General features: G+C 39.8%; 3 protein-coding genes, 1 long non-coding RNA gene, 1 other non-coding gene and 1 pseudogene across 7 annotated transcripts; 4 read left to right on the top strand and 2 right to left on the bottom strand.

The window, feature by feature from the left end:
- Positions 1–26,792: 26,792 nt before the first annotated feature.
- On the bottom strand, positions 26,793–26,874 carry TRNAL-UAA (transfer RNA leucine (anticodon UAA)). The gene has a single exon. It is a non-coding gene; the product is annotated as a tRNA-Leu (tRNA).
- Positions 26,875–34,819: 7,945 nt separating this feature from the next.
- On the top strand, positions 34,820–36,892 carry LOC132017407 (la-related protein 7-like). The gene is given in 5 exon segments (XM_059399198.1): positions 34,820–35,740; positions 35,742–36,078; positions 36,081–36,124; positions 36,126–36,211; positions 36,213–36,892. Coding segments are annotated over 5 exon segments (1,596 nt in total). The 5' UTR covers positions 34,820–35,059; the 3' UTR covers positions 36,661–36,892.
- A 7,502-nt stretch (positions 36,893–44,394) lies between these two features.
- On the bottom strand, positions 44,395–92,140 carry STX11 (syntaxin 11). 2 transcript variants are annotated; one of them, XM_059399196.1, is made up of 2 exons: positions 91,881–92,140; positions 44,395–46,401 (listed from the first exon to the last, which is right to left on the bottom strand). In XM_059399196.1, exons 1-2 carry the CDS (start codon positions 91,945–91,947, stop codon positions 45,533–45,535), a joined length of 936 nt encoding a protein of 311 aa, XP_059255179.1. In that variant the 5' UTR covers positions 91,948–92,140; the 3' UTR covers positions 44,395–45,532. The 2 variants fall into 2 exon arrangements, with proteins under 2 accessions (XP_059255179.1, XP_059255180.1); XM_059399197.1 differs by lacking the exon at positions 91,881–92,140 and adding an exon at positions 82,049–82,271.
- Positions 92,141–107,155: 15,015 nt separating this feature from the next.
- On the top strand, positions 107,156–126,522 carry LOC132017405 (uncharacterized). Of its 2 annotated transcripts, XR_009404260.1 has the most exons (5): positions 107,156–107,324; positions 112,171–112,302; positions 118,763–118,895; positions 119,856–119,975; positions 125,835–126,522. It is a non-coding gene; the product is annotated as an uncharacterized LOC132017405 (long non-coding RNA). The 2 variants fall into 2 exon arrangements; XR_009404259.1 differs by lacking the exon at positions 125,835–126,522 and having other exon boundaries at positions 119,856–120,096.
- On the top strand, positions 108,902–109,338 carry LOC132017404 (large ribosomal subunit protein uL24-like; annotated as a pseudogene).
- A 5,871-nt stretch (positions 126,523–132,393) lies between the features above and the next one.
- Positions 132,394–133,133, top strand: SF3B5 (splicing factor 3b subunit 5). The gene has a single exon (XM_059400877.1). The coding sequence runs from the start codon at positions 132,518–132,520 to the stop codon at positions 132,776–132,778; it is 261 nt and encodes an 86-aa protein (XP_059256860.1). The 5' UTR covers positions 132,394–132,517; the 3' UTR covers positions 132,779–133,133.
- The last annotated feature ends 11,046 nt before the right edge of the window (positions 133,134–144,179 follow it).

The raw sequence follows: 144,179 nt of genomic DNA, 5'->3' as shown, positions 1-144,179 counted from the left end.
CACCCTTCACAACCTTGACTTAAATGGTTTCCTATCTTGGCTTTACCCCTTTGCATTGTATCACCATACTGATTTCCTTTTTAGCTTGTGTTGCAAACTGTAATTCTCCTATTTATTTATCTGGTTACTTATCTATTTGTCTGTAAAAGCAGAGTCTATCTCTCTTATTCAGATCCATATCCTAAAGAGATGCTCAACAAATATATGCGGGAAGAAAGGGAGGGGGGCAGCGGGGAGAGAAAGACACAGATTGAAAGGGTGGGAGGAAAATGAATGAATGAAGCAGTAGAGGAGTCCTAGCAGATCAGATGAAGAGGTAGTCTGGAACCAGAGCATGAAGTGGCTCTTGAAAGGGCAGACTGAAGATCCCAATGCAGACGTCTGAATCAATCATTCTATCATCTATCTATCCATATCTATCTATCCATCATCTTTTAATTTATATACATACACACACACATAGATATATAGATATATGTATACATATCTATATTTTTTAAGTCCCAAGGCCAGGAGGTCAAGACCCCAGCTGAGATCAAGGGTTGGACACTTAACAGACTGAGCCACCCAGGCGCCCCTCTGAATCAATATTCTTTCTTTCTTTTTTTTTCAAAGATTTTGTTTATTTATCTGACAGGCAGAGATCACAAGTAGGCAGAGAGGCAGGCAGAGAGAGAGAGAAGGAAGCAGGCTCCCTACTAAGCAGAGAGCCCAATGCGGGGTTTGATCCCAGAACCTTGGGATCATGACCTGAGCCAAAGGCAGAGGCTTTAACCCAGTGAGCCACCTAGGAGCCCCTGAATCAATATTCTTTTTTTTTTTTTTTAAGATTTTATTTATTCATTTTACAGAGAGAGATCACAAGTAGACTGAGAGGCAGGCAGAGAGAGAGAGGGAAGCAGGCTCCCTAAGCAGAGAGCCCGATGCGGGACTCGATCCCAGGACCCTGAGATCATGACCTGAGCCGAAGGCAGCAGCTTAACCCACTGAGCCACTCAGGTGCCCCCTGTATCAATATTCTTAAAGGAAAGATTTAGTATTCTGTATATGTAACATCCACCTCTGGTGGGTCTTGTCTTCAGGCAAATTTGGGAAATACTTTAGACCAATGGTTCTCAAAATATGGTGCATCCAGAACTTTGTCAGAAAGGCAACTTCTCAGTCCCCAGTAGAGACCTACTGATTCAGAACCTTGAAGGAATCTGTATTTTAACAAGGTCCCAGGATAATTGAAAAGCACTTAGAATTAAAATCCTGCCTCTTACTGTAACATTTAGTCTTAATGTGTTCGGGCTGCTACAACAAATATACCATAGCCTGGGTGGCTTAAACAGCAGGCACATATTTCTTGCAGTTTTGGAATCTGGAAAGGCCAAGATCAAGGTGCCAACAGACTGGGTATCTGGTTCACAGACAGTTGTCTTCTCTCTGTGTCTTCACATGGCAGAAGGGAAAGGGAGCTCTCTGGGCCTTCTTCTTTTTTGTTTTTTTTTTAAAGGACATGAATCCCATTCATGACCTACTTAGTTCCCCAAAACTCCACTTCCAAATACCATCATATCTGGGATTGAAGTTAAAGCGTTGTCAGGAATTTCTGTATAAGTATGCTTACTGTAAATATCTTCACTGCAAGCATTTTCACTGCATAACTAATTGTCCTTAAGGCAATTTTGCTGTAAATGATTAAAAAAAATAACTTGTTGATAGTTTGTTTTCCTTTTTCCATTAATGCTGGGATCGATTTTTATATTGTAGATATATTACATGGTCTTAGCCTTCGTTAAAGTCTATACAGTGGCACGGAGTTTTAATCCTCATTCCCCGTGGAATTTTGGAACATCTATAAATGGAGATGTAACAATATCCTAAAAACAAGTAACAATGTGAAAGGCTTTCACAGCTCAATACAAAGCACATCTACAAATAAGCATCCTAGTATTTAGAAACTGATACCTCTCTTAATGAAGGAAGAAATTTTAGTGAAAAAAGATAAAGGATGATGCCAAACAAGGAGACAAGTCAAAAGCAAAAAAAAAAAAAAAAAAAAGATAATGCTATGAATGAAAGATTTTTTGGTTTGGGTGTTTTGTTTTTTTTTAATTAAAGATTTTGAAGACAAATACTTAGGTACAATTCACAAAATAAAATCAGTTATTTGGACAATATTGCCATGAACCTATGCTACATATTTTGGATATATTCCAATGTTTTGCATTTTGCAGTCCATTCTTTTAAGTTTCGTCATTCATTTTTCATGTTTCATTATATCCTTTTTAATGAATGTCCCTCTTTTATTTTTTGTGATTTTTGTCTTTTATGAAAAATTTGCCTGACAACCAATTAGTTATGCAGCAAAAACATTTGTGACAAAGATGCTTACAGCAAAACTACCTAGAAACAGTCTCAACTCATGAATTTTAGATGACACAAACACTCAGTCTATAGAACATTCTTTGATGTCCACTCACTGCTTTGCTTAGTCCAGGTCTGAGTAAAGAATTGGACTAAGTGTACTTTGGAGTGATGGGAGTCTTACAGAAATCAGAAATATAAATATTCCCACTCTATTTGCTGCCTATAGATAGATCTCAGCCTCAACTATGAGAGTCCCTTAAAATTGCAACATACAAGTAGCCTGTTAAACAGCAGTTATTCTGGGACATTCGAGTCTGAAGCCAAAAATGATCTCCTACCCGGACTCAAAGAACTCAAAAGGAAAACACTAGTGACAGTAAATCACCGTAATTAGAAAAAAAGACAATGCAGGAAAAAACAGAAATAAACTCAAAGAAATAATCTGTCCCCCATTTAGAAAAATCCTAAAGTCTATTTATGAGGAAATACTAAAAGGGTAGGGAACAGACCAAAATCCCTTCATGAATCATGGAATCTTAAACTGGTATCAGATGTTCTCCAGCCCCAGCGAGCCATAGCAACATTTCAAATTCTTCCAAATAAGGTAGCCCCAGCCAAAAGCTAAGCTCTTAAAGTCAGTGATTTCCTCTTACCTGATTGTCTCTTTGGGGTAGAATGAACCGATTGTTGTGAGAACTACAGTGCATTTATACATGTAAGACCAGAAGGATTGTGGAGGTTTCTTTAAACACACACACACACACACCATTTTTACTGAGTCAGACTTTCCAGTGTATCAGTTGGAGAAAAGGGTAGTATAAATCCAAGAGGAGTTGTCTGTGGTTTCATTTGGTGGTCAGGAAGCTAGAGGGGATATGTTTTCCCATTGTAACATAGCAACTTGATTTTAGGGCTTCTCCTCTGTCATGTGCACGAAGGAAGATTCCAAGTATCTCACAAGAGAATTTTCCAGAAGGTGTAGAGATGATCTTTACCCAGGCTATGAGCTCTCAGACATATATGTAAAAACTAACCACTACAAGCTGAATTCTAGGATTCCAGAAACTTGAAGAGTAAATATTATAGAATTATAGACTCTTGGCAAGAACTCTTATTAGAATGCTCACTACAAGAGTTACTTGTGTGTCCATATATTCATGTCCTCCACACCAGTGGTGGGGGTGGGGGGCTGCCTGGGCCAAAGTCAGCTCCCTTGGGCTAGTCATCTCAGGTGGTGAATAGCTGACTTAGTTTACCCCAGTGTGCCACATAATATTGTTCTGTGTGACGAGTTGTGAAAAGACTGGGAAGCTCTGGTGTGAATTACACCCAGGCTATAGGCTTTCCAATAATATGAATAGATGAGTGGATTTAGGTGACATGCCATTAAAAACACTGAATTGCTTAATGAGAAAAAAAACCTTTCCTATTCAATTCTTGTTTAATCCTTCTGTCTAGAGAGAGAGAAATGATCAGTTTGGTGTTATCATATCTACAACTATTAATTTTCCTTTTAACAAAGACAGCCCAGATCACAGACACAGAGCTTTGGCCATGCAAACTCTAATTAGGATTTAATAACATCAGTTTGTTTTATTACATTTTTGGGAAGCCACTGATTTTTTTTTTTAATTTATTGAAGTGATTTCAAGTTTCATTCTAAAATAAACTTATTTAGATAATAAAGAGTTGATGCAAGGAAAATACTAATAAAAGATAGTACAAGTTGTACCTTTCCCATATGGCAAAAATTGTAAAGATGATATTCAAATGACTAAAGTTCTAAAAAAAATCATCCATTGGGTTGCTTGAATTCACTCCCAATATCTCTGATAAATAATTTAAAACCCTCTGAACATAGCAAACATTGTCGGTGTAATTTATTCCCTTTATAGATACATAAAGTTGTTAAAATTTTAACACTATTAGTTGAAATATGTTTCCTAGGAACTTCCTATCAATAATTCTAATTAAATATTTGGAGATAATCTTTCTTTCGTTTCCTCCCCCATACTGTTACTATCTGTCGTCTCCTCTGACACATAACCACCAGACCTTCTTTCTTTAAGTCAAACTCTTCTATTTCTTTCCCTTTGACACAGTTCTGGTCACACTCACTGCCCTGGCAATTCTTCTCTGGGTTTATTATAAATTAACAGTGTCTCTCTTAAACTGAATCAATAACAAGTATTTTGGTTGCATATAGGAAAACAAAACAAAACAAAAACAAACAAAAAAAAACCCACAAAGAAACCAAAAACCCAGTCAGCTTAGGCAAAAAGGAGACCTTATGGTCTCACTTAATTAAAAACTCCAGAGTAAGTTTCATTGAAGGCATGGTTTTAAACAGAGGCTCACAGAAGATGGCCGGAATCAAGATTTACTGTCCCTCTCATTTCACAGCTCCATTTCTCTCAGAAAGAAATCCAGGGAGAGTTTTCCCTCAGAAGAACAACATAGTTAAAAAATACAGCTTTACCTTTTTGGAGTCTCAAGTCTAGTAGAGCTGAGTGGGAATCTTTCAGAAATCCATAGCAAGTCTCATTGTATACAAGCAGTTCTGAATGTGTCACATGTTTTCTTCTAAGCTAAATACTGTTACCAAAAGAGTTTGATATGCTGCTCCATCAGGAGTAAGAAATAAAGAAAACTTTCCTGGAAGTGCATGGTTGTAGGTGAGGAAAAAGTTGATGTCTCAGAGGGAAAACAAATTGTATTTCCTGGAAAAACTCATAGTGTGTGTCCAGATATGAATTCAGTTCCCTGGGTAAAGTCAAACCAGTGAAAACAGTTGGACAATTGCCTCCTTTATTATGAACTTCATGTGTCAATATAGGAGTGAGTAAGAGCGTGTTCTCCATTCTAAAACTATACTGGGGGCTTTTATTTCCCAGTCCTCTCTGTGCCGGTGACCTATGCATGGTGGGAGAAATAGAAAGCATGGCATCAATATAAGACAGTGTTCTTTCATTTCCAGACCAAGGCATGTAATTAACAAGAGCTGGTGAGAAGAACATGAAGAAAGAGAAGGAGGAGGAGGTGGAGGAGGGGAAGGAGGAGAGTGTTCTAGTAACTGGATACCCTGATAGCAACCAGGTGTGGGCAATGACAGCCAGAGAGGTGGGAGAGAACCATAACAAGTGGTGACTATAACTCAAAAAGCAGAGTAGAATTGCCAAGAAGAAGAACGAATTTCCCAATTTCAAAACTCATCTAGAATCAAGACACCGTAATATTGATATGAAAAAAACATAAATTAATGGAACAGAATTTAGAGTTTGGAAATATTTACGGTCAATGTATTTTTGGAAAAGGGTCAAGAAAATTCTATGAGAATTGTCTTGCAACAAACAATGCTGGAGTAATTAGATATTCACATGCAGAAAGATGAATTTAGATCCTTACCTCACACCATAGACACAAAAATAATTCAAAATAGATCATAACACAAGTTGTAAAGGATGCTAAATTAGACTGCATCAAAATTAAAAGCTATTGTATTTCAAAAGACACCATTAAGAAAATGAAGGGATAAGTTCTAGAAAGAGAATGTTCACAAATCATATATCTAATAAAAGACTAGTATCTAGAATATATGAAGAACACTTTTAAATCAATAATAAGGGGGCGCCTGGGTGACTCAGTGGGTTAAGCCTCTGCCTTCGGCTCAGGTCATGATCAAGTCACGACGGTCCTGGGATCGAGCCCCAAATTGGGCTCTCTGCTCAGTGGGGAGCCTGCTTCTCTCTCTCTCTCTTCCTGCCTCTCTGCCTGCTTGCAATCTCTCCTCTCTCAAATAAAAAAAAATTAAATCAATAATAAGAAGACAAACAACTAGATTTTAAATAGAGACAGAAGGCTTGATGAACATTTCCCCAAAGAAGATATACAAATGGCTAATAAGCATATGAAAAGATATGAAACATCATTAGATATCAGGAAAATGCAAATTAACAGCACAGTGAGATACTGCTTTTTAACCACTCAGAATGGCTACCTTCAAAAAGTCGGACAATATCAAGTGTTGGCAATGATGTGAACACACTGGAAACTTTATACTTTGTTGGTGGAATTTCCAAATGGCACGATCACTCTAGAAAAGAATGTGACAGTCTCTTAAAAGGCTAAACATAGATTTACCATAAAATGCAGCAATTTCACTTCTAGGTATCTACGCAAGAGATATGTATGTCCATACAAAGACTCACACCGTCATTATCCATAATAACCAAAGAGTGGAAACCATTCAAACTTGCACCAAGCAGTGAGTGGATCAGTAAATGTGGCAGAGCCACACAACGGAAATCTATGATGCAATAAAAAGGAATGAATTGTAAATACAAGTTGCAACATGGATGAGCCCCAAAACTGTTATGGTAAGTAACAGATCACATGATTCCACCTCTGTGAAATGTCCAGAAAGGCAGAAAGGTAGATTCAGAATATAGATTCGTGGTTGTCGGAACTGGAGGGAGGAATGGAGATTGTCCGCAAATCAATTTGCACTGACAGAAACGGACTGGGATACAACTCCATGTATTTACAAACAACACTGAATTGTACACTTAAAATAGGTGGATTTTATATGCAAGTTACCTCTCAGTTATCTCTCTATTTATTAGAGGAACCGATAAACACATAAATAAATAAAACAGAATACTCACAGCAACCCAGCAACAAACTTTGTAAGAGAAGATATGTCCCAACGAAGCGGTGGAATTAGGAATGATGTTTATATTTTTGTGTATTTTCCAGTTAAAATGTGTTTTTAAATCAGGAGAAAATTCGGAAAATTGTACTCTGAGAGTGAAACATAAAATTGCTCCATGATGGGCCAGCAGAGAGTGATGTAAAGTCACCTTGATAAAGAGACAAAATGGCTCTCAGGCCTGCAAGATTTGGCAGTGACCTGATTACAGTTAATAACACATCTAAAGAAAGATGAATCAATCAGCAGAGAGCACTGATCAATAAAGAAAGCAAAGAAAAGGGGCACTTGCACAGGCAAGCTTTGCAGGACCTGACCAATGCCCCACAGGAAGGCAGAAGACTAGGCAGCGTGGGTGTGCCCTCCCCGCGGTGGAGATGGTTGCCCTCCGTCTCGCCGGGGTTTCAGAGCACCAGACATTCTAAGGGCGGTCTGACAGATTTGTCTTCTTTTAACTGCATGTTCACCCCGTAACACTTCTATACATTTTTTTCCTAAGTGATTCTGTGTCTTGAGTAAGCCCATTCTGATTGATATATTATGAATTCACACACATTTGGGTTATATACTTGAGACTCCCAACATTTACTTCAGTGTAAGTCAGCTTGTCGGAGCAAGATGAAAACGATGCTCCTGTAAAGCTGAGAAAGACTCTGGACAGTGGCAGATTGTTGAGGATGAATGCTGCCTCTTGGAAGTCGGTCAGTCAACTGACCTTGTTCGGTGACATCCCACCCTTGACAAGAGCTTCCCATTCAGCCTACCATATCAAGAAATGCAAGACACGAGATGTATTCAAATTATTGTATGTTCAGCATATTTTTTTAAGAAGCTACTTATGGGAAGAATTTAAATTATCTAAATCTTATACTTACTGACTCCAGATCCATCCAGCCATAGCAACTATAATTCCAGCACTAGCTGTTTCAGCTCAGCCTTACTCATAAAACCAGCCCTGGAGAAATACAGAGCTTCCTTCCAACAACTCTTGCTGGTGGTGATGCTCCATTGCTCATGATACTCCATTGCTGGTGATACTCCACTGCTGGTGATACTCCACCACCAAGAGGCTGTGGCTCTGTGTCAAAGCCTCTGGGGGACAGTGTGCCTGCCTCTAGGGATAGTGGAGCTTACCCATTTGAGCACTGAGCTCTAGTGTCCCACAATATATAGGTACTTTTCATGACTGACCTTATGTCCTGGTTCATAATTTCTACTTTCATTTTCAAATGGAACTTTGAGGTCAGACTCCTCTATCTCATTCCTGTCTGCCCTCAACCTCCTTCCACATGACCCCATGCTAATTGGGTCCTGATAGTGTCCCTGCCTTGACCTGCATGGACAATTTGATTTTGGCAGTCTCTTAATGCTCTGAGACATCTTTTCCTAGAACAGGAACTTCGTCGTTCCTACGGCAATTTTGTTGCCATAGTACTACTATTTGGGGATGCCTGGGTGGTTCAGTCTGCTAAGCGTCTGCCTTTGGCCCAGGTCGAGCCCCGCACCATCAGGCTGCTTGCTCAATGGGGAGCCTGCTTCTCCCTCTACCTGCCTCTCTCTCTCTCTGACAAGTAAATAAATAAAATCTTTATAATACTGCTATTCAATTCTGATGTGAATCACCTACAGTTAGCATCAGACTCCAAGGTTTAAGGGAAGTCCCCAATAAGACTACCCCCACTTCTGCAAGTTCAGGGTCCCCAGACCACCTGCACTTCTGATCAACTGATCAACCAGTTGCAAATTTGTGAGGTTTTACTATCCTTTCAGGTTTGATAATATTCTAGAATGACTTACAGAACTCAGGAGAGTGTTACCCATATGATTGTCAGGGTATTTTTGTAAAGGATACAAATTGGAACTGGTCAAATGAAGAGTCATATGGAGTGAGGTCTGGCAGGTCTCACATACAGAGTTTCCAGGCGTTCTCCCTATGGAATCGGGACCCATCAGCCTTCTCGCACATCTATGTGTTCACCAAGCCACAGTGCCCAGAGTTTTTACTGAACTTTCATTATGTAGGCATAATCGATGGTTTCACTGGCTACATGACTGAACTCAATCTCTAGCCTCTCCCATCTCTTTGAAAGTTGAAAGTTGGTGCTAATATCACTGTGGCTCAAGACTCCACTTTTAATCCATGGTTGGTCTTTCGGGCAAGATCAGGGCCCCATGCTGAGTCACCTACTTAGCATAATCTTAGGTGTGGTCCAAGGGCCCACCCCAGGAAAACAAAGACTCTGCTATCACGGGGGAATTCCAAGAATTTGGAGTTTCTCTCCTTCCTAAGAGCCAGGAATGAATGCCAATTGAATTATTTATTATATAACACTTGCATGTTGCAATCACTCAGGAAGCTTTCAAAAATGTTCATGCCTGGGGGCATGTGGGTCGCTCTGTCAGTTAAGTGTTGACTCTTTTAATTTCAGCTCAGGTCAGGATCTCATGGTCATGAGATCCAGACCTACAAGTCTTCTTGAAATTCTCCCTTTCCTTCTTCCCTTTCCTCCTCCCCCTGCCCAGGCACACACACTCCTTCTCTCTCTTAAGTAAATAAATAAAATCTTCAAAAAAATTGTTCTTGCCTGGATCCTACCAAGAACTAATTGGTCTGGGCTGAAACCTGGATGTAAGAACTTTTAAGGTCTCCTCCAGATAATTCTAATATATCCTACAAGCTATGCTTCTGATCTTGCTTTAGCTTCTTAATTTGAACTTCTAGGCTATGTGTGTTCCTCCAAATGAGATTGGAATTGTTGGTCTGGTTCATGGAGCTCCCAACATGCTGCTTAGCTGGGGCCAGACATCTTATGATCTATCTTAAATCTTGGGTCTCTGTGCTGTACAGCTGTGAGTGGACCCATTCTCAACATAGTCCAGTATTCCCTAGACATATGCTGTGTACACACTGCACTATGCAAGGTAGACATCTCTTAATCTAGTCACCACACATTAAGTTAGCATCAAGCAAACCTACTGTACAAACAACTTAGCAGATTTATTGCTATTTCTGACATATTTATAAGCTTTAACAGAAATATTGTCACATCTCTATCAGCCTTAAATTTTTATTTCCAGGTTTTTTTTTTTAAGATTTTCTTTATTTATTTGAGAGAGAGAGAGTGAGAGAGCATGAGAGGGGAGAAGGTCAGAGAAGAAGACTCCCATTGGAGCTGGGAGCCCAACACGGGACTCCGGGATCATGACCTGAGCCCAAGGCAGTCACCCAACCAACTGATCCACCCAAAGGGCCTTTGTTTCAAGTTTAAAACCATCTAAAATGAATCAGAATTTACCTAAAATTATCCTGTATGTTAAGGGAAAAAGTATGATGGATTCCCACAGAACATATTTTGAGAAATTAAAAATTTTAAATATTTTATAATATTCACATAAATGTGATATATCAGAATAGTCTATAAATCAGTTTTTGGAAAACTAGCCTTCAACAAATTGGAATTCTGCAAATTATATTCTTGGCTTCTGCTTATGATTAGCTTCCATCATCTAAAAAAATTTGCTTATGTGAGAAATTTTAAACCCTAGTATTTTCCATCAAGATTTCCTTGTATAGCATGTGATTAAGAGATTGCATTTTGAAAGTGTTTAAAATAAAAAAGGCAGGAGTAGAGAGAAGGAAACCAGGAACCACTTCTGACCAACCAAGGTTTTTCCCCAAAACCTGGGAGGAACTCTCCAACAATGAACCAAGAAATTTGTGCAGCAGGGGGAAAAAAAAAAATTAGTAGAACTTGGAAAATCAGTTGGGGTAAGAGGTTATATTTGACATGAAGGCCCTGATAGTACATTTCCTGAATAAAAATAGTGATTGCCTTTATGCATATTATCTTTTCAAAGTCAGGTCAAGTTAAAATGTGAGCAATTTTTTGTCGATTCACTTAAAGAAAGAATTTTTCAAAAAACTTCTCTTTCTACCTCAGACTGGAATAGGAAATAAATTTTAGCAAACTTCATTTTCTGCCATCAAGAAGGGAAGGGGATTCAAATTTGTGATAATGATTGCATTTTAAGTTACCTAAGAAAAGTGCTAGTGAGACTAGAACTGCCTTCTAAAAATAAACCAAAGCAACCACATAAAAGCTTCTTGAGTCCTGGCTTCAAAGTGCTCACTCAGAATTCCAAACCTCTAGTTTTCAGGTTCTTTCTGAGGTTGTTGGTGCGCTAACCAACCCTGAGGACCGACCCTGTAGGACTCAATAAGAATCCTAATAAATATGTAGCCATGGTTGGGAGTCTATGGAAAATAAGTAAAATTTCCACAACCTCAATTATCTCATACGATTAGGGGATCTAGAAATGCAGAGTCAAAGTTAAGAGTTCTGAGTAACTGGTTTTCAAAGACTCATTCAAATGGGCTAAAGGTGCATATTAGTTTGGCTTTTACACCTCCTGCTGCTTTTCAGGAGGACAAATAATTACAGTGATTTAGCTTTGAAATGTGCAGCTCGGAGTTGGATGTGGAAAAGTCACATAATGGTGTCAGCACTTCAGCCCAAAGTAAATAAAATGGTGAAATATATTTAGCACACGATAACACAAAGCACTGAAAACAGAGATAGTAAGAAGAAACTGTCTTTATGTGATTAGAGAACTTTACAAAATACCAAGCTTTTACAAAAAGGAAATAATTACAGAAAATAGAAACAGTGGGAAAAACCAGAAAGTTTTCCAAGTTCCAAATTTCCATCCTAATTCTAGCCCCTGAAATTCTAGACAGGTCAGTTTCTCAGGCTCTTTGTCTGGATTTCTTCCTTCTAACCTTTCAGCCTCCCTCTGTGTGGCAATGGCTTAATTCTGGATGCAGTAGAGCTGTTGCTTAGATGTCTAATGCCTTTCAAGGCTAATGTGACAATTCAAGCAAGTGGGGGCTTCCATTCCCTCTCCAGATGCCCGCGAGAGGCACTTTGGCAGGACTGCGGGGTCACAGAGGAGATTCTGCCCTCCAAGAAAGGCTGCTTTACTGTTTTCTCTTTCTTTTTACCACAGACGGGGTTTGCACACAAATACTAATTTGCTTCAAGGGACTTGGAAGGTCTACTCTGCCAAACAACTGACTTTTTAACTGACTTCGCAATTGAATGCAAACAAAAAGCAGCCCAATAGTTTGCATTCTAGAAATAGTCTTGGATCCCTCTGTTCACAGAAGCTCACCCTGCCCCATCACTTACTTGCCTGAACGCCTCCCCATGCCCCATTCCTACCACCTGAAACTGCCATCACTGATGACCTGCTAGTTGCTAGATCCAAGTGACCCTCTATCAATTCATGTCTTACTTTCCAGATCACAGAAAGTTGATGCTGTTTACCAGCTGATCAATAGAAGACATTGATAATGTTCTGTTTTGGTTTTCTTCAGCATCTCTGACCACTCCCTCACAGTCTTCATAAGGAAGATCTCTTTCTCTATGCATTTTATAAATGTGAATTTTCTGTAGAAATCCATCAAGGACTCTCTTCTTACTCATCTCCTTATTCCTGTGTATTTTTTATTTATTCCTTTGCTTTGTCATCTTTAGGTTGATGAATCCCATCTTATATCTCTAGCCTATCTCTCTCTTGAGATTTTTTTAAAAGATTTATTTATTTTAGACATTTAGAGAGAGAGAGAGAGAGAGTGGGGGGGGGGGGGTGGGGGATGGGGTGAGGAGGAGGAGGAAGGAGAGAAAGAAGGAAAGAATCCCTGAGTTGACTCTGAGTTGAGTGCAAAGCCCAATGTGGGGCTTGATCTCACACCCCATGTGATCATGGCCTGAGCTGAAACCTAGAGTCAGATGCTCAGTCAACTGAGCCACCCATCTCTCTCCTAAGTTTTAATCTCATATATCTGAGCATTCTTGGGGAGGCATCCCTCCATTCTTGGAGGGATTCAGAGAGGAGGAACACATAAATGGTACCAGAGCCTTCAATTTCAGAAACTCTGTTGTTCCTTTAGTGTCCTAAAGAAACTTAAAAAGAAGGAAAACAAGTATGTAGAGGTGCTGTCTGCTTTGTCTGACATCTTAATCTTGGTATCATTGGCTGTAATTTCACTTAGAATTTTTTAAAAAATTAAGCATGTGACCATTTTTTTCTTTTCAAATTTGAGAATTCCCTTAAATTAGATGTCAATATTTCAGGGCAAGAGTGAGAGGACATGGGACAAAAGGAAAAAGCTTAAGTGTCAGTTTAGAGCAATGGTCAGTGACTTCTTTTTGTATTTCTTATACTAATATTAATATTTATACTGATTTGTGCTTCTTTCAGGTAGAATGAGTGGCTGCAGATAAAAGAAACTGGATTCCCCAAATAACAGTTTATTCCACTCTTCATGGACATCTGAAGTTCAGTCGTCGTGAGCTGTGATGCTGCTTTTGCTTTACTAAGGTAAGACCTCAGGAAAAAGCTCTCTTTAGCTTTCTTTTCTCCTAACCCCAGGCTGTGACCTTCTTCCTTGTGGTCCAGTGTGACTGTCATCATATCCATGTTCTCAGGAGCAAAGGGCATACTCACACAGTCCTTCAAGGATGTTTTCTTGATGGATGTTTTCACTGGCCAAATCTTACCCACGTTGCTGCTTGTAGCTAAGAGAAAAGCTGTCCAATGTGGTCTTTATTCCAGGCAGCTCCGTGTCTCTGTCAAACACTATGCTTCAGTTGCCTTAGACGAAGTGGACAATAGATGAGGGGGAGGTGGGCAACCAGAAATCTCCACAATATTGCATTCTAACAATGAATGAAACCAGGAGAAAATATCTAGATTTATTTGATGACAACAGGTGATGGAAATTCTGCTTCTTCATGAAGATTCTGTAGCGAAAGAAGATATTTGTATGGAAAAAATCAGTGAGCTTGCAGGGTTCTTTTCAAGGGTCCACAGCCTCACTCAGCTTCAGGTGCATCACAGGACACATGGACTTCGGGGCCCAGGGGCCATTTTCCTGAGACGTGGTAGGTAGGGAGACCTTATCCCAGAAGATTAGAAAGCTGTGGAGCCGTAATCCGAGCAGCCGCCAGCTCAGGATTGTTCCCCACACAAGTGCCTCTGTTATTTTGTGTGGTTCTATCTCTCAACATTGAAATGAGGACTCCCACCACTTCTCTTGAACTTACAGACTCCTCTGTAAAAATCCCTCTATGGGGATTTTTCTCCCTCCTAGTGAATTTAAAATCTTCCTTTGTTCAGAATATTTCTTCTTCCTTTCCCTTCAACATGACCACAACCACAAGAATGTGATCTTTGCACACAACATTCACCAAATCCAGCAAAAACAGCCTCAATGGACCATTCCTAGTACTTAAAGAGATTTGGGGTTGTTTGCTCTTCTTTTTTTCCAGCAAAGCCATCTTCATTTGGTGGGTATACCTTTCATGGCTTTCTAAACTGTAGTGAGCCTTAGATTAAAGGGGTTAAAAAAAAAAAAAAAAGGAAACAACAACAAAAAAATTCTTAAATTTCCCTGAACTAAAATAGCTGCACAGAAACCCATAATATTTGAAATATTGATGTTCTAAGAGATAAAATAATGTTGGGTAAATATGTCACATGTACAAATAATTTCATTTCATAATTGGGCTTTAGAAATGCTTTGCTCTTTCTTTTTTAAGATTTTTATTTATTTATTTGACAGAGGGATACAGAGTACAAGTAGGAAGAGCGGCAGGCGGAGGGAGAGGGAGAAGCAAACTCCCCGCTGAGCAGCGAGCCCCATGCGGGGTTCAACCCCAGGAACCTGGGATCACAGCCCGAGCTGAAGGCAGCCGCTCAACCAGCTGAGCCACCCAGGCTCCCTGAAATGCTTTGCTCTTAATCAAAGAGACTCACATCTGCTTTTCTAAATTAGGTTTCAATCTATATATCAAATGGGCAACGTAGTATCAATTCCACTGGGGAAAAAGTATCTCTGACACCAGGAAAGTTTTGAACCCTATTGAATTCAATATTTTATCAACAACATGAATAAAAATGTATTAAAAGCTTGGGTGGGGGTGCCTGGGTGGCTCAGTGGGTTAAAGCCTCTGCCTTCAGCTCAGGTCACGATCTCAGGGTCCTGGGATCAAGCCCCACATCAGGCTCTCTGCACAGTGGGGAGCCTGCTTCCCCCTCTCTCTCTGCCTGCTTCTCTTCCTACTTACGATCTCTCTCTGTGTGTCGAATAAATAAATAAATTTAAAAAAAAAATTAAAAAAAAAAAAAAAGCTTGGGTAACTTTAAAGTGGGAGGAACAGCAAATGTATAAATGACAGAATCAAAATTCAAAAATGATCTCAATAACCTATTAAAAGCTGTGTAGAGGGGCACCTGGGTGGTTCAGTCAGTTAAGCATCTTCCTTTGGCTCAGGTCATGATCCCAAGGTCCTGGGATGGAGCCCCATGTCAGGCTCCCTACTCAGTGGGGAGCCTGCTTCCTTCTCCCTCGCTTCCCTGCTCATGTGCTCTCTGTCACTATCTTTGTCTATCTCTTAAATAAATAAATAAAAATCTTAAAAAGAAAAAAAAAAGAAAGTTGAGTAAGAGTTCAGCATCTAGATTCATAGCTACCTGGCTTATGGGTATGGTGCAAGGTCAGAGAGTGTATCAGGCCAGCATGAGCAGAGGAAGTGTACGGGACCCTCTTGGCTGGTATGTATGGAGAGAGGGAGAAGAGATGACCGGCCTGAAAGGGGTTCCATTGGCCATATCTGGAAAAATCTGAACAGCCAAATTTTAATGTTTTATGGATTATAACCAACTGAATAATTAGGAATCCACGTGCTTATATCGAGTAACTGAATTAATACCTGAGGGAGGAAAGTCTATATTATAGTAGAAATCCAACTAAGAAATGTAGAAGGAATTATGGACATAGGAAAAAAATCACCATTTGGCAAAAGCCACAGTAATAATTGATTCAGATAAAAATCATCAATGGAAGTTAATATTAGTAGGTAGAAGTACAAAATACTTAGTAATTAATTTCACAGTAGAGAAACCTGTCCAGTATCGTTTTATCTAAGTTTAAAAGTCAGTATCACCAGAAATAGGACAAACTGACATCATGTGCCTCCTGATATGATAAACTAAGAAGGACATGGCATCATGTTCACAGCATTCCTGTCAAAAGTTAACAACTGGGATTTAATCATGAGGAAATGGAAGACAAATATAAATTGGGGGAAATTCAAAATATATCAATATCAAAATAACTGATCTGTATCTTCAAAAGAGTCAAGGTCACAAAGGTGAAAAGAGGAATGAAGAACTATTCCAGACAGAAGAGCCTAGACTAGAGACATGAACCAAAAAGGAAAAGGTGTTTGTTAAGGATACTGTTGAGGAAATCAACACAATTTGAATGGGATTTATGTATTGGATGGTAATATTATATTATCAGCATCCTAATTTTGATGATTCTAGTAGTAATATAGGAGAGTATCCTTGTGTTTTGGGAAACATATAGGAGTAATGGGTGTCTGTCATATCTATAATTTACTCTCAAAGGATTTAGCAAATTAGAGAGAGTAAGAATGGGAAAAGGATGAAACAAATGCAGTAAAATGTTAACAAATGGGGAATCAGAGTCAAGGGTGCACTGTTCCTACGGCTTTTCAGAAATTTTAAATAATTTCAAAGAAAGATTTTTAAAAAGTCAGTTACATAAGTTTGGCCAAGACACAGGACCTAGCAAAGTATTAAGGAGAAATTTAAACCTCAGAGTAGCTCAAGACTCATTCTACCTGACTCTCAGGTCTTGAAGAGTTGGCGCACCCATCTGGCCAGGTCAACAGCGACCTTTTCTGTCAGGACCATGGATCACAATTACAAGCAGCAGAGCCCTCAGCAAAGCTTCCTGAAGTCAAGACACTTGCATTACGAAATGCCACTGAGAGGGCGCCTGGGTGGCTCAGATGGTTAGGTGTCTGTCTTCAGCTCAGGTCATGATGCCGGGGTCCTGGGATCCTGGGATCAAGTCCCACATCGGGGTCCCTGCTCTACAGGGGGCCTGCTTCTCCTCTGCTCCCCCTGCTGGTGCTCTTTCACCCACCCTCTCAAATAAATAATTTTTTTTAAAAAAGGAAATGTACTGAGGACCAAAGCAGCTGCTGACTGGTGTCTTTTTCCCTCTTTGGCCACATGGTCACTCATCCCCGCTTTTCTCTGCATTTGCTTCATCCATCTCCCTCCGCACATGGGCTTGCCTTGCTTCTCTGGGCACAGAGCAGAAAATGACCTTCCGTATCCTTACAAATGGTTGAGAGAGAACGTAATTGGCCCCGTTGAGTCAGGTGCCCACCCCTGGCTTAGTCAACTGCTGCAAGGAGATTAGGGTGATGTAATCCTGCCTACTTGGCCTCAGGAGAATGTGGGGAGCAGACGTTTCAAGAGGCACGAGCTGGCAGGCTGCGTCTATGTCAGCAAAAGCACAAATGAGCCAAAGTCGGATGAAAAGCCCAGCTTTATGAGTGAGGAGGTCGAAGACATCGGGTTTTACAGGGTATCTCAGCATGTAGGTGCTAGAGCATGACCACACCATAGAAGGCAGAGTGAGCCCATCACATCATCACCAGCACAACAGCAAAAATCGTAGGCATGTCTGTTGGACCAGTGAGTCAGATGCCAAATACTCAAATAGCACTGCTGCTGTGAGTGGCGATTTTCTTTCTTTCTTTCTTTTTAATTTATTTTTTATTCATTTTCAGCATAACAGTATTCATTATTTTTGCACCACACCCAGTGCTCCAAGCAATCGAGTGGCGTATTTTCTAACACGGAAACCAGCTCTTGATGGAATTCTAAATAAAGTGAAGTACAATGTTTCCTTGATTTACATGGTAGTTGTATACGTGTATACTTGGAAAATTCACTGCATGCCTAAAGTGCGCAAAAACGTCTTGTGTTTAACGTGGAAAGTGCGGTGAGGTGGTGGGTTCAGACAAATAGGCTTTTAACCCACAGGGATATTTCTCTGCACAATCCAAATGCTTCCAGGAGGAAGGGTCACCCTGGATTATGTGGCACTCCCCGACACTGCAGCACGCCCATTATCCTGGGCCCCTTCCTCACGGCAGTAACCACCCTCCAATTACGACAAGGCCAAAGTGCTCCTGCCTTCCTCCGGAACGCTCCCCAACATCAGTGCTATCACTATGAATGACCACTAGTTTAGAGATTAGTTTAGCTCTGCCAGGAGTGGTCAGCGGGTTATTTCTGTTTTATTGGAAGCTTTGTCTAAGTAAATCCCTTCCAACCCTAACACCCAACAAGCCCATGATTAAATCTCATGAAGCCATCACATGTCCTTCTTCTGAAATATTACAGAGTTTTTGTTTTTTGTTTTTTTAAACTCTTTTGCTATTCAAGAAGATACTCGACTTCATGCCAATACTTAAAAGCTATGTTACTCAGGTCAGGCCTCTTTTAAGAAGCCACACACAAAGGAGGAATTCACAGTCTTGGAGCTGACTGGAAAACCACTCCAGGAATTTGGGTGAGGCCTTGGGTGTCTGTCTGTCCCTCCCCCTCTCTCTTCCTCTCTCTTTTTTTCTTCCTCCCCTCTTCTCTTCCCTCCTTCTCTCCCTCTTTCTCTCACTTGTTCTCTCTGTGGGCTGAATTCAGTCTCTCTCCTGGTGATGGGTAGAGAGCTACTGTCCATTTCCATTCTACCTGTTGTGTGTCTACCTGTTCTGTGAATGGCCTCTGCTTCTCCTCTCCTGCTCCAAACTATGCCCACACGTCTAGAAGAAAACTATGACTGGGAAAGAAAAAACATTATGATTAGTTGTTTAGTGCCTATATCCCCTAAATGTAAGATCTATGAGGACGAGACCTGGTCTTTCTTATTTATTGCCATATTTGAGCAACCAACATGTCATTGCCCATTCTAGTCACTTAAAAAATACTGAATGAATGAATGAGTCAATGGATGAATGAATGGATTGTTCAGCTGGAACTACAAGGTTGCCCACCTTTCGGACTGGTGTTTCTCTACAAGACTTTCCTAGATATTAGGAAAGCATGGGCAAAAGGTAGCTATAGCTGTGTGTTTTCTAAGCAGGCATTAGACTGGTTTATGGTGCAGAGAAGTAAAAGCAAAATATAGAAATCCAGTGGAAAATATCCTCTTCACTCCAGATTTACCTAAGGGGCTTCTCCACCTAGAATTATCCAAGTTCATCCTTACCTTCCCTTGGTCTGAGGATTCTTCATGGGAGACTAAAATCAGCATTAAAGAAATGGACTAATTGATTCAATTAGTATATTACCAAGGTCATTGCAACTCATGAAGCCACATTAAAATTTCATTTTGGTTCTATGTTTCCTTCTACACATTGTTCTTTGTAGAGCTCTAATAGAATTAGGCATTGCACTAAGTCATAGTAGAGGGGCTCTTCTGCATAATCACAGACTCTAATGCCAGTCTACAATCTGTGAAGTGTACATACACTTCATACAATCTATGAAGTTTAATGCCAGTCTACACTTAAAAGCGTGGCACTACATATTATTCTAAACATATTCCAGGGACACCTGAGTGGCTCAGTGGATTAAGCCTCTGCCTTCAGCTCAGGTCATGGTCCTGGGGTCCTGGGGTCCTGGGCTCAAGCCCCACATTGGGCTCTCTGCCTTCCTCTCTGCCTACTTGTGTTCTCTGTCTGTCAAATAAATTTTTAAAAAATCTTTAAACATCTTCCAAGTCATAGGGGTCTTTTATTTTTCTTTATGTGAAGTTAAAAAAAAATTAAGTCAGGTTGCATTTAAAATCAGAACAGAACTGGGTGGGCCAGAATGCTAGCGTTTAAAAAATGTGAACAACATCCTTAATATAGCTGTTTGTGACTAACCCAGTGGGTGAGACACCCAGGGGAAAACAATAAGCTCACTTATCTTGAGTTTGAGAAGTTAAGAGTTTAGAACTCTGTGCTATTTTTTGAACATAAAAATTATTCAAGGAATTACCCGCTTTATTTAAGAAAAGATTGTTGATGGAAAATTAGGCATTTAAGGACTTTTAAACGGGAAAAGGTTTCATGAACAAATCAGAAAAATGCAATGTATGCCTCTCTTCCAAATGTCATGTCTTTTAAAAATAGTGTCCTTTGATGTGCCTGGGTGTTGCAATTGGTTAAGTGTCCGACTCTTGATTTGGGCTCAGGTCGTGATCTCAGGGTTGTGAGATCAAGCCCTGAGTCAGACTCCATGCCCAGCTTGGAGGTCCATGCCCTGCTGAGGATTGTCTCCCTCCCTTCACTCTGTCCCACCCCACCGTGTACCTGTGCCTGCACTCTCTCTCTCTCTCAAGAAAAAAATTAAAAATAAAAATTGGGGGTACCTGGGTGGCTCAGTCGGTTAAGCATTTGCCTTCAGCTCAGGTCATGATCCCAGGATCCTAGGTTCAAGCCCCACATCAGGCTCTCTGCTCAAAGGGGAGTCTGCTGCTCTCTCTCCCTCTGCCCCTTCCCCCTGCTCCTGCTCTCTCTGTCAAATAAATAAGTAAATAAGTAAAACCTTCTTTTTAAAAACTTTATCTTTTGCTAAAGATCTCACTTAAAAAAATTTTTTTAAAAAATCGATCTCACTTTAATGCAACTGCTATAGCAAATATAATACATAACCAACAGCAGAATCAATTCCATGAATAACTTTTACCTCTGTAGCAAAACTGGTCTTATAGTCAATCTATAGATCCACTTTGTAAGGATCACTAAAGGATAGCCATAGTTTAATCTACTGATCATCCAAATGCCAGGCAATTTCTAAACACTTTATCAACAGCACTCTCACAAGAAATCATTTCACAGGTGCTTCTATTATCATCCTCTTTTTATAAATGAGAAAATAAAGACTTGGTGAAGCTGATTAACCCATCCAAAGCCACATGGCTAATCAGGGTTGGAGATGGGACTGAAATTTGGGCAGGCTAACTTCTGTCACTGTTCTGTATTGCCTCTTAGGACCCATGCTGTGTATTTCACAAGGACACATACTTCTGCGTTCATGTACAAAGGATATATTCAACACGCTTCTTAATGGTCCATCTTTTCAAGCAATTTTAAAAATTACCTTTTTCAGTCACTTGTGAGCATCACTATACTATAGACACGAATAAAATGACCGAGAAGACAATCTAACCCCAAAGATAAATTTGAGGTGTGAATTGCGCAAGTACCATGTATAGCCTACCCAGAAGGAAATGATTCAAAGACCACTTAGGTGTTTGCCTCCTTGGGCTTCTTGATCCTGATTCTTCCAATCAGATAAGGCGCCCCCTAGCTGCAAAAGAAGAAGGAGAAGAAGAAGAAAAAGGAATGTGAGAATGTCTGAGCCCATACCAAATTAACTATATTTCCCTGTGTTCTCTATTTCTGGCACTCTGGCATCTGGGCCCTTGCTGGTCAGGGAGGTACTGCCTCTGTCAGCGTTAGCTAATTCCTCGAGATGCCAGACACCTCAGAATATTCCCTACACTCCAGAGCGTTCTGATGTTATTCAAACTACCAAATCCTAAGCCTGCTTACCCAGCCTCACCCATTCCTTCCTGTGAAAACCACAGTAAAGGTTTTACCCATCCTTTCCCCTTGTTTCCTCATGTGCCCTTCCATGGATGCCATGACTCTGGTTTCTAGGGATTTGTGACTATAGAAAACTATTCCTTTATGACAGTCATGTCTGTGTCTGCGTATCTTACTTGATCTTACTTGATTAAAACAAATCCAGGGTACATCTTAAAACACACATCCTAAATGAGAATTAATATGTGTACAATAAATAGATGAACTGTAACGTGCACTCAGTGAACTTCAAGGCTGTTCATTCATTCCACAGACATTTCTACAATGCATATGATGTGCTGGAGACAATCTGCTAGGCACAGCTTCCCAGTAAGTTCCCAGTACACTCACTCCCTCTCTGCCATGTATTCCAATAAGTGGTTCAGAGACATAAAAATCTATCCACATGAAAATGAAATCAAGTAGTTCACAAACAAACCATGTGGTTCACTGTGGCCTTCTCTCCAGCAGTGGTGTAGATGCAAGGAACCTGGAATTATGTTCTTTGTCCAATACACGGTACCTTTGTATCTGAACAGACTTTTTTTTTTTTTAAGATTTTATTTATTCATTTGACAGAGAGAGATCACAAGCAGGCAGAGAGATGGGCAGAGAGAGAGGGGGAAGCAGGCTTCCCACTGAGCAGAGAGCCCAATGCAGAACTCGATTCCAGGACCCTGGGATCATGACCTGAGCGGAAGGCAGAGGCTTCAACCCACTGAGCCACTGAGGCACTCTGTGAACAGACTCTTGAAAGCTGGAAGCATTACCATTTATCTCATTTGAACAATTAACCAATGTGCAATGTGTGTCCAAGTTTTTCACTAATTAGATGCAATGGTACCTAAAAGCAAGATGTAACACAAAAAGGATAATGAAGATCTCCAAATTCCAACTTGGTACAGAGGACAAAGAAAACTTCTTGCTCGGGATTTCCCAAATTGGGCATGGCTTCTGTGTTTTAAAATCAGTGGCTAACCCAAATCTCTATTCATCTTCAATCTCATAGTTCCTGAGTTTGAAAAAATATATTAAAACAAAGATGATGGATATGATGAGATGAAGGCCCTGTTCATACAATTAAAATAAGGGCTTGTGCAAATTGGGTCAGTGATTTGGGAATCTTTTCAACGGCAGATTTATCACCAGTAATTGAAAGAGAAAAAAGAAAGTCAAAATACTGGCTGGATAGGATAATAGCCTTAATGTGCTCCTAAACATAGTGAGTGTGGAACAACAATCTATCAGGATTTTATAGTCAGTATTAAGCAGACAGAATTTAACACCACAATTTGTCTCCAATTAGCCAGTAGGTGTCACTGTTTAAATGTATTGGAAACAGTCTTCAACAGTTCTATGTAAGGAAGCCCAGCCTAAAAGAATCAAACAATTCTGAATAACTTACAACTCTTTCAAACCCACGAAGAGAATGCTTACAAATCTATACTCCTAATTTGTAATTCAAATTAAGTAGTGATCTAATTTCTTATTGTTAAAATAATTATTGGAAAAATCAGTCTAAGCTTAGTGGTGGTACACCCACAAATGATTCAAATTTAAATTCAAAATCTTTTACGAATCTTTAAAAATAATGAGTCAATATAATAGGCCTACTTTTCATGGGAAAGTAAAAATGTTTCTACATTTTAGGACAGGATTTCAATTTTTAAGAACTATTGGTCTTCTCTAGGTCTCTCTCTATAATCTTGAGTGAAAGAAAACATTACGTTTCACGTGTGTTGAAGAAGATGGTGTATAATTGTATCTACCACCTAGGTACAATGAGTCTTGTAGGAACTTGTCTGTCTAGGAAGATCGTGAATATAAAATTTTTTTGAAAAATTGTAAAGTGGCCTTTACATACAAGGTAAGATTTCTTCCCACTTGCACAGTGTGGTTCTTTTGTACTCCCACAAAGAATGGCTCCAGAAAAGGAAGAGAACTGAGAGGTATGAAATACCTACCTCTGTGAGAAGGCATTATTATGAGAACAATATTCATTAATATTAATAATATTAGTAATAATGCTTATTATTATTATCACTAAGAAGGCTTTATTATAGTTCATTTAGCCTTTCAACCACTCAGTGGGGTAAGTATTATTTTCCTATCTGCGAATGAGTAAAGGTAGATTAGTTACCTGGTAAACCTGTCTTACCCCAAAGCCTGGGTTCTTTCTACCGAGTCACCAAGTGATTTGAACATTTATAAATTAAATTGTATTCTTCATGTTTGCTGAAATAAATAAAAATTCAGTTAGAGAATCCTATTAATCAGAGGAAACCAGTAATAAAACATTATGCAGAGAGGGAAATAGTAAAGCAAAAGAGTCCACCTAAATTGGCATGCAAAGATTGTGGGTAAGTAGGCCCTACATACTAATCAATACAAAACCTCTGATTCAGTGCTGTAAGATCTATTTAATAGATCCTCTTGTTTCTAGACCAGCAGTCTTCAGACATCATTTGATCTCTCTTTGTGGCATCTCAGAGTAATCCGACAGAATTTCAGCAATTTTAAGAAGTATACTCATGAGTTTTTTACCATCTCTGCTATTGCACAGTAACTGGTGAATACAGACTACAAGCTTGATTTACAATACAGTTTCAAAGAAACAAAGTAAAACTCTACATTATTCCTTGCCTATTCTTGGTAGTACTGGTCCATATTTGCATTTGAACATAGTAATAGGAACACTTAAATTAGCACAAGCACCAGTGCTCAGGCTGGAAAGGCTTCACATCAATATGCTGTTTTTTACTCTTGCTTGGCGTTCAAGGGGAAAGGGAGAGGGACAGTGAGCTCAGCTGAACTGGATATGGACTGAATTAAATAATCTTCACCCAAAAATATTTCCTCCCAATTCAATATGCCCCCTTCTTCAAAACCTGTATAGACAGACCAAGAGTTTGTAGTCATTAGAGAACCTTCTAAATGCAACACTAATAAGGTTGCTTCTTGTTTCAAATTCTTTAGTGGACTTCAGAGACCATACTTAGCAATGTTTCAGGACAGCTTACTCCACCTATACCTCTCTTCCTCCCTTCCCAGAGCACTACTTCTCTTCCTTTGGTTCCCAAATAAAGCTGGCACTCTGGGAAAGAGTGAGGGCTTCTCACGCTGCTCCTTTAACATCTTGGACATAATTCGTATTTTGTCATTATAAATGTGATTCATTAAAATCTATCCCTCACTAACTGAGCTCTGTGAGACAGATGCTGGGTTATTGATCTGCACGCCCACGTGCCTAACAGTGACCGGCTCAGAGCCAGTGCTCAGAGCCATTTCTCAGATGCTGACAGGTCACTCATTTCCAAACTACTTAGACCCTCTTTCTTTTCCTCTTCCCTTCCCTTCTTGAACTATTCAATTCCAAAGCCATTAGATAGGCTCAAGCAAGGTAAATTTTACCTTGTCAAGTTTAGGGAATTAGAAATATGGGTAGAAAAACTAAACCAAAATCTGTAGTGTTGCATCAGAATTGGAGGTGATGCTATAAACTCCTGAATATAAATATAAGTAGAGAGTAGATAAATATAAATGTGTACACACACACACACACCCCTAATTCTGCCCACTCAGAGGACCTAGGAACAGTAACACATCAAAAGAATGGTTTCTAATTACCATTCTCTGTGAAACAGAACCAGGAATCTTTTGAAAATGGCATAGTCTAGGGCTGAAAATACAAGGTAAGCATGGAATATCTTGGACTAGGAGGTAAGGAAGTGCAAAAGAATGATGGAGACATGTCAAAAGTTGGCTTGAATGGATTCCCCATGGCCAAGTGTGGGACACTTTGAGCATCAAACAAATATAGAATGGATTGTAACCATTTATTCAAATAGGATACCATAAGTGCATATTTAGATTACTTAAGATTCTATAAATAACTGAACAAAATGAGAAGTTTGATGAGTAATAGTATATTTATATAGCTTCAAAGCACTTCCCCCAAATATGTATTAATCACAAAGGGAAGAAGAGTGAATTTATAGTGGTGAAGGTTGGGAGAGTCTTAATCAAGTGAATTAAGTTCAGTTAATAGGACACCTCAAAATCACTCCACCTAGAGGATGCAAGGTGGTACTTCTGTGATACCCTTGCTACCGAAGTACAACCTAAATCTAATGAGACAAATCCAAGTTGACAAAGGGACATTCTACAAAATGACTGGCCTGTCGTCTTTATAAGTGTCAAGACCATGAAAGTCAGGAGACACCGAGGAATTGTTACACACTGAGGAAGCCTAAGGAGATGTGACAAGGAAATGCAATACATTTTTAAACAGGAGCTTTTTACTACAAAAGACAACCGGTGATTGAACGCGGTTTGGGCACTAGATGTAGTAAATTATCAATGTTAATTTCCTGATTTTAATGGCTGTTTTGGAGCATCTAGTCAGTACCTTACTGTCAAATGATCTTAAGTGTTCTTTGCACTGTAGTTGTTTAACTTTTTCTCTGGGTTTGAGATTACTTTCATATTTAACAAGTTTAAAGAAAAAAAAAAAAACAACTAACAAACAGCTAGACCATGCCGTTGGTATTTAAAAATTCTAAGCCGAATGCAAGTTAGACTCCTCAGATTTTAGAGCTGTGATGCACACTGTCTCCGCGAGGAAGAGCTACGTGCATACAATTAATTTCGCGAAAAGGAAAAAGGCAGAGATCTATCTGTGACTTTTCTGCATGGGCAGCTTTCTAACCAAGATTTCACGGCAGAGGCGCCCGCCCGGCCCGGCCGGCTCTCGCTCGGCAGCCGGAACCCGAGCCCCGCCGCATCGCGGAGTCCCCACCCCGGCTCTGCTCACCCGCGGCGGGCGCCGCGCAGCCGGGACGCGGGAGACGCCGGCCGGCCCGCCGCCCGCCAGACCCCGCCCGCCGGACCCCGCCCCCTGTCTGCGGCCCCCCGCCCCCGTACCCCGCCCACGGCCCCCTCGCCCCCCGCCCGCGGCCCCCACGTCCGCCGCCCGCCAGCCCCTAGCCCGCCCGCCCTAGCCCAACCCGCTCAGCGCGACGTCTCCCGCCCGCGGGAAACGAAGCCGCGCGGCGTGTATGTTGGGGGGAGGGGTGGGGAAGGGTGCGTCTCTCCCAGCTAGAAGGCGGAATTCTTGGGCCCAAGACGTGCTGTGCTGGGTGAAATTTATGTCTAATAAATAAATAAAATTGTTAAGTTAAAAAAAAAAGCAGAAAACGAACATCTACCAGGAGTGGGGTTCGAACCCACGCGGACATTGTCCATTGGATCTTAAGTCCAACGCCTTAACCACTCGGCCATCCTGGTACAGGCGAACGGTCTGCTTTTCACTCTTCCTACAAGCTGTATTCCATCGTCCTCGCACCCTCCCTCAAGAATTTCTGAGGATCTTTCGCTGCCGCTTCCCCGGTTTTCCCGTCCCGAGCTGGAGCGGCCTCCCCGCGGGAGCCTCCGTTTCCCGCCGCCGCCGCCGCAGCTCACTGTTGCCCCCGGCCCGCCGCGGCAGCGAGGGCAACTGCAGCCGAGTTCGGCGCGCGGGTGGCGGCGGCGCTCGGCGGCTCGCTGCGGGCGGGACGCCGGCGCCGCCCGTGGTGCTTTCGGTTTCGAGGTGCGCGGGCGCGGGAAACAAACACACCCATAAACTTCGGGATTCCTGGGAGCACGTTGGGGAAGCGCGCGGAAATGGGGGTGGTGCAGGGACCGAGCCCAGAGGATGGAGTTTCGTTCGTTTTATTCTAAATAGAATAAACTTCAAGGAATGAGTTGCATGGGCAACAGAACCGCTTTTCTTCTTCACCCCTCACACAGGCAGGAAGTTTGTAAAATTCCTGTCTGTCCTGCGCCCCGCCACACGCAGGGAGTGTGGCACCTGCGGCCCTCCCAGCTGGCTGCGGGCACCACACCCGCGGCACGGCCTCGGGGTCAGGGAGGGCACTCCTCGTTCCCACGACCCACCTGTGCACTTGGAAGTTTAGGTTCTCTTCGGTGCCCGGCAATGCTCTCCCTCCATTCTGCGCCCAGGAGACTCGGTTTGTCCTGTCACCTCCTTTCCCGGGACTGCCATTGCATTCCCGACCACCCGGGACCTCAAATGTACCCCAGAGCCACCGCCTCGGGGTTCCGCAGCGTCGGGGAGCCGGGGGCCCGAGCGCGACCTGGCAGCCACGCCCAGTGCCCGCGGCTGCCTTTGACCGGGAACTTCTGCGGTGCTGGCGACGGCACAGATTCATCTTATTCGGTGGGACCCCGCCCACGGGCTCTTCCGGCTCTGGGTCACGCTGTAAGAGACCCTGCCCTGCTACTTTCACAAACTCCTGTAACCCTCGAGCATATTGCCCTGACCTGGGAGGCTGTCACTAAGCTCTAAGAACACCCGTGGGCCGTGGCAGCTCCTCTGGGCAACAGCCGGTGGAATTACCTCCCCCCTCACTAGGCCGCCTAACACCGGGAGGAACCAGTGGCCTGTACCTTCCCAGCCTCAACCGTGTGCCACCAACTGAGCTCGAGGCCTGGCCCACCCGAGCACCAGCATGCCGACCAAAACTAAGGGCAGGTTCCTTAGACCTAGCCCGCTCTGCCGAGAAAAGAAGGCGAACTTAGATTGTGTCGGGGTCTAGAAACATCCCTGGGGTGATGACACCAGATCACCTTCTCCTTCTGCCATCTCCATCTTAAGGCACCAAATCATCAAGAAGCTTCAGATTTCATAAAATTGGGCTTTCAGAATATGAAAGATGGTAATAATAAAAGAACCTACTAAGAACTCACTAATAATAAAAGAGCCTACTAAATGCTCACTATGTGGCAGTCATTGCCCTAAGCTCTTTACATACACTATCTAATTTAATTTTTGAAAACAGCCCTGTATAGCAAGTGTTTACTGAGCTATTGGAGAAGAGAAAATTTCGGTCTGCTGTGTGGCAGGCTGTAATTTTCCGAAGAGGACTACAACAATATCTCCCACCCCACATGTGACTTCATCTTCATCTTCCTGCACTGTGATTTTGACACCCGTACCCTTCTCCCTCACTGAATCTGGGAAGCCTGTGTCTGTGGTGGAGTAGCGCTCTGTGACCTCTGAGCTCATTCACCTTGTTCTCTTGGGATGCTTGCACTGGGAACCCAGCCACCATACTGTGACAGAGCCGAAGTAACCACATGTACTCTTTCTGGTCAACAGCCCCAAACAACAGTCAATATTAATTGCTGCAAATATAAATGAGTGAAGCTTCAGTTGATTTCAGCATGTCACTGTGAAGTGACCCAGCCTTGGACTCTTTCCAGTTAAGTCCCCAGATAATGGAGCAGGGATAAGCTAGTGTATCCTTTTCCAATTTCTAACTCACAGACTCTCTGGACAGATTAAAAATGTTAAGGTTTTTGTGTGTCTTTGTGCCACTAAGGTGTTTGGTTGTTTGTTTGTTTTTAAATGAAACAATAGTTAATTTAAAAAACTGGGATAGTGTAGTAGAGCACTAGGAGCATTACACAGAAACAGGCTATCTGAGAATAAAGCCAATGTGGGAAAGTAGCACCCCTAGATGAAGAGTCCATATGTGAGTCCATCATTGGAGTCCTTTCCCTCCTCCCTACTGGAAGCCAGATTTTGGGCCATGCTGCCCTTTTCCAAACTGACATCCCTCCTGGGACTCTTGGGATCAAGGAACATAAGTTCCATCTCGAGGTCCTAGCCACAGGGAGGTTAGGATACAAAGTTCTGACTTTTACCTTAGGAAGCAGGCCTTAAAATGGAGGACATTCCCCAAACATCAGAAGGGTGTACAAAAGATCTGGAAACTGCAAGGCATGACAAATATCCACTTGAGTATTGGAACAAACTGTGAAAAGCACTATGCAGCGACATTTGTTATAACTGACAATATTAGGAAGCAGGTGACAATATTAAGACAAATTTTGCAACACTGAAATGGATTCATGTTCAGGAAATTACATTTGACATACTTCTTATAGGCAAATGTTTTGCTCTGTTTAAAGTATTTTTCACTGTGCGCGTGTGTTTATTTAAGTCATGATATTCTTTATGCATTTTTTTGGTGATTTAAAAATGTGTTCACAAATGCTTTGCTACTCCTTCCTTTAAGAGATGGAGCTTCCCTTGCAATGTAGGCTGAATCCAATGACCCATTTCTAATGAATAGAATAAAACAGAAGAGGTGAGATGCAACCTCAGTCATCATTGCTGCTAATGTCTCGATTTCTCTCCCTTGGATCGTTCCCTCTGGCAGAAACCAACAGTCATTTAATGAGCAGTCTTTTGAGAGACACATGTGGTGCAGAGCAGCCAGCAAGCATGTCATATCATGAGGTCCTGTATGAACAAGCTTGGTAATGGATCCCCCTGCCCAGTCAAACCTTCTCATAACTGTAGCCCTGGCCAACATCTTGACTTCAACCTTATAAGAAGACCCAGAACCGGAACCACCAGCCAAGCTCTGATTTTCCAACCTTCAGCAACTATACAAGATAATATTTATTGTTTTAAGTTGATAAATTTTATGTTATTTCTATGTAGCTATAGATGACCAATACATACCAGCTAGTTTTTAGCTTGGATGATATATTTATGAGCATATATTTTGTTTTCACATATATATATATATATATATATATATATATATATATATATATACAAATCTCAATATATATATATATATATATTGAGATTTTTATTTATTTATTTGACAGATCACAAGTAGAGAGGCAGGCAGAGAGAGAGAGGAGGAGGACCCTGGGATGATGACCTGAGCCAAAGGCAGAGGCTTTAACCCACTGAGCCACGAGGTGCCCCCAAATGTATGCTTTAGACAATCTCTAAGGCAGAAGGAAGGACCCAGTGAACAGGGACAAGTACATGGTCCAGGTAAAAGAACATGAGGGCTAAGCTGACGGGTGGTGGTCATAGGGGAGAAAAGGGTATGGATTTGTAAGGAGGAGGAAGAACTGATGACTGGGGGAGTAGGGTATTTGCTAGTGGACAACTGGCAGAGGGTTAAAGAAGGACAGTGTTAGCACATTTTAGGATTTGCAGACTCCTGGTCCATAGAAGGTGATAAGACCATTACTCGATTGCAACATAAGAAGACCTTAATTGGAATATATTACGGTGAAGGCCCCTGAAACAGAATAGGCGAGTTCTGTTTGGGAACAGAACAGCAGGGATGTGGGTCAGGTTTCAGGCAGAAGATGTGCATGAGAAAACAGAATTGGGAGCCATCCAGAGAGAAGGGATGACTGATGAATGGTCATGATTTTAGGGTCCTGGGATCGAGCCCTGCTTCGGGCTCCTTGCTCAGCACAAAGCCTGCTTCTCTCTTGCCCCTGCCTGCCACTCTGCTTACTTGTGCTCTCTCTCTCTACTCTATCAAATAAATAAATAAAATCTTTAAAAAAATTAAGCTATGTCATATCATTAGGAATATATTATTCTTGGTGACAGGATTTTCTAATTAAGTACTCATAGGTTAAAATTTTTATATCAAATCTTGAGATATATAGTGCACATACATCCTATATAGTAAACAGAATATAAATCAGCCTTTTTTTTTTTAACCATAATCAAGGGCTCTCATTATGATAGCAAAGATTTCTCTGAGCTATCTCTAAAACAAGAGACATCAGGAAATCATAATGTAAGGATATTATTTAGACTGTGAAATCAATAGACCTAGTTCAAATTCTAAAGTTTTCCTAGCCGTGTGAGCAAAATACTTAACCTTCTCAAGTCTCAGTTTCCTCACCTGCAAAATGAGAATAATAATGTTTACTTCAGAGAAATGTGAGAATCCAGTGAATTAATGTATATAAAATATCTAGCTGGCCAGCTAGCTAGAGGTAGGCTCCAGTTGGGGTGATAGTCAATATTTGTTTTTGTTTTTTAAGATTTTATTTATTTATCTATTTACTTCAGAAAAAGAGAAGTGGGGGAGGGACAGAAGAAGGAGAGAGAATCTCAAGCAGACTCCCTGCTGAACTTGGAGACTGAGGCTGGTGATACCATGACAATGAGATCATGACCTGAGCGTCAGACATCAAGAATCTGACATTCAACCGACTGAGTCACCCAGGTGCCTGGATACTTGTTACTTTCTGAACGGCCATTCCCGTTTTTATTTTAGGCAAGATAGATGTCTCTCCCCTAACCCAGGGGATGAATTATTGTTGGTCTAAGGCAGTGATTATCATGTCACCCATTATGCCAGTAATGAGTTTATGACAGGGATAGGGGGTTAGCGGGTAAATGATCCAGTTCTGGCCAATGAGAGATAAGGGAAGTTGGTTGAGGGTTCTGAAAAAGATGTTCTTTCTGGATTAAAAAGAAACCAAAAAACAAAAAAAACAGAGCCTGGGGAAGTGAAAGCTTATGCTCTTCCTTCCCCTTTTCTCCTTGCCCTTACTGAAATGGTGTGAAGGTGAAATTATTGGAGTTGTGTTAGCCGTCCTGTGTCCATGAGGGGACAAACCTAGGATAGTCAGTGAATGCCCAAAGATGTCAGAAGGGTAAATGAGAAAGAGATCTTGCCCTTATGACCTTAGTGAGCCACAGCCAACCAGAAACCACACACCTCTAATCTGCTTCTTATGCAAGAAGATGAACATGTTAGGGGCACCTGGGTGGCTCAGTAGTTTAAGCCTCTGCCTTTGGCTCAGGTCATGATCTCAGAGTCCTGGGATGGAGCCCTGCATCAGGCTCTCCGCTCAGCAGGGAGCCTGCTTCCCTTCCTCTCTCTCTGCCTGCTTGTGATCTCTGTCTGTCAAGTAAATAAATAAAATCTTAAAAAAAAAAAAAAAAGAAAGAAAAGGAACATGAACATGTCTTTAAATATAAGCCAGTGGCTCTCAGAGTGTCCAGAACACCTGGGAACTTGTTGGAAATGCCAGTTCTCAAGCCCTATCTCAACTCCTTGAATGTACACTTGAACTGGGTGATCTGAGACAGAGTTGGTTTTAGAGTCTCAGTTATCCCAATAGGGTTTCTGCCAAAGCATTCCTGAGCCAGTGCATTCCAGAGAGCTCCTACAGTATGTGTGGAAAGCATGAAGGGGCTCTACAGTGTTTCTGAGAAGTCGCTTTTTTGATTCCCCAGCTTTGGCCTGATTTCTTATCATTTACCTATTTCTCTTAGGTAAGGCTATCTCCTGAGGGGATACTTGCTGTCTTCTTGAATTGAAATAGGTATATAAATTATTGTCTGGACCCCGAAACTGCCTCCTCCTAAGGTGTGTCTTGTCCTGAAGAGAATCTTTACTTTCACTTTACCGGAAATCTTTCACTTCCCAGCATCATTCTAACACCTTTTTTATTTCAACATCAGTTGAATGCTTCAGTATCTTTTTTTAAAAGATTTTGTTTATTTATTTGACAGAGATCACAAGTAGGCATTGAACACCATCAACCCTAGGATGTATTTTTTCGTCTAAAGGTAAGAATGGAAAAAGCCATCTGTTGGCTTACGTTGGGGATTCCCAAATACTTGCCAGACGCTTTTAACCAACTGAGCCCCACCCAGGCGTCTCTTCCAGACGCTTTTAGATACCTGAACATGGTATTTTTCTGGATTTCAGAGCACAGAGCTGGTCCCTGAGCATGTGTGACGATACCTGAGACTCTTTCCCAAAATTGTTTGTGGTGAGGCTTTCGCAGGTAGCTCTGGGTCATAGATGCCATACAGTCATGCAAGGGGACAGGGGTCCGGGGCAAAGAGTAGGGCCTTGTATTACCTCTGCCTCCTACCTCCCAGCTATCTGGAAGTCAACTACTGGGAAGTCTCAGTAGACATTTTGCCAGGGACTCTCGGCTTGCTTTCAGTGAGGCTCTTTATGCCCTCCTCCCCTCTTTCCCAACTTGTCTTTTGTTTTCCAACTTTATTAAAGACAAATTTTGTTTAATGGAGCACTGTGTCAACATCACTTCACTGTGAAAAGCATTTTACATATGTTATCTCATTTTATTCGTTTTATCTAACATCCCCCATTCTTATTTTAGTTCTTCGTTCTTCAAGTGTTCAGCCTCTATCTGGTTTTCCTTAGAGTGCCTTTATATTTCCCTTAAAAACATTCTGGCTTTTTTTTTTTTAAAGATTTTATTTATTTATTTGACAGACAGAGATCACAAGTAGGCAGAGAGGCAGGCAGAGGGAGAGAGAGGATGCGGGACTCGATCCCAGGACCCTGAGATCATGACCTGAGCCGAAGGCAGCGGCTTAACCCACTGAGCCACCCAGGCGCCCCAACATTCTGGCTTTTTAATCCTTTTGAATTTTTGCTTATTTCCAGTTTAGTTGAAAATTTTTAAATCTCTGTTTGTGTTTTTATTTTTACATGTGGTAGCTTTTCATTTTTATTTTGTAATTAAATGTGACCACTGGTTCTTGTGACAGCTTGTTTTCACTACATTTATAGTTTAACCCTTATATTTTAATTTCTGCATTTTAGTTTTTCTGAATTTTCTCCCTTCCTTGTGATGTTTTGATTTAAATTTTTCATTTGTTCTTAGGGATATTATTTTACTTGGTCTTTTTGGTCAGTAAGAAATATGGCCTCAGGAAGAGGCAGTGAGAAAGGAAAGGCCACATCCTTGGTCTCCATGGGCTTTACACCAAGGAGAGGAATGATCTAACAAAAGGCAGGGTCTTTCTGCAGCCACTCAGGACAGGGGCTCAGACTAAACTGGTTAGATTTTATTTTAAAATTTTTAGGATTTTATTTATTTATTTGAGAGAGAGAGAGAGACCATGCATGAGTGCCCACTAGGCAGGCACACAAGCAGGGGGAGGGGAAGGAGAGAGGAGAAAGAGAAGGAAGGGGAGAGGACAGAAACAGGCAGACGCCCCACTGAGTGGGGAGCAGGACAGCGGGCTCCATCCCAGAATCCTGAGATCATGACCTGAGCCAAAGTCAGATGCTTAACTGACTAAGCCACCCAGGTGCCCCTAAAATGGTTAGATATTAAGGGCAGGGTCAGTTTAAAAAACGTCAAACAGAGGGACACCCAGATTCTATATCAGATATATGCTGGGTGACCATATAATTTGTCATCCAAACAAGACACTTGTGAAAATGAGAAAAGGAGCCATTAAACATGGTGCAGGGATACAAGGTCTGCACAAGCTGTCCCTGGGTAGCTTATGTATGTAAAAGAAATGTGTGAAAGTTCAAACTCAGATTAATTAGTATCAGACCTGCACCTGGTAGGCATCCATTTTTTTTTTAAAGATTTATTTATTTAGGTGCCGGAGAACGGTGTCGCTCACCCTATGACGCGGAAATCAGGACTATAAGCATCTGGAGGCGACAAAGGTGAAGCACGGAATCACCGGCCCCGTATTTTGGGAATTGAACCGAGAATGAAAACTGAAAGAGGAAATCAATGGAAGAAAGTACTGAAAAGAAAAAAGAAGTAGAAAAAAAGAAAAGGTCATGAGTTAAGCAAGTGCTTGCAGATATTGCTAAGCAAGTAGACTTCTGGTTTGGAGATGCCAATCTTCATTCACAAGGATAGATTTCTTCGAGAGCAAATAGAAAAATCCAGAGATGGTTATGTTGACATATCACTCCTCGTGTCTTTCAACAAAATGAAAAAATTGACCACAGATGGAAAGTTGATAGCCAGAGCACTAAAAAGTTCATCTGTTGTAGAGCTGGACTTAGAAGGCACCAGAATAAGGAGAAAAAAGCCACTGGGTGAACGACCAAAGGACGAGGATGAACGGACAGTGTATGTGGAATTACTTCCCAAAAATGTTAATCACAGCTGGATTGAAAGAGTATTTGGGAAATGTGGCAATGTTGTTTATATAAGCATACCACATTATAAATCTACTGGAGATCCAAAGGGATTTGCCTTTGTGGAATTTGAAACAAAAGAACAAGCAGCAAAAGCTATTGAGTTTCTTAACAACCCACCAGAAGAAGCACCAAGAAACCCGGGTATATTTCCTAAGACAGTAAAAAATAAGCCTATTCCTGGGCTTAGTGTATCAGAAGAAAAGAAAAAGAAGAAGAAGAAGAAAGGCCGAATGAAGAAGGAAGACAATATGCAGACCAAAGAGTCAAATATGGACACAACTAAGGAGAGTGACAGTAAAATGAAAAGATCTAGGACAACGTCTGAGGGATCAGAAGTAGAAACAACTAAACCTCAAAAGCTGCCCTCAAAAAAAAAAGAAAAAACGGGAAAGACAGGAAGTTTCCGGCTTACCTGTAGTCAGAACAGGGAAGAGGAAGAGAAGTATCTCTGAAGCAGAATACCCAACTCCCAAACCAAAAGTAAAGAAAACAAATCAGAAAGACAACATTAAAAAAGATACAGAAACTTCCAAAGAGAACAAAGACTTGGAAGTCTCTACTGAAGAGGAGAAGGATACGGGAGATGTAAAAGATGGATCGCTTTTAAAAGCAAAAAGCAAGCATAAGAAGAAACATAAAGAGAGGCACAAAATGGGAGAAGAGGTTATACCATTAAGAGTCCTTTCAAAGAGCGAATGGATGGATTTGAAAAAGAGTATTTAGCACTGCAAAAGGCCAGCGTGGCTTCCTTAAAAAAAAACAATATCCCAGATAAAGTTGGAGTCAAAAATGGAAACAAACGGAGTACCTACTATATCTGAGATAAAAAATGAAAAAACAAAGTGAAGAAGGTTGTCCTCAGGAAAAGGTTAATGCAGCAGGACCACAGTTTGTGAGTGGCGTGATTGTGAAGATCGTTAGCACTGAGCCTCTACCTGGCAGGAAACAAGTCAGGGATACATTGGCAGCAATCTCAGAAGTTGTTTATGTTGATTTGCTGGAAGGGGATACAGAGTGCCATGCTAGATTTAAAACTCCTGAGGATGCTCAAGCTGTAATAAACGCATATACAGAAATTAAAAAGAAACACTGCTGGAACCTCGAGATCCTTTCTGGTGACCATGAGCAAAGGTATTGGCAGAAGATTTTGGTAGATAGGCAGGCAAAACTTAATCAGCCTCGTGAAAAGAAAAGAGGCACTGAGAAGTTAATCACCAAAGCTGAAGAGATCAGACTTGTGAAGACTCAACAAGAAAGTAAACATATTAGGTTTTCTGAATATGACTGAGAAACAGTTTTGGATCACCTCTTGAGATTTCATTGGATACTTGAACTTTTTGTAGTAAATCCATTTTATTTTGGTAGTAATAAATAGTGTTTTTCTGAATCCTATGTTAATTAGAAGAAACACCTTTGTTCTTTAACTTATAAGACTTTTTCTTTGGACAAGTACATTGTATACCACAGTTTTTCATTAAACATTTTATTTGCTGAAATTATTTATACAAATAAACCTCATAGTGATTCAGTAAATATGTTTTGAACATTAATATATTTTTTTAAGATTTTATTTATTTATTTGACAGAGAGAGATCACAAGTAGGCAGAGAGGCAGGCAGAGAGAGAGAGAGAGGAGGAAGCAGGCTCCCCGCTGAGCAGAGAGCCCGATGTGGGACTCGATCCCAGGATCCTGAGATCATGACCTGAGCCGAAGGCAGCGGCTTAACCCACTGAGCCACCCAGGCGCCCTTGAACATTAATATTAATTTTGTTTTTATATTACAAAAACAATAATATTTGCAAAAATATTACTACATAGTTTAGAAAAAAATATTTGACAGTGGACGCACTGTACTTCTTATTTTGTAATTTGTTTTTTCCTTTTCAAATATTTTTTCATGTTGATTTATACAGAAACTTATGTGTGATATTTCATTCTGTTTATTGTACTTTCCTTATCTGAGCTTCCACTGAATGGGCCATGTCAACTGTTTCCAATTAAAATGTTAACCTTTAAAAGTAAAAAAAAAAAAAAAAAAAAAAGATTTATTTATTTATTTGAGATTGAGAAAGAAAGCATGCGAGTTTAGTGTGGGGAGGGGCAGAGGGTGAGAATCTCAAGCACACTCCCCACCCAGCACAGAGTCTGGCTGAGGCTTGATCCTTGGGCCCATGAGGTCACAACCTGAGCCCACACCAAGAACAAGATGCTTAAATGATGAGCTACCCAGGTGTCCCTAGACATTTATTAAATGATCAACTACATGAACATGAAAGATTATATCAATTTAAATGTAAGTCAGAATACAGTTCCTGATAAGTGAAACACTTCCATGCTGGGTCAATTGAGAAAGTCCAGACAGGAAACTGTAGCAACTTAAGAACCTGTTGTGCATTTCAGATTATGCTAACCTCAAAATAGTTCACAAATATTAATCTCTTGCATGCTCTCTTTCTAATATCGGCAACAATTTAAATTTCATTTCATTTGCTTGTGGACAGTGAAGGTGATTCTGATCTTTTGCCTGTAATTCTAGGAAGATAATGATCCCATTAAGCGAAGGAGGTCCATAGTGGAAAGACAGAACGTTGAGTCTCAGGAACCTGTGGGACATTCGAGAAGGAAGGGCAAGCAGACAGTAAGATATTAAAATCTGGAGCTCAGGTGACAAAGCTAGGCTAACGAAAAAGATTATTGAGTGACTGGCTTAGGCAAATGCCACAGCGTCCCCTGGTGAATTGCAGGCAGAGGGGTGACCCCACCATGATGTTCGTGTCCTCTTACATCATCCTATGGTGTACTTTGCGGGCCCCAGCTGGGTGGATACATTGTGAGCTGAGCCCTACTGCTCAAAAACAATGCTTTTTAAAGGTGAGAATAAGAGCAGTCTTGCAAGCAGGAGAAGAGTCTAGGTTGGCTGCCAGGGGCTCAGGGAGGTTGCCTACTCACGCTGACAGCTCTGGGTGCCTTGGGTGAAGCTAAGATTGTGCATTTGCTCCTCATCAGGCAAACTGAAGGGAGCTGCTGGAGCCATCGGTGGTCAGTCTTCTGTCCACAAAGGTTTGGAAATTACCACCATGAGAGAGCAAAGCCTTGGGCTGGATGAGGTTGCCCACAAAGAATGTACAGAGAAGAGAGAGTCAAGGGCAGAAGTCAGGACCATTTCTCATGTCAGTGAGTGGCTAACTCATTTGACCCAATATCCTGAAACAGATATGAGGCAACTGTGTTTTTGTGCTACCAACCACTGGGGAGCAACAAATTGCCCTCCTGCTTTTTCTTAGTGGCCTTAACCACACGTGATGATTTAGTAAGGCTGTGTGGTATGCACGTGCAGGAAAATCTATTTTTTATATTTTCAGCTTTCCCTTTCTAATTTTTGGTCCACTTTTGACACTCATCCCCAGTTTCACTTCTGCACTTCTGGATGCCTGGGGTTCTCTTGCTTTCTGGCTCACCTTCTATCCTAGGAAGAGGTCATCTTTCCTCCATTTCTTTTTATTTTAAATTTAAAATCCATTCATGCTACTAGAGTATTCCTTCCAAAAACATGTCCTATAAATCTCTTGATTCGTATGGAGAAGGACTGGGCTGCTCTTGGCCCCATTCTCACCCTACGGTGTATTCTTCTGTGGGGCCGTTTTCCATGTAGCTCTGAGACTCTTCGCAGCTCGAAGAGCCCAATTTTTGCTAATGAAGCTTTTCAGACATGGGAACTCGTTGCCGAGTTATGTCAAATATTGATAATGGCTGATGTGGAGTGCCAGACACAAGAGGCCCCCCTAGGGATGAGTTCCAACATTACAAGAACAGGCCCTTTCTTGCCTTTCCCAGACAGTTTCACTTTCTCCTGGGGAAGTGCCGTATTTTAACATCTTGCCACTGAGTCACATTTCTTGTTTGGCAGGTTTCTTCCATGAACTGGATTACAACATAGGGATGAAGATTCTGAAGAGAAATTGTGTTACCTCATCTCTGCCCTTTTAAGGGTGCATTAAACTGGGGTAAACCCACAGGGCAGGGCCAAAGAATGAACTAGTTAAACATTCCTAGCTGCAAGAGAAATTCCTGTCTGTGTCCCACGAAGGCTAAATCATTTCTTTTCATCTAGGAGTGACGTTCTTTGTATATCCTCCTCCCCCTGGAGAGGCTCTTCATGATTTGATCCCAAGCTGTGTTTTGCAAAAGCTATAGCACCAGCTGCTGTCAGCCGGAAGGCACCTGGGCACCCCACGCAACAGTGAATCTGCCCTGCCCCTGCAGGGGGAGGGTTGGCAGGGCAGGGCTGCGGCTTTGCAACCCAGCTGAGCTTGCAGATAAAATAAAGGGCGGTTTAGGGTCACAGCAGTCTCTGCTTGGTCTTTGACTCCTGCAGGAAAAGGAGGGGCCTTGCCATCATTTCCCTCAGAGCACACGTGCAGTTGAACATTTTTGTACTGAATAAGCATTATATAGCTCTCTAAAGAGTCTGTATGTATAGATCTCCTAAAATACCTGGGAGAATGGGCTGAGGTCTGACAGGGCATCCTCATCTATACAGAGACGTCAGTGATGAAGGACAGTTTGAGACTGGCGTCCGAAGCCATCACCCTGAAACAGCCTTTTCTGCCTAGGAGCCAAGAACAGGGGATTTTGCCTAAATTACCCTCCCAGATGCCGCAGTACAGAGGAGTGTGAACAGCTGAAACTCAAGCCAGTACATCGTGACCCCAGATTTAAAAAAAAACCTTTATCTTCTACGGCTGAAAGAATAAAAAGAAAATAATTCTTTCCAGATTAGAACGTTTCCTTGCATCCAACCCGAGTCTGTACCTTCAATAACTCTTTACCTGGAAACTTCCCTCTGGGCCATGGTTTGCCCCTGGTTCTGCGGGCTTCCCTAGTGAGTCAGACCTTCATTCTCTCTCTACATAGCCCTTTCAAATTGACCGTTCTCTTGGATGAGTTGTTTTCCCTCATGCAGTTTGTTTTCCAAACCTACCTTCTGCAGCTCACCAAGTCCTACCCTATTCTCAGGATGCTGGCCTCCTCCCCCCATGGGCCCAGCACCCCGCACAGACTTTCCACCGGGCACGAAGATGAGATATTGGGCTTTATGCTATAAAATAAACACATTTTTTACTTAAAATTTTAAAAAAAGATTTATTTATCTATTTTAGAGAGAGATAACGTGCGAGTGAGAGCAGGGGAAGGGGTAGAAGGAGAGGGAGAGAGAAAATCCTCGGGCCGACTCCCCACTGAGTGCAGAGCCCGACTCAGGGCTCACCCCAGGACCCTGAAATCATGACCTGAGCCAAAACCAAGAGTCCTCAGGTGCCCCAACACATTTTTTAAAGATTTTTATTTATTTATTTGACAGAGAGATCACAACGAGATAGAGAGACAGGCAGAGAGAGAAGGTAAGCAGGCTCTTCACTGAGCAGAGAGCCCGATGTGGGACTTGATCCCAGGACCCTGGGATCATGACCTGAGTTGAAGGCAGAGGCTTAACCTACTAAGCCACCCAAGCACCCCTCCAACACATTTTTTTAAAGATGTACACAAAGTCGTTCATAACAGAAAGCAAATTCTGAGTATTTCTATTCTGCATTCTGACCACGAACATCGAGTACTATGAAACCAGCAAAACACTAAGATTAAAAAACAAGTAAGATGATACTGTCTGCCCTTAAAAATCAAAAAGCAGTCCAGCAGAGGAAGCCCAGGTTGCTTGGTGAAGAGAAGGGCACTGTTGGCCAGAAGAACACACCTCACTCACTGGCCAGCAGGCCTGAGGTATGGGCGCTGAAATCCATCCATTTCCACCGAGCCCCTCTCCACCCTCCATGACTGAGCGCTGCAGGGACACTATGGTAGCTTTGATTTATCTCTTAGTGTCTCTGTAATGCATTTCTGTGAATTAAAGTTTTGCATGCTGGATTCCCTCTTGGAGTCGACTTCTCAGAGCCCCCGGACTAATATTTTATATTATTATATATTATATTATATATGTATAACATAATTTTCATGCTGTTATTTGTATATTCTAGAGACTATTGTGGGATACCTGGATACAGAGGGCAGATATGTCTAAAGAGTTGCCTCTAAGACCTTGCAAATGTAGAGATACAGACCAGGAAAGATGGAAGAGATTCAAGAGTGGCTTAAAGATGCTTATAATTAAAATGGGGCATAAAATACTTTCAAAATAAATATCAAAAATTAGAGGGGCACCTGGGTAGCTCAGTCGGTTAAGTCGGTTAACTGACTCTTGATCTCGGCTCAAGTCTTGATCCCATGGTCATGAGTTCGAGCCTTGCATCCACACCCAGCATGGAGCCTACTTAAAAAAAAAAAAAAAAAAGAATTAGACAATGATAGTGTTGGGGAGTTGTTTCTCACTCCTCAATATTTAGGATATCACTGGTTTAAAGGCATCCTATATATTCTCACCCAGATCATCGGGTGAGAAAGCCTTCTTTCTTACCAATATATACATAATTTTTACTGTAGAAGTTTCCAGTGTATAAGGCTATCTCACCCTTCCTTTATAACACATGCTGGTAATAAAGATGCCCAATATTCATATGATGGTGAGGTTGCATTCTAGATCCTCTTCAATTTCCTTTTCTAATAGCTGGTTTTATTAGTTGCAAGAATTCTCAATTCTTGCTATCAAAAGCAAATCAACTGTTACTTTAACAGCAACTGTATGTTTCAAACTATCATCCTGATTACAAATGAGAGAATTCATGCTGCATTAGAGATACTGTTTATATTTCAAAGAGAGGAGTGGAAATGTCTGATGGTGGAAATAGAATGGTGGGATTGATATATAAAATTCAAGATGACAATTACCCTATTTTATTATTTTTAAGCTGTACACAATCTTCCGCAGGTTCCTGTCAAGACAGGAAATCTTACATTGTAGAGCCTGAAACATATGTGCATATGACATTCAACTATAAAGCATTAAGGCTGTTTTTAAATAAATATGAAGCACAAGAAGAACACTGTTTTCTTTCAAAGTCATTATCTTGAAAGGCCATAAGCTTACTCCTGTGATGTCACAGTTCAAACTCTTTTGAATTATTGATCGGCTTTTAAAAAATTCAAACTCACATTATCCTGTGTACTGATGCATCGTAGGTGAGCATCTCTCTTAGTTTTGATCTTTCTGGAGTTGTCACTGCCTATAATTTGTGGTGGTGACTGTAAGGTTTGGCATTTGGCTAGTTAGAAGGAGTCACTGCTCATGTGAAAATAGCTTTAGAAATAGATTTCCACCTTCTGTCCACTAAGGATCTATTATTCTTTGTGATTGGTTCTTTCATTTTGTACATTAAATGATATTAGTATATGAAATGAGTGGCTTTGTCACAAAGTTTTCTTCTTGCCCTAAGTCAACTTTCAGAGTTTGCCAAGAGGGCATTGTGGGATTGGGTAAAGCCAACCTCTGCAGCACCTCTTGGGGGCACTGGAGTACCCTTTCCTGAGGAAAACGCCAGCATTTCACACACTGTTTAGAATGACACTCAGAGCCAGGAAGGGCTTGGGGGAAACAAGGCAGGATGTGAGAAAAGCCAGCTGTTCCTGTTAGTCTGTTGTGACTTGGCCTCTAGAACTGAACACTTTCTGATTCACAGCTTGGGAAGATCAGGAGAACATCCTCGCCAAATTGAACAGAACAGCTGCTTCCTGCTTAACTGTTAATTTTAAGCGGAACATCTACTACTTTTTCAGAACACGTTTGGATATACGAAGGAATAGAAATGCTATAGTGAAAATGGTTTTTATGTGGTAGAAAAAAAAAAAGCCCTAATATTCAAAGAAGATAGGTCTTGGTTTCTTTATTCCATTTTGTTAAAAACTATCAACAGAAAAATAAACATTTTTTCTCTCAGAAGTTAATAACTATTAACTTACCATTAGAATTAGCTCTCTCAGTCTACCAAAAAGCTGTATAATAACAATAATGAACATAGATAGCCTTTACTTCTTACAACACCTTGATGAAGTAGGCCTTATTATGTCCACTTTACAGATGAGGAAACTGAGGCACAAACAGGGTAGCTAGTATGAGGCAGAGTTAGGATTTAAACTAAGAGAGGGGAGGTCATGAATCAGTGTGCTTAACTACTATGCAACACTCAGAGAGTTACTAAAAAGCAAGAAGAAAAATTCTTACTTTGTCATGCAACAGTTCACTAACCACTTAGTAAATGAAAGTGTTTACTTAATTCTCCAATGTGAAATGTGGGGAATTAAAAAATACACAGAGCCTACAAACTCATTTACTTTTATGATTGGTTCTAGGCAAAGAAAATGCTGTATATGTTTAGAGAAGTCAAATTCATGAACCATTCTCTCTCAGGGAAACTAGCTGATGGTCTATATAAATAATATCACAATATCACTTTTCTACAAAGAAAGACAGCAATGGAGCCATGGGAAGGTTTTTTGGGGGGTGGGGGGGGCAGAAAATTCAGTTAAAAGTGAAACATATCCATGGGGTAGCTGGAAAGAAATTGGGAGAAATCTGAGAGGAGCCCAGTGAACTTGGTCTCCACAATTCTCATATTTAACCATGAAATTAAAATTAGGGGCAGAGCTAGATTTCATGGGCCTAAGTAGGTTCATAAGTTCCAAAGAGTTCACAGGATCTTCTTTCTATTCCTTTTTAAAATCTGTGTGAAAGACCCAAGAATTTTGACTGCTGAGTAAACTTGTTCATTTAGTAAATAAGTAAAAGCAGTTAAGGGTTGACTCAGAAGAAAGACAGAAAGCATGGTAAACATGGGTAAGGGCATTACAATTTTGCAAACAAAACCAAATCTCTCAAACATGATGGTTTGCTAAACTAGTTTAAGTAACTTGGGAAAGAAAGCAGGACACCCACAAGTGAATTCTTTTTTCCTCTTTTCCCCTTCTCTTCAGAGTTCCATCTAGACGCTGCAGCCTTGCGCAGCTAGTAGAAGAATTTTTAAGAATAATAACTGAAAAAGCAAACTAAGTGATCAAGATAGAAATACACAAAGGGGATATTATAATGTAATGTTTATTAAGCTAAATTGAGAAACATGATTATTTTATTTTAAGTTACTCCCTTTCAGTACATGAAACGGTCCACAGTAAAACAAAAGAAGTATTTATAAAGACATTATTTTATCATCTCCAGTTCTGTATGCATTTTAGCCTTTGACATCTGTCTCTACCACCACAACCAACACAGAGTGGTTCAAAATAGAATTGTGACTATGCAGATAGAAGCAAGATAAACTCAAAACAAGCAAACCAACACCAATGACCAGTACAAGTCTTGCTCTTGGTATTTATAGACCATATTTACAAAAGTCAAGTTAAACCAGTTGGTCCTTCTGTACATGTGTTAATATTAGTACTTTATATTTACATATTTATGTGCATTTGTATTATCAAGTGAAAAGATAAATTTTAAATTATTTATGAAAAATATATAAAATATGACGGGTAACATACTTCCATTTGAGTGCGTGTTCAAAACTCAGTGCTTAAAAATATTTGGAAAAAAATCCAAAATACAGTCTGACGGAAAATACTAAAAGTGAAAGAGATAAGAAAACAATAAGTGTTAAATGTGGTAAGTAGGGGAGGTGGGCAGAAAGAAGGTATACATCGAGGCAGGAATCACACAGGATAAGCCAGATGAAGGATCAGAAATGAAAGACGGACAGTTTCCCCCCAGATCCAGGTCATGTGAAATTGACGGAACCAAGGGACTTTAAGGATAAGGTGAAGGAATTTGAGCCTTGATAACGAGCTCGTACTATCAGCGGATGCAGAACTGACTTCCCCTGAGAGTTTCATTAGGAAGCATGCCATGGACATTCACCGTACAGTAAGCTACAGCGTCAGTTCTTTGTCCGGCTTCCGTGGAGAGGGAAAGGGGGCCACGTGCCGGACGATGACCTCACACTTCAGTGGGTGTCTGTCCTTACTGAAGAAACACCGGACGGCATCAGCCCCTTCCCAAACACAAGCAGGGTGGGAATTCTCGCCCCTCAGAATTCTTCTTTCTCCAAGGACCGAAGTCCATAAGGCTTGGGGCACCTCACCCCTGCGTGGAGGAGCCCCAGATCTTCCCCGGGGTGTTTCCCGGCCACTGCTGGCAAGGGTGGGGTGGGCGGCTGGGCCGGATCCGCTAGTTGAGGCAGGGGCAGCAGAAGCAGCAGAGGGTCCGGCAGGGGTTCTTCTTCTTGTACTGCACCGCCTTGCGCACCTGCGCCTTGGCCTGGCCGGTGTAGTCGAGGGTCTTCTCCACGTTGAGCTCGATGACGTTGAGGGTGTCGGCCTGCTCCTCCACCAGCACGGCCATCTGCAAGAAGAGCTCGTGCACGTCGCGGATGCGGCTCTCCAGCCGCAGCAGCTCGCGGTGGCGGCTCTCGATCTCGTTGAGGGCCGCCCGCGCGCCCTTCACGTCGGCGAGCAAGTTCTCAGAGAACACGTCCCACTTGCCCTGCTCGAACATGTCCTCGATCTGGTCGCCCGAGACGTCCTTGCCCATGATCTCGAGCTGGCGCTGGATGCGGATCTTGCAGTTGGCGCGCTGCTTCATCTCGGCCTGGTTGTACTCATGCATGGCGCTCTGGAAGGTGCGCGTGAGCGCGCTGTACTGCGCCCGCGAGATGCGCGCCACCGCCGAGTTGGGGCCGTGCCGGGCCTCGGCCTCCTCGCTCAGCGCCTTCATGGCGCGCAGCTTGCGGTGGATGTTCTCGCCCCGGGCCTTGATGTCCTTGGCGATGGAGTTGGTGTCGCGCTTGATGCTGCTGAGGCGCCGCATGGACGTGAGGAAGCGGGCGTTCTGCTTCCCCAGCCGCTTCACGTCGGTCATCAGCAGCTGGTTTTCGTTCTGAAGGTCCTGGATGTCTCGGTACAACGACTCCAGGATGTGGTCCGTCTCGAACACGATGTCCTCGTGGGGCGAGTCAAAGTCATCGTCCCCGTCTGCGAACTGCTGGTCATAGTTCTTGGTTAACTCCACAAGTTCAGCTAGCCGGTCCTTCATTTTGCCTACAAGTAGAGACTGGGGTTAAACTCCTTGAGCGAGTCAAAATACTCTCATTGAGAGCACTGAAGCTCAAAGCAAGGAAACTTCTGCCCAGCGCTGCCAGTTCTCTACGCCTGGCTGCAGGCAACACATATACCACAGGAGCTAAATATTCTATGACATTTTGCTCACAAGGAAAGGACTAACGTGACCGAGAGGCGTGAACACAGCCGTGCTTCCTCACGAAAGCCCATGAGACATCTGCAGCTCGGAACTCAGTCAGCAATGTAAAATTTCAGATTGCATGAGGAACCAATCACTTTTGCTTGCCTTATACTTTCCAATAATCCCAAGTCAAAACAGGCACAGAAAAAGGAAAAAGAAGAAGAAAATACTTGCAAGGATAAAGATTTTAAAATAAGGACAATCAATGTACTGCCAAGGCTGTAGGACCAGCTCTAAGGGCTGTGTATTTTTGGTCTATTTCAGCAACAGCTGAGCATGGCTGGTCCCAAGATTCCAAAGAGTTCTTAAAACAGTTAACATATAAATCATTAGTTTAAAATGTTTTCCTGGGGAGCCTGGGTGGCTCAATGGGTTAAGCCTCTGATTCAGGTCATGATATCAGGGTCCTGGGATGGAACCCCACATCTGGCTCTCTGCTCAGCAGGGAGCCTGCTTCTCCCTCTCTCTCTGCCTATCTCTCTGCCTACTTGTGATCTCTCTCTGTCAAATAAACAAGTAAAATTTTTAAAAAATGTTTTTTCTTAAAAATGTTATAAAAGTAAAACATTCTTGAAGTAAAACAACAAAATAAAGACAAAAATCTAATGAGGAAGTATAAAATTTGGACGTTGAAATTTCCTTGCTTCTCTGTTCATTATCATTGATACAGACTTCAGTTTGAGTGCCTGTTTGAGGGGGTGACATCGAAAATATATTCTGATGGGAGATACTAAAAGTGAAAGAGATAAGCAAGTGTTTAATGTGATTTTAATAAGTAGGAGAGATGGGCAGAAAGAAGATACCCATCTAGGCGGCAATCACGTAGCATAACCAGATGAAGTGTCAGAAACAAGATGTTCAGTTTTTCCAAGGTTTGTAGTATTATCATTAACAAAACTATTTGAAAATTTCTTTAATATGAAAAATTTCAATCATACATAACCCTAGTAGCAGTAATATAACACTCTGATTTAACCATTACACAGTAGCAATATTTGTACTTTTGTTGTTGTTTTTATGCACATGCTGGTATTTTATTCATACCTGAATGCTAAACACTGTACTTAAATATAAAATATTTATTTAAATGTATATGAAAGATCTCAGATGCTGCCTTATCTCAGGTTCCCAAGAAAGCAGTAGGAAGAAAATTTTATGTGCCAACATATTACTCGTGATACAATCCCAGGGCCACCAGGGTGAGGGGGAACAGGGAAGTGAGGTGGGAAAGAACAGAGACAAATACTGAGCTGGCTACAGATTCACAAAACAACATAGTCAGTTGCTTAGTCAACTGGAAGTCTCCAGAAAGACTACCTTGAGTCATGGCACCTGGAATAGTCCATGAGAAGGAGAAAAAGGAGTCATAAATGACATAAATGAAATAAATTTGTTGGTTCCTGCCTATCTCCTGTCTCTTCTTGGTCAATATTCAGCCAATGGACATTAATACCCCTCTACTCCTCAGGGCTGCCACTGAGGAAAGCAAGTCCTATGTCGATGACCTGGTGCTGCTGTGAAACCAGGCATGAGGGCACGTAAGCCTCTGTGGGAGATCAGGTCACCCATACACTGGAGCTGCAGTGGCCCTCACGTAGCAGATGTTACAGAGGCCTTGCCAAAGTCTGGTCCTCAGGGGAGGCTGAAATGAATGGCAGTGTTAGGGGATGAGGCGACAGAGGAAGCAGCTGGGTTCTTGGTTCTTCACTGATCAGAGAGCCAAGAACTAGGGTGTAGTGGAGACTGAGCAAATCTGGGAGGAGTATAAACTGGATGTGGAACAGGCATATTACACAGATGAACACAGATGTTACTTTCATATCAGAATTGTGTGTCCATGTACACATTCAGGTGTTGTCTGCAATATTGTACTTTTAATGACTTTTTGAAACAAGTTGGCAGCTTAGCAGAATTTCCGTGTTTTCGCAAGGGTGATTCTAATTCATTGCTACATAGAAAGGGAAAATAATGTTCTCTATGTCCACATTTTTTCCAGGGAAGTGAAAAACTTTCATTTTTAGTAGCACATATAAATGCCAAAATACTGAACATGTTCCTCCTGTGCACAAGATTTTGTGGCTATAAAGATTATCCTCCTACTGTGTAATTTGCAGAAAAGAAGGAAAATGTAGTAGCACTTAATGGACGCTCAATCTATGAGGGATCTTGATCTCAAATTAAAAGCTTCTCTCAAGTTGAAGAAATTAATTTTATCTCACTATAGAATGCTGACGAGTTGGATTTAGTCATAATTGGGAAGTGGTGAAATATTATCCATGACCTGTCATCTGCTATCATCATTTACATAAAGTAAGCTGAAGTTTTATTCCAAGATAATGATTTTTAATATCCTGCTTCCAAATGTCATTTCTGCTATCTGGTGACAAGAATCAATACCGGACTTTCCCAGTGATAAGGATGTAACTTTCCTACAGGCAGGGCCTAGGGACAGAAAAAAGACCCAGGCTGGACCAAAACTATGCCATCCCCTAGCCTGAATTTCCTGATACCCAAAATGTCCACACCTTGAACAAAACTTAAAGGCAAACCATAAATTGGGAGAAATTGCAATATATGCAGGTAGTGGATTAACGTACTTAATAAACTAAAACCTCGTGCTAGAACAAAACAAAATCAAAACCACTTGCCCAAATAAAGACAATGAAAAAGCAACACATACATGAAGAAATCTAAATGCTAGAGAATGTAAGAGTAACTGATATGTATCAGTTGCTTACTGTAATACCAAGTGCTTTCTAGGCACTTGTCATGTAATAACCTCTTTAATCTTCATACAGACTCTATGAAGTAAGTATTACCATTATCAGAGCTGGTACGTGAACACAGGGAGATAAAAGAGCTTACCCATGATTGCCCGGAAGGGAACACTTGGGCCCCAGAGCAGCTGTACTTAACCACTACACAAAACTTCTTCGGTAAATATATAAAAGTGAGTCATGAAGGACTTCACTATTAAAAATTCAATATAAAATATATAATATAAAATTTTAAGCACTGCAATTTTTTTCACCCACCAAGTTACCAGGATTTAAAATAATAATAATAATGATGATGATGATGATGATGATAATAATGTTTGAAAATTGGTGAGGATTCTGGGAACTCTGAAAAAATGCTGATAGGAGAGCAGATTGATAGAATCTTTTTTAGCAATATGTATCACAATCTTTTAAAATGTGTATTTGTTTTGCCCCGTGCACATTTCTTCTAAAAACTTATGCAGGAGTGTGTGAAGCCCCTTGCTGTAAATATTTCCACCACACTGCTCTTTTTACAGAAATTCAGAAATACTCTAAGTGTGCAAAAATGAGGTATTATCTGCTAAACCAGCACAGTTTAGAAGGCTATCTGATGGTAGGAAAGTATAAATACCATCTTAGGTAGAAAAAGTAGGTGAAGAGAAGGAGATGTGAAACGCTACTACACATACATCCTAAAACAAGGATGTGAACAATATACATCAAAATGTTAATAGTTGGTTTCTTCAAATTGTAGAATTATAAATGATTTTAATTCCTTCCATGTGCTTTTCTGTATTTTCCAACGTTTTTATGATGCCCATGTAGATTTTATAATTAAATACAATCCATAAAACTATAAATATTATTTGCTTAAAGGACTAATTTCTTAAGGCCCTTCTTTAAGACATATATATTGCAATCATTTAACAACCTTATGTGACCTGGACAAAGTACATTAGTTAGCTGGTACGGAGTTGAACTGTATCCATTTGCTTAAATGAGTATCCAATATATTCTACTATGCAACAGGTAGATGGTACAGAGAATGGGTATATTTGATGAACCAGATAAGAATAGCTGTCATCCTTGCTTCTTGGCCAAGACTTCCACTACAATGGAAGGTGATGAATGGCTTCTTAAGGTAAAACACCACACACAACATATTAGAAATCTGTTTGCTGGTCTCCCACTAGTCTTAGACAGGTCCCATGCTCTTTATTGCTCCTCTAAAGCCCCCAAAAAACTATTTGGGGGGATCATCTCATTCATAATATGAGCAGAAAAACACACATCAATCATACAGAAAATGGCCTTGGGAGAAGATGTTCAGAGATAATCATTCCTTCTCAAGACTTGAAAACCATAAAAGCATGGGTCCTAAATCAAGCAAAGGACTAAGCTCATATGAAGGCTCAAGTCCACAATTAAGTGAGGAGAATGAAAGGAACAGTGTGGGGAATTAAAGATTCTCTATGGAGCTGTAGATAAGAATGTGGCCTTTACTTTGCCTTCTTACCAGCCTTTCTTATAAACCCACCCCAGACTGAGTTGGTCCCATGGACCCAGATGCCTCCTGGTAGCCAGAGAGCAAGCATTAGGAAAACTACAACAGAAGTTCAACCAAAAAGAGGAATCCATCAAAATCCTAGAGGAGAACACAGGCAGTAAACTCTGACAAGAGGCATAGCAACTTCTACCAAGATATGTCTCCTGATGCAAGGGAAACAACAACAAAAATAAACTATTGGGACTTGATCAAAATAAAATGCTAGTGCTCAGAGAAGAAAACAATCAACAAAACTAAAAGGCAACCTATGGAATGAAAGAAGCTATTTGCAAATGTCATATCTGATAAAGGGTCAGTATTTAAACTGTACAATGAACTTTTTTTTAAAAGGGTTTATTTATCTGAGAGACAGAAAAAGAGAGCGAGCATGCAGGCAGGGGTGGAGGGAGAGGGAAAAAGAGAAGCAGACTCCCCACTAAGCAGGAAGCCCGATGCAGAGCTCTGCAGAGCTCGATGCAAGGCTCAGGACCCTGAGATCATGACCTGAGCCAAAATCAAGAGTCTGATGCTCAACCAACTGAGCCACCCAGGTGCCCCCAGGAAGCAGACTCTTAACTATAGAGAACATACTGAGAGTTGCTGGAGGGGAGGTGGGCAAGGGGGGTGTGTTAAGTGAGTGATGGGTATAAAAGAGGACACTTGTGATGAGCCCTGGGTATTGTATGTAAGTGATCAATCACTAAATTCTTTTTTTTTTTTTAAAGATTTTATTTATTCATTTGTCATAGAGAGAGAGGCGAGAGCAAGTACAGGCAGACAGAGTGGCAGGCAGAGGCAGAGGGAGAAGCAGGCTCCCCGCCAAGCAAGGAGCCCGATGTGGGACTCGATCCCAGGACGCCAGGATCATGACCTGAGCCGAAGGCAGCCGCTTAACCAACTGAGCCACCCAGGCGTCCCGATCAATCACTAAATTCTACATCTGAAACTAATATTGCATATATGTTAACTGACTGAAATGTAAATAAAAAATTGGGGGAAAAAATAAAATGTAAATTTTAAAAATAGAGAAAAAAAGTGAACCACGAAGCTGCTATTTCGAAGAATGTTGCTCAAAAGGTTAAAATGTAGTTATACCAAAAATATAGAAGCAGGCCCTGAAAGAACATCAAATTAACCGACACATCCAGTAGCCTGATTCTGTACTGTGAGATCTTAAAAAGGAAACTATGATAAATGAGAAAGAAAATGAAACAATTCTATCGACCATCCTATCTCACTATGATAAAGCAAAATGTAATACATTTTTTGTATTCATAAATTTGTAAATTTATTCATAAAGTTATTAAAATAAACTGTATTCATAAAGTTGCTAAAATAGATCCTGCTTTAAGCACGTGGAGATGAAGAATTCAACTGAAATTTTATGACCAACAACCAGAAGTCTGCTTCAGTCTTGTACTTTCCTTTTCAGGCATGCATATCATGTGTCCTGAGAACAGGGTCCTACAGGGAAGGAAGGGGATATTACATAAGCCTTCTTTCATTGGGCAATTAGATTTTATGTACCAAAAAATACAGGAACAGAGAAGTGATGGTAGCTCAAGGGTTCTCAGACTTTAGGAGGCAATAAAATCTTCTGGAAAGCTACAAACACTACAGATGCTTGAGCCCCTAGAGTTTCCAGTTCAGGACTTCTAAGTTGATCCTCGGGTGATTTCAGTGCACACCCAAACTTGTGACTGATTCCATAGATAATTATCATGACAGCTTCTGATTCATAAACACAATGCAGTTCTGGACAACTTACAACAGTCCTCAGGTTGAGTGATGAACAAACTTGACAGGGAAAGATTCAGAAAGAGGAAAAGATTCAGAAGGCAGGTTTGTACATACTTCAGAAGGTCAATGAGTGGGGGTTATGATATACAAAGAACCTACATACTGGATGCTACAAAGAACCACCATGAACATTCCTACTTGCTTGTAAGGGAACCAGTCATAAACAGAGCACAGGGCCATATCTCTGATCAGACATCAGAAACTTTTTGCCTACTGAGAGGAATAAGAACAAAACTGTTCATGCATTGTTTCGGGCTAAATTATATCACCCACCCAAATTCTTGTATTGAAGCCGTAACCCCAGCACCTCAGAATGCAAATGTTTTCGGAGATAAGGTCTTTAAAGAAGGAACTAATTTAGAAGGAGGTCTTTAGCCACCTGGGTGGCTCAGTGGGTTAAAGCCTCTACCTTCGGCTCATATCATGATCCCAGTGACCTGGGCTCGAGCCCCGCATTGCAGCATTGGGCTCTCTGCTTGGCAGGGAGCCTGCTCCCTCCTCTCTCTCTGCCTGCCTCTCTGCCTACTTGTGATCTCTCTCTGTCAAGTAAAAAAAAAAATTTTTTTAAAAAGAAGGTCTTTATGTAATCTATATATTATTATACATTAAGCAATACATACACTAAGTAAATTTTGCCTATTTCCAGAAAACAAAACCTTTCCTTTTTTCATAGCAATGTGTTGAAGTATTTTTTACAAGTAGTGAGAAACTTCAGACTTGGAGATACACAGTTCAATGCAAGGCAATGTGCCAGTCATGTGAGGTTTATTACCAAAATCAGCTTGTAAATTACAGGAGGGGAACAAATTCAAAAGGATGGAAGGAGCTTCCTTTCTTTTTTTATTTTTTTTTTTATTAAATATATTTTTTTTAAGATTTATTTATTTATTTGACAGAGAGAGATTACAAGTAGGCAGAGAGGCAGGCAGAGAGAGAGAGGAGGAAGCAGGCTCCCTGCTGAGCAGAGAGCCCGATGCGGGGCTTGATCCCAGGACCCTGGGATCATGACCTGAGCCGAAGGCAGCGGCCTAACCCACTGAGCCACCCAGGCGCCCCAGCTTCCTTTCTGTACTTAAGACAAAGAAATGTCTTTAGAGACTGTATTCCTCTTTATTTGAGTTCAAAAAGTTTAGGTTTCTTGTTTCAATGAGAACTAAAAAAAGAGCATATTTAGAGAGAGAGGGAGACATACACATGCACACACAGACTTTGTATAGTTATCAGCTATTAAGGAAACTAAAAATATCCTGCCCCATGAGAGACAGTTCCAAATAAGGACTTTTGAGTAATGACTCCCTTACTTAAATAATGAAGTGTCCATGTTCTGATTTTCAGGTCATATAATCTGTATGTCCTAGGTCCTGATCTTATAGCCATATATTAAGTCTTATAAACATAAAATGATTATTACAAATCAGAATGTGTCTTTATGTCTAAATCCACCACTAGTCCATATGGCATCTTAATGAGCCTTTGTGTAGGGACCATATGACATCATGGTGAATGCTAGAAAGGTGCCCCTTTCTCTGAGTGATACAGCCCTGCACCAGGCACAGCGTCTGGCAAACTGGGCACGGGATGGACTTCCAGGCTCTCTCATCTTTGTGGCGTCTTGTACTGGGCCCAGTCTGCACAGCCCTGTATGGTTGCCCTGCGTGCTCCGTTCTTAACCCTCCTGCCCAGTCAGTGGGGCCAGGAAGTCCCATAGGTCCTATGCCGTGGTAAGTTAGCAGTTACCTTCCAGGACACAACACAGGAACACAACGCTAAGCAGGTGACAAGTGTGCTGTCCCAAACAGGCTGATTCAGATTCACAAACAATTTCACTCAAATGAGTAAAACCTGGTATTCGGCTCTATGTCTTGATTTAAAAAATAACAGATCTAAGAGGTAAAAATCCTTCTTTGAACTTCTGAAAATTACAGGCTAAAATAGAAGGAGTTCCTAAAAAGACTTATCTTCTTACTACTGCAAAGGTTAATTTAAAAGATCAGAAACAGAAGCTGTGTTGGATCCAAAATACACTGGCAAGAACACATTTAGCGGTTTAATTTTTTGCAGTTCACTCAAAGCATAACATGAGAGTCTGAGGAGTGTTATTTGAAATGGATTCTAATTATAAAAGTCTGAAGCTAGAAGAAATAATAATAAATGTTTCTTCCCTTGTTCACTAAAGCAAAGCCAAGAGTCTTTCCAAAGCGTTTTTGGGGAATATAATTTAAAAGGGCAAATAGTCTCCACTTTTTAATCACTCTCTCTCTCTCTCTGTGTGTGTGTATATATACACACATTCATATGTATATATAAATAATATATAAAATAGGGTGCCTGGATGGCTCAGTTGTCTAAGCAACTGCCTTCGGCTCAGGTCATGATCCCAGAGTACCGGGATCAAGCCCTGCATTGGGATCCCAGTTCCACGGGAGTCTGCTTCTCCTTCTGACCTTCTCCTCTCTCATGCTTTCACTGTCTCTATCTCAAATAAATAAACAAAATCTTTTAGAAAATAATATATAAAAATATATATAACATATATTTTTATTTTTTATTTTATTATATATTATATATAAAATTATATATTTTATATGATATATAAATATATAATGTATATAAATAAATACATATAAACATATATTTATATATAAAATACCTATATAACATATATTGGAATATTATTCAGCTATCAAAAAGAATGAAATCTTGCCATTTGTAACAATATGGATGGAACTAGAATGTATTATGTAGTAACCAAAATAAGTCTGTCAGAGAAAGACAAATACCATATGGCTTCACTCATATGTGGAATTTAAGAAACAAAACAGATAAACATATGCGGGGGGAGAGAGAAAGGGAACCAAATCATAAGAGACTCTAAAAGAGAGAAAACAAACTGAGGGCTGATGGAGGGAGGTGTGTGGGAGATGGGCTAGATGGGTGGTGGGCATTCAGGAGGGCACTTACGAAGAGCACTGGGTATTGTATGTAAGCAATGAGTTGCTGAATTCTACTCCTGAAACCAATATTGCACTGCATGCTTACTAACTAGAATTTAAATAAAAATTTGAAAAGAAAAAGAAAGACCTCTTTAATCTTCTAGGAAATAGTCCCTGTCTGAGTGCGTTTGAGCTGTTATAACATACCACAAGCAGGTATAAACAGCAGAAAGTTATTTCTTATAGCTCTGGAGGCCGGAAGTCTGAGATCAGGGTGCCAGCATGGTTGGGTTCTGTGTCTGGTGGTGGCTAGCTTCCCAGTTTATGAATGGTTGTCTTCTTCCTGTATCCTCACAATGCAGGAGGAACAAGCATGCTCTCTGGGACCTCTTTTATAAAGGCACCATCCCCATTCATGAGCGCCCACCCTCATGACTTAACTGCTTTCCAAAGACCTATTGGGGGTTAGGATTTCAACATGTGAATTTTGACGGACCCAAGCATTCAGACCATACTCTTTCTCAATCGAGTTTTATATCTGCAACAATTATTAGCATCTAATAACTCAGATCTGAATGAACACATGAAAACCTTGGCACCATTAAACAATTACCTTCTATTTCATAATAATTTCCTCACTTCAGAATTTCCCCTACATTCCCCACTACAATGCTTTCATTATTAGAAGCTCTGTTACTCTATCAGACAGAAGGAGTAACTCATTACAACTTGCCAAAAGTCCAAAGAATTAATGTTCACAGATAATTCTCTTATAAAAAAGAGTCACTGTAGTTAGAATTGACCCAACTGTTGAAATGACCAAGCACTGATTCTTGGGAATAGAAATTTTACAGTCGGGAGCATGGAAGAGGTAACAGAGGAAAGGCTAATGAATGAGCTTGGTAAGGGAGAGAGTAAAGACAATAGAGTTCCAGGGTCAAGGTCTGAATTATCTGTACAAGTTTTTCCACTCTTATCTGTATGTGGATTTACAAACAAAACCAGTTACTGTATTCGACATCTGATTTGGGTTTGTCCCTTGAATGTGAAACAAATTTATGACTGGAAAATATAGAAGAAATCTTTGTAGAAAAAAAAAAAACATCGTGGGGAATAAATGTTCAACCCAATATGACTTTGATTAAACTTTCATATTTTACATGTATCCCACAGGGTAGTTTCTTAAAAAGGGGAAATCAATAGAGTCATCAATAGAGTTTTCAAGAATCATTAATGACCTTTTCTTTCCCAACTCATAATTAAGGACCAACCCAAGTAGTCTGTAGATATTTTTTCCTGTTCCTCTTTCTCTGAGACAAAGTCCTGTGAGCCACTGATTCTAATCCTGTTGGCTGCTTACTCCTCTTCAATTATTCAAGGAAAAAATTAATATTTCTAACTGACAATTTTTACCTAAGTGCAGAGGAATCTGTTATCCAACCTCATCACTGCAGGTTTTTCCATGGAAGTGACTTTTGCCTAACTGAATCTTCTCCCTTCAAATAGGAAAGGGGTTCACTCATTTTTGTTGGAAATCCTCTTCTAAAACATATTGATGTACTCCACTCTTTAAAGAGAGGACTTTGCATACAGTTTATTGGTGACTCTCAGATTGTCATTATTAGCATCTCTGAACTGTGCGGTGATACACTTTGTTTTCAAACGCGTCTTTTGCCTCAGGGTTAAAATTTCAAACCTTACCTCAGTTATTCCCAACTACGGATATTCCTCTCATTCTCTTCACAGGTTGCAGCAGAAGTTAGTAAGAAATTAGATAAAAGCCAAGAATTTAATCATGGTAAACTGCATGTTGATCAACAACCCTCTGCGATCAAACCTACTAAGTAAAGCAGGGAAGGAAAAACTGATGTCAGTGACAAACTGAGTGTCTGATTTAAGCCCATCCCTTTACCAGACAACTGATTGATACACAATCCATCAATAACCTTCATAATAACTTCGTGAGGAGACAAAATTTTCAATTGACTAATAATTGGATCCCAGAAAATTTAAGTTCCCTGTATCCAATCCATTCCATTAGTAAGTGAGAGGGCTAGGATCTAAGCCCACATCTGTCCAGATCCTATGTTCATGTTCTGTCCACTCAATCCTGCGCTGAAGCTATGAGAAGACTTGAGGGTATGTGATGTACGCATTGCTAAGAAGAAACATTTGTCACCACTCTGACATTTCCCTCCCTGTAGACCTCTCTCCCCACTTCCTCCTGCCAAAGAGCACAGAGTTGCTTATTTGATTGGTCAATCTCCAAGGAGAAACTGCCCATGATAGCCCAGCCCCTTCTTCCCTCTTTCTTTTGAAAGGTGGCTTACCACTGAGAACCCATGTTCTCCTCCACTGTGCTACTGGGTGGGCGTGGAGAGGTCAGCTGATGGGGAGGGTATGTCTATCTAACTCAAGGTTCAGGGACATAAAGCACAGTTCCCTATCAATGAAGCCACTTCCTTCAACCTCGTCTTTATTGGTGACAAAGGTAACAGTTTGGCCTCTGTTTTTTCCTTCTATTTCAATGGGAATAGAAATCGGATGGGTAAGGAAAAGTTATTTATTGGTTCTCTGTTCAATCAATCCAATAATTATGTCAGAGAAGCAGAAAGACTAGCGATTATCTTGCATCCATGCCTTAATTCTAAAGACAAAGAAAGAGAAGTTCATTATATTTAAGTACCCTACAAATAATGGTCAAGGGATGGCTATTTGAAGGGAAAAATTCTTATGGAAGAGACATTTCCACTTATAGCAAAAAGATACTAATATATGTATAGCATTTTCATGAATCTGGTATATATTAGAACTTTAATAGAGGAGCCTCGATAAGTAATTGCTATTAATTTTACTTTTTTGGCACCTCATAGTCTCTGAACTATAAAAACATCAAATTGTTAGATTATTTCCATGATGTGATGACCACCAATTCACATCCTATTTTCTTGACCTGGCCTCCCAAGTGCCCTCATTCTTCCTCCCCAGATTTGTACATACTCTTCTGGGGAAGTTTGAAAGAAAAATTCACTACACGTTCTTCGCAGTTCTTCCCCTCAAGAGGTATAGACTGTTTTCCAACTCCTTGAATTGGAGCGTGGCCAGGGGACTTGCTTTGGCCAATGGGACATCACCTAATATGATGATGTGAGGAAAAAAGTGATAATGCGAGCGTCTTGGAAGGCACTGTGCAAGAGGGCTTGGCACAGGGAGCCCCAGCACAGCATAGCAGAAACTAACTGATCCAGAAACTGCTGCTAGAAATAGCATGCTGCAAAACCTGAAACATTCAGCCATGGTTTTGGGACCAGAGAGCAGGTGAAAAGCAGTGAGGTAGCTATGAGCAAAAACTGGGAAAATCGCATGCAAAATGTGAGTAGAGGTGGAAAAAGTGATGAGGAAACTATGCAGCAGTTGGGGGAAAGGGAACCCATATTATATAGCAGCAAGACAGCAGCAGCAGCAGACAGAAGATTGAAAATGCCCACAGTGAAAGCTGAATCCAGCTGCGGAGGTCTCCAGGCAGAAGGCGAAAAGTGTTCGTTGAGTGCTTCTAGCTGCATATAACATTCTGCAAGAGAGAGGTGTGCTAAAACCCGAGTGATCTAGATCATAAGCATTATGCGGAGAAGATAGGGAAGAGCCAGAATGTGCGAGATTGGAAAATAGAACTGTTTACCTTCAGTCTCCTCAGTTGGAAGAAAACTTTTTTATAGGAAAAAAAAATGGCCTCCGTGTAAATACCTTGGTAACATTTAACGTGGTGCCTCACAGACCTTCTCAGCAGGGCAAAAGGGGCTCTGAGACACCTAAACGTGTGATCTCATGGCAGCGTGACATTTGGCCCGAAGTAGAGGTCTGTCTTGAAAAAAAATGTGGACGTGAGTTTTAGGGGCGGGGCTTCTATGGGATTCTTAGGAAATCCACAAGGTTTTAAAGAGAATTTTCCTCATAAGCACAAAGGCAAGTCAGAAATTATTCAGAGGAAAAGAGGTCTCTGGGTGCCTGCTTTCCTATGAGCAGGAAGTAGGCTAAAGAAGCTTTTTGGAAGTAGAAATAAATCATTTCTTACAGGAAAACAGGAATGTTTCAGAAGGTGGAGCCAGGAGCAGTGAAGAAATAGGAACCTGTGAACCATTCCTGAGATGCAGAACTGGGTCCTAATCAATCACCCCCTGGCCCAGGCGTGGGGGTACCAGCAATACAGACCTGGATAGAATTGCCATGGAACTGTGATGGTTATTTATAACCTGTTAATGTGTTTTTATTTTAATGGGTTATGTCTTTTGTTTGTCCTTTCCCTATTTCATAATTCTATGTTGGGTGTGCATGGGGAGATAACTGGGTTTTTGTTTTTTTTTGTTTTTTTTTTTCATTGTTCTTTGTCTCAGGATCAAGAGCATCCACATGCAAAGAGCTAGGTCTGAGGAGTCCCAGAAGTGTCCAGAAGGGATCCTGGAGGAGCCTCTGGACTTAGAAAGCTGATGTCATAATGAGATTCCTGGGAATCCCAGGATGGAGGGGAACATGGCAGAAATGTGAATACACTTTGCGGGAGTCAGGCTATACTTAACTGCACAAAAAGGGCCACAGATTCTCAGCTGTAACTCTGAGCGAGAAGTTGTGTTAGTTTCTCCCCACTTGCATCTGGGCTTGGCTGGGAAACTCTCTTTGATCAAGAAGACAATGGAAATCAGGATGCAAGCAGAGGCTTGAGGAGCACAGCGCATTGGGGCACATCCTCTTTTACTGCTGCAAACTCTGAAACCACTACATGGAGGCTCAGGTTAAGCCTCCTGGAGGGTCAGGACCACATGGAGACAGAGGCAGCCCCCAGGTTACCCACCACTGCAGTATGACTGAGTTCAGCTGAGCCAAGTAGAAGAAACACCCAGTACCTGCTCTCCATCACATACCACTGTAGAAGCTTTACATGAATTACCTCATTTAATCCTCCTACCTGTGAGAAATGAGAGTATGATCTGGGCGGTAGTTAGTTATGCTGACGAGGCTGACTGACATTCCCCTCTTTAGGTTTCTTTGTACCCTTATAGTAAGTATCCTTCTTTAAAGAGGAACTGAGAGAATGACACGAATCATGGATAAATCATACTTTTTAAAGTAAATGCTCAGGCATTTAGAATGAAAGTTTTTCACTTGTGATTTAAAAACACAAACATAGGGTGCCTGGATGGCTCAGTGGGTTGGGCCTCTGCCTTGAGCTCGGGTCATGATCTCAGGGTCCTGGGATTGAGTCCCACATCGGGCTCTCTGCTCAGCAGGAAGGCTACCTCCCTTCCTCTCTCTCTGCCTGCCTCTCTGCCTACTTGTGATCTCTCTCTCTCTGTCAAAGACAATTATCATATGATCTCACTGATATGTGGAATTTAAGAAACAAGGCAGAAGATCATAGGAAAAGAGAAGAAAAGATGAAACAAGATGAAACCAGAGAGGGAGACAGACAATAAGAGACTCTGAATTTTAGGAAACAAACTGAGGGCTGCTGGAAGGGTTGGGGGATGGGGTAACCAGGTGATGGGCATTAAGGAGGGCATGTGATGTAATGAGCACTGGGGATTATGTAAGACTGGTGAATCACAGACCTGTACCCCTGAAACAAATAATACAATATATTAATTAACTGAATGTAAATTTTAAAAATAAATAAAAATTTTTAAAAAATCGGGGCACGTGGGTGGCTCAGTGGGTTAAGCTGCTGCCTTCAGCTCAGGTCATGATCTCAGGGTCCTGGGATCGAGTCCCACATCGGGCTCTCTGCTCAGCAGGGGGCCTGCTTCCCTTCCTCTCTCTCTGCCTGCTTCTCTGTCTACTTTTAATCTCTGTCTGTCAAATAAATAAATAAAATCTTAAAAAAAATTATTTTTTTAAAATAAAGTAATAAACTGATTTCTGGGAGGAAAGTAAACACACACACACACACACACACACACAGAAACAGTATGTACCAAAAGACTGTCATAATGCTGCAGGTCACCTACTTGATGATCATGGCTCACTTACATACTTGGATTTTAATGCAGTGTGTATTTATAATATCCTGTTTATATTGTCTGCAAACATTAATATAAAGCATACACAAAAAAGGAGTATGTGTTTCTTAGCATGTCTGAGGACAGCCTTCCTTTCCTTTTGAAGATTGTGGTCATAATTAGAGTAAAGAGAGGAAAAAAAAAAAGATGCTAAAAAAAGATTATCTCACACACAAGCAGCCTCCACAAGAAAGGCCAGAAACTGTTTAGTAATGCAGCGTGCTAAGTAAGAGTTCTTGAGTGGTGGGGACAGGACAGCACAAAGACACAGCACTTTTAACCTTGGTTGAGTTTCAGTCTGATAAGAGGTTTTGAGAACTTGAAGAGCCAGTTTTGAAATGGAGGTAGATGGTTTTAAGTGTATCACAAGTCTGTCGTTCAAATCGCCAAAATAAAGAACACTGGGCAGACAAAATGCAACTTCCAAACATATGGACTATGACTCCACTGCCATATTCCACACCTTCCTCTGTCTTCCAGGACTGAGCCGGAGATGTTTCCTGCTATCATACTAAAAAAGCATAAAAATTAGAAGGCTGTGAACTAGGTTTTGAAGAAACATAAATCAGAAATTGATTATGGCCCAATTAACCTCTCAGGGTGTTAAAGGCAATCAGGATACTTCTTTTCAGGGTTGTAGAATCTGCTTCAGATTCTGCATATGCTCAGGGAAATGTTAGGAGAGTGGCTAAGTTTTGGGCCAGCTCTGCCAACACTGGGTCTAGCCTGGACTGCTTCACTTTCAGGGTTCCCAGGAGTAAGAGAAGGCAATGCCTAATAGATGAGTGTTTTTCAAACCTCTGCTTATGTCACGTTTCTTCTCTCTACCTTCCCCAAGTATAAATGCCTTCTGGGATGGTATTGAGAATGATGATGGTATTGAGATAGTAGAGAGAATGAAATGAGATAACCCATTTACAGGTCTTCAAAGAGTGCCTGGCAGAGTAAGCTCTCTTATACCCTGTTATTGTTTCCTCATGATTTTTAATTCACTCAAAAAAAAAAAAAAAAGGGTGCCTGGGTGGCTCAGTGGGTTAAGCCCCTGCCTTCGGCTCAGGTCATGATCTCAGGGTCCTGGGGTCGAGTCCCGCTTCGGGCTCTCTGCTCAGCAGGGAGCCTGCTTCCTCCTCTCTCTCTGCCTGCCTCTCTGCCTACCTGTGATCTCTCTCTGTCAAATAAATAAATAAAATCTTTAAAAAAAAAAAAAAGAAAGAAAGAAAAGAAAAACAAACAAACAAGGGATATTCAGCAACTATTCACATAAATAGTGCATTTGCTAATATACCACCAACAATTTATTACCCCTCTCACCCATATTTGGGGGGTTTAAATAATTTTTGTTTCAATTTCTTTATTGTAAAATCCCCCCCTTTTTTTTAGTACAAAAGCAACAATGCTCTTTTTTATTTTTATTTATTTAAAAGATTTTATTTATTTGTCAGAGAGAGAGAGAGAGAGCACAAGGAGGGGGAGCAGCAGCCCAAGGGAGGAGCAGGCTCTCTCCTGAGCAGGGAGCCCAATGCGGGGATGGATCCCAGGACTCTGGAATCCTGACCAGAGCCAAACGCAGACACTTAATCGACTGAGACACGCAAGTGTCCCAATGCATGCTCTTTTTTAAAGAAGAAGGAGAAGGAAGAGGAATCAGATGATACAGAATTTTTCTATATAGAGAATAAAACCTTCACATCATCTAATACTACTATTTATAATAACTATATAAAACAATCAATCCAGACTCTTTTCTATCTTATAAGGTTGTGAATACTTAAGAGATCACAGTCAGAACTGATCCTGACTTTGGGAAATATGGAAATATGGAATTGTTCCAAGTAAACCACAGGAGTTGTCTGGGGTTTCTTCCAGCCAGAGGCCTGACAGAGAGCTCCTCAGGGAGACGGGCCTGGAGGGCATATCCCACTGTACTTTCTACCATGAACATTTTTATGCAGGTGAATTCAGGAACAATGAAAACAAAAAAGGGAAGGAAGTTCTAAAAAGGAAGAGAATCCTTCACTTTTGCTTTCATATTTAAGAATCTCAAAATGGTGACCCCAATTCCACATATCCCAGAGATGGCAGAAGAGTTTAAAGATGCTACGTCCGTCTGAGGACTGCTATCTTCAAGATTCAGTGTTTATAAAATCAGTGACCAGGTTTTCTTTGGGGAGCAGATTAACAATTTTAGTTCAGGAAACAGCCACTGAGGAGCTCCCTCGTACAGGTCTCACGAAGGTAAACCCTATTCCCCACTCCACTAGTAAAGTCTTCTTGTTAGTAGTGGTGGGCTCTGTTTTGCTTTCCAGTTACATACAGGACCATGGAGGGAAGAAACCTTGCCCCTCGGCTAGCTGACATGAGTCCTGAAAGCAAACGTGGTATAGGAGAGAGGGCGCTCAGCTAGCTGCCAGAGCACTTATCCCTACTTCCATCTCCAGCTGTATAAAGTTGAGCGAAAGTTCTCAGGACTTGGAATGGCAGGTTCCTCACCTGTAAAATGGTAATGACACCACCTATCTCATAAGGGTCTTTTTAGGGGAAAGTGGGGATGGAGATCATTAAATGATATAAGTAATGCATGTAAAAGCACTCCATGTATCTTACAGTATTTGACAAACATGGTACTAGGAGTTATTTGGTACATCATCATCCATAATCAGTTCACTAGGTAATTCATTCAAAATACTACAAGGACTACCACTTAAGAAACATGTACAGACCGTATGATCTACAATGATCCTCTAACACCACCCAACTATTCTTTACCAGTTTCTACATTATTAAATTACTCAGGGGACAGAATATTAATGCCCTATATTCACTCTGAAGCACAACAAAGTATGGGTTGGATGTTTTTTATTTACTGTACGAAGCAGGGCCAAGGAAAAAAAACTCTTCTATAATGAAAACTTCTTTTTCAAAGTGAGTATCTCTGATTATTACTGTCAAAAAAGACAAGAGCTCCTTGTAAAATAAAAGTAACAAACTTAAAAGCAGGAGCTGACCAATTTTCTTACACATTTAGCCTAATATAAACCGTCCCACATAGCAGCTGTGCCGTATAGTGCTATGTAGAATCAACGCCTTCAGGTGTTGAAAAGTAGTCTTATAAATGTTTCAATATTAACAGAATTTACAATTTCCCTAATGTGGGTGCTTCTATTTTGGATAAAAGGGAAGTTGCATCTCTATAGTAGTATTGGTAACATTCATAATTGGAATCAATACATAAATTCTTATCTGTCAGACACCTGGGAGGCTCCATTGGTTAAGCATCTGCCTTCAGCTCAGGTCATGATCCCAGGGTCCTGGGATGGAGCCCTGCATCAGGCTGCCTGCTCAGCAGGGAGTCCGCTTCTCCCTCTCCCTGCTACTCCCCTTGCTTGTGCTCTCTCTCTCTCACCTGCTCTCTCAGATAAATAAATAAAATCTTTTTAAAAATTCCAACCTGTCCAAAGTTGCAGAAAAGTCTCCAGCCCCATGTACAGACTGTCAACACCCTGTAGATTAATTCCAACAACCATAAAATGCATATAATTTTAAATACTATAACTTTCTATTGAGCATTTATTAGATTTTGGCATTATATTAAAATATCTCAATTTTATTAGCTAAAATATATATGACAGCATAGAAATTATGGCATGTTAGGTTTATTTTATTTTTATAAACCAAGTTAGGCACCCTGTTAACTAACTTTTAAGTAACACTCATAAAATGTTAAAAATTTTAAAATTTAAAATTAAAATTTAAAATTTGTTAAAAATGTTAAAAAAAAAAAGCAAAAAATTGCTGTTCCTGTGCACATCCATCAGGACACATGTATTTGTGTTGGCTACTATAAGAAAGACTTATGTGTTTATTCAACAGATATTTAGTGAGTACCTACCATATACCAGGCAATATAAGAGGATAAGACTAGCTCAATGAGCAAAAAAGATGTGGTCTCAGTCCTTTCAAAGTATTTTTTAAATAAGTAACAACAATAACAACAAAAAGCTTATAGAAAGCACTTTTAAAGAAAAACATGAAAATTCAGAAATGTGAAATAGGTTTCTGACATATTTAAAGTACAGACAGAGCTGAAACCAAAACCAACATATGCAACTTCCTGATTTTCGACATTCTTAAAGACAGAACTATGAAGATAATGAGGGAGATACATCTTCGGTTTTCTGTGCAATGCCCAAAAGTTTCTTAGTTTCAATAACTCGTTCCAACTATGACACAAAGATATAATAGTTTAGTATTTAAAAAAGGAACTAAAGTGTAATAAACCTGCGTTGAACTCCCAGCTCTGAGCAAACTGGAAAACACTTACCAACCTCAAGGAGTGCTCAGTAAGGTGCCTGATCCACAAGGAGTGAATTTTCAACAAATGTAGTACTTAATGGTTTTACTCCTCATGGTAAACATACACAATTTCCATGAACATCAACAGAAAATTTGTAGATGATAGTTGAGTTATTTGGTTTTTACTTACTGTCCTCCCTCTATCTTGGCCTAAAGAAACTCCACTATGGCCATTTTATCCTGCCCTCCTTTTAGACATGCCCTTCAATCAGAGATGACCCTCCCCTTCCCCATCCCTCAGGCAAATTCAAACTTGTCCACTTAAACATCCCAGTCCTATGTTCCTGTCTCTACTTTTTAAAGCAATAATAGTTATTTTGATGAAAAATCTGTTCTTATGTGGTACCTTAATTTACCACTCATTTTAGAAAACACATTTGTATTTTTAAAGATAACCTCGGGACGCCTGGGTGGCTCAGTTGGTTGGATGACAGCCTTCGGCTCAGGTCATGATCCTGGAGTTCCAGGATCGAGTCCCGCATCGGGCTCCCGGCTCGAAGGGGAGTCTGCTTCTCCCTTTGACCTTCTCCTTATTCATGCTCTCTCTCACTGTCTCTCAAATAAATAAATAAAATCTTAAAAAAAAATTTAACGATAACCTCTATATTCTGGATGAAATGGTAAATTAAACAGTATTCCTGCTCCCTTCCAAAATCCTACTAAAAGAAGTATTTCAAAGGCATGCACCAAGAGGGAGAAAGAGCAGAGAGAAGAGAGCAACAGTAAAATTCTGAAAGTTGTAAAGCAAGTGGACGAGGGGTAACTAACCTAGCAGATATTTTAAAAGTTGAATCCTAAGGTAACAGTGGAGAAGCTCAAGAAACAACCATGAGATAAATACCCGGGAATCAGAATTAAAGGCTGAGGACCTATGAAAAAGGAGGTAATGACGGAGTAACAACTGAGTTGGGTTAAGTCTTTTTAAGAAGGGGAAGGATCCCTCATCCCATCTTGGCAGGAGAGTACAGGCTAGACTCCGAATCTATACCAGGGGAAAGCTACTTATCAGAAGAGAGGAGAAGGAGGAGAATTTTTTTTTTTTTTAATATGAAATGTGGCCCTCCAAGCCCTCTTCCTACACCGACTGTGAAGCACACAGTAGGGGCTCCAGAGACCCGTATTCTCTAGCAGAAGAAGGAGAGATCTTTTCCATAAAGTACAAAGGAAGAAATAAAGAGGTTTAAAATAATAAGCAGAATTGGGGTGCCTGGGTGCTTCCGTGGATTAAGCATCTGCCATCCACTCAGGTCATAATCTCAGGGCCCAGAGATCCAGCCATATGGGGAATCCCTGCTCAGCGGGGATTCTGCTTCTCCTTCTGCCTCTGTCCCTCCCCCAGCTCGTCCTCTCTCTCTGTCTTCTCTCTCTCTCTTTCTCTCAAATAAATAAATAAAATCTTTAAAAAAATAGTAATAATAAAGAGAAGATGAAGAATTTGGAGGTCCAGTACTTTAAATTCAAATTCTGAATAACAAGAATTTCAGAGAGAAGACATCATACGGTGGTGAGGGGTGGGTACAGAATCAGATCACCTACAAAGAAAGCATCAAGGGTCAAGACACTTTGGACTTCTAAATGACACTAATGGAAACTAAATAATAATAATAATAATAATGGAACAATACCTTTAAACTTTTGAGGAAAATGTATTTTCAATCCAGAGTTCTAAGCTCAGCAAAACCGTCCATCAAATATGAAGTAGAATAAAAACATGTTCGGATAGACAAATTCTCAAAAAAAAAAAAAAAAAGTTCTTATGTTCTTTCTCGGGAAGAGACTGGGGAATGAATTCCAACAAAACATGGAAGTGAAGCAAAAAAGACACCAACTATAGAATCCTAGCCTGAACTCCAACAGAGGAGAGGCAGAGAGAAGTCCAGGACAACAGCCAAGGGTAACTCCAAGATGAGAGCTTGACTTGATTGGAAAGACCATCTGTCTAGATCAGGTGAATAGTTTACATGAGAGATTTCTTCAGAAAGATGAAACTCAGGAGCGCCTGGGTGACTCAGTGGGTTAAAACCTCTGCCTTCGGCTCAGGTTATCATCTCAGGGTCCTGGGATGGAGCCCTGCATCAGGTTCTCTGCTCCGTAGGGAGCCTGCTTCCTCCTCTCTCTCTGCCTGCCTCTCTGCCTACTTGTGATCTCTGTCTGTCAAGTAAATAAATAAAATCTTTAAAAAAAAAAGAAAGAAAGATGAAACTCAAAATTACTGGTGGGTCAAAATTTCTTGGGAGGAGATTTAGACAATTTGGGATTGAATAGGTTGTAAGTGTAAATAAAACTAAACTAACAACCACGACAGCAACGAGCCAAGACAATTAACCTCCAGGAAAGCAAAAACAGATTATGTAGTTATAAAAGAGTAATCCTGATATAAAACATGGCTCTCCTGTGATTAGCATGTTCATAATCCTAAGCATATAACTATTAAATACTGGTCTATGGGCACCTGGGTGGCTCAATGGGTTAAGCTGCTGCCTTCGGCTCAGGTCACGATCTCAGGGTCCTGGGATTGAGTCCCGCATCGGGCTCTCTGCTCAGCAGGGAGCCTGCTTTCCTCTCTCTCTCTCTGCCTGCCTCTCCATCTACTTGTGATTTCTCTCTATCAAATAAATAAATAAAATCTTTAAAAAAAAATACTGGTCTAACTCAAATTGGGATTCTGCTGTATTGGGACGATTGGATGAAGGAACAAGAGAGGTGCATGTCTCTGGCAGCGAGGGCTAAAATGAACTAAATCATCATCTTCTGTACAGGGAAATCAACAGATAATGCCCCAAATGGAAAAATCAAAAAATAGTAATAGAAGTATGTTACTTAGAGATATAAATATAAACACTAAAAGAATTAGTAAACATAGTAAACAATAAAGAAAAGGTAGAGCAAACATATTTGCCTTGGGGGAGAGGGACATGAAACAGAAAGGGACTGATTTTTTTTTCCTTTTTCTTAAGATTTTATTTATTTATTTGACAGAGAGAGAGAGAGTACAAGCGGGGGAGCAGCAGGCAGAGTGAGAGGGAGAACACTGTCCACTGAGCAGGGAGCTGACATGGGGCTCGATCCCAGGACCTGGGGATCATGTCTACAGCCAAAGACAGATGCTTAACTGACTGAGCCATCCAGGCACCCCTGACCTTTTTTCATTAGACTTTCACTGTTCATTCGTTTTATAGAACTAGTTGACTCTTTAATTATGTAGCTATGTTTGATAAAACTAGAAAAAGAAAAGAAAGGAAAGCAAGGAAGAGAGAGAGTGGGGGGCGGTGAGAGAGAGAGCAAGCAGGAAAAAAGAACAAACTAGGCTTTCTGGAAACCCAAAATGCTAGCTAAAAGGGCAAGGTTGTAAATTTTGGCTGACGGTGACCAGGAGCTCTCCATCCTGCCTGCTTATTTCTCTCCTCCTCTCTCACATAACCATCTGTTTACAGAGTCCACTTTTGAATGGATACTTAGACACATTTATAAATGGAATCTAGAATTCTCAGCCAAGTTCATTTTTTTGACTGAACTAAACCCATAATTCCTGCTGGGGTTAAAAAAATTCTAAAAAAGAAAATGATCCTTAAATAAAACTCAAATAATAAATGATTAAAGTTTTTTTATAAATTGAAAAGGAATTAGCACTGGTGAAATGAGGAAAGCCCTAGCAGATATTACCACGTATCATAAAATGATAATTAAAAGCATAATAATCCTGCAAATGTAAAAATTAGATTAATGGACATGAACACAACATTAAGAAATAGACCAATTATGTATAAAAGCTAGTATCTGAAGAAAAAAGTAAAGTGAAGGAAACCATTAAAAAGTAAAGTGAAGGAAAAGAATTTTAAGCAACTAGGCTGGTATAATCAAGTAGCAAGAATTTATTCCTCTCTATGTCCAGATAAGAGTAAATGAAGGGGCAAGTAAAATACTAAAAGGGTGGCAACAACCCCAGGAAAATATGCTTTAACCAAATTAGAAGAGATCCAAAATCGTGAGTGGGGAGAAAGGGGATAAAAAGAGGTTCAAAAAGGAAGAGAGAAAAAAGAAAAAAAAAAAAAAAGAAAGAAAAGAAAAGAAAAGAATTTTAAAAAAAGAAAACACCTAAGAAAAATGTAAAATATATATATATATATATATATTAGATAAACTAGTAAAAAATCGTTAAAAAAGAAAAAGGTAACAGTTAAAAAAAAAAAATTTTTACCCGAAGGCGAGAAAAAAAAAATGAAAAAGAAAAAATTAAATTAACTGCAAGACTAAAAAAAATCACAGGAAAAAAGCCATGAGTTCCGTGCTTGGCTTTCTCCTCCTCTGGAATTCTGCTGCTCTCCTTGGTATTGAAACCGCACTCCTTGGTAGGTGAACTTGGTCTCGGCTGGATTTCTTGTTGATCTTCTGGGGGAGGGGTCCTCTCTAATCCTTACAGGAGACTCTATAATATGCCTCAGGGACATCAAAGAACTAAAAATGCAAACTCAGTAACAGAAACACTAATAGAAAGTAAAGTTGAACATCAGTACTCTGGGAAAATAACTTTCTGTGAGATGTAAAGTTGAACGTCAGTAACTTTCTGTGATATGTGAGGCTATGGAAGAAATCTCAAAGAAAAAGATAACCAAATTTGACTAAATGAAATGCAGAATCTCTCTGCAACAAAAAAGAATAACAATTTTAAGGATTAAACAAGAGACTGGAAGAAAATGTTTGCACAAAACATAATAGACATTGTGTAGGGACTCAATATTATGTGCAGAGATGATCCCAATTGGTAAGAAAATAACATGACAATAAATTATTGAGCAAAACATGTAGAAAGGCATTTCACGGGAGACAAAATATTCTTAATACAAATATGAAATCATCTACTATTTAGCAAATAAATACAAATTAAAAATAAGACATTAGTTCAGACTTACTGTCTTAGCCAAAAATGAGTGGGGAAATCAGGACATAATATTTATCTATGCTTTAGTTACTAGGACAAGATGGAAAGAATACAAAATGAAAACACATTTTCTGTACATGGAAGGGCACAGAGGGTACTAAGTAAGCTAAGAGAAATAAGTCAGACAAAGACAAATACTGAATGATTTCAAAACAAATGAAAAAATAAAACAGATACAGACTCATAATTACAGAGAGCAAACTGGTGATGTCAGAGCGGTGGGAGGTGACAGGATAGGAGAAGTAGATGAAGGTGATTAAGAAGTACAAACTTCTTGTTATAAAATATGTAAGTCACAGGAACGTAAAGTACAGCATAGGGAATATAGCCAGTATTATTGTAACAATGTTGTCTGGTGACAGATGGTAACTGTACTTACGGTGGTGAGCATTTTGTAATATATACATATGTCAAATCACTATATTGTACACCTAAAATTAATGTAATATTTATATACTATGTTTCAATTAAAAATATTTTTAGGGGAGCCTGGGTTGCTCAGTTGGTTAGGCTTCTGCTTTCAGCTCAGGTCATGATCCCAAGGTCCTGGGATCAAGCCCCACATGGGCTCCCTGCTCAGCAGGGAGCCTGCTTTTCTCTCCCTGCCTATGCCTGCCGCTCCCCCTGCTTATGCACAGTCTCTCACTCTCTCTCTCTCTCTGATAAGTAAATAAATAAGAAATCTTTCAAAAAATTTAAAAAATAAAAATAAATCTTTAAAAATCCTTATTCTGGGATGCCTGGGTGGCTCAGTCGGTTAGGCTGCTGCCTTTGGCTCAGGTCATGCTCCCACGGTCCTGGGATCGAGTCCCACATTGGGCGCCTTGCTCAGCAGGGAGCCTGCTTCTCTCTCCGCTTCTGCCTACCACTCTGCCTGCTTGTGCGCTCGCTCTCTCTCTCGCTCTCTCTAATAAATAAATAAATAAATAAATAAATAAATATCCTTATTCTGTGTTCATGGTGTTATCGGTGGTGGGTACAGGTATGACAATGTCAACAGAAAAGAGGAAGTGTTTATAGCACTGAGTTTCAACAAAGGGCAATTAAAAACCTGACAAATTTTCCAATTAAACAAAACATACTAACTAACTGGGATTTTCCTCTTTCAGATAAGTTGACACTGCTGACATTTTGATTCTTTAGGGAACAAGTTCCATCTTCTAAAGAGTTTTCAAAAGGAGAAAATATTTCATCTTACCAACATAGCCTTTTATTAAGAAATCCCAATTTTTAATAAAAATATCAAAGTTAAACTAATTTACAATTAACAACGTATTCAACCAGATTCACAGTGGCCTCATTTTTAACCTGTACTTCAGCAATAACTACACAAAATAGAAAGTAGAAGAACAAACGTCGAGAGCGATTCCCTAACCATTCATGCACTCCCTATATACAGTATTTACAGTAAAAGCAAGATAAAAAGTTAGAGCATAAATTGATTTGTCTTGAAATAAACCAAGGAACCTGCCAAGACATGAGAAGAAAGATATAAGAAAACATGGTAAATGGTCATCACAGGACATTACATGTCTGTTCACGGAAAGTCATACTTCAAGCCCGAGTTATATTTTCACTTACAATATGCTTTTTTTCCCCAAGATTTTATTTTTTTATTTGAGAGAGAGCAAGCAGGAGGGGCAGAGGGAGAGGAAGAAGCAGACTCCCCACTAAGCAAAGAGCCCGTTGCCGGGCTCGATCCCAGGATCCTGGGATCATGACCTGAGCCGAAGGGAGACACTTAACCCACTGAGCCACCCAGGAGCCCCTGCATAAACTCTAAGTTTAGTATCAATGTTATTCCAAGATGCTGGATGGTGTGGACGTGTCTAAGTGGACTTACGTGAGACCCAGAAGAGCATTCTGTTCCTCCATCTATGTCCAATAAGTGCTGCTCCCTGATGACATAATCCTCCCTTCCCTACACTCTGCCGGGTGGATGGTATTTTTAGTAATTAAAGTAGACATTCACAGGATAAATATGCACATGTTCGCACTTGACATATTTGCTTTGTGATATCACGTTAAATAAGAAATATGTTCTCGGGGTACCTGGGTGATTCAGTGGGTTAAAACCTCTGCCTTTGGCTCAGGTCATGATCCCAGGGTTCTGGGATCAAGCCCCACATCAGGCTCTCTGCTTGGCAGGGAGCGTGCTTCCCCTCCTCTCTCCCTGTCTCTCTGCCTAGTTGTGATCTCTGTCTGTCAAATAAATAAATAAAATCTTAAAAAAAAAAAAAAAGAAAGAAATACGTTCTCAAAAGAGAACTAATTTGGTTACTTTCTCAACCCAGGGATCACCTCTTTACTCAGATACTATAGGTTATTTGCTTAATGTGATAGAGTATAGTAGAAGATCTGCAGGAGATTCACAGGTTTAAAAATCCAGAGATCACAATTCCTGCCCTGGATGTAGTTTATAATTAATGGGGGGGGGGGGGAGCCGGTACAGAAATACTAAAAGTGCAAGAACTGACCAGAAAAGGAGAACAAGGGCCTGGCGTGAGCTGCAGGGTCATGAGTAGGCTCTGAACTTCAACACCATTGCTGCACCCTCTCTCACCAGGACCAAGAATGTGAAGCGGGAAGATGAGGAGTGAGAACAGACATTGACCACTGAGCAAATGTGCTTCAAACTTGATCTGTAACAGAGCCCGGAAGCAAAGTTGTCAAGTACCTTCCAAGGGCATCATCCTCAAATTCTTAAAATTAACTTTTAAAAAATTGGGATATAAGCCCATGGTTTTCGGAGCTTTACATGTATTTTCTTTACTATATATAACATATTAAAATATTAATTAACTTCAAGGGGTGCCTGGGTGGCTCAGTGGGTTAAGCCTCTGCCATCAGCTCAGGTCCTGATCTCAGGATCCTGGGATTGAGCCCAGCATAGGGCTCTCTGCTCAGCGGGGAGCCTGCTTCCTCCTCTCTCTCTGCCTGCCTCTCTGCCTACTATTTCTGTCAAATAAATAAATAAAAATTTAAAATAAATAAATAAAATAAAATATTAATTAACTTCAAGCAGTGGCACATCAAATGATATGCAAGGAGACTTCCTTCTCTGCTCCTGGCTCTCTATTTTCCTCATTAAAGGAAGGAGGCATGTTCTTGACCTCTTTTTGCCAACCTGTGTGTTCACATACTGCACACACACACACACACGAAGGACACACACGAAGGAGACACACACACACACACACACACACACACACACACACACACACACGTGAAGGACTGGTCGACTTGAAATTAGATAGACCAAAAGATTTTCCTTTGTTACAAAGAGGCCCTTTCTCTTGGAATCAAAGCCAGCCTCATAGCTTCTATTTTAATAGATTTCAGGAAAATGGGAAACTCTCTGACCTCAGACTGAGCTGGATGACTGGCTCTATGATCTCACACCTTCTGGCACTTCCTCTTTCCTGATGCTTACTATAGTCTATTGTTAACTGTTTAATTGCCATCCTCTCTGCTTACCCCTAAGTTCCATAAGGGGCTGTACCTGTTGTGTTTGCCATGTACCCTGGAGCACCCAGCATAAAGCATAAAATGTCCTAGGAGTTATCACTCTTTTTTAGGTAACTAATACTTCCTGCAATGACCAGGCTCAGAATTGGTAGGTTTCAAAGTGTCTTCCCTTTTGAAAAACAATAATCCCTATTTCAATGAATAAGAAAATATATTTTCTTGTCATAGTTCTCTTTCTCATCCTATTGGATGGTCATTTGAAATTATAAGAGTATGTCTCAAAGCTTCATCGGAGATAAATTTCTTGGAACCTTCTTATTCTCCTAGAACGTTTACTGATTCCTATAAATGCACTGACTTCTCCCCACAACTATTCAAGGAATTTGGCATCTCTCACCCAGCTGGTAGAGGGCCACATCAGACTCATTTCTCTCTCTTTCCAGCAATCTGGGGCGGAAGCCAGCCAAAGAATTCAGGATAGTCTCTCAAGACCACACCAGAGAATTTCTATGAAAGACAAGGGGTAAATGTAGCTCTATCAAACCTGCTGGGAATAAGGCTCATGTGTTCCTCTGTTGTCCCAGTTTTCATAACTTCTTGCTTATTTAAAGAATCCCACTAGCCTTGGTCACCATCAAAAGCATAACAGTCTTGGTCAATGGTTCTCAAATTATAGTATGGATAAAAATCTCCTGGAGAAAATTTTTTGAAAATAACAGTTCATAGGCTCCACTCTTAAAGATTCTGTTCCAATAGATATCAAATGTGGACCTGGACTTTCTGGTTTTTTTGTTGGGTGTTTGGTTTGGGGGCTCATTTTTAAAGACTCCAAGAAATTCTGATGATTATAATCTACAGGCTACATATTGAGAGTCACTGGACTGGTCTGGTCTTTTCAAAGGCATAGAAAGATGTGAGAGGGAAGAAGGGAGAAATGAGAGAGAAAACATAGGTTAATATCACAAAATTATTTGCCATTCAACAATGGTAAAGTCCTGAATTACAGCAAAAGCCAGTATGCATTATACCTTGTTCTGCGTCTGGACAGCCAAGGGCTTTTGTTAACTGTGGGCGTCAGAAGTGAGTTTTCTATGAGGCACCATCTCTCCACTCATCCCAGCCTTCAAACACTGGGCTTCCTTTCTGCTCCTCATCTTCCTAGGATTAAAGCTACTTTGTCTTCTTGCTACCTGTGTCAGCTATTCTAAATCCTTAAGGGCCTTGGAAAAAATGCCAACTTTCTGGGCTCCACTCAGCAGAACAATAGTCTGGGTCAAAAGACACAAACAAGGCTGCAGCAGAGAATGCTCTCTTCCAATGGTTGCGGATGATGAGATATTCAGATCTTCCAATGGTTGTGGATGATGTGATATTCGGAACCCCTTCAGGACCAAGGCCCTCACTCCCCCAGCTGCCAGAAATGTTGGCTCCTGAAGGCTCAGAGCTCCAGGAATTGCCTTTGACTGAAGGAATCTGCACCTCGTGCCTGGGTGTAGCCCATATCCAGTGAGTAGTCAATGCAGGGAATGCCAATGACCAGCTAGCTTGCATGCAGAGCAATTCTGAAGGGCCATTCCTGCTCCAAAGTTTACTGCTCTTGGGGTCCCACTGTGCCTGTGCTGAAGTTTAATTTCTCCTTCTGCATAATCCTGATGCTCTCTCTCCCTGACAAGTGCTGTTCCCACATCATTTCCCATAAATCTCCTGTCTGCAAACCTCACCGTCTATTTGCAAGGAATGTGACCGAAGATGCTGAACTTGCCTTTTTCAGTCAAGCACTGACAGCACAGTGTAGTGGACCTCTGTATCTGGCCGCCTGGGTAATCGGGTGGTTGCTTAATTTCTCTAAGTGTGTCCTTCCTCAAGTATAAAATTCGAATACAGATGACAACAATAATACTTACCATTTCTGTTTTGCCAGGTTTTTATGGGAATTAAAAGAGAAAACATGTATGAGAGTACTTTGAAATAATACTATTAGCTAACATCACCACATCCTGGTTTACCACGTAGTAATCAAGGAAGAGGGGAGGAAGAGGTAGGATATCTACCAATATGATATAGTTCATCTTACATACTGGGTGCTACTTTCTCAAATCAACATATTTGTTACTAATCAATACAGCGAGGCACACAATAAAAAAAAAAAAAAGAAAGAAAGAAAAAGAAATAAAACCAGGAGGTCTGGTGCATATTACCACAATCCCGAAACTGAAACAGAAGACAGAACAATATTTGTTCACTGTTTCCATGTGAAGATAGCAACAGAGCAATTTCCACTCCTCTCTAAAGTCAGAATTCACATTTTTACACAATAAGTTATGCAATGAGTAATGGAATCTCTTTTACAACTTTGAACAGGGAAACAAGTACATAAAATAAGGAATACTTTTCCAGGCAACTAAGTATTTTCTGGATTACCTCGATACTGTATCCACTAAAAAGAAAAGAAAAAAAATACACAAATCAAGTTGAAAATGCTGTTAGTTCAAAAAGAGTAACTGGAAATTATCAATTCTAAAACTGTGCTTTTTATTAAAAACTACCAAATTACTGAGTCTTATCAAGAACTTCTATGAGTTACACAAATAATGTCCTGAATCCTCAGAAGGAGTGGCTAACAAACGGCTTAATCTAACAGATGGCTTTATTATCAGCAAAAGTCACAGAATGATTATAACTAGAAGGAAGCTGAAGGACCTATGAAATCTTCCAAGTTCAGTGATGCTCTGCTCTCAGAGAAACCACAGTTGAAATGAAGAGGCAAGACAAAGCCACATGAAATATTAGCCAAAATCCTTCTGTTTCTTATGAGAGCACTGAATGAATTACAGGCAGGCATACAGGATTTCAGACCAAAGGGTGATCATGTGGGCTGGATCATTTCAGAAGGCTTCATGTCTCCCCATATAGTGGGAAGCTATGTTTCCCCATATAGTGTCTTCCCATATAATGGGAAGCTATAAATACCATGATTTCCTGTTAAGCCTAAAGAAATCCTGAATGAAACATGTCCTTCATGTGTGGAGAAAGTATTTTAAAACTTCAAACTTAAGACGAGTTTGCCGATTCAGTTTGGGTAGAATATTAATTCAGAGCTTATAACCCTTAAATAGTTCAAAGAAGAGGTTTCTCGTGAAAAAAATTAGGCCCTGCTTGCTGAACAAATATCAAAGTCTTAACCTAACTCATGAAATCAAGAGAACAGTGAAGAGCTGAGGCCAGATTTGGGGGGGAAGTGGGAAGCTAGGCTTGTTTGTCAAAAATAATTTTATTGGGACCAAAGGACTCTACCTGGATACTAAAAATAGAAAACAGGCCCCAGCCCCTAGAAATCTGAGTCATTTTGCCTATTAAAATCAAGAGGACTGGTGGGGGGCGGGCAGGAGGACACTGCAGGCCAGTTTCACTTAGTAAGATTCTGGAAGTCAGAGGCAGGTAAGCACCTGCTTCAGGGTAAAACCAGACTAAAATGGGCCCCAGAAGGCAGATCACAAACCAGGAGTCTAAGGTTTGGAGTTTTCCAGCCAGAATTTGTTAGCAATTTTCCTACCATTGGAACCTGCTCTGTCGATTAATATCCCCTGGCCAACATTTCTGTTTCCCCACATGAGGGATACTACAGATTTCAGCAGCAGATCACTGACTGCACTTAAGAAATGCAAAGCAGTAATAATCAGTGTTTGGGGAGAGTGGTAATCAAGGCAGCTCCAAAGACATTTGTTGAAGTTTTGGAAATTCACAGCCAGAGTGAGTTTCCATAACAGTGTTTACAATTCCCAGGATAAATTCTCTGATTATTCTAGGCTTATTCCTCTTTTTTTTTTTTTTTAAAGTGCAAAATGGTGGTTTTATTAAAGCTTGAAGACAGGACCCTTGGGCAGAAAAAGCTGCTTTCCCCAGATTGTGAGAAAGAACTGATTAAATACTTTGGTAGGGGTAGAGGAGTAAAGATAAGGGGAGTTTCTAGGCTTATTCCTAGACCAACCAAATATATCTTGGGGTGAAGGTAGGGGGAACAATGCCATGCAGCACAATAGGGCCACTGAGGGCCCATCTTACATATTGGGCCATCCCTGGATGAGGAAGAATTATTGATGTCAAGACAGTGATTTGAGTTGACCGCTGTGTCTGAGACTTTGTTCCCTCATTCATTCACTTACTCAACCACTCATGTATGCATTCATTCATTCTTAAAGATGCCATATCAAAGCAATGTGTTTCAGAACGTAAGCTCTGGAACCAAATACATAGGATCAATTGCTAGCTCTATCAGTTACTAACATTACACTTTCTTCACCTGTCAAAAGCAGTCAGTTATAGGACCTAACTCACAGGAATACAATGAGAAATAAAAGACTGAATTCACATAATGAGCCTAGAATAGTGCCTGGCCCTAATAAGCGCATTATACATTTTAGCTATTACTATTCATTGTATAAGGGCCCCATGGTCCCTTAGCACAAACCTATTATTCTACTTATGTTCCTATCCTAATCATTAACTAGGAATGTAGGAGTCATCCTATACACCTTCCTCTCCCTCACTGTCTAGCCCTAAAGATGTGGTCAAGTTCTTCTCATTAGACATGTCAGCTCCTTCCCTCTTTTCCAATCCTCACTATCACTGCCTGACTAAAACCTTCTCCAATTTCTTTTCTCAAATATTATAGTAATCTCCTGTGTGTCTCCCTAAAACTAGTATTGTACTCATCCAACCTATTCTCCACTTTGATTCTAAATTGTCTTTCCAAAAACACATATCTAACAAAATCACTCATCTGCTGAAGTCTTCTATAGCATGAAGTCACAGGTCCAACATGGCACATGGGACTTGGTGATGTGACCCAATCTGCCTCCGCAGCCCTCACCCTGTGCCCATACTAACCAGCCTGACAGTACAGTGCTGATGTTTCTGCTGAGTCAACTATCCCTCCATCTGCCTCTTACATTGAGAGTCATTATCTAATCAATAAATACTTCCTAATACCTGCCATGATGTAATGCCTGTACCAAGGTCAGGGAGTACAATGATGAAGAACATACTCGATCCTTTCTTTCTCATAGTAACTTTGAGGCCCTCGAGGGAGAAGTGAAATATGAAAACTGAAGTAGAGTTGTCTCAGACTTAGCATTCTTTCCCCCACTAGTTGGAATACTAGTGACATACCTTATGGAATTGTAGAAATTAAATATATTTTGGCATCCAGTCCAAAAGTACCTCACCAGACTTTAATCTCAACTGTAAACTGTGACACAGTAGCTTTAGTCATCACTAAATGACTTGTACATTTGACTTGTACAGCTGTGATGTGTTAGGAAGAATTGATTTGACTGCTAAAAAACAATAACCAGAAAGTTGTTTCAATATGGTATTATAAACTTATAGGCCATTAACTAGCCTCTCTGGTTTTTTTTTTAAGATTTTATTTATTTATTTGATAGACAGAGATCACAGGTAGGCAAAGAGGCAGGCAGAGAGAGAGGAAGGGAAGCAGGCTCCCCACTGAGCAGAGAGCCCGATGCGGGGCTTGATTCCAGGGTCCTGGGATCATGACCTGAGCCAAAGGCAGAGGCTTTAACCCACCGAGGTTTAAGCCACCCAGGCATCCCGCCTCTCTGTTTTTAAAAGGTAAGTAACTCTGAGTGTCTGCCATTGTCTGGGGGTAATAAGAAGCTGGGTTTGTTTGGTTTTTTAGCATAGTTATTAAATAATATGAAATATGGTTAATTCAAACACTTTAAGAATCATGCCTTTCTAATTAAAGCATTGCTAAATCACTCATTAAATGAAATGCTTACTGAATAAGCACAGCTTATTCATTATGCTGACACAGTTCATTCAAATCTGCAGAAACATATTGGGACGGAAGCTCTAGCATGGACACAGATTTGTCAGAGCGCCGGTCTCCTTCATGGGATTTTCCAACCGTCCACACTAATGTTTATGGCCCTTTTCAGCAACACCGTATCTTATTCATGACTATAACCAGAGCTCTCTGAAAAGGCACAGAGGAGGTGTTTGATAACTGTTTGCTGGGCTGACCTCAGCTCAACTCAGCTCCAACAGAGATGCTGTCCCCTTCTCTACTGTGTCTTAAGACAGTTGTACAGTCCTTTCTGAAGAGCCACAATCCAGCTGCATTGGAACCTATCAGCTTAAATACCTTCTAACAGGTATCCACCATCTTAAATACCTTCTAACAGGTATCCACCATCTTCAAATATTTTCATGTGGCACTAATTTCCTAAAAACAAACTGTCCAAAATATTTGAATTCAGAGAGTGACATTCAATCCCTATGTAAAATGACGTTTTTCTACCATACCATACCATGCCATACCAGTGAAAGTAATAACATATGGCTTTTACTTACTTTTCTCTTGGGCCTCTGCAGCAAAGCACATGATTTGAATATTTATCTTACATCAGCCTAGTGACCCTAGCTGGTAGGCGGTACCATCAGTAGCTTTAGGAAACTGAAAACTTGAACTGTTACTTCCTATACCACCAGTCCCAGTTTAGCAGCGCAAGAACTTTACATCTTAGTCTTACTTTACACACACCCAGAGCAAACCTCACTTTTCAAAAGTTCATTAACAAAGCCTCATAATTAAACGAGCAGCGCTGTGAGTCATTTTTGGATACCCCTGTGGAAATAACAACTCCTCCCTCTGCTGAGAAACGCCTTCAACAAGTGCATGAGAACCACAGGAAGTAATACAGATCTCAGCTATTGTCAGAGAAGTCTAGAATTCCCTCAGGACCGTGTGGTTCTTGAAGTTTCCTTGCCACTATTTCTTGTCTTTATTCTTCTAAAAAAAATAAAGTCTTTTTATGTCGGCTTGGAAGGAGCTATTTCAAGGCAATATCAATTTCTCTGTATTTTCTGGCTCCTGATTCCCATTGTTAAGTTCAAGTTCAGAAGTACCCATCCCGGTGTTTTTGAGAAAGTGCAACCTAAAATTGGGAGTGACCAGCAACTGGGTGGCTCAGTTGGTTAAGCAACAGACTCTTGATTTCTGCTCAAGTCATGATCTCAGTGTCCTGAGATCATGCCCTGAGTTGGGCTCTGCGCTGGGTGTGGATCCTGCTTTAGAGTCTCAGTCTCTCTCCCCCCCCCCACCCGCCCCCCTCCTCACTCTCTCATAAGTATATGAAGGAAGGGAGGGAGAGAACAGGTGATCACAGCGAAGTAATGTCCCTGGTAATTCAGAAGACCTTCAGTCTCTCGACTTAAAACCAAAGTAGTCTTAGGTGCACACTTAGTAAGGAAAGCCTATCAACAGGTACCTGAAATAATTTGTTACGAAGCCCTAAATGCGCGGTCCCTTGCCTATTGGGACCGGGGGGGGGGGGGGGGGGGGGGCCCCCCGCTGTACAGGAGAAACTCAGGGCCGAGTTCCCTAAGGCGCGAGGCGGCGGCATGAGCCCTCGGGCCAGACCCGAAATCCCCCCAAAGCCACCCCTGGAGGCCCCAGCCAGCTAGGCCAACCGGCGCCCCCCGCGGCTCTCCGCGCACAGCCTAGCGGGGCGCATCCTCGCTCCTGGAGCAGTTAAGGAGAGAAAGTCAGGTACAAAGGCGGAAAACGAACCAGGAAAGGACGGAGCGTGCGAACCAAGAAGGGCGCGGGTCCCACGCTGGGAGTCGTGAGACGGAAGGAAACCTGTTGCGAGACGCCAGGCGGCGAGGCTCCCGGCGCCTCCCGCTGCCGGGACTGGGCTGCTGCTCAGTCACCCGAGCTCCGCGCCGCCGCCGCCGCATCTGGACGCCACCGGCCCAGCCCCTGGAGTCGGCAGCGCCCACAGCTGGGGGAGCAGGCCCCGCCCCGGGACGACTGCACCGCCCCCCCCCGCGCCCCTCCCCGCCCCGCCCCGAGTCCGTGCGTCCCGAGAGCAGGCGGTCTGGCTCGGCCCCCTCCGGCCGCCTCTGCTCTGCTGGGAGCCCACGGGCGCTCTCCGCGGGCTGCTCGAGGCACCTCACCGGCTCCCCAATCTCCGCGCAGGGAGGGGGCCCGGAGGCCCCGGACTTTCCCCGGGAATCCCCCTGGCGCTGGTGACGTTTGCCGGCCGCTGCGTTGGGCGCGGCGCGGACGCGCGGGGCAGGTTCTGGGTGTGGGTGTGACTGCGAGAGGCTGGGGCTGGCGCGCACCTGAGGGACCCGCCAGGAGGCGGGCAGGAAGGCTGAGCACCGTCTTGCCAGAACCTCCTCGGACTCACCCCTTTCAAGTAGCCCTGAGACCCAGCGGGGTTCATTCATTTAGTCAGAACCGACGGAGAGTCCGCTCAGGGACTGGGGATGCTCTCCCGGTTAAAAGTAGCGCCGAGACCCTGTCCTCGACGACCTGGCATTCCAGTGCGGAAAGATAAACGGATAAAGGTTGTATTATGTGAAATGGTGGTATCTCGAAAAACAAGACTGAAGCTCAAAAGTTAGGAAATACTAAAAACAAACAAACCCAAAAAACAAACAAACAAAAACAACCCTCATTGATGGGGAGTTTCAGAGAAATGAAGAAGCCAACTGAGAGAGTTTCCAATGGCTGAAGCTAGAACAATTTGAGAAAATTAACAAATAAAGTGGTATTAGACTGCAATCCAAAGTAAAAAGAAAATCCATGAGTTTCTAATGATATAAGTAGTTGAATGAATAAATAAATGGTGGAGAGGTGATAAATCTCTCCTGCGAAGAATTTGTAAAAGTTTAAACTTCTCACTCCTTAAATATGGGGTGCTCAAAGTGACTAATCCCAAAATGTAAGGTATGGAAGGGGGGGAAAAGAGTAATTTCATAGTGGGGACACCTAAAAAACAGGGCCTCAGCCAAATGATCAAGGTCAACATTAATGGTCATAAATATATCGTTGTTAGTATAAGCACTTGATATGTGATGAAAATGTCACTTTACCTCTGTGGCCTTCCTCCCCAGGCCCATAACCCCAGTTTATCATAAGAAAAACATCAAATTCCAACAGAGGAACATCCTGCAAAATACTCCACCAATATTTCTCTAAGCTGTCAATGTCATCAAAAACAACAAAATTCTGAAAAACAGCCACAGCCTAGAGGAGGCTAAGGAGACATTACACCTAAATGTGTGTTGTATCCTGAATGGGATCCTACAACAGAAAAAGGCCATTGGGTAAAAACTAAGGAGAGGTCACCTAAGTGGTTCCGACCATTAAGAGTCTGCTTCCTGATTTCAGTTCAGGTCATGATCTCAGGGCTGTGAGATGGAACCTTAGAGGGTGCTCCCTTCAGCAGGAAGTCTGATTGAGATTCTCCATCTACCCCCCCCCACCAAGTTCCTGCTCTTGATCTCTCCCTCTCTCAAATAAATAAATTAATCTTTTGAAAAAACAAATAAACTCTGAATAAAGTATGGATTTTCATTAGCAGTACAGTATCAAGATTGGTTCATTAGTTGTGATGATATGCCATACTACTTGTAAGATTATAATAGTAGAGGAAAATGGGAACAAGGTTTAGGTGAACCCTCTATACTATCTTTGCAGTTTTTCTGTAAATCTAAAATTATTCCAAAACATGAAATTAATTTTAAAAGTAAAGCAAAATAAGAGAGATGAGGGGTGTTATAATAAACTAAAAACAAAACAAAACAAAACAAAAAAAGGGTTTATTCCAAAGACCTCTAAGATAAAACAGTGTGCGGGAGGAAACAATGTGGCTATTTGAGTTATGACTGTTTCAACCAGAGAGATCTGCAGATGTAAAGGCCCTGAGGCAGGAGGATGCTTGGCTTCTAGGAGTAGGGTCAGTGTGGGGGGAACAGAATGATTGGGAGAAAGACAATGGGTGGTGGAGCTAGGGGTGGAGAACAGAGTATGTAGGGCCTTGGTGGTCATGATAGTTTTAATACTTTACCTTGACTGAGAAAGGAAAACATTAAAGAATTTTTAGTAGAAGGGTAACCTGATATAGCTCACTCTTTCTTTCTTTCTTTCTTTCTTTCTTTCTTTCTTTCTTTCTTTCTTTCTTTCTTTTTTAACTGTTGTGTTTACAAATTAGAGAAGAGGGTGGAAGAAGCCCAATTTTACAAATTCAGGGGAGATTTATATCCTCTACACCATTATAGATTCAATCTATAGAATGAGTAAAGCAAATTGCCCTCCCTAGTATGGGTGGGCCTCCTCTACTTTGTTGAAGGCCAAGATAGAACAATAGGCTGGAGAAGGGAGGATTTGTCCTCTTTGAAGCTGGGACATAAGTTTTTTCCTGCCTTCAGACTTGCTCTCAAACTGGAAGTGACACCATTTACTCTCCTGCTTCTCAGGCATTTGGACTCAGACAAGAATTATACCACGGACTTTCCTGGGTCTCCATCTTGCCGACTACAGATCTTGGAAGTTCTCAGCCTCCATAATATATATGTTTCATTCATATATACATGGTTCTGTTTCTCTGACAACCCTCACTGATTCAAACCCCCAGCAGTACAGCTGGTAAGAAGTGGGCAGGTTCTGGATATATTCCCAAGGAGATGCTGACAAGATCTGATTAACTGAATGTAGGACATGAGAGAGTAAAAAGGATCAGGATGAGCAATTAGAAGAAAAGAGGTTTCTTATGCTAACTGGGGAAGACTGCTTGAGAAGTAAGTCGTGAGGTTGGGGGAGGGGAGGAAAGGGTTGCTAGGGACTGAGTTCCATTTTGGACACTTTAAGTTTGGAGTTGCCAAGAAGGCATTTAGATAGATGAGTCTATGATAATGCTATTAATTGGGAGTGTTTAGCATATAGGTGATGTGCAGATAGATTTATTTACTTATTTATTTATTTTAAATATTTTATTTATTTATTTGATGAAGAGAGAGAGACACCAAAAGAGGGCAACAAGCAGGGGCAGTGGAAAAGGAAGAAGCAGGCTTCCCACCTAGCAGGGAGCCCGATGGAGTTGGGGCTCTATCCCACGGTCCTGGAATCATGACCTGAGCCAAAGGCAGATGCTTAACAACTGAGCCACCCAGGCACTCCAGATAGAATTTAAATGTGTGAAATCTGAGCCCAGGACTCTTTGAAAGTCAGAGATCAGGAAGATGAAGAATCAGAAAAGGAGAATGAGAAGGTATAATCAGTGATATAGGAGTTAGACTAACTAACAGTGGTATTCTGGAAGCCAAATTAAAACAATGTTTCAAGAATTACTAACTCTATTGCATGCTGCTAAAGTGGGTAAAATTAGAACTGAAAACAGCAATGGGCTTGGCCACCTGGAAGTCACTGGCACACTTGCTAGGAATTTTGGTGGTGTGTAGTGATCAAAGCCTGTCTGGATTGGGCCCAGAGAGAATGAAAAAAGAGCAAATGGAGTCAGAAAATGGGCCAATAGCTGGAAGAAATATATGGTCAAGAGAGATATTTTTATTTTTGATTAGAAGATATGCCTGTTTGTATGCTCATGGCCATGAACTAAAAGAGAAGGAAAAAGTGATGATGCCGAGGAGTAAAGATCATTGTTGTAGCAATGTTCTTGAATAAATGAGCAGGGGTGGGATCCAATGAACAAAAGGAATATTGGGGTTAAATTGGAGAAGATAGAGAAAATAGAATTCTTTTCTGATAGCTGGTGGGGAGGCAGAACATATGGGCACAGACTCTGGTAAACGTGGAGGCATAAAAATGTTCTATCAATGAAGAAGCAAGGTTATCAATGGAAAGAGAAGAAGTTTGAGAAGAGGATAGAAAGTATGAAATATCATCCAGGGACAGTGAGACAATAAATAGACTTTGAAAGTATAGTCAGATTACTGGTTAACACTAAGGGTTCATTTGAAGTCAGGGACCATGACATGAAGTTGGTAGAGTTGTGTGTTCTCACCAGCCTCGTTCGCCTATTTGGGTTCGAATAAAGCTAGGCAGAGGTCCAGATACAACCAGAGTTTGGAGTTGCCAACTGAATATGATGGAGGAGAGAGGGACAAGAGTGTGGAGCATCTATGCAAGGGAATGATTATAAGGAAGGGACATGGCATTTAAACCAAGGAGAGAAGAGAGGACATGAATGACGGTGTTGAGGCAAAATGAAAAGGTGTTAGGTTAATGGATGGGAGGCTCCAGCGTGTCAAGGAATTGTGCAGTGGGGGATTAGAGAGATTCAGTTGGAAAATGCAAGTTGGTTATCAGAGAGTGGGATCTTCAAGACTTAGATGCTGAATGGCTGAAGATACCGATAATAACAAAGTCTAGACTGACCTGGGCTTTCAGCAATTGCTATGCCCCCCACCCCCACTTCTAGGCTCCCAGGTAGGTCTCCTATGTTTTATACATTTTTTTCTGGAGAGCTTGGCTCTCACCTCCAGTGCAGATTTTCTGAACCATGAGTATGGATGAGGAGTTTAGGATAAACCCAAATAAAGCAGGACAAGCGCTTGGAGAGGGCCATAGTAGCTACATGAAATGAAGTCCTGTCCTCTGTATACACCATTTTGTATCCTCCTGCCATCCCAAATTTGAAGCGCTCATAAACCCACTGAACCTCAGGACTGGCAGGTCATCTAGCCCAGCCACGCCTCTCAAGTACAACTCCTCCACCACCCTCAGTAAATAGTCATTTTTTATCCCCACACCATGCAGCAATCCCCAACCACCATTTCTCTTCGCCATACTAATTTGCAAACTCCTTGAGGATGTATGCTTCACCTGTCTTTTTTGTGTGCGATACAATATATGTGACATAAAATATACCTTTGTCATCATTTTAAAGTGTAAAGTTCAGCTCCAAAAGTACATTAGCATTGTCACGTAACCATCACCATCCATTTCCAGAATTTTTTATCTACCCCCCCAACTGACAACTCTGTACCCATTAAACACTTAATTCTCCAATCCCCCACATCCCCACCCCTAGCGTCCACCACTCTACTTTCTGTCTCTATGAATTTGACTACTCTAGACATTCCTGTAAGTGGAATGGCACAATCTTTGTACTTTCAAAACTGGCTTGTTTCACTCGGCATTATGGCTTCAAGGTTTATCTATGTTACAGCATGTGTGTCCGAATCTTTTTTCCTTTTAAAGGCTGAATAATATTTCTTTTTCGGTCATTGCTTTCATTTTTCTGGTATATATACCCAGATGTGGAATTGCTGGATCCTGTGGTAATTGTCTCTATAATTTTTTTTTGTTGTATCATCACACCATTTTTCACAGAAGCTGCACTGTTTTACACTTACACTAGCAAAGCACAAGCATTCTGATATCTCTACCTCCTTGCCTCACTTGTTACTTCTTAGAACCTATCTCTGATTTCTTCTCTTCATAACACGCTGCTGGACACATGATGCTATATGAGTAAATGAACAGCTGTCATTAACCCTGTTGAAAAGGGAAATGAGATTAAATGATTTGGCAAGCCCCATCTTGCACATCTTGTTTTAGATTCACACTGTCCCCTATTGTAGCCACAGGTAGCTATTTAAATTAATTAAGATTAAGCAAAAATTTAAATTGTTTTTCTGTCTCAGTGACATTTTCAGTGCCCAACGGTCACCATAACTAGTGGTTATTAGTGCCCGCTTTATTGGACTGCAGGGAGTAGAACATCACGGTGAACATTTCCAGTTCTTTGGTTACTATATTGGGCAGTGCTTTCTAGATCCTGCTAGTGCCCTGTGCTTTGTCCCACAAATCATATTTGGATAAGTTTTTCCAGAATTGCACAGCTTAAAATTTAAGATAAAGGTCTTTCTTTGAGGAGGGAAGAAATATGCTATCTAAAAAGTCTAAGGCCCTTCATATATAAGTGCCTGCTATGCAAGGTCTCAAATTTTTGTGTTTAAATATTAGATTTGCACTTTTCCATGATTTTGTGGTTCTGTTGTTCTAGATGATTACCTTGATGAACACAGATTTGCTAACTTAGGTAAGTCTTTATGTCACTCAAAATAGTTATCTACTAAACCATTGGTTTCAAAAAATATTTTTAGATTCAGAATGGAGGTTATATTTCCACTTACTACTTTTTACCCAAAGCCTAACACAATACCTACGACATTAGAGATTCTTAATAAATATTTGTGGAATGATGGGTGAATAAATGACAAAAGTAAGCACTGAGCAGAACTTGGGAGCTCAGGACACTAAGATAACATTTTAGAGGGTGACACCCTGGTATAAAGAGATTGAAGAATATGGATCTAACACTTTTTTCTTTTTAAACAATACAGGGATTTTAAGCCGTGTTCTTTTCTCTTATTGTTTAAAAAGTAGCTCAAAAATTCCTGGAAGGATCTTGTCTAGTGCATGTTTATAAAGCTTCAACTTGTTTATAAACACCAGCCACCAATGAATATAATAACAAGAAAAAAATGAAGAATTTTATTAAATCTTTTTTAAAGATTTTAATAATGTCAGCATGTGTGAGCATACCTTCTGTTTGCCCTTCAGATTTACTTGCTACCTTCTTCCATTCTGCTCTCTACCCTGGATGGTTGATCTTAATGAATGATTGCAACAGGCTCCTCTCTTTGGCTTGCCTTGGGTTTAGCCAAGAGAGAGATCTAGCAGGAGAGCAGAAGCAGAGGATGAGGTCGGGGAATTTATTCCAAGCAGAAGGACTATCTCTGTTCCTAACAGAAGGTCACTATTCCTCTAAGATGGTCTGTTTTACATGATTCCCTCTTCTTCTTGGTTCTCAAAACCTCTCCCTACTCATGATTCTCAGGCCTGTAGTATGACAGCCTGAGAGTCCCGAAGATTTCCACTCTGCCTATACCATTATAATATTACCTTTATTTATAAACCTTCATCGAATTATTCTAATTTGAACATGTCTCTGTTTCATGGTGGGAACAGCCATCCTTAATCAGCTAGACTGTAGTCTATAAATTCCTGCTTTGAAACTTTTATACCTACAGTCTGTACAAAAATATTCCCTGATAATATTAGCATCTCTTTATTTCAATCTACCGGTTAGCTTTTTGAAGAAACCATGTTGTATGTCATATAATATAAATTTTTCTCCAGTACACTCAGACTAGAAGAATATTCTGATTCATAGGCACATATTCTTGCATATATTTTCTCTACATAAAATATTGTTTGTGGAAATATATAAAGAAAATTATAAAATAAATAGGTTAGTGTTTAAGATATTAAATATCTTGATATCTAGATGATTTCTGGATATGGGAAAATCTGTACCTCAGCACTGCAAACAAACCATCATTTCTCAAAATACACAGTTTACCAGAGAATATAGTTTCTAACCTTTTCTTATACACTGAATGTTTGTGTCTGCCAAAAATTCGAATGTTATAACCTAATCCCCAATGTGATGATATTAGGAGGTGGGGCCTTGGGAGGTGATTAGGTCATGGGGATGGAACCTTCAAGAACGGGATTCATGTTCTTATAGAAGAGTTCCCAGAGAGCTCTCTTGCCCCTTCCATCATGTGAGAACACAGCAAGGAGACAGCCATCAGTGAACCAGGAGGCAGGCTCTCACTAGATACCAAATCTGTTGGCACCTTGATCTTGGGACTTCCTTGTCTCTGGAACTGTGACAAAGTAAACTTCTGCTATTTATAAGCCATAAAGTCTCGTGTATTTTTGCTATAGCATATAGCCTACGTGGACTAAGACACACTTTGAAAGCTCAATATTTGAAGGTACAATTATTAGCAGACATCAGCTCATTTAAAAATATATAAACCCCATAATGCTAATACTTATATTAAAGATAACTGGGGACGCCTGGGTGTTTCAGTCAGCTAAGCATCTGCCTTCAGCTCAGGTCATAATCCCAGGGTCCTGGGATCAAGTCCTGCATTGGGTCCTTGCTCAGCAGGGAACCTGCTTTCTCCGTCTGCCTGTTGCTCCCCCTCTCTCTGACACAAATAAGTAAAATCTTAAAAAAATAAAATAAAGATAACTGATACATATTGCTTAGTTACAATGTGCCAACTACTACTATGCTAACACTTTCATATGTTATTTCTCATTACAAATTTATAAGGGGTGTACAATTCAACCTCATTTGATAGAGGAGGAAATGAGCCTTAAAATCTCCTGCCCACTGCCCCAACACCAAGAGGCAAAGGATCCTAGATTCAAATCCTTGTGTCCAACACAAAAGTTTTATTCTTAAGAATTAAGAATCCAGGGGCGACTGGGTGGCTCAGGGGGTTAAGCCTCTGCCTTTGGCTCAGGTCATGATCCCAGGGTCCTGGGATCCAGCCCGGCATCAGGCTCTCTGCTCAGCAGGGAGCCTGCTTCTCCCTCTCTCTCTCTCTGCCTGCTTCTCTGTCTACTTTTGATCTCTGTCAAACAAATACATAAAATCTTAAAAAATTAAATAAAATAAATTTTCAAAAAAGAATTAAGAATCCAAGATTATTGGATTCAATTAAGAATCCAAGAACAGCATTAAAGACCATAGAACCAAAAAATAAGGACTATCTGAAGCAAATTTCTCTTAACCTGTTACCTACACTCAAAAAGTGATGTCTTAATCTAAATAAGCTTAGAAAAATTACTAAAAAGAAAGAAAGAAAAGAATGCAACAGATAACTCCTAGAAAAGCAAATTTCTTATTGTATAGTAAGCTTATTTTTCTGTGCACAATACACAAGGAGAAGTAGAAAATTAGCGGTGAAAATGGACTATTTGGGTGTTAGTTAAATCTTCCTGCCTACAATTCTTGAAATGACATGGCTGTATTTTTATTTTAACCCAAATAGCAATTATGTGAAAACTTCCCTCTGTATACTGGTATACTTGCAAGAGGGTTGAAGATGAGCATGTACAGATGTTCTATGTGTACAAATAGAACATGCTCTGTCAAAGAGAATGGGCTAGGGGTGTCTGGGTAGCTCAGCCCTTAAGCACCTGGGACCAAGCCCCACATCAGGCTCCCTGGTAGGTGGGAAGCCTCCTTCTTCCTCTCGTGTTCCCTCTCTCACTATCTCTTTCTCTCTCAAATAAATAAACAATCTTTAAAAAAAAAAAAAAAAGAGAGAGAGAGAGAGAGGGAGAGAGACAGAGAGAGAATGGACTAAAGAAATATCAGGTCTAGAGATAGTATAATTGATCTGCTTAATGGCTCTCAATGATTTTTCTGCAACTGTGATTTTGCATAACATGTTGCAAAACTATTTTAAGATGAGACTTACTCAATACTCACTTCTGGTAAACCCCTTTTTGCACCACTGCCCTGTCCTGCGGAACTGATAAAAGTGAAACAGAAAAGCATAAACAGAATGTTATAAATAAGCCATGCCTTTTAATAATAAAGTAATGGTTTCATCATGAGCCTTTAAATATTGGTTTTGAATTGCAACAATTAAATTTGTTCTCAACTAGCATAATTTTCACAGACTAAACATTTTTATAATCCATATTTTGTTCATTTAGATGAATTTGTGCCATTCATTTAGAAACTGTGTTTTTCTACACCAAAAAGCCTTACCTTGGGGCTGAGACATGATTTTCTTCTCTTTTTCTTCATTCATTTCGTCCTCTTCTTGCAGCTCCATGACTTTGTCTTACTTTTCCCTTTAACACAATCTTCAAAAGGACTGAGTCCTTCCTCAAAAATGGTTTATAATTTCTTTGAGTGCTTGGACCACGGCCAGCATCCTTCCATGACCATAAGGAAAATTTACAAGTACAATATTGACACCACAAAAAACAAAGAGATCTCAAATGGTGAATATATTTTAAAGATGAGCTTACTAAACGTGACACAGTAAGAACAGATTGAAGTCTCAGCAGTAAACTCACAGATTGAGGGAACAGTCTTCTTGTGGATACCTCCTCTTGGAATGATGATCTTGTTGAGGAGACCCTGGAGAAGCTGACAGATGTTCCCCTCAGTCCGCAGCTCCTCACCTTACTTATGTGCCAAGAGCGTGAATAGGAATCTTTGGTGGGAGCTGACAGGGCCTTGCATCACTAAGTCTCAGTGTCGAAAGCAGGCCACTCTAGCTGATTTCTTTAAACCCTATTTTCTACAAGTTGGTGATAGGCATAGTCAATTATGAAACAGGAACTTTTGCCACAATTCTACATCCCTAGTCACAAAGAAACATTTACAAAACAAATGCCCCCAGGCAAATTGGAATTCATGATTGATTACAATGCAAATGTGGGTGTTGCCTATAATCTATTCATGCCTTATTTTTTTCAGGGTCCTAGGACATCATCTCTCCAATTTAAGTAGTTAGTAGACCCCTCATCAAGGAAAAAAAATAAGTGACACTTAGTTCTGACAAATGTAATGTAATATAATGTAATGTATAATGTATAATATAATGTAATGTAAACATAATGGTACTTACATAAACGTGGTATAAATTCCTTATGGGGACAACCTCATTAGAAAACTATAAAATTCAAACAAATCATAGGTGGGGTTTAAGAACCAAACGAACAGAGGGAGAAAAAAAGAGTGAAACCAACAAACAGATGCTTTAACTTTTTTTTTTTTTTTTTTTTTTTTTTTAAGTAGGCTCCACACTGGGTACGTTTTCCAAGTAGGCTCCAACACCGGGCTTTACTCACAATCCTGAGATCAAGACTGGAGTTGAGATCAAGAGTCAAACATTTAACCAACTGAACCCCCCTGGCACTCCTAGACTCTTAACTGTGGAGAACAAACTAATGGTTTTCAGAAGGGAGGTGGGTGGGAAGATGGGTGAAATAGGTGAAGGGGATTACGAGTGCCCTTATCATAATAAACACTGAGCAATGTACAAAGTTATTGAATCACTATACTGCAGTACACCTGAAAGTAATATGTTGTATGTAAACTATATTGGAATTAAAATAAATAACTTTAAACAATTTGAACAAATCTACATATTAAAAGTATAAAATTGATATTAAGATAAATAGCATTCATTTCTACGTTGTTTTGATGAAGCAAAAAAGTTCTATTCTCTTAGTAAATTTCAATTATATACACTTATAGTGTTATAGTCACCATGTTTTACATTTAATCCTCAAACCTTATTCATCTCATAGCTGAAAGTTTGTACCCTTTTACCAAACTCTCCTATTTCTCTCAACCCCTTGCCCTTGGAAACCACTTTCCTACTCTCTGTTTCCATGAATTTGACTTTTTTTCTTTTTTAAGTTTCCACACTTGAGTGATACCTTGCAGTATTTGCCTTTCTCCAGCTAGTTTAACTCAGCATAATGCCCATAAGTTCCACCCATGTTGTCAGTGAATGGCAAGATTTCCTTCTTTTTCGCTGCATAATATCCCCATTGTATGTCTACACCTCCTCTTCTTTATTGGTTCATCCATTGATGGGCACTTTGGTTGTTTCTATATCTTGGCTATTGTGAATAATGCTGCAAGGAACATGGGAGTGTCTTATTTTCATTTCCTTTGGATTTATACCCAGAAGTGGGATTGCTAGATCATATGGTACTTCCATTTTTAATTTTTTAAGGAGTTTTCTTTCTTTCTTTTTTTTTAAGATTTTATTTATTTATTTGAGGAAAAGAGAAGAAAGCACAGGGGCAATAGCAGAGAGAGAGGGAGAAAAAGGTTCCCTGCTGAACAGGGACACATGCAGGTCTTGATCCCAGGACCCCAGGATCATGATCTGAGCTGAAGGCAGATGCTTAACTGACTGAGCCACCCAGACCTCATAATTTTTTGAGGAGTTTTCATACAGTTTTCCATACATGCTGCACCAATTTGCATTCCCACCAATGATGCACAGGCTGTCCCTTTTTTTCATATCTTTTCCAACTTATCTCTTATCTTTTTGATGACAGCCACTCTAACATCTCGAAGGTGATACCTCATTGTACTTTTGACTTGTGTTTCCCTAATGATTAGTGATGTTGAGCAACTTTTCATATACCAGTTGGCCATTTGTATGTCTTCTTTGGAGAAATGTCTGTTCAATTCCTCTGCCCATTTTTAAAATGTTTTGTTCTTGCTATTGAGTTGTGAGTCCTTTATATGTCTTGGATATTAACTCCTTGTAAGATATATGATTTGAAAATGTTCTCCCATTTAATAGGCTGCTTTTTCTTTTTGTTGATGTTTCCTATGCAAAGCTTTTTATATGATGTAGTTTCACTTGTTTGTTTTTGCTTTTATTATTTTTGCTTTTGTTGTCAAGTACCCCCTCACCTGAAAAAAATCACTGCCAAGACTGCTGTCAAGGGGCTTACCCCCTGTATTTTCTTCTAGGAGATTTATGGTTTTAGGTCTTACATTCAAGTATTTAATCGATTTTGAGTTAATTTTTTTTTCCTGAATGGTACTCTTTATTTTTCTCACCAATCCACTGAAATTTACTAACCTGCCAATCCCTAGAGCTCTTTTTTTTTTTGAATTTTGCTTTTTTAAAAAATTTTTTATGAACATATAATGTATTTTTATCCCCAGGGGTATAGGTCTGTGAATCGCCAGGTTTACACACTTCACAGCAATTGAGTTGATTTTTGTGTACGGTGTAAGATAGAGGTCCAAGTTCACTCTTTTGCATTTGATTATCCAGTTTTCTCAACAACATTTATTGAAGAGATGATTCCTTTTCCATTGTATATTTCTGGCTCCTTTATACAAAATTAATTGACCACATATGCGTAGAATTATTTCTGGGCTCTTTATTACATTCCATTGATTTATGTGTCTATATTTATGTTAATACCATATGATTTCTGTGAAAAAACGCCAATGGAATTTTGATAGGGATTGTATTGAGTGATAAGGATATTTTAACAGTATTAATTTTTCTAATCCCTGAGTACAGAATATCTTTCCATTTATTTTTGTCTTCTTACGTTTCTTTCATCAATGTTTTATAGTTCTTACTGCATAGATCTTTCTCTCCCTCAGTTAAATTTATTCTTTGTGTATTATTCATTTTTATGCAATTATAAATGGATTGCTTGCTTAATTTCTCTTACCGATAGTGTGTTGGCATGCTATAGAAACTCAACTGATTTTTGCATAATGATTTTGTATCCTTCAACTTTACTGACTTTTTTTATTCTAAAAATTTGGGGGAGGTAGTTTTTAGGGTTTTTTAATCTATTTTATGTAATCTTCAAATAAAGTTTTACTTCTTCCTTTTTGATTTGTATAGCTTTTATTTTTTTTCCTGCCTGATTGCTCTGACTAGAACTTCTAGCAGTAAGTTGAAAAAAGTGACAAGAGTGGACATCTTTGTCTTGTTCCTGATCTTAGAAGAAAAGCTTTCAGCTTTTCACCATTGTGCATGATGATAGCTGTGGACTTGTCATTGTAGCTTTTATTATGTTAAGATATGTTCACTCTATATCCAGTTTATTACAAAATTTCATCATGAATCAATGTTGAACCCTGTCAAATGCTTTTTCCACATCCATTGAGATGATAGTGAGATTTTTATCTTTCACTTTGTTAATGTGGTGTCTTGCATTGATTGCTTTGTGGTTGTTGAACCATTCTTGCATTCCTGAAATAAGTCCCACTGGATCATGGTGTACAGTCTTTTTTATATATTGTTGAATTTAGCTTGCTAATATCTTGTTGAGGATTTTTCATTTATGTTCATCAGGGATATAGGTCTGTAATTCTGTCTTCTTGTAGTTGTCCTTGACTGGATTTGTTATCAGGGTAATGCTGACTTTGTAAAATGAGTTCAAAAGTGTTCTGTCCTCTTCATTTTTTTTGGTAAGAGTTTGAGGATTGGTACTTTTTTTTTTTTTTAAGATTTTATTTATTTATTTGACACAGAGGGAGAGAGCACAAACAGAAGGAGCAGGAGAGGGAGAAGCAGGCTCCCCTCTGACCAGGAAGCCCAACACAGGGCTTGATCCCAGGCAGATGCTTAACTGACTGAGCCACCAGGCATCCCAGGTACTCATTCTTAAAATATTCGGTAGAATTCACTAGTGAAGCCATTTGTCCTGGACTTTTGTTTATTGGGAGGGTTTTTATTACTGATTTAATTACTTTATTGGTAAAGGGTCTGTTCAGATTTTGTTTTTCTTCATGATTTAGCCTTGGTAGGTTGTATGTTTCTAGGAATTTTCCATTTCTTCTAGGTGGTCCAACTTGTTGCCCTGTAATTGCCCAGTCTCTCATGATCCTTTGTATTTCTGTGGTATCAATTGTAACATCACATCCTTTGTTTCTAACTTTATTTATTTGAGTCTTCTCTCTTTTTTTCTTGGTAAGTCTAGATAGAGGTTTGTCAATTATGCTTACCTTTTCCAAAAAACCTCCTCTTAGTTTCATTGATCTTTTCAATTGTCTTTATAGTCTCTACTTCCTTTATTTTCACTCTCATCTTTGTTATTTGCCTCCTTCTGCTAACCTTAGGCTTAATTTGTTCTTCTTTTCCTATTTCTTTGAGCTGTAAAATGTTTATTTAAGTAATTTTTTTTTCATCATGTAGACTTTTGTTGCTATGGTAGAACTGCTTTTCTCCATCCTATTAGTTTTGGAAGGTTGTGCTTCCATATTCATTTTGTCTCAAGAAATTTTTAATTCTCTTTCAACTTCTTCTTTAATATATTGGTTGTTCAGTAACATGTTGTTTGCTCTCCACATATTTGTGAATTTTCCAGTTTTCTTGTAGCTTATTTCTAATTTTATACCATTAGGGTAAAAAGAAAAAATTACTTAATACGATCTCCGTATTTTTAAATTTATTAAGAGATGTTTTGTGACCTAACAAATGATGTATCCTGGAGAAAATTCCATGCGCATTTGAGAAAATGTGCCTTCTGCTACTGTTGAATGGAATAGCCTCTAAATATCTGTTAAGTCCATCTGTTCTAATACATAGTATAAGTACAATGTTTCCATATTGATTTTCTATGTGGATGATCTATCCATTGTTGAAAGTGTCAAATCAAGCTCTACTTTGCATCTATGGTCATCTGGAAGAGAAGAATGCATAAATTTATGGGCAGCTGTGTGGCTCAGTGGGTTAAGCCTCTGCCTTTGGCTCAGGTCAGGATCCTAGCATCCTGGGATCGAACCCCACATCGGGCTCTCTGTTTGGCAGGGAGCCTGCTTCTTCCTCTCTCTCTGTCTGCCTCTCTGCCTACTTGTGATCTCCATCTGATAAATCAATAAATAAAATATTTTTAAAAATTTATGGAAAACATATATATAAAGCTCCACTTGGAATTGGAAATAAAAGTTTCGAGTTAGTTCTGTTTAATATGGCCTATTTTACTATTGCTACTGCCATAGAGAACCAAGATGCTAATCAGGTATATTGGGGGGAAATGACTCTTCATTGCAGGCTTGCCATCTTGTCTTAATCTAGGTACTACTTGTATCTCTAATTGAGACTAGATGTAGGGGCTTAAAAAATCTACCCTGAGAATTGTATGAAATCAGTAGTCATGGAAATTTGAAGTCTGAATTTATATTACCTGTGTGGGACAAACGACCTTAAACAGATAGTTTATAGTGGACTGGTTTGATTATACCACCAAATGACTGGCTGAAACAAAGGTATACCCTCTCTTAAAATACTTAGCTATCCAGATTGATATAACTATACTATTTCAACAGTCATTTATGACTTCAGAAATGTCAAATGTGGAAAAATATAAATTGCAGACTATTTTTTATATATGGAAGTTGTGAGAATTTAGTGAGATAGCTCATGCAAACTACTTATAACAGTGCATAGAAAGTAGTAAGTTGCTATAATCATCATCATCATCATCATTTTTCAGCTTTATTTGCAACAACTACAAATTTCCATCATAGTATACATAGTATACTATGTATACTATACAATATACATATATACAATAAATCAGACCTACTCACCTTTCTGCAAACAATCATTGCATCGTTTTTTGTTTTGTGCAGGATGAAAAGAGAAAGTACTTTTCTGAGTGTAGTAATCATCATCATCATCATCACGCCAGTCCCAACACAGTCACATACCCTATTTTAACAGGTTTTCCTATCTGTAAAATCAAAGAGTTGGTCTAGATAATTCTTTAAACTTTTTATTATATCAAATATTGGGCCTGTACAAAAGTCTCTAGAATAGTTAATCCCTAAGCTGAAAATTGATTAGCTCATGGTCAATATAATCCTTTATTCTAATGCTTTCTATCATAGACTATTCCCAGGCATTATATCCTTTTACACCAGGTAGTTTTTGCATATCTTTCTAATGCTAAAAGTTTACAACAAATCCAGCAACTTGTGGAATTACACTGTAGGCCTTTGTTATTAACAATCCTCAACCGAGGAAAATGAGCCTAGATACTACTCTACTATTTAGTTAATACTTATACATAGATTTCTGATTCCAAACATGATAGAGTAACAGGGACCAGATTTATCCTCCCAACTGAATAACAAGTAGAGACAAAATAAATAAACACCAACTTTCACAATATTAAATGTTAAATAATGAAGGACTGTGATCTTCAAAATATGAAAAACACACAATGTAAGCCCTTCTTGTCCCATCTTGCTGCCTCCAGCACATGGCAAAGAGAAGAAACCAGGCAGACTTCCTGAATCTGAATGTCCAGGGAGACCAAGGTGACTAACGTTCATAGGATAGAGTACTGGGGAGAGAGAGGTGAATATAGAGAGATCCCAGCAGATTTGCACAAGATCCCCCTGAAGTATTCAGCAGAAGATTTAGCAGTTAATGAAAGTCAGAAAACCACCTAGGACTGGGGGCAAAACCAGATAAAAAGGATTTTATCAGAGCTGCTTATACAAGGCCAGAAAAGGTGCCTATTTTCACAAATCAGATGGAAAAATTTAATCATAATTTACCGGAAGGAGCGGCCCAAAAACTTTTGTCTCAGTAGGATCAAACTGTTTCCAAGTAATTTAACAAAGTTCAAGAACACTTACAATAATTAAAAAATACCTAGCCACCCAACAAGGTATAATATAGGAAAACTCAGTACACACATACACACACACACACACACACACACACACACACACAATCTCCTAAAGGAAAAGAGAGATGGAAAAAATATTTGAAGAAATAATGTCTAAAGCTTTTCCAGATTTGATGTAACCTATAAACCCACAGATCCAAGAAGCTCAGTGAACCCAAGCACAAGAAACATGAAGTATACCAAAGCATATCGTAACTAAATTACTCAAAACCAGTGATAAAGAGAATATCTTAAAAGAAGCCAGAGGAAAAAGCACATTGTGTAGAGAGGAAAAAGATAAAAAGATGAAAATAATAACGAACTTCACAGCAGAAATAATATACTAGGGAAACAACAGAGGACTAAAAGAAAAAATATTACGGGAAAAACCTGTCAACCTATCATTGTGTATTCAGTGAATGTATCTTTCACAAATGAAGATGAAATAAAGATTTTCTCAGATATATAAAAACTGGAAAAATTAACTGTCAGAAGACTATAAAATATGTAAAAGGAAGCCTTTTAGACAAAAATAAAATGATGGTAGATGGAAATACAGAAATCTACAAACAGAAAAATGGAGAATACCAGAAATAGTAACTACATAAATAAATATACAAGAATTTTTCTTATTATTAAATGTCTTTAAGAGCTAGTTAACTCTTTAGACAAAAATAATAAAAATGTATTGTGGGATTTGTAAAATATGTTAATAAAATGTATGACAATAATAGAACCTTAAAATAGGTTCTTATACTATTTGTAAAGTGGTATAATATCCCTCAAAAGTAATACATGGGATACGTGAGTGAGGGATACTATTAACCCAAAGCAACTAAAATAACAAAATAACTAACTTGCCCGCAAAAGAAAAAAGGGGAATCATTAAAATGCTCAATTGATTCAAAAGAAAGCAGAAAAAGAGGGAAAAGAGAACAAAGATGGAAAAAATAGAAAACAAGTAGCAAGATTAGATTTCAATCTAATACATAATAATCACATTAAGTATAAATGGTCTAATCACCCAATTAATAGGCAGAGATGGTCAGATTGGACAGAAAGCACAATATGCTGTCCACAAGAAAATCACTAAAGAAATATCAAGACAAACAGAGTAAAAGCAAAAAATGGAGAAAAGGGCATGCTAGCACAAATCAAAAGGAAGCAAGTTCCATTAATGTCAGACAAAATACATTTCAGAGCAGAAATCTTAGTAGTGATAAAGTAATATAATGATAAAGAGACCAATTAATCAGGAGGAAATAATCTTAGGTTTATGTACTAATAAAAGCTCCAAAAACACAAGTTAATAAATTAATACAATTCTGGTCTATTGAAATAATTCTCAAGTTTTATATTCATTATAATTTGCATTTATCTTTTTAATTTTTAACTAATAAACTTTATTTTGGAGGATAGTTTTATATTTACAAGAAATATTGAGTGGAAAGTACAGAGTACCCCCCTGCCCGACCTTTTTCATAGGTGGGGTTCATTTGTTACAATTAATTGAGCCACTGTTGATACATTATTAACTAAAGCCCATAGTATGTATTAGGATGCACTCTTTGTATTGTACATTCTCTGGAGTGTGTGTGCACATGTGTGTGTTTGTGTGTGTGTGTGTGATTTTTCTTCAATTGAGTTTTGACAAATGAATCCACATGTATAATGCTAAATAGTTTCACTACTTAAAAAAATTTTTTTAAATTCCTTCAGTAGGAGGCCTGCTTCTCCCTCTCCCACTCACCCTGCTTGTGTTCTCTTTCTTGCTGTCTCTCTCAAATAAATAAATAAATAAATAAAATATTTTAAAATATATTTTTAAAAATTCCTCCATTCTACCTATTCATCCTGTCTTTCCTACCCTTGGTAACCACTGATCCTTTTACTGTCTCTACAGTCTTGCCTTTTCCAAAATGTTATATAGTTGGAATTGTACTGTGTTTTTTTTTGTATTTTTGTTTGTTTGTTTGTTTGTTTATTTATTTAAATTGTAAAGGGGAACTAGGTAGACTTTGATGAGGCTCCTTCCCATGTGTGGAGAGATTACACTTTAAATGGTCCAATTTCATTTAACAATTGGTTATGAAGGGGGCACCTGGATGGCTCAGTTATTTGTCTGATTCTTTCTTTTTTTTTTTTTAATTTACTTTTTTAAAAAAAAAACTTTATTTTTTAAAGATTTAATTATTATTATTATTATTTTATAAACATATAATATATTTTTATCCCCAGGGGTACAGGTCTGTGAATCGCCAGGTTTACACACTTCACAGCACTCACCAAAGCACATACCCTCCCCAATGTCCATAATCCCACCCCCTTCTCCCAAACCCCCTCCCCCCAGCAACCCTCAGTTTGTTTTGTGAGATTAAGAGTCACTTATGGTTTGTCTCCCTTCCAATCCCATCTTGTTTCATTTATTCTTCTCCTACCCCCTTAAGCTCCCATGTTGCATCACCACTTCCTCATATCAGGGAGATCATATGATAGTTGTCTTTCTCTGCTTGACTAAGCATGATACACTCTAGTTCCATCCACGTTGTCGCAAATGGTAAGATTTCATTTCTTTTGAGGGCTGCATAGTATTCCATTGTGTATATATACCACATCTTCTTGATCCATTCATCCGTTGATGGACATCTAGGTTCTTTCCATAGTTTGGCTATTGTGGGCATTGCTGCTATAAACATTCGGGTGCACGTGCCCCTTTGGACCACTACGTTTGTATCTTCAGGGTAAGTACCCAGTAGTGCAATTGCTGGGTCATAAGGCAGTTCTATTTTCAACATTTTGAGGAACCTCCATGTTGTTTTCCAGAGTGGTTGCACCAGCTTGCATTCCCACCAACAGTGTAGGAGGGTTCCCCTTTCTCCGCATCCTTGCCAGCATCTGTCATTTCCTGACTTGTTGATTTTAGCCATTCTGACTGGTGTGAGGTGATATCTCATTGTGGTTTTGATTTGTATTTCCCTGATGCCAAGTGATATGGAGCAGTTTTTCATGTGTCTGTTGGCCATCTGGATGTCTTCTTTGCAGAAATGTCTGTTCATGTCCTCTGCCCATATCTTGATTGGATTATTTGTTCTTTGGGTGTTGAGTTTGCTAAGTTCTTTATAGATTGTGGACACTAGTCCTTTATCTGATATGTCGTTTGCAAATATCTTCTCCCATTCTGTCAGTTGTCTTTTGGTTTTGTTAACTGTTTCTTTTGCTGTGCAGAAGTTTTGATCTTGATGAAATCCCAATAGTTCATTTTTGCCCTTGCTTCCCTTGCCTTTGGCGATGTTCCTAGGAAGATGTTGCTGCAGCTGAGGTTGAAGAGGTTGCTGCCTGTGTTCTCCTCAAAGATATTGATGGATTCCTTTCTCACATTGAGGTCCTTCATCCATTTTGAGTCTATTTTTGTGTGTGGTGTAAGGAAATGGTCCAATTTCATTTTTCTGCATGTGGCTGTCCAATTTTCCCAACACTATTTATTGAAAAGGCTGTCTTTTTTCCATTGGACATTCTTTCCTGCTTTGTCGAAGATTATTTGACCATAGAGTTGAGGGTCTATTTCTGGGCTCTCTATTCTGTTCCATTGATATATGTGTCTGTTTTTATGCTAGTACCATGCTGTCTTGATGACAGCTTTGTAATAGAGCTTGAAGTCCGGAATTGTGATGCCACCAACTTGGCTTTCTTTTTCAATATTCCTTTGGGTACTTGAGATCTTTTCTGGTTCCATATAAATTTTAGGATTATTTGTTCCATTTCTTTGAAAAATATGGATGGTACTTTGATAGGAATTGCACTAAATGTGTAGATTGCTTTAGGTAGCATAGACATTTTCACAATATTTATTCTTCCAATCCAAGAGCATCGAACATTTTTCCATTTCTTTGTGTCTTCCTCAATTTCTTTTATGAGTACTTTATAGTTTTCTAAGTGTAGATTCTTTGCCTCTTTGGTTAGGTTTATTCCTAGGTATCTTATGGTTTGGGGTGCAATTGTAAATGGGATTGACTCCTTAATTTCTCTTTCTTCTGCCTTGTTGTTGGTGTAGAGAAATGCAATTGATTTCTGTGCATTGATTTTATATCCTGACACTTTACTGAATTCCTGTACAAGTTCTAGCAGTTTTGGAATGGAGTCTTTTGGGTTTTCCACATAGAGTATCATATCATCTGCGAAGAGTGATAATTTGACTTCTTCTTTGCCGATTTGGATGCCTTTAATTTCCTTTTGTTATCTGATTGCTGAGGCTAGGACTTCTAGTACTATGTTGAATAGCAGTGGTGATAATTGCCATCCCTGCCGTGTTCCTGACCTTAGTGGAAAAGCTTTCAGTTTTTCTCCATTGGGAATGATATTTGCGGTGGGATATTTTCTTTGATAATATTGAGGTATGTGTCCTCTATCCCTACACTTTGAAGAGTTTCGATCAGGAAGGAATGCTGTACTTTGTCAAATGCTTTTTCAGCATCTATTGAGAGTATCATATGGTTCTTGTTCTTTCTTTTATTGATGTGTTGTATCACATTGATTGATTTGCAGATGTTGAACCAACCTTGCAGCCCTGGAATAAATCCCACTTGGTCGTGGTGAATAATCCTTTTAATGTACTGTTGAATCCTATTGGCTAGTATTTTGGTGAGAATTTTCGCAACTGTGTTCATCAAGGATATTGGTCTATAGCTCTCTTTTTGGATGGGATCCTTGTCTGGTTTTGGGATCAAGGTGATGCTGGCCTCATAAAATGAGTTTGGAAGTTTTCCTTCCATTTCTATTTTTTGGAACAGTTTCAGGAGAATAGGAATTAGTTCTTCTTTAAATGTTTGGTAGAATTCCCCCGGGAAGCTGTCTGGCCCTGGGCTTTTGTTTTTTTGGAGATTATTGATGACTGTTTCAATCTCCTTACTGGTTATGGGTCTGTTCAGGCTTTCTATTTCTTCCTGGTTCAGTTGTGGTAGTTTATATGTCTCTAGGAATGCATCCATTTCTTCCAGATTGTCAAATTTGTTGGCGTAGAGTTGCTCATAGTATGTTCTTATAATAGTTTGTATTTCTTTGGTGTTAGTTGTGATCTCTTCTCTTTCATTCATGATTTTATTTATTTGGGTCCTTGCTCTTTTATTTTTGATAAGTCTGGCCAGGGGCTTATCAATTTTATTAATTCTCTCAAAGAACCCGCTCCTAGTTTCGTTGATTTGTTCTGTTGTTTTTTTTGGTTTCTATTTCATTGATTTCTGCTCCGATCTTTATGATTTCTCTTCTCCTGCTGGGCTTAGGGTTTCTTTCTTGTTCTTTCTCCAGCTCCTTTAGGTGTAGGGTTAGGTTGTGTATTTAAGATCTTTCTTGTTTCTTGAGAAAGGCTTGTACCACTATATATTTTCCTCTCGTGACTGCCTTTGCAGTGTCCCACAGATTTTGAACCATTTTGTTTTCATTATCATTTGTTTCCATGATTTTTTTCAATTCTTCTTTAATTTCCTGGCTGACCCATTCATTCTTTAGAAGGATACTGTTTAGTCTCCATGTATTTGGGTTCTTTCCAAACTTCCTCTTATGGTTTAGTTCTAGCTTCAGAGCATTGTGGTCTGAAAGTATGCAGGGAATGATCCCAATCTTTTGATACAGGTTGAGTCCTGATTTAGGACCAAGGATGTGATCTATTCTGGAGAATGCTCTATGTGCACTAGAGAAGAATGTGTATTCTGTTGCTTTGGGATGAAATGTTCTGAATATATCTGTGATGTCCATCTGGTCCAGTGTGTCATTTAAGGCCTTTATTTCCTTGCTGATATTTTGCTTGGATGATCTGTCCATTTCAATGAGGGGAGTGTTAAAGTCCCCTACTATTATTGTTATTGTTGATGTGCTTCTTTGATTTTGTTATTAATTGGTTTATATAGTTGGCTGCTCCCACGTTGGGGGCATAGATATTTAAAATTGTTAGATCTTCTTGTTGGACAGACCCTTTGAGTATGATATAATGTCCTTCCTCATCTCTTATTATAGTCTTTGGCTTAAAATCTAATTGATCTGATATAAGGATTGCCACTCCTGCTTTCTTCTGATGTCCATTAGCATGGTAAATTCTTTTCCACACCCTCACTTTAAATCTGGAGGTGTCTTTGGGCTTAAAATGAGTTTCTTGGAGGCAACATATAGATGGGTTTTGTTTTTTTATCCATTCTGATACCCTGTGTCTTTTGATTGGGGCATTTAGCCCATTAACATTCAGGGTAACTATTGAGAGATATGAATTTAGTGCCATTGTATTGCCTGTAAGGTGACTGTTAGTGTATATTGTCTCTGTTCCTTTCTGATCTACCACTTGTAGGCTCTCTCTTTGCTTAGAGGACCCCTTTCAATATTTCCTGTAGAGCTGGTTTGGTGTTTGCAAATTCTTTCAGTTTTTGTTTGTCCTGGAAGCTTTTAATCTCTCCTTCTATTTTCAATGAGAGCCTAGCTGGAGATAGTATTCTTGGCTGCATGTTTTTCTCGTTTAGTGCTCTGAATATCATGCCAGCTATTTCTGGCCTGCCAGGTCTCTGTGGATAAGTCTGCTGCCAATCTAATATTTTTACCATTGTATGTTACAGACTTCTTTTCCCGGGCTGCTTTCAGGATTTTCTCTTGGTCACGAAGACTTGTAAATTTTACCTTTAGGTGATGGGGTGTGTGCCTATTCTTATTGATTTTGAGGGGCGTTCTCTGATCCTCCTGAATTTTGATGCTCATTGCCTTTGCCATATTGGGGAAATTCTCCCCAATAATTCTCTCCAGTATACCTTCTGCTCCCCTCTCTCTTTCTTCTTCTTCTGGAATCCCAATTATTCTAATGTTGTTTTGTCTTATGGTGTCACTTATCTCTCGAATTCTCCCCTCGTGGCCCAGTAGCTGTTTGTCTCTCTTTTGCTCAGCTTCTTTATTCTCTGTCAGTTGGTCTTCTATATCGCTAATTCTTTCTTCTGCCTCATTTATCCTAGCAGTGAGAGCCTCCATTTTTTATTACACCTCATTAATAGCTTTTTTGATTTCAACTTGGTTAGATTTTAGTTCTTTTATTTCTCCAGAAAGGGCTTTTATATCTCCCGAGAGGGTTTCTCTAATATCTTCCATGCCTTTTTTTGAGCCCAGCTAGAACCTTGAGAATTGTCATTATGAGCTCTAGATCTGACATATTACCAATGTCTGTATTGATTAGGTCCCTAGCCTTCGGTACTGCATCTTGTTCTTTTTTCTGTGGTGAATTTTTCCGCCTTGTCATTTTGTCCAGATAAGAGTATATGAAGGAGCAAATAAAATACTAAAAGGGTGGCAACAACCCCAGGAAAATATGCTTTAACCAAATCAGGAGAGATCCCAAATCATGGGGGGGAGAAAGGGGATAAAAAGAGGTAGAAAGAAAGAAAGAAAAGAATTAAAAAAAGAAAATGAATAAAGAAAAGTATAAAAAAGAAAAAATATATATATATGATAAACTAGTTAAAAACGTTAAAAAAGAAAAGTAAAAGTTAAAAAAAATTTTAGCAGAAGAGAAAAAAATGAAAAAGAAAAAAAATTTAATTAACTGCAAGACTAAAGAATCATAAGGAGAAAGCCATGAGTTCCATGCTTTGCTTTCTCCTCCTCTGGAATTCTGCTGCTCTCCTTGGTATTGAAACTGCGCTCCTTGGTAGGTGAACTTGGTCTTGGCTAGATTTCTTGTTGATCTTCTGGGGGAGGGGCCTGTTGTAGTGATTCTCAAATGTCTTTGCCCCAGGCGGAATTGCACCGCCCTTACCAGGGGCCGGGCTGAGTAATCAGCTCAGGTTTGCTTTCAGGAGCTTTTGTTCCCTGAGGGCTTTCCGCAGAGTTCCGGAGGACGGGAATATAAATGGCGGCCTCCTGGTCTTCAGCCCAGAGGAGCTGAGAGCCCGGGGCCCCACTCCTCAGTGCGCCCTCAGAGAACAGCGCCCAATTACTCCCGTCTGCCTGACCTCTGGCCGCGCTCCGAGCTCACCGAGCCTGCGACCGGTTCAAGGTAACCCCGAGCTGTGAGCTTACTGTTGGCTCTGTCTCCGTAGCTGGCTTCCCCGTTCTAATACCTGTAAGCTCTGCCACACTCAGACACCCCCGATCCTTCTGTGACCCTGCGGGACCTGGGGCCATGCTGACCCCGCGTGGGCTTCACCCCAGTTTAGCCTCTGGAGCGATGTCCCTCAGTGGAACAGACTTTTAAAAGTCCCGATTTTGTGCTCCCTTGCTCTGCCGCTTGCCGGGAGCCGGCCCCTCCCCCCTGGGTCTATCTTCGCTTTGGATTCACTTCTCCACCAGTCCTACCTTTCAGAAAGTGGTTGTTTTTCTGTTTCTAGAATTGCTGTTCTTCTCTTCGATCTGCCGATGGATTTGTAGGTGTTTGCAATCTTTAGATAAGTTATCTAGCTGATTTCCTGCTAGCTGAAATAGTCTCAGCCTGCTACTTCTCTGCCATCTTGACTCCTCCCCCCTCGTACTGTATGTATTTTTTTTAGAATGGCTTCTTCCACTAGATAATGTGCATTTAAAATTTCCTCTGCATCTTTTTGTGGGTTGATAGCTCATTTCTTTTTTGTTGTTGAATAATATACCATTGTTTGGATATGCTCAGTTTGTTTATCCACTCACCAACTGAAAAGCGGGATTGCCAGATCATATGATAACAGTATATTTAGTTTTGTAAGAAACTGTCCAACTGTCTTCCATTTTACATTCCCACCAGTGGTAAATGAGAGCTTCTGTTTCTCCACATCCTGACCAGTATTTGGTGGTGTTGGTATTTTCGATTTTAATCATTCTAATAGATGTATAGTATTATCTCATTCTTATTTTAATTGCTTTTGAGTTTTAATAATTTCTAATATATTATTTAATATTTTGAGGTTTTGAACATTTATGTTCTTACATTTTTTATAAAAGTCAAAGTAAAATTTGAATATCATTGTTATACTATATAATATGAGGTTATGTTTGCCAAGATAGAATGAGGAACAGATTTTGTTTAACAGTTTAACTTAATTTATAATCTTAAGATATATTGATATATGGAATGGTGGCATCTTTCGAAAATCACTGAGAAGTTGTACACAGTGTCAATAGAAATGTGTGCATACAGAAATATAGACAAAACTCTGTGTGTCTTTCAGTGATTCACAGACTTCCTAAGACTCATCCAGGAATTTATTCAGCATAGGACAGCAGCCCCTGCTCTAAATTCTTGACAATTACTGCTCATTTAGTTTCCTGAAAGCACAGTCCGAAGATTATCATCCTCTTACATCTTTTCTTTTTTTTAAATTAAACTTGATTTTTTTTCAGTGTTCCAAATTCATTGTTGAAGCACTACACCTGGTGCTCCATGCAATATGTGCCCTCCTTAATACCCACTGCTAGGCTCACCCAACTCCTCACCTCCCTCCCCTCAAAACCTTCAGTTTGTTTCTCAGAGTCCACGGTCTCTCATGGTTACATCTTCTTTCACACTCCTTCAGAGGTGTCCAATTCCTTAAGTAGTAGTTCCTTCAGCCTGCTATTTAAAACACTCAGTACTTTTTAACTTTGGCTGAAGCACCAGCGGCCAAAATGAAGTTGAATACCTTTGCCACTTCTGACCACAGCAAAAACCATAAAAAGTATTTTGATGTACCTTCCCACATTTGCAGGAAGATTGTGTCTTCCTTTCTTTCCAAAGAACTGAGACAGAAGTTACAATGTTTGATCCATCCCCATCCAAGAGGATGATGATGTACAAGTTGGGAAAGAACACTGTAAAGGTCAGCAAACTGGCAAAGTCATCCGGGTTCACAGGAAGAATCTGTTATCTACATTGAGCGAGTACAGCAAGAAAAGGCAAATGGCACAACTGTCCATGTGGCCATTCACCCTAGTGAGGTAGTTATCACTAGACTAAAAATGGACAATGGCCATGAAAAGATCCTTGAACATAAACCCAAATCTCACCAAATAGGAAAGGAAAAGGGCAAATATAAGAAGAAACAATTGAAAAGATGCAGGAATAAAGTAATCTTATATAAGACCTTAAATAAAAACTATTATGATGAGGGGTGCTCATCATTTGATGAGGGTGGCTCAGTTGGTTAAATATCTGCCTTCAGCTCAGATCATGATCCCGGGGTCCTGGGATCCAGCCATACATCAGGCTCCCTGCTTAGCAGGAGGTTCCTTCTTCTCTCTTTCCCCACCCTTCCCTTGCGCTCTCACTTGCCATCTCTCTCTAAAATAAATAAATAAAATCTTAAAAAAAAAAAAACTATTAAGATGAAAAAAATTCAGCAAACTAACCTCAAGTTAACCTGATCAGACTTCTCCCTGCATTAACTTCATTCATGCAGCCCAAGACACTGCCAATTGGTGCAACTTGCTGGTCTCTGAATGTATCTTTAGGCTTTCCAATGTCTCCAAGTTTATATAAATATTCCACCTGAAATGCCCTTTTTAAAAATCTCTGCCTACTGAAATTCTATCACTAGTCAAGGCTTCTTGATGGAAAATTTTCTTCCTACCATTCTAAAGGAGCTTCTTCTTTTTCCAATTCTCAGAACACATTTTTATACTCATTCTTTCATTCCTCCTTCCTGCTATCATTCATTCTATCAACCATACAATAAACCTGTTGAGCATTCATAGTACTGGCTACTCTTCTGGTACAGATGGCTCCTGCTCTGGAAGGAGACTTCAGGTGACCAGGTATGCATCTAAGGGACTCAGTGAAGGCTTAGGCTGGAGGACAAAACAATGCAGTGATTTAGAGTAAGACCATCTGGGCTCAGAGGCTGACTCTGCCCAGAGTGGCTGGGTGACATGGGCCAAGTTACATCACCTCTGTCTGCTTGCTTTGTTATCTGAAAGTCAGGATAAATAGGGCACCTATGTCACAAGGTCTATATGAGGATTAGTGAGTTTACTCTAAAAAGATCTGAGAATGCTTGGCATGTAAGTAAGAACTCAATAAATACTATTAATATTATCATTATGAATAGAAGGAAAATGGTGGGTAAGAGTAGACTTCCCTGAAAATATATGTCTGAGAAAACCCTCCACACTACTCTGTATTCTCCAGTGCTTGTTGAAGAAGACAAAATAGACAAACACAAGCTTTTGGCAGAGTTCCTTTTTTGTACTGATTTTGAATTGGTCATTTGTGTTTCAGATGCATTTGATGACTTCTGTCTCTCTAGTCAACTTCTGGTCTCTTGACCTAAAGAGTGGCTTTCAAAGGTTGCTGCTACCTCTTGAGTTGGTTTTGTTTGTTTGTATATTCATTTTTAACACTGTAGACCCAATAAGTTTGCAAAGAGGTTTTAAAATTTTAAAAAGTTTTTTCCATAAGGCTATACTTACACTTCTTCCTCACAAGGCAGGGCCTTCATAAGAATGAAGTCAAAAGATTGATTTTTAGTATGACAGTTCACAGAAAAATATAGGTTACAGAGTCAGCAAGCAGGTAAATGGCATTTTTAAAAAAATATTTTATTTATTTGACAGAGAGAGACTATGAGTAGGCAGAGAGGCAGGCAGAGAGAATGTTGGAGAACACTCTCCCTGCTGAGCAGAGAGCCCGATGTGGGGCTTGATCCCGGGACCCTGAGATCATGACCCAAGCCGAAGGCAGAGGCTTAACCCACTGAGCCACCCAGGCGCCCCTACATGTCCTTTTAATATATTAGAAAGTATTTTATTGAAATTAGAGTGTTTGGAAGCAAGTGACCTGCTTTCAATTTATGGAGTGTTAGTTTTCCTGGCTGGGTAGAGTGAGCAAGTTATTTAAACTTCCTGTATTTCATCTGCATTATGGGGATAATACCTCTATTCAGGGGTAAATAAGATGGTGTACGTGGAAGTGACTGAAGAATAGACAGGAGGAAAGAAAGGAGGGAGGAAGGAAGAGTGGGTGAGCCCTGAATGTGTTCCAAAGAAATAGCCAGAGATTTACACTTGACTTTTTAAACTTATACTTAAAGTGAGGGTGCACAAGAGGAATATTTTGTTATGGCACTGACTTTATGAGTTTGAATCCACCAGCTTCTTGAACTAAGTTCATCAAGTGCTTTGACTTTGTTGAAGCTGCTCGCTTTCTTATGTTATTACTTGAATGACATATCAACCCATTGTTTGCGTTCACCTTTCAAATAGTTGAATTGCATTTCAGTGCCTGACCGTGAGTTATTGTGACTCAGAACACTTAAAGAAGTTTGACTACATGTGGAAAATTTATGAGTAGCAGAGTGAGAACATGGCAGATTTCCGTAAATCACTTTTATTGAGAGTAGAGTCACTCGTTGCTATGAAAATAATTTATAGGGCAATGTTCCATTTGAGGAGAAATGAAAATTAATGGCATTTGTCAGAATGATGATGAATATGTTTCAACACCAGTGGAAAAGAACAAGTTTCACAAAAAAATGCAAACTCTACACCAGATTATTTATCATTATAACTATTTCAGGCTCTTTGGTAAATGTTAGGAAGTTTGGCCAAATTAGATATCATTCACTGAGCTAGCTGTTCTCTGTGTGTATCCCAGACCCATTTTGTACCATTGTATCTGCTGCCCTGAGTCCCAGGAGGCTTTAGGATGGGTCTCCCAGGAGACCCAAAGAATGAGGCTGGGTTAGGGTATTTCTTTTGGGGGGAGTGTTTTTAAATTATTTATTTTAGAGAGGGAGTGCATGTGAGCAGGAGGAAAGGCAGAGGGAGACAGAATCTCAAGCAGATTCCAAGCTGAGCATATAGCCAGACAGCGGGCTCCATCTCACAACCCTGAGATCAAGAGTCGGAGGCTTAACAGACTGAGCCACCCAGGCAACCCTCCTTCTTCTGTTCTTCTCTAGGTGATGGTGAGGTTCTGGCTGGAACTGCTCCTGATCAGCACAGCTCCAGTGGAGTTCAGCCTACTGGAGCTATGGAGAAGGGAAGTCTTCCTGTCAGTGCTGCTCTAGAGACCTCAGTTTTCCTTCATTTAGGTAAATTTAACAGATTCTCATCAAAATCTACCTAAAAAGAACTTGTTTTCTCTTGGAGCCAAGCCAGGTATATTCTCCAGTAAGCAAAGTTTATGAAACTTCTGGGGGATGGATTCCACAATAAACTAGATCTCAAACAACCAAACAAGTGCACTCCCTTTCCCAGATGTTTTTCAGGTATCCCTATCGTTATCTTCACTTTATTACATTGTTCTAAAGTAAACCAAAACATCACGTGTGGTAGCGAGGCTGTTATACTTTCCAGAATTCCCCTGCCTGTTTCTGCATGGGAAGGGCCACAGGACAGAGTCTTACATGAGATCTGGGGGAAATTTTTATAGCTCACGCCTATAGTTGTTTATCTGCTGGATGACCGCATTGGTGTGAGGTAGCAGCCAGGATTCTGATTGTTCCACCTCCCCCAGAATCCTCCTTTACCTTGTCTGACTCCTAGGCCAGGTGTGTGTGATTAGCTCCATCCTGAGGGGCCTCAGGCTCTGCAGGACACTCACACCAAGGCCTGGGGCAGTGAGAACTGACAAGGGTTTCAGTCTGTCCTTGTAAGCTCCAGCTTGTTCTTGCTCTTCCCCGCTTTACATCTATGTTGCTTTCCTGTCCACCTGCGCTCTGGTCTTCAAGTTCAGGTATCAGTTTTACAGAGTCTGCTTATCCAGTTATGTAAGGACACCTCCCAGTGTGGGGTGTGTGTGTGTGTGTGTGTATACAGATAAATAGATATATGACATTAAAATATTAATCATTCCTTTTGTAACTTCCCTTCCAGCACTATAAAGCCTGTATTTAACATACCTTTAAAATTTTTTCTCTGTATCACTAACTTCAAACAGTTTGATGTGCCCTCTTTTTTTGTTGTTTTTGTTTTTTTAATTCTTTGGGACAGGACTAGGCTAGTGCTTATATAAGAACCAAAAGCAGGATCCACAGAAGAAGAAATCAATAATTTACCAAAATTAAAAAAACTTTTGCGTCGTGAAAGACCTTGTAAAGAGAACGCAAGATTTGGAAGCCACAGATCTGACAAAGGTGCTCAAGAGGAAGCCTGCTCGGAATTATCTGACTCCTTCTCCCTCTGCCCCTCCCCTCCTCCTGTGCTTGTGCACTTGCTCTCAAACAAACAAACAAAGAAAAAATGAGGATTTAACATAGGGATTAGGGAGGACACAAACATTCGGTCTATAGCACTATATTTATCAGAAAGGAGAAAAGATAAAGAGGAAACCTCTTCCTCTGATAGAAGTCCACGGAAGTTGCATGGTTTCCTCTTCATCCATTGGCCAGACTTTAGACACACGGCCCCACCCAACTGCAAAGAAGGCAAGGATTAATTTTCACTCAAAGGGAGATGGGGAAAATGGATATTGGAAGACAAAACACTGTCCTTGTCACAGGAACCTAACATTTCAAGGCTCTCCCAAATGTGACCTCCTCTTCCACCTGTGTTGGAATCCCCCTCTCCCTTGTCTACTGCCTGCACTTTCAAGTCTCTTCGGTCACTGTCATGAGTCATGAATTCAAAGCACAGGTTTAATTACATTACTCTCTTGTCCCATAATCTTCAGTGGGTCCCTACTATTTGTAGATTAAGCCCAAACTCTTTTGCTTAACATGATATTAATATAGTCCATAGTACCATCTCATTTGATCTCCCTCTTCTTTCCTACCCTTCCTTATCCTCTCAACTGGCCATTCCCTGAATGGGGCACCATGAATTTTCAGCTCTCCGTAACTTTGGTTTTTTTGTCATTGTTGTTGTTTGTTTTGTTGCTGTTGTTGTTGTTGTTTGTAAGATTTCATTTATTTATTTAACAGAAAGAGATCACAAGTAGGCAGAGAGGGGGGAAGCAGACTCCCTGCCGAGCAGAGAGCTCCATGCCATGACTCTGATCCAGGACCCTGAGATCATGACCTGAGCTGAAGGCAGAGGCTTAACCCACTGAGCCACCCAGGCACCCCAGTTCTCCATAACTTTCATCATGACAGAACTTCCACCAGAATCAGCTCCCTAAAACCCCATCACCAACTTTTGAAACACTGTACAAAATGATATTACTTTTGTAAAATGATATTTTACTATTATAATGATATTACTTTTATAAACTCATTTTTCATCACTTCTATTAAAAATGACTTACTCATTCTCAGAATGGCCACTGTTTTATGCTGCCTTCCATTCTAATAAGTTATACATTTTCATATTTGTAATCATGATTATATTGTAAATTACACAGTATTCACTACATATTACTAACTTTGCAGTCCTGGGTACACCTAGTCTCTGGATGTTTACCTAATAGCTGCACAACACATTTTTATTAAATGGAATTGGTATGTAACCACTAAAATTATAGAAGGAAAGAGAAACATCTCAAGTCAGCTCTCTTTGAGTAAAACATTCATTTAAACTGGTTTAAATGTTTTATCAACAATATAGCATTACTTATTACATAATTTGAAGTCTGTACATACTTATGTGGAATTGTTTTGAGTGATTTGTGTTAATATATAAAGCTTAATATGGACTTACTTCAGAAAGAACAACTTGTAAGAGCTATTTTCAGCTCTAACAAGGAAGTGGCAGTTTTTCAATTTTTAGCAGAAGTGTTATAACTTATCTCAGTCAAACACTTGCTAGGTCATTTAGTTTGTCACTTGTGTTACTTTACTTTCTATTTTAACTCTCAGGCATATTCAGAAATAACAAAAGAAGAAAATTATAGTTTGATTGCTTCTAATTGTCTTGGACAGCAGGTAGAAGTTAAAATAATTTCAACATTGAATTGTTTATGTTAAATATGACCACAAGATCTATTTAATATTAATCTTTTGTCCATTTTGGCCAATTTCTCTCAATTTCTCAATTAGCTCTCTATGTATTAGATTCAGACAGGAAAATATGGGTATAGAATTTGAAATAAACAATAAACTCTCAATTAAAATTAATAAATTATTTGAAAATCGACCCCATATTGGCCTCATAAGGACACCTTTTTCTGAAAAATAGGATTTCATTTTAACCTTTTTGTAATTTTATTTGTCCCTCTGTCTATCCTTCTCCTATACCCTCTCTGTCCTCTTTTTGTGTCCCTAGTTCTTGTTTCTGATCTGACTAAAACTATTTCATGCACTTTGTATTAACCCTACTTATATGGGAAGAGTTGGGGCACTAATCAAAGCTCAGGATGACATATCACTCCAGCTGAATCCTGAGCTAGAAGAAAATTTAGGAAAATATACAAATGGAATAAAAATAAACTATAAGGTTAATATTTTTTATTCTAACTCTTTATCCAATTTTGAGTTGTTTTTAAAATTTTTATTTCTTTAAAGATTTTATTAATTTATTGGACAGAGAGAGAAATCATAAGTAGGCAGAGAGGCAGGCAGAGAGAGAGGGAAGCAGGCTCCCTGCTGAGCAGAGAGCACAATGTAGGGCTCAATCCCAGGACCCTGGGAACATGACCTGAGCCGAAGGCAGAGGCTTAACCCACTGAGCCATCCAGGTTCCCCTCAGTTGTTTTTTAATATAAGGAAAGTCAGTTAACTTTCTAGAGCAAGGAAAACAAAAGAAAAGACAAATCATTCAGGCAGTGACTCATGGGTGGAATTATTCAGGTACAAAACAAAACATAACAACAAGAACAACAAAACAGTATATTTCTGCAAAAGCTAGTTTTGAATACTAGATTTTCTAGGTTATTGATTCTTCCACCCACTTTGAAAAAATTGTTGTCGTTCTGGAATTTAATTAAAAGTAACAGATTTTCACAGATACTGTCACTAAGTGCAAGAATATGAGAGGGTATGTCCAGAAGCAAGGGTTCCTTAAACTGACAGTAATTAAAAAGTGTATTCAGGGTTGCCTCCTTGGTGACAGAAAGGCAGCAGGGTCAAGGCACTGAATAGGGGAGGGATGAGTGAAAAAATGGATTGAGAATCTGTTAGGAGTTTGTACTCCGTTGAGTGTTCTAAGTATGCTAGAGCTGTTTCCAAGCTTCCCTAGGCTCTATCAGCCTGACAGTGAGTAGGTGATTCTAGAGAATGCTTGAGAGTTCCCAGAGGGTTCACACACATACTCATGAATATCTGCAGAATCACAGTGCTATCTACTGACAGGTTTTCCCAGATTAAAGACCTACACGGGACGCCTGAAACCATAAAAATCCTAGGAGAGAGTATAGGCAGTAATTTCTCTGACATCAGCAGTAACATTTTTCTTGATATGTCGCCTAAGGCAAGGGAAACAAAACCAAAAATAAATAACTTGGGCTACATAAAAATTAAAAGCTTCTGAAAAGTAAAGGAAATAATCAACAAAACAAAAAATAACCTATTAAATGGGAGAAGATATTTGTAAAAGGCATATCCAATAAGGGTTAGTTAATATCTAGAATATTCTAGTTAATGTTCATAATATACAAAAAACTTAAAACAACTCAACACCCAAAAAACAAATAATCCAATTAAAATGTGCAGAAGATATAAAGATGGCTAACAGAAACATGAACAGATGTTCAACATCACTAATCATCAGGAAAATGCAAATTAAAATCACAACGTATACATAACACTTCATACCTGTCATAATGGTTAAACTCAAAAACAAGCATTGGCAAGGATGTGAGAAAAAAACGATTGTGCATAGTTGGTGGAAATGCAAATGGAAATGCAGCCACTTTGGAAAATAGTATGGAATTTCTTCAAAAAGTTAAAACTAGAAGTATCATGTGATCCAGTAATTCTGCTACTGGGTAATTACCCAAAGAATATGAAAACAGTAATTTGAAAAGATATATGCACCCCTATGTTTATTGCAGCATTCTTTACAATAACTAAACCATGGAAGTACCCCAAGTGTCTATCAATAGAAGAATGAATAAACAGTGGCATACATACACAATGGAGTATTACTCAGCCATAAAAAGAATGAAATCTTGCCATTTGCAACAACATGGATGGATCTAAAGAGTGTAATGTTAAGTAGAATAGTTCAATCAGTGAGAGACAAATCCCATATGATTTCCCTCATATGTGGAATTTAAGAAATCAAACAAACAAGGAAAAAAGGAAACAAAAAACCGCACTCTTAAATATAGAGAACAAGTAGGTGGTTACCAGAGGAGGGGTGGGGTAGGGAGAGACAAATGAAATCAGTGAATGGGATTAAGAGTGCACTGTTTGTGATGAGCACTTAGTAATAAATCATTGAGTCACTATATTGTATATCTGAAATCATACTGTATGTTAACCTCACTAGAATTTTAAAAATTAATAATCATAATTATTATTATAAATTTAAAAATAAAAAGAAAACTGCTGGGGCATCTCAGTGGCTCAATAGGTTAAGCATCTGACTCTTGGTTTCAGCTCAGGTCATGATCTCAGGGAGGTGAGATCAGGTTCCCACTTAGTGCAGAGTCTATGTGTCCCTCTCCCTCCCTCTCTGCCCCTACCCCTGCTCACGTGTGTGCACATGCACACCCGCTCTCTCTCTCTCTCTCTCTCAAATAAATTAACTAATTAAATCTTTATTTTTATAAAAGGAAACTACTATGAACAACAATAAATATACTTTTTATTTTTCCTCAAGTTCTGCTACTTGGAATTTCAACCTAAGATAACTCGTCCTGAAAATAATCTTAAGACATAGATTCTTAAATGTGGTTTTGGAGTTGATTCACTCACTGATCAGCTGGCAGTCACTAGTAGTAGGTAGAGGACAGCATTCCTGGCATGCTATAGAGATGAGATTGCTAAAACTTCCACTTGTAGTGAATTTGATGGATTATAAAGGGAGAGAGCTACACCAGCAGGTAGTTTGAGAATTGTGGGGAAAGAGTAACTATAGATTATAGAGTTGGGAATCTTTACAGAGCCTTTATATTAGTTCCTTTATTTGTATAATAAGGGTTGTTGTAGTAAGAAGGGCAAGTAGAAGTCCCTGAAAAGACACCAACACTCAGCCAAGACTGTAAATCAAAAACAATTTACATCTCAGGAAAGGAATGACAGAGGATGTAGGAGTGATGGGTGTCACTATATCCCCCATTTAATTCATTCTGGCTTAACAGGTCAATCAGAGGACATGACATTGAGCTACTACAAATTTATCCAAGTAGTAGCTTCATTTGCATCTGCTATATTAGATGTAGTGTATTTACTCTAACAGATGACCACAGCCCCTGGTGTATGGTTTGCAGTTATGTCTACATCTATTTATCTTATATCCATCAGAATGAGAATCATAAACAGTTTGCCATTAAACAGGATGGTCTTGCCCCCATGCTATATTACTTCTCTATTAATTCTTTACCATTATGGTCCAAAGGGATCCAGGCCATCTGGAATTTCCACAGAACCTCCTTTTGGTTCTCTAAATGGATGACACATAACAAGTCCCCCCTCACCTTTTTATTTCCAATGGGATTGACACTTATTCCAGATACGGACTTGCCTTTCCTGCCTGTTGTGCCTCAGCTATCACCACGATGTGAGGGTTCATGAAGCATATGATATCCTGGCATGGGGTCACACCTAACATCATCTTTGGACCAAGGGACCTTCTTTGCAGTAAAGTAAGTATGACCCCAGGCATACAATTATAGATCATATATATTCACCACCCAGAAACTGCTAAGCCTGGAAGAACAGTGCAATAGCATCTCGAAGTTACAGCCAAGGCACAAGCTACTTGATACCTTGCAAAGGACAGGGCACTATCCTTCAGGATGCAGAGTATATCTTAAGCCATCAGCCACTATATGTCTGTGTCCCCATTCAGTAGAATACATGGGACATGGGTCCAATAGGAACCAACAAATAAAAGTCAGAATGGTCCCACCATTACTTCCTGTGACTCTCTGGGGAAATTATGTTTCTTATTCCCACAGTTTTAGCCTCTGTGGGTCTAAAGGTCCTCGTCCCCAGAAAGGGATGCTTCCACCAAAGAACATAGTAAGAAAACCACTAAACTTAAAACTATGGCTGTTGTAAATGAGCCATCAAAGAAAGGAGTTACCATATTGTTAGGGTAGCTTGATCCTTATCATCATATGACACTGATATATTTGATACTCACATCATCTACTAGAGTGTCCTTTGGTTGGCTTATACCCAGAAGTCCAGTACCCACAGCTCAATAATAGTAGGGCAACCTAGAGATACCCTGAATGAGAAGAGAGTCTGCCTTAGCCTAACAGGAAAGCTACCTGGACCAACCTAGGTGATAGCTGGAGAGGAGGGGAATCTGGAGTGTGGTGCTAAAGGGAAATGATAAACATCAGTTACAAACTTGGAACCAGCTGCCATAGTGAGAGGCTACATTAGATTTACTAATCTTTCTCCTGTTGGTTTTCCCAGAAACTGTGACCAACCAAAAATCTGGTAAGATGGAATTAGAGCTATGTGGGTACAAGGGGTGAATTGTAGTTAATGCTGCTTTTTATCTAGATATCCTTAACCAGATCAATGCATTAATCCTTAGGCTGCTGGGAATTTTGTGTTCTAAATGCCTACAATTGCCTCCTTTTCTACAGAGTTGACCTTGGCCAAGCAAAAGGCCCCTTGCCTGGGAAGTTATCTCCACTAGGGTGGATAGCCCATTCCAATAACTGACTGACTTGGGAGATACTGACTGTGGACACTCTCGCTTCAAGGTGAGATGAGCTCTGTGGGCAATCTGAGTTCCATCACCACCTAAGGGATCAGCTGAACCTGAACTTACTCCTCCTGCCTTAACTTGCCTTTTCCTTCCCTTCTCCTGAGACTTCTCCCTCAATAAATTTCTTACCCAAGAATCCCCACGTCAGGCTGTGCTTCTAGGGGACCTATCCTGAGAACCGCACGTTTCCCAGGATCAGAACAGCTATGAAGTTGCAGAGTCACTATTATTGTGTGTGTGTGTGTGTGTGTGTGTGTGTGTGTGTACTTGTTCATCTCCAAAGAGCTTCTTCTTTGACTTAGTCACACTCACTCTGTAATGCTATCCACCACCATTTGCTAACCCTCCGTCACTGATAGAATTTTTTTCATTGAGCAGCTGCTACAGAATGTAACACTGTATTCAGAGTATTTGAGGGGCATCTGGGTGGCTCAGTCAGTTAAGCATCCAACTCTTGACTCGGCTCAGGTCATGATCTCAGTGTTGTGAGATCGAGCCCTGCATTGGGCTCTTTTCTGGGTGTGGAGCCTGCTTAAGATTCTCGCTCTCCTTCTGCCCCTCCCACCCTGTCCCTCTCAAAAAAAAAAAAAAAAAAAAAAAAAAAGAGTATTTAAGATGAAGCTTTCTTCTTCAACAGAAGCAATTACTTGAAATAACTAGTTCACAAAGATTGGATGAAGAATGTGTGTAAGTGCTAGAGAGATAACAGAAACGATAAGGCAATTCTGTGTAATTGTATCATTCCTATATCCACTGTAACAGGTTCCAAATGTGCAGTTAGATGTGGGCTGCTCCAGGGGTACCTGGTGGCTCAGTCGTTAAGCGTCTGCCTTTGGCTCAGGTCATGATCCCACGGTCCTGGGATGGAGCCCCACATCGGGCTCCCTGCTGGGTGGGGAGCCTGCTTCTCCCTCTCCCACTCCCTCTGCTTGTGTTCCCTCTCTCTCTGTGTCTCTCTCTGTCAAATAAATAAAATCTTAAAAAAAAAAAAAAAAAGAACTGGGCTGCTCCACACCTTAACCCAGTCCACTCCTACGATATTTCAAACGTTCATAACTCTCATGCTGCCCAGCCTATCCCCTCCCCTCTGCATAGGACTCTGATTCCTAACAAATTTAAAAAAAAAATGCTCTCATGGATGAAAAAACTTCAATTCCTCCTCTTCTCCCACCTTCAGTAAAATTTCTGCATTCCTTCTCTAGTCTTTCAGAAAAACTTCTCTTTTTCACCTCAAATAACTTCCCCAGTTAGATTTAATCTGATTTTCAACTTATTCCACCAAATTATTTTCTCCTTTAAACCTGCCTTTGCTCTCCCATTTGTTTCCAACTCTCAGTATGTAATGATACTTCCTTTGTTCCCAAATTAAAAATGAATTTACCTTTCTACTAACAATGAACATTTAGGCTACTTTCATTTTAGGGATCTATTATGCAAAATGCTATGAACTCTCTTGTTAATGTATTGCTATATATACATGCACAAAATGCATCAGACTCACCTAGAAGTCTTGTTAAAACATTGATGGCTGGACCCCATCCCCAATAGATCAGTAGGTTCAGTAGACTTGGGGTAGGGCCCAAGAATTTGCATTTCTAAATGTTCCTAAATGATGCTACTACAGCTGATCCAAGGACTCTACTTTGAGAACCACTTCTCTCAGGAATATATCTAGGAGGGGAACTGCTTGGACATAGGGTATGAAGATCTTCAATTTTGATAATCCTAATCTGGTTTCCAAAAGTGATTGTACTACATTCCTACCAAAATTTAGAATTCCCCACCAGCACTAGGATTATAAAACTTAGAAGTTTGCCAATATGGTAGGTGTGCAGTGACAGTTTATTGGCTTAATTAACCTTTCTCGGTTTATTAAACTTTTCAATGTCTACTAGCCATTTGAATGATCTCTACTGTGAAATGCACAATCAGGGTGTTTATCTGCTTTTCTATTGGATTTTCTGCCTTTCTTAAAAAATCAAATTTAAAGAGTTCTTTATGTATTTGGAAACTAGTTTTTGTTGTTGATGGTGATGGTATTTGGTTACATAGACTGTAAATGTCTTCTCCCAGTCTATGGCTTATATTTTTATTCTTTAAATGGTATTTTTAGAACAAAAGTGTTTCATTTTTATGTAATTAAATGCACTAATCTTGACTCTTTTTTTGAATACATGATGGCTAAGTTTAATTCAACTGCTATAGCCAATTCTACTTCGTAAAAATAACAGAATGTTTCTATCAAAATGGAACTTTTTGGCATGCACCTTATTTTTTTAATTTAAATTCAATTAACCAGCTTATAGTACAGCTGTACTAGTTTCAGATGTAGTTTTCAATGATTCATTAGTTGTGTATAACACCCAGTGCTCATCACATCATGGGCCCTCCTTAAAACCCATCACACAGTTACCCCATCACCTCACCCATCTCCCTTTCCACAACCCTCAGTTTGTTTCCCAGAGTCAAGAGGCTCTCATGGTTTGTCTCCCTCTCTGACTTCTTCCCATTCAGTTTTCCCTCCCAGTCCCTATGATCCTCTGTGCTACTCCTTATACTCCACATATGAGTGAAACCATATGATACTATTATTAGAAATATTGTTTTTTCTCCCAGCTCCCTGCAATATACCTCTGTCATATGTCAAGTATCCATTTGTGTGGACACCATTTTATTTTCTTCTTACTGAAATATAGAAACACTGTTATTTTTTGTATTGATTTTGTATCCATCAACGTCCCTTAACTTCATTGATGGGTTTCATATGTTAAATTTACTTTTAAGCACTTCAAATGTCTGACCAAGAAAGCACATGCTCCTAGTAAGAAAAATATTCCAAAGCATCTCAAAGGCTCTTATAAGTCTAAATTTAATGTATGTATTTGGTAAACCCATTTCTCTTAAATATTAGAATACCATTTACAAACTTGGTCACATTCTTTTTTTAATTTGAAATTGTAAGTCAATTACACATTAAAAAAATTTTTTAAGATCTTATTTATTTACTTGACAGACAGAGATCACAAGTAGGCAGAGAGGCAGGCAGAGAGAGAGTGGGGGAAGCAGGCTCCCCTCTGAGCAGAGGGCCCGATGTGATGTGGGGCTCAATCCTGGGACCCTGAGATCATGACCTGAGCCAAAGGCAGTGGCTTAACCCACTGAGCCACCCAGGTGTCCCCAAATTTTAAATAAATAGAATCACAACATTAATCTGTTAGTCTAAAATGCCAAAGTTTTTAAAGTATTACACTTGAACTACATAAATAGGCTATTCCTCAGTCTAACATATTAATTCTAATATTATTTATCATCCTTGTATTATAAATCTTTCTCTGACTGAAAAGTCACTCACCTTCTAAATGAAGCAGCTTTAATATTGAAAGGGATAAGAAGTTTCATCTCAGGAGAACTGAGGTTACCTCCTGGAACAAGTCATTATTACCAAGTATATCACTTATGGTGGTACGATTACTTGCCAGTAAAGAGTTTGAGATTGGATGGGGACCTGGGGAATGTTTAAGTACAGGATAATCTACAGGTCGCACCCGAGTTCTTCGAAAAATCATTTCTAAGTTACATGGCCTCCAAGCCCAAACTCTTCAGAAGGGATTTCTCAACCTGCCTCTCTGAGTTCACAAGGTAAACATCCCAGTGAATAGCCAGCCATTCCTTGGACACACTGCAGCAAGGAGTGTGGACACACTCACAGCACATCAGCTGTGAGGTCAGCCTTTCGGAGGACAGACTCAGGGAAAAAGCCTGCACAGATCCTGGAGGTGAGCTTGGGGTCATTTGTACTAGGAATTTGTGCTTCAAAGCTAAGTCTGTGTGTGCTTGAGTCAGGGGCTGGGGGAGTGGGAGCATGGATGAGTATGTTTCCTTGAACCATGGACTTTTTAGTTCTTGGGAGATTGTAGCTAGGGGAAAGCCAAATAAGACTCTCTGCAGGGAGGGGACCAAGGGCAAGGCCCACTATTGTCTTAATCTCAGGGAAGAGCTGCACTAAAACTGGGACAGAACTGCAGGTGCTTTTCCGACCTTTTTAAGCCAAGCCATTAAGCCAAATACAAAGATTATCCTTGCAAATAAAGGGACAGAAACATAGAAATGAAAAGGTATGCACGGAATGCCTAGATGGCTCAGTTAGTGAAGCATGTGACTGTTGAGCTCAGGGTATGGTTTTGATCCCCATGTTGGGTTTGGAGATTACTTAAAAATAAAAAGAAAATCTTAAAAAGAAAAAGGATGCCAACAGCTTTCGGCTACCTTGAGGGATCCAAGGAAGAGACTTTGGAAATATTTTATATCTCTACAGAATAAATCAGTTCCTCAAACAACTAAAGCATTTAACCTACTGCAATGTATTATTAGAGCAGTTCTTGGGGGTAATGCTAGAATTTAAAGGATATAAGACAAGAGAGACTTAGAGGCAGACAACTACTTGGAAGAGGAGAGACTTGAAACTGTGTTTGCACAATGGTTTATGTAAACTGAAGAAAAAGTGAGAAAAACAGGTGGGCAAATAGTATCATTGGTCCTTTACCATGGCTGTGTGTGCTAATCTGTTCCATCCCTAAATTCCTTTTTGGCCTTAAACTACTATAACCAAATTAACAGCATTAAATTTTTGAGCCTTGCTTTTATATCATTTTCTTATTTTTTTTTAAAGATTTCATTTATTTATTTGACACAGAACACCAAGCAGGGGGGATGTAGGCAGAGAGAGAGGGAGAAGCAGGCTCCCTACTGAGCAGGGAGCCCGATGTGAGGCATGATGGGGGGCCCAGTCCCAGGATTCTGAGATCATGACCTTAGCCGAATGCAGACACTTAACTGGCTGAGCCACCTAAGCGCCCCTTTATGTCATTTGATGTGGGGCATTCTACACAACATATTAACATAGATCCTGTGGGATTTCTAAGTTAGGAAACAATCATAGGTGACATATAAACGAAATGTATGACAAATGAAAATCACAAAAATTCACATCGAGATTTTGAAACATGGTCTGTTTGATGCATGAAAGTAAGTGCAACTTGTAGAAAGTGAAAGAAATCATACTTTGAAAGGGATGTTATCAGTTCTTTTTTACACATGTACCTATTCTAAAAAATCAAAATGAAACAACTTCCCTGAATTGATTTAAAACCAAGAGGCACCAGGGTGCCTGGCAGGCTCAGTCAGTAGAGCATGTGACCTTTCATCTCAGGGTTGTGAGTTCAAGCCCCACACTGGGCTTGGAGCCTATTTAAAACAATGAAACGAAGAGGCATTAAATCCTTCTCTAGGAACTGGACAAATCTTACACTTGCTCAAATTCAAATCAAAGGAAAGTCTAGACTCAGCTCCTTTCTTACAGTTTCACCTACAACTTTTACTCTAGGTGGACCATAATGAACAACATGTTTAATTGGGTACTTGAAATGTTGTAGGAGGTCAGTCCCATCCATTTCACTTCTTGTTCTTAGATTCCATACTCTAATTTGTGATTACTGATATTCAAGCACCTGGCTCAGCTAATGAAAAACTGTTCCTCACAGTCCTTTTGGATAACTCACTGAAGCAACTCTGTAGCAGTTAAAATTTAGTATATTCACAATTTTGCAAAGCCTAGTCATAGGTTGTTGTTTTTTGTTTGTTTGTTTGTTTGTTTGTTTGCTTTACCAATAACTCCAGAGAAAAAATTGTTCCCCTCCAATCCACATCTCTTAAGCTTAAGGTTAAGAACGGTGGCAACTTTGGGGTAACTAGTCCCAACTCCAGGGGGATGCTGGGAGATTTTGGATATCTCCTTGATTAATCCAGCATGAGAACAAGTATTTTTTTTTTAATATTTTATTTATTTATTTGACAGAGAGATCACAAGTCGGCAGAGAGTCAGGCAGAGAGAGAGAGAGAGAAGCAGGCTCCCGCTGAACAAAGAGCCCGATGCAGGGCTCGATCCCAGGACACTGAGATCATGACCTGAGCCAAAGGCAGCGGCTTAATCCACTGAGCCACCCAGGCGCCCCGAGAACAAGTATTCTAATTCAACAAGTATTTATGGAGTGCCAGCAATGGGTAAATCATTATGCTAATATAATGGAGAAAAAAGTCACATATTTCAAAAAAACTTATATTTAAGTGAGATATGTCATATGTATCCAGATTACACCATAATTTACATAATTATTCCTTTATTGTTGACAATAAAGTTGTTTTCAATCCTTGTAGTCACTCAAGACATTGTCATAAACATTAATTCATCAATTTATTCAATAAATATTAACTTAATCCCTGTGATATGCCAACCATTAATCTTTGAGCTGCAAGATTTCATACCACTGCAATGAATGGAACATGTATAAAATACTTCAAAGTTCCTTTGTGAAATTTCTCCAGAGAAATTTTTGTTCAAAAATTACACCCTGTGTTTTAATGTAATCATTAAAGAACAGAGAGGGACAGCCTATTAAATCTCAAACGAAGAGTTATAAAATGCATACCTGTGGCTATCATATTTTCCCCAGAAGCAATTATAAAAGTGATACATACAGATGTCTTTCCACACATATGCCCAATTAGAGGCAAAAACCCTTCAAAAATTGAGTTCTAGATCTGCTCAGGTGTATGAAACCCACGATACCCAGGAAAGAAAAGCTGAAGCTAATGACACTTTTAATCACAGGAAAAGAAGATCATGTCTAGCAAACTTTTAAAAAATTCCCTAAATTCTAAATTCTAAAAATTCCACATCACTGTTTAATTCAGCTAAATATAAAACCCCGAAGTAAAATCTGAGAAGGATTGCTTGCTTTCCTCCTAAATTATCCAAGCCTTCGTGCCTTTAAAAATACAGCAGACCAAAATTTTGTCTTTAGCATCTCTGCCACAGGTACTGCTTATTCTTATAGTGGTTGAGAAACTCCTGGGACCTGGTTACAAAATGTTCTCAACCACCAGTCTATTTGTTGGCGTTAAATACTGTTTTGGCGACCCCTAGTGTGAAACATGGTATCAGCACCTGCACCTGTTGAAAATCCTTGTATTTTAAAACTTGGCTTACAGACAAAAAAAGATACCTGAAATAATTTCCCACCAAAGGAAATGTGACTTTAGTTTATGTACATTTGAAGTTAATATTTTTCTGCAATAGTAATAAAATGTAAATATAACTTCTGGATACAGAATACATTTGACAATAAGGATGGTTACTTAGTACTATATATCCATACAATGAAATATTATACAGCTGTAAAACCAGACTGAAAAAAGACAATGATGAAGCTCTTCATGTACTCTTCTGGGGTAATCTCCATAATATGTCAAATAAAAAATAAAATAACAAAAAATTCATTTGAGTACTTTGCTACCATTTACATTTTAAAAGGAGTGAAATACCATATATATTTGTGTTTATGTATATACATCCACTAAAAAATTCTCTGTAAGGATACAAAAGATACACATAGCCATGGTTACTTACTGAGGATGCAAATGGGAAATGGACAGATGTTAGAAACTGTGTTCCTCTGTATACATCTTCTGTTTTTGAATGACACCTTGACTGTTCAAAATATGAAATGGTTTTGGGGGCATGGAGCCTATTTTTTTAAAAAGAAAAAAATAGGAAATGATTTTTTAAAAACTTAAAGCCATCAGCACAAGAACAAGAACAATGAAAGAGAAATTGTTACCTTGCATTTCCAGGTTTAAAAAATAGACAAGAAAAGTATAGTTTTCTGTCTAAAAATATATTTTTTCCTTTTTTTTCCATTTACATTTAATTCTGTGTTTTTTCCAATGGCATATTTTCTGCACATTTTTCTCACTCAAATGTCAAATTGTAAAATAGTACTTGATAGTTACATAGAAGTGACCTAAAAGGCAGGATTTACCTGAGGTAATATCTTGGGTCAGGAAATAGTAAAATCTCTCGGATTTTATGCTATGTCTTCCCATGCCTTCTCTAAGGTCACTGATTACAGACCAAAATTCTTTATTGGCAAAAGTGTAAGAAATTGTGATATTCCTTAGGAGGTCACAATTTGAGACTCAGAAGGAACATTTTTAAGTATATATAGCAGATACTTGAGAATAAATCTAACAGAAGATGTGAAAACCCTTTATGGAAAAAATTATACAAACTTTAAAAAAAAGTGAACTTAAATTGTAATGTATCCTATGGGCATAGATAAGACAACTCAATATAGTTAACAATACTCCCCAAATAAATCTGTAAAATATAATAACAATTAAAACTGAAGCAGGGTTTTTATGTTATTTGCAAGTTGGTCTCGTTAAATGGAAATTTTTTGGTTGGGAAATTTACAAAATACCATTCAGTGATCTGTTTAGATTTTAAAAGTTAGTCTTCAGTTTATTAAAGCTATTAAACAAAAAACTGCCTTTTTTCCATAAGCTTGTAAGCTCAGTTAAAAATCCTAAACTATTCATAAGTCTAGCAAAATTTCACAATCGCTCTTAAGAGAATATTTGATAAAATTTAGTTCCACTCCAAATGTTTACTCTTAAACATTTTAAACCACATTTATTAATGTAATATGTTGCATTTTCCTTATAAGTATTGCAATTGTCTGACTTAACAAAGTTTTTTCATGTATGTAAACTGTATTCACAAATCTAATTAATTAAATTTACAAATATGTAAAAAAAAGTATTCTTATTTATTCCTCATTACTGTATAAAGCCATTACCACTGAATTGATGAAGTCCTAACCTCCAGTAACTCAATGTGGTTGCATTTGAATGCAGTGTCTTTAGGTAAAATAAGGTCATATGAGTGGACCTTAATATAATATGATTGACCTTTTTATAAGAAGAGGACTGTGTAAGATTGATGAATCACAGATCTGTGCCTCTGAAACAAATAATACATAATATGTTAATTAAAAATAAAATGCAGAAATAAAAAAAAAGAAGAAGAGGAGATTAGGACACAGGCATACAGAGGAATAGGGAGGGAAGATGGCCATCAGCAAATTAAGGAGAGAAGCCTCAGAATGAAACCAATCTTGCCATCACTTTGATCTTGGATTTCTAGCCTCTAGAACTATGAGGGAATAAATTTCTATTGTTTAAGGCAGTCTTTGGTACTCTGCTTGGGCAGCCCCAGCAAACTAATACACCTTAGCTCTTAATTACTACACGTAAATGTATTTTCCATCTAGTTCTAAAGCCCTTTGAATTTGAGGAATTCTCTCATATTCTTGGAATCGTTCTTAATAATATGGAATTATTAATTTCCCTGGCTTTGACTATGTAATCATGACTTCCATGAGGATTTTACTGACAACTCTAAATTCATGTGAAAGGGCAAAGAATCAAGAATTGCTGGGGGCCCCTGGGTGGCTTAGTCAGTTAGATATCTGCCTTCAGCTCAGGTCATGGATCCCCACATTCTGGGATCGAGCCCTCATCAAGTTTGATGAGTAGGGAAATCTACTATTTACTGAATGATCTTTATTACTGGCGACTAGTTAGCCATATAGGAAAATGTTTGAAAATTAGATCCCTAAATAGGCCAAACAAATCAAAATGAAAACTTCCAGGTAGATTAAATTTCTAAATATAAAAAGTCAAAATTATAAAACTTTAAGAATGAAATAAAGGAAATTACTTTTTTATGGCCCTACGGTAAAAAAAAACAAAAAAAGAGTTATGCTTGATTTCATTTTTAAAATCCAATTGCAGGGTGCCTGGGTGGCTCAGTGGGTTAAGCCGCTTCCTCCTCTCTCTCTCTCTCTCTGCCTGCCTCTCTGCCTACTTGTGATCTCCGTCTGTCAAATAAATAAATAAAATCTTTAAAAAAATAAATAAATAAAATAAAATAAAATCCAATTCCAAAAAGCATAAATCATAAAGTAAGGCTGATATATTGCACTACTTTAAATTTAGTTACTGTGCAAAATACCGTAGATAAAGTGTAAAGATGTATCACAGACTGGAAAAAAATACTTTTATTGCATATAACTAGCAAGCCTGGTATTCTGAATATATAAAGGTCACCTAAAAAATTAAGAAAAAGACAAACATCCCAATTTTTAAAATTGTCAAAGAATATGACTATGCAATTCACAAGCCAGAAATATAATGGACCTATAAACTCATTAAAAACATGCCTAGAGGTGCCTGGGTGGCTCAGTCAGTTAAGCAGCTGCCTTCAGCTCAAGTCATGATCCCAGGGTCTTGGATCAAACCTTCCCACCATGCTCGCTCTCTCTCTCTCTCTCTCTCAAATAACTGAATAAAATATTTTTAAATAAATAAATAACGATAAAAAACATGCTCAGTGTCCCTAGTAAGCAGTGATTGCAAATTAAAGATACAATGAAATTCTGTTCCACCCACTGAATCAGAAAAAAATTTTTAAATGTCTGAGGACACCAAGTTTTGCGAAGGATATAGATCAAAAGAAATTCTCATTCTCTTGCTGGGAAAGCCCATTGGTATAACCAGTGTGGCAAAACTAACTAAAACTACATATAAACTACATCAACATGGATTCTGATAAGGGAAAATACCTACAGGTTGTGACTTTTTTTTTTGACACAGAGAGAGAGAGGAGGGAGGGAGGGAGCACAAGCAGGGAGAGCAGCAGAGAAAGTGGCAGAAGCAGCACCCAGGTGCCCCCATGGGGTGTCTTTCTGTAAAGCTTCAAAACATGCATAAAAATAACCACTTGGATACACAAAATTTTCAGCAATCAAAAACAAAAACAACCAGACTTGGGAATGATTAACTCTAAATTCAAGCTGGTTTCCTGAAGTAAATAGATTAAGGAGGGGAATATGAGAACTTCAGCTTTATTTGTATAGTTTATTTCTTTGAAAACCCAAACCAACAATGTTGGAAACAACAATGGCAAAATTGCAAGCTTTGATATATCCAGATGGTGAATCCACAGGTTATGTCTTATAGTACTCTCTACATTTTAGGGATGAAATGTTTTATTATAACATAATTTAAACCAAAGAATAAGACGTCTTTTTGTTTTTGGCACAAGCGTTTGATCGCTTGAGGGATATTTTTTTATCATTTTCCTTTAAATCTTTTTTTAAAATAAAAATTGTTTTAGGAGTGCACATGATTTGATATATATATACATAATGAAATGATTATAGAGTCAAACTGATTAACATATCTATATCCTCACAGCTACCTTTGTGTGTATGTCTGTGTGTGTGTGGTCAGAGCACCTGAAATCTACTCTAATATTCAGAACAGTATTTAACTTTAGTCATCATGCTGTACATTAGATCTCTAAACTTACTCATCTGTACATAACTGCAACTTTGTATCAGAATAAAACTATTTTAACGTTATCTTTCTCCCAGTAAAGAGTTCCTTCTGTATGGCTGCCAGACAGTTGTTCATCCATTCATCAACTTTTGGGGGGAACTACAAATTCTGCTGAGCCGTGAAGATATTATAAAAAGCTATCATAAGAGAAGCATATGATAAAAGATGGCATCAAAAAAGTACAAATTACTTTTCTCAAGTGGTTTGAATTCACATGAGGAAGTTCTCAAGCCAAAAAGTAGGGTATAAAGCTATAATAATGAGGAGATGTCCAAGAAGCAAAAAAAGAAAGAATTTACATCTGTTTGGTTTGTCCAAAGCCGATTTCAAGGAGATGCTTTTGAGCTGACTTAAAGAGAGACGCTGTTTGCCCAGGGAACAAAAGCATTCCAAGCGCAGGGAACATCTAGCACAAAGAACTGGAGAGGCGAGCTGCTCCGCATGTTGAGAAACACGGGCCGGGGTGCGTAGGGTGGGGTGAGGAGTTGCAGCGGGGATATCAAATTCGGCCGGCGAGGAAGGAGGGGCTTGGTGTGGGAGCCGGAACGGGTCCGAACTGGGAGTACTTCGGTCACCGGGCAGGAAACGGCGGCCCTGGGGGCGCTGAAATAACGTTCATTCTACACAACCTACAAGACACATAGTTGGGACTAGAACTGGCGGCTACTGATGTTCAGGGCGGCCCACTCCTGGCTGTGAAGGGACTTCCCGGCTGTCACATTCGCTCCGAAATCAAAATTATACCGAGTTTGCTTTCACGGTTGCCTGTGGCCTGTCCTACATGAGCTTCCCATTTCTTCTCGGCTCTCAGCCTCCCAAGGATGCTCCCGCGGTCCTTTAGGCCGCCGGCGGGTTCTTAAAGCAAGACGACGGGTCCCAGAAACCGGCGCGCACAGACCCTCGGAGACCACAAGTCCCGGCATGCAACGCTCCCCGTTGGAAAAAGGGTCACTAAGTGAACCATAATGCAACGCTCAACGAAGGGGGCGGGGCTCTCTATGGGTGGGCGGCCGACATTGAGCGTCGCCTAGGCAACTCCAATTCCCTGACAGAATACACTTCCGCTTCCGCCTCTGAGCCCTAGGACCGCGAGTCCACGCACCTTCGTAGCTGCGACGTCATTTTCCTGCGACTGAGCGGACGGGGCCTCCGTGCCGTAGCTTCTCTCCCGCGTGAAAATCTAGAGCAGGTCGTTCCGTGTGGCTTCTGACCTGGGAGCTAAGGGAAAACGGCGAGATGACTGACCGCTACACCATCCACAGCCAGCTGGAGCACCTGCAGTCCAAGTACATCGGCACGGGCCACGCCGATACCACCAAGTGGGAGTGGCTGGTCAACCAGCACCGCGACTCCTATTGCTCCTACATGGGCCACTTCGACCTTCTCAACTACTTCGCCATTGCGGAGAATGAGAGCAAAGCTCGAGTCCGCTTCAACTTGATGGAGAAGATGCTGCAGCCTTGCGGACCGCCGGCCGACAAGCCGGAGGAGAACTGAGACCCTCGTGCTGTCACTGCTCTGCGGGAGCCTGACCTGTGCTCTCCCGTTTGCCGTCATTCCCGCGTGTTCCTGCCCCAAGTGGACCGATTCTCCATTGCTCCTGTTTCTCGTGCCTTCCCTGTCCAGAAGTGCTTACCTGGGGGCGACCCGCCTGACCTGCCTTCCCGTGGACCCTTCGGAACACAGCGTTGGGAGACTGTCGGGACCCCGGAGCACTGAGACGGTGGAGACATCCTAAAGCCAGCAACAGAGGAGAGACGGCATTGGAATGAGACGGGATTTGGAGGCTTCCTTGTTGGCTAGTTGATTGTCGTCTTTGCTTTTTTCCATAAAGTTTAGAAATTTTTCAGTCTCTTCGGTGTGACCTACTTGTGTTGGGGTGGAGGGGTCCCGGGAAGGCTCTGGGGACTTTGGTTTCATAGGAGACGGAAGAGGTGGGAGGTGGAGTTAAGCACAAGGACAGCGTTCATTGCCAGACACTTAAATACGCCTTGCACACTCTCCCAAGACCTTTTGTCAGGCCCAGAACGCCTTCCCTGTCGAGGTTGTGACCACTGTATCCCTCCTTCATTTTCTTCCATTCAAAAGATCTTTGCTAGCATTGTCCACTCCTCTCTCTGTAAGTTGCATCCTCTTGGGACTCTGGACAGGTCCCTGAAAAATGACAAGCTGTCAAACGAGTTCTTTCATTCATTCAACATTCAGATTTCTTGAGTTCTGTGTGGGGGCCATTTTGCCACGCTTTTGGAGCTTATGTTATACTTGGGGGCCGGGGACGCTGCACAGGTTGTGGGCATAAACAAGCAAGTATTAGAAGGTGTTGTGCAGGATGGGAGTAGCAGTACGTTTGCAGTTTTAAACAAGCTGCTTATGTTAGACTATAGAGATGGTTACACTTAAGCAAAGACTTGAAGGAAATAGCCATGGGGAAAACTGGAGGAATTGTTTTCCAGGCGGAAGGAACTGTCAGGACAATGGTGCTAATACTGAAATTGTGTCTGGCTTATTGGAGAAACATCAGAGGTAAATGTGGCTGGAGGGAGTAAGCAAGGGGAAGAGTAGAGGGATAGGTAATGGAGGAGGAACACATAAGAGCAGAGACTGGTAGGCCAGTGCAAGAACTTGTGACTTTTATCCTGAGGGAAATAGAGAACCATTGGGAGTAATGGTTTTATTAAAAGAACATGATCTGATGTATTTTAGATAAGTAATTCTCAAACATTTGGGCCATGGGACTCCATTACAGTCTTAAAAATTCTTGGAAGACCCTACAGAGTCTGTATATGAGGGTTATACCTGTTGATACTCACCAAATTAGAAATTAAAACAAAATTTTAAAGTATTTAGTAATTTGTTTAAAGATAACAATAACAAAACCATTACATGTTAGCAAAAACATTTTATGAAAAATAACTATTTTTCCAAAAGCAATTTAGTGAGAAGAATGTTTTGGGTTTTTGTTTTGTTTTGTTTTGTTTTTTTTTAAACAGATTTGCAGATGCCTTCAATGTCAAGTTTAATAGAAAACAACTAGACTTATCTATCTGCTTCTATATTTGAACTATTGTGATACGAGGTTTTGGTAGACGTTTGAAAAATCCACTTCACAAAAATATGTGGTAAGGGAGGAATATTCTAATAGTCTTTTCAAATAATTGTAGGTAATCTTTAACGCTCTAGAAAAATTCCCACAAGTGGCCATTTCTTAAAACTTAGTTATAACATGGAATCTGATCAATGAACTTTCTTTCTTTCTTTTTTTTTTTTTTAAGATTTTATTTCTTTACTTGACAGAGAGAGACAGAGAGGGAATACAAGCAGGGGGAGTGGGAGAGGGAGAAGCAGGCTTCCCGCTGAGCAGGGAGGCCAATGCAAGGCTGGATCCCAGGACCTTGAGATCATGACCTGAGCCAAAGGCAGATGCTTAACAACTGAGCCACCGAGGTGCCCCTTATCAATGAACTTTCATTCTGTTACATTAGAATTCATTCATCTATCTTAAACTTTGAAAGAATCTTTTACCCAGACATGATTTTGTAACGTCATGTATCCCTGATTTGGAAAGTATTGGCTCACTGAGTAATAGAGGTCTTCCAGTGTTGACACATCTCATACGTATCAAAAAATCACACTTACTAATATCACCGCTGGTCTCATCAGGAAAGTCTTTATAGTATTGGAAGCTGAAAAACTCACAGTGATGGTGTGAGTTTTCCACAATTTTAAGTTTTGCTTGATAACTTCAATTTAATCACTGGTAGCAAATACTTCTGTTTCTCTCGACGTGAGAGGCCTGCTTGGTTCATTTTCAAGAAAATGTCTGCCAAATACCCAATTCTGAGTAACTTGTTTGTCAATCATCCAAGTAAAAATGGTGTTCCTTGAGGGGAAAGAAAAGAAAAAAGTTCAGTTTGCAATTCAAATAATAAGTGCTTTTCCTTAAAACCATCGTACTCTGGCAGCAGCAGAAATGCCTTATGCATACTACCAATTTTGTCACACAAAATATTTAAAAACATGTGCCCTCAAAGGCTAAGACTTCATAAAATTACTACTTTTTACTGCATAAAGGACATTTTTAAGTGAAACTGAGTTGACTTTTTGGTTTTGTTTTTATTGGGAGTGAGTGCCAGTGGAAAATTACAAAGACTGCTTCTAGTTTGATGCCACTACCTTGATTCATGCTAAGTGCTTGTTTACTCTCTGCTGCTTTTGTTTCATCTGTACAAATGCTAAAAAACGGCGAATCTTCATATTATGAAAATGGTGTTCAATTCGCAGATTTCCTGAAATTCCCATCATTTTTGCTTGGAAAAACCAATGATTAAAATACGGCTATTTAGACTTGAGTGTTTAGTAGGCATTTTCCCAAGACATGAATGAAAAGGGATAGCACTTCAAGGAAAACCGACTGACCTGCTGGTTCAGAGGATCCTTCTGTCTGCTGTGTTGACAAAAGCCCGAGATGGTGCAACAGAGAATAGATTGCAATTGTCAGCAATTAAAAGTATCAATGCTGGGGCGCCTGGGTGGCTCAGTGGGTTAAAGCCTCTGCCTTCCGCTCAGGTCATGATCCCAGCGTCCTGGGATCGAGCCCCACTTCGGGCTCTCTGCTCAGCAGGGAGCCTGCTTCCTCCTCTCTGCCTGCCTCTCTGCTTACTTGTAATCTCTGTCTGTCAAATAAATAAATAAAATCTTTTAAAAAAAAAAAAGTATCAATGCTAATGCTTATGTTGAAGTGTAGGAGAAATTCAAGCTGTAAATCCCCATCCTTAAAAACTTAATAAAGTTATACAAAGTGGCATGAGAGTGAGCCCCCATCCCTAAGTAGAAGCTGTAGCAGTAGAGGGATGACAACGTGCACTGGAAATAGAGAGGAAGGGACTGGAAACATAACCTAGGGTAGCTTGTATAAAGAATCCAGTAAGTAAAGTGGACAATAAGACCGACAAGAATCTAAAGGGAAATTAGTAACTTAGAGAAAGACTTCATGAGGTGGCTAGGATTTACGTTACCAGGCTGCACAAGGCCAAGTGTTTAGAACAGTGCCTGGCACATCACAAGAGTTCGATTTTGCACATTCAATATGGAAAAACAGAACTTAATCCAGATAATAGGCTGGGTCATTCTAATTCATATCCTTATGCAGTCTTCAACTTCACCAAAATAGGTAATGCCAAAGAAAAAAAAGATTTGAAAACGTGCTTCCTAAGTAGAATATCTTTTATGGGGTGCGTGAAGGGTTTTATCTTACGTGGTCTTCAAGAGGTATTATCTTTATTTTACAGATGAAAGTTTCAGACAAGTAATTTGCCCAAAGTTACACAATTACTATGTGACTAAGCTGCGATTTGAACCAGGCTTTTCTAGCTCCAAAATACAGTCTTAAATATACTGTTAGGCAAGCAGGTCTAATATGTAAAAATCATATCAGAATAATTTGATATAGGGGCGCCTGGGTGGCTCAGTGGGTTAAGCCGCTGCCTTCGGCTCAGGTCATGATCTCGGGGTCCTGGGATCAAGTCCCACATCGGGCTCTCTGCTCGGCAGGGAGCCTGCTTCCTTCTCTCTCTCTCTCTCTCTGCCTGCCTCTCTGCCTGCTTGTGATCTCTCTCTGTCAAATAAATAAATGAAATCTTTAAAAAAAAAAGAATTATTTGATATAAGTTATTGTCTCATATTTTAAAAAATGAAAATATAACCAGTTAAGTAGATTATACTGAAGGAGTATCAGACCAATATGAAAAGTTCTTATATACTGTATAACTCTTAAGTGAAAAAGTAGCTTGAAATGTATTGAATAAAGATCATTTTAATGGGAAAAGGAAAAATAATTTGTATGGGGAAAAATTGATTTAAGGATTTGAAAGTAAACAAAACGCAGTTTAAATGAATTTAATTGAGCGAGTTATTCTTTTTTTGTTCTGGTGTAAAATAGTATTCATATCAAACACAGGAGGGCAGCAAATGATCCTCTGACAGAAATTACTTTCAGAAAGAGCTCCGTACTCATAGATCTCTGCTAATTGGAGAAAATCAACTGCTCCTATATTCATTTACACTGATGTTGTCACTAGAAAGCCACTCTGTGAACTATAAAGTGATAGCATGTTTTTCATTTGATAAATACGTAGCGAATACTGCAAATCCCTGTATTGTGCTTACAAACACGGGACAGTATGCGCACCCTGCCCTTAAAAGGATGCCACTTAGGGAAATAAATATAGCAGCACATAAATAACGATTCACAGTAGCAAGTGGTAAGTGCTAACAAAAGATACAGAAAAAAGGCTATAAAGTTTACAAGAAGAGATTATTGCAAACCGCCAGTGAGGGAATTAATGAAGACATTGTTGAGAAAGGCTTCGGTGATAAGTAAGATGCATACCTGTTAAGACAATGACAAGGCAGAATAAGCTTCTGGAGATTATACCAGCTGTCCCAGCAAGGGGGGCAGAATTCAAACCACTTGTTCCCATTTAAAACCTTTCCATTACTTTCATTTACTTCGGCTGGGTTATAAGATTCCCCACCCTTAGGCGTCCACTTTGTTCATAAGCAAGTTAAGGTTCAAATCGTAGAATAACAAGGAGGTAACAGCTAGTGTTTACTGAGTACTCATTACATGCCAAACATTTCCGTAAGCTATCTCAATAAGTCTTCACACCGACCCGAGAGGGTGATTATCCCATTATACGAGTAAGCAAACAGACATAGGACAACTTAAATTGTTTGCCTAGTATCACTCAGCTAGTAAGTGTTAAGGTAGGAACATACACTCAGATCTGATTTCCAGCATCCAGGCTCTTAGAGGGTAGGTCAAAGTTTCCAAAACTATGTTTCACAGAATTCTAATTCCATGAAAAGCTACAGATTGGGGTTGGGGAGGGAGGAATAAAGAGGGGAATATCTTGTTCAAAGAAGTTTCAGCAATGCCCCCATAGTTTGGAGGGTCACGCTTAGTGTTTACTTTTTTAAAGTTCTGCAGTAAGAAATTTTTCTTAACTCATCACTTCCTAAATTTATTTGATCATGGAGTTTCTTTTCTCAAGAAACACTTATCGATATGATTTTGAGAAATACTTCTGGGGGATACCACTTTTGCCAAGGAAAGAAACTTGAATAAAGTAAATGTATTCAACCCTGGGCTCAAGAGAGATATATTTGTATCAACGTGTAGGTGGAACTCATAACCACAGATAACTTCCCTTTCCTTCTTAGACTAATTCCCTCACCTTTGTGAGCGAAGCATTCTTTGTTCTCAGCTCTGATTCTTTTCATCTCTCTGAGACTAGAGACTTTAGGATATGAAAAAGAAAAGAGACTTATACTGTACAAATTAGTGACAAAGGTATTAAGGTTATTTTCCAGGACAAGGGCATAAAAAAATGTTATTAAGGAATTCAGACATTTTTTCACTAATTTTATTCATTCTGGAAGATGTATCCTGACAAGGGATCAGTAGTGAATAATCTGGCAGCCAACAGTTAGTTCTATTTCAGAAAGATGCTAATTTGTTCTTAATTTAACTGGCTTTTTATCTCACATCCCACATGCCCTTCAGGCTCCCCACCATCTCATTTTCCTTACCTGCAGTACACACGTCACACGCACCTGCGCATTCACTCACTAAGCACAGAAATGGTGAAAACTGGGAAGAGGTGAGGGGTGTGGGCCGGACACCAGGACATGGAAGAATCCGTGTCATCTCGCACACAGCACAAATGGTCTGCTACAAATGGCCCTTTGAACCCCTATCTCTTTGATCTGCATGACCTCAGAATCCCTCCTTCTCTCCACTTCCCTCGTTCCCTAGCCACTGTTGTGAGTTGTTATCTTGTCCACAAGCCTTCCCTCTTATCATGCTGTCCTCCTGCTTTACTGAATCTTATCCTTTCTTCCTTCACATCTCCCCACAAAAGCGGTGGCTTTTGAAACAGAAATGTCATCCTACAATGGAGAAGGGGGGAAAATTAAAAAGGTATATTTAGGGGTTGTGTTACGCGCCATCAAAGAGTTTGGGGTGCCCACCTCCTCAGCATCCCTCTCCTCATTGAGCTGTCCCACGAGACGCGCAGAGCCCGAGTCTCTGGTTCTGGTCCACCAGTGTCCGGTTCAGAATTCTGCCTTTGCAATGAGGATAATATCACAGTCCTGTCTCCTTCATCAATTTTGATGTGAGGATCAGGTGGTAGATACTTTTTAGAAAAAATTGTCTTTTTCTAATTAAAAAATAAGAATGGTACAAAGAATAACATGGGTATCCCTCCCTTCTACTTCAAATTAACAACTGTTTATATTGTATTAAATGATCTTTCCTCTTAACTGTTTTTAAGATAATTCTGCAAATTATGGATATGTAGCCCTTCTAAAAAATAAAAAGAAGTATTACAGAGAAGACTGTTTCCTTTGACCACTCCTAACTTCGTTTTTCCTCTTTCCATATGTGCAGACCATCCTTACCACCAAAATAAGAACTTCTGTGAGTGTTCCTCCAGTATACTCATTAGATCAAACATCTTGCTTTCTCTCTCTCTTTCTCTATCATCTATCAAAGTGTTTAGTATTTTTTAAAAATATACCAATGAAACGATTTGGCAATTCCTCAAAAACCTAAACATAATTACATATGATTCCACAATTCCATTTCTAGGTATATACCCAAAAGAATTGAAAGCAAGGACTTAAACAGTTATTTGTAAAACCAAATTCTATGTATCATTATCAGAACAGCTAAAAGGTAAAAACAATCTAAGTGTCCATCAACAGATGAATGAATATATAAAATATGATTTATAATATATACAATGGAATATCTTTCAACCATAAAAGGTAATGCAGTTCTGATACACACTACATCATAGATAAATCCTGGAGACATTATACTAAATGAAATAAGCAAGACACAAAAAGACAAATATTGTATGATTCCACTTGTCTGAGGTACTGAGAATAAGTAAATTCATGGACTGAAAGTTGATTAATGATTACCAGAGGTTGTAAGGAGGCACAAGGGTGAGTTATTGTTTAATGGTTACAGAATTTTTGTTTAGGGTAATGAAACAGTTCTGGAAAGCATAGTAATCACTGCACAATACTGTGAATGTAATTAGTGCCAGTGAAGTGCACACTTAAAAATTATTAAAACGGCAAATTTTATGTTATAGGTGTTTTGCTATAATTTTAAAAAATTGATAACATCAAAACCATTAAATTGTACACTTTCCTAAGGTTTATCTATTTATTTTAGAAGAGGGAGAGAGAGCAAGCACAGGGAGGGGCAGAGGGAAAGAGAGAAGGAAACTTTAGCAGACTCATCACTGAGCTTGGGGCCTGACGCAGGGCTCAATCCCACGACCCTGAGGTCATGACCGAAAACCAAGAGTCAGATGCCCAACAGACAGTGTCACCCCAAGGGCCTCTGAATTGTACACTTTAAATGAGTGGATTGTATGATATGTGAAGTACGTCTTGATAAAGTCGTGTCTGTATATACGCTGCGAGTGTATAGTATTATATTGTACATATAATTCAATGCTTTTGTCACACATTATATTTTTTAGATCTATCCTGATTGAGAGATATAGATTTGTAGTTTTTTTTAAAGTGCTACATGATGGGAATATACCACAATTTATATATCCATTCCCTAATCAAGGGCACTTAGACAGTTTGCACCCTTTCACTGTTTCAAACAGTGGGACATCCTCACGTACGTCCCCTCAGGTGAGGGCAGGGTGTCTGTCCTACTCAAGGCACAAATATGTACCAAGTGTTTTGAAAGGTATTCTTTAAGTGTACAGTTCTCGTGTTCAGAACCTTTACTATGAGCCATTCATTTAATGAATATTTATTGAACCCACACCAAGGCAAACAGGGACAGCCTTTATGGATCTCACAGTCTATGAGGAAGAAGCAACCAGTTGGTTAGAATCAGGAGTGACAGATTCTTGAACATGACAGTCTCTATGAGGCAGCTCCTTCTGCTCTAGGATTGTCATCTGTGTCCACCTCAGCTTCTCCCTCTTCCTTCCTCCATGCACTCCCTTTTCGTCCCACTGTTTTCATTTGTTATCGAACCCCCCCACCACACAGCATTTTTATTCATCCCAACCTCTTGAAAGGGAATTTCTCTAATTTTTTTTTTTGTTTGAACTTTAATAGTGAAACACAAGATATTTCTATCTCATTGGGACACCTGGGTGGCCCCGCTGGTTAAACGACTGACCCTTGGTCTCATCTCAGGTCATGACCTCAGGTGGTGAGAGCCCTGGTGATGGGCTCCAACCACAGCGGGGAGTGTGCTTGAGATCTCCCCTCTCCCTCTCCTTCTGCCCCTCCCCCACTTGCATGCACACACCCTCTCTAATGAATAAATAAAATCTTTAAAAAAGTAAAAAATAAAATATATCTCATACTTTTTTGTGACAGTATAATTGACACACAATATCTTATTAGTTTCAGCTGTACACCATGGTGATTTGATAGTTTTACACGTTACAAAGTGATTCCCCATCTCCACCATCTAGTTACCATCTGTCATCAAAAGGATTACAATATTATTGAATATATTCCCTATGTCAAGAGTCCTTCTTTTATCCTTACCTACTCCATCCCATCTGGCTTAAAAAAAAAAAAGAAAAATACAAGCCATGGAAGAAATTTTTCTAAAAATGAGTTCAAAAGAACATGGTGCATATTTCCTACAAAATTTAGGATTTGACCTTCTCTTAAAACTTTAGTCTTCCTACTAGGTTAACTCGAACTTTGGGTGCTAAGGTGTTAAGCATGGACAACAATTTTAGCTGATGTTGTCTGCCCTGTAGCTTAGCATCCAACACAATAGATGCTTTAATATGTGTTGACCATAAACACTAGTACGGTCTGTCATCAAACCATATAAAGCACAGTCCTAGGCAGTGAAAATATGATAAAAATAAGGCCATAATTAACAAGGAAAACATAGTGCACCCACGGATTTCTAGGTTCTAGAACTGTAGGCACTCGATAACTTTATTTGTCGAATGATGAGTAAGTGAATGAATGAACAAATAAATACACAAGAGGCGATGGGGATTGGGTAGTTCAGATGAACTTAAACACAGATTTATTATGGATCTTGCCACCCTTGAGGCTCAAAACAGAACTGTGGTGTATTATCATGTGTTAAAAACCTCACCTAAATGGTTTTAGTCTTATCAAGTATGATAAGCAAGATAGGCCCCCCCCCCAGCCTCAACATCTTTCAAAGAAATGCACACCTGTTCCTGCAACTTGACATAGAATTAGTGATGTGAAAAATATCAAATACCCAAATAACTCAATAATTTCACATAAAATGAAAGCCTTATGTAAATCTAAAAATACAGTTTTGATTGAATAAGCAATTTCAAATATCCATTTTTTATAGAATTACATGGGAATTCTTGCTTAGTTTCTTGGGGAAAGAATATTTTGCTAAAAATAAAATATCTCCAATACATAGCAGAAAATAGCTATTGATTTATGGAAAATGAAAATGGAGATAAATACACCTCAGTGAGGACCCACTTTGGGATTGATGAATTTAATGGGTTAACACAGGACTAAACAGGTGCCTTGTCTTCCAGTTAATTTAAATGGACCTGTAATTATTAGAATCCGAATTATTAAAAGTTAATATATTTACACTCCAGGTTGTAAGCTGATTTGACGTTTTTTTCCTCTCTCTTCAGTATTCTCTACGGCTTTTGTTCTATCTCCCGTCCCATTTATCTCCTCTTGATTCTTGCTGTTCTGTGATAAGATAATTAACAGATAAGTAGTGTAGTAAAGCCAATACATCTTTAACCTTATCTCTCAGCCCTAGAACTTCTTTAGAATTTGCATGTTAAAACAAGTGGTGCTAATTAAATTTCACACACTCTGACGTTTGCATCACAGAGGCACACATTTTTAAGATAGCAAATAAGACATATTTCTGTGAAGGATTCTATGATTTGATAACAGACATTTATTTTTATAAATAGGCATTATTCATGGAAAACAGAATGTTTAAATATTTATATTCTTTCACGGGTCCATACAGAAGATTGAAGGGGTTCTTTGTATTAGGAGCCCTTGAGTATGTTTCATGTGCTAATTACATTTGAGCTGGTTTTTCATGCTTCTATATACAATCTCTAAAAAAAATTTAAGGGTGATGAATTTATTTAGCAAAAGGATTTTTTTGAATGAGAGCATAATCACTAATCAAGCCAGTAAGTTTGCTCGTTATTAATGCAATAACGAGAAAGAGACGACGACGACACCCAGGCCAGGACTCGGAAATATTTCCTAGTAGGAAACAGATGCAACCGTCTAGGTGCTGTTACCAGAGAGCATTCCAAAGGGCATGTCTTCGCCATAACATCGTGTGAGCAGTGAAAAGCCCATGTTTCTCCCAAAGGCCACTTTTTGGAGTGTCGATGTTTGGAGGTAATTGTGGTTGGCTCTGTATTTCTGGAAGAATAATTTTTAGGACAGATAGATAGATAAATGGATAAATAGATGTAGGTATAGATACACAGATACAAATCTCTAAGTACAGATTTTGCCACACAGAAAGTTTTTCTTTGCTATTCAAAGCCTGTTGCCTCAAGCTTGTTCTTTGTCACATTAGGGCTGCCTTGTGCCTTCATGCAAGTGATATTTGCATGTGTTCAATTTACCTGTCCTCTCTATATGAGGAGTTTGCTCTACATCTGGGTAACTTTAAAGACCTTTAAGGTCTCTTTCAATTCTAATGTATCATTTTTAATTTATTTAAAAGCCTACTTTCGCCTCAGACACAGGCCCTAATCAATTACCAAGGTAAAAATTTACTCTCACTGTGTGTGCAGGTCCATTTTTAAGTTTCGAACAATAACATATGTATAGA

Source organism: Mustela nigripes, chromosome 5 (assembly GCF_022355385.1).
Source record: "Mustela nigripes isolate SB6536 chromosome 5, MUSNIG.SB6536, whole genome shotgun sequence".
Taxonomy (NCBI): Eukaryota; Metazoa; Chordata; class Mammalia; order Carnivora; family Mustelidae; genus Mustela; species Mustela nigripes.
This window is presented reverse-complemented; position numbering and strand designations above follow the sequence as displayed.

Bases quoted from the DNA above. Each gene is read 5' to 3' on its own strand.
- SF3B5 (XM_059400877.1), top strand. From the start codon at position 132,518: ATGACTGACCGCTACACCATCCACAGCCAGCTGGAGCACCTGCAGTCC.
- STX11 (XM_059399196.1), bottom strand. From the start codon at position 91,947: ATGGAGCTGCAAGAAGAGGACGAAATGAATGAAGAAAAAGAGAAGAAA. The intron at 46,402-91,880 runs GTAAGGCTTTTT...CTCTACTTGTAG, and splicing joins AATCATGTCTCAGCCCCAAG to GCAAAATGAAGGACCGGCTA.